The following is a 140,703-nucleotide window of genomic DNA, read 5'->3' as shown; positions in this document are numbered from 1 at the left end:
TCACCTTCCACCTGCATGGATGCAGAGATGATTCCTGTCAGCACAGATCATATGACTACGTATTATTGAAACACTAGATTTTCATCTCCACTCTGCAGTAAGTCAATCACAAGCTGCTGATCTGCTGTAAATCAAACTCTACTCATAAACACAATCCAGACGGATCCAGGAGTGTTTCCAAACCGGTTCCAAACTACATCCAGATCATCAGGTTCAGTTTGATACTGTGGGCTGAAAGAACAAACCCAGAAGATGAATCCCTAATGCCTCGTTCACACGGCAAGAAGTTTCACCCTCTGACAATCTTAAAGCTGTTCCAATTATCACAATGGATCTTGAGGTAATCTTAAGAGATCTTCCTGTTGTGTGTTGTGTGCTAATTGTGATCTGGTCTGCTCAGGAAGATATCGGGACGAGTCGACTCGGATCTAAAATCAAAAAATTGAACAAGTTGAATTGTCTTGCCTCAATATGTCGTAGGTGACGGAAACACAGAGGAATTCTAAACAAAGATGACAACATAACTGCTTTGGCACATTAAAAAGTCTGTTGGATGTCAAAGATCTCTTTGTTTTGTTTTTTCTCTGTTAAGCATAATTCACAAACTATCGCCAATACATCTGGCTAGTCGGCCATGTTGTTTACTCTGAACTCACATTTGGCCTGAAGTGGTTTTGTGAGATTTCCCGTCTGACACCTGAATGTTGGTGAATGAAATTGATTTGTGTGAGGTGTGTCATTCCGCCGTACTATACAGTCAAATCTGTTACAGCTTAGAGTGTGTATCCTCGTGTGTGTGTGGTCTCTCAGGTTTTGAAAATTTGCTGTGTGAACCAGACATTAGAGGATTTTCTGGTTCTGCAGATCAGAACGACCAGCCTTGTTCTGGCTGCTCCGACATTCATTCCAACTGTGTTTCTCAACTGAATATTAACAAGTCTTATCAGAGACTCTGCCTGCAAATCATCATTTTTGCAATTCTGACAGAAAACAGAACTGCTGCAGATTTAATGAATCCCATCAGAAAAGTCTGACCTTCAGAGGACAGGAATAGGAAACTTCAGATCAGACACAATAAGCATATGAGGTCTGGATGAGACGGATCTCACTCAAAATCTGAACCTAGGATTTGATTCAGACCAGATTAAGAATGGTTGGGGAGTTTCACTTCCTGCAGCGTCATCTGCTGCAGCTTCGTCTGTAAAGGTTTACTCAAACAGACAAACACACCTACACGAAACAGCAGTGGAGGGATTTCCTGTGTGTTTCAAAAATGGATCCAAAAATCTGCAGACATTGGGAGCGAATGGAATCAGAGAGCTTCATTACTTATGTGATGAGCTGCTGCATCCAGTATCTGTGTTCATTATCTGAGCTCTGATTGGACGACAGCACGGTGCCTTCATAATGAGACAAACTAATGATGGGGAGGGGAGGCTGATGGGGGGGTCAAGAGGTCATCGATAACATTATCACCTCCACTCTGACACAAAGCTCGTCCTTGGAGGCTGAAAGGTTCTCAGCTCAGACGGCAGGAGAAACATGTCGGAATACAGATGCTGCTGATTTCTGAACTTCCTCCAGACAGAACCCACTTAGTTCACGTATGTTCAGACGGTCACGCGTGTAGTTTCTGCTCAGACTGCAGTATCTGCCTCTCTGACAATTGGAATCTGCAGCAACGTCTTACTGAACTTTAAGTGAGTGAACTGTAAGGCCGAAGACATTGGGTGTCCAACTCCAGTTTTCAAGAGCTACTGTCCTGCAGCTTTTGGATGAGTCGCTGTTCCCACAAGGCTTGAATCAAATGATTGGGTCTTTATGGTCTTGTTTATCAAATCTTCATTGTGTCCTCTGCATGTCTAGAGAAAGGAGTTTTATGGCCTGAGCTGTTGTCTCGCTCACAGAACTGACCGGATTTGTCGTCATTTAGTTTCTTGACTTGACTGACGGGAAAAAAATCAAGACAAACTTTTCTGTTGTTTCGGTCAAAATTCCCTCAGACTGGAAAGCTGACAGTTTTGGTCCAGGTCATGGTACAACTTGGCAGTTCATTTTCAGAATCAGAACCAGCATAAATCTGAATTGGATTTTACTTAGAGAGTTACCAAACACAGGTTCAATGTGGGTGGAGTAAAAACAGAGTCAAGCTTAATATGACATAAAAATATTTATAGCTCAAAGACTCCATTCTGACACAGATTCGTGGTTTCTTTAGGTCGTTTCTCACTGAATCTCTTGAATAAACTGTGCTTTGGGACCAGCTTCTTGGGAAGGAGTCGTCATGAAGAGCTCATCAACCAATCATAAGCAGACTTGGGGTAACATGAGAGCTGTGTTACATTGGACAATAATAAGACAAATGGATTTTATTGTTCTTCTAAACAACAATCTTGAGACTCGAAGGGATAAAATATTTTGGACCCAAGATCCAGCAAGGACATACTGAAGGAAGAGGAATGCAGTTCCAGTAGGTAAAAGTTCAACTCTGACATTTTGTGCACATTCAAGTGCAGTCGTCTTCCTCTCCAAAGCCAGCTCATTCTGTGTATTCTCCTGTGGTCAGCTCCATTAGCTGGCAGTGTCCCCAGCAGATGGACAGCTTCTCCTCCATATCAAGCTGTCAGTCATCTTACATACATCAATGGTTTATCGATTTTTTTTTTTTTTTTTTCAAAAAAATAAAAATCTGCAAAGTGAAGAAAGAAAAGGCAAGTATACTTTTCCTGCTGCAAGAGGCTTCTGCAAAATTACTTCCTGCATTCTTAAATTTTTTAGAATTTCTGTCGGGGTGAAACTATGAGGACAAATAGCAGCTTTGTTGTCTCAAACTGGGATTCAAGAGTTCTGATTCTCCTGGTGGTGGCGCTGCAGTGCAGGCTCTTTTGCCTGTGCTGCTCTGCAGGCACTCTGACACCTTCTTTCTGCAGGAACAGCCTTTAAACCAACAGACAGGAAGCAGCATGACAGGAACACATCAGCCATTTTCAGCCTGTTTGTTTTGTCCCAGTTGGGCTCTCCATTTCAGAATAAAAACCCTGCAGGACGTCCAGCCACTGCCATCAGGTCACTTTTCTTCGTCCTGACTCCGAACACAAAGACGGAGTCGAGGAGGACGGAGTCTGTAGCTGAAAGCCACCAATGGGCCCCTGATGTCTGCAGGATGTCTGCAGCAAAAGGCCTGAATAAAACCGAGGGTGCGTTTGGTTTTAATGTTGGCTGCAAAGGAGAGCGACCGGCGGGGAGGAGACGCTTCCAGAGCCGCGGCAGCATCTCTTAGCAACAGCACCTTTCAAACCAGACCAGAACTCAGCTGGAAGAGCCTGTCAGACAGGAACAGGGAGGACCAATAAAAAATAAATAACTTTATTAGTGACTAGCTAAAAAAAAATAAATAAATAAATCATTCACATTTTTTCACATTAAAATTACCAGTCAATATTCCACAGAAATTTTATATGTGGGACCAGCACCAGGAAGTTCATGGTGTTCCAAAGTTTTTAAGAAATTGGAAAAAAAATGATGATCATCTGTAAATAATTATTGCTGAAATTAGAGCTTCATGTATTTTAGAGCAAGTTGATCATTTGCAGAATGAACAGATTTTTATGGTGAATTCTTCACAAAACCACTGCTGCTCCACTTCTTTCCGGACTTTGACTAATCAGAAGACAATTTTCTGACCACATTTCAATTCTGCACTATACTTGTTGATCTAAGTAAGAAAATCCATAGAAGAGCAAGGTCCATTGCTACTTTTGCAAAGCACTGTATTCCACAGTTATGAGGTGGATCTCATTGTAGCACTTTCAACAAGTCAGTGAAAAAAAAATCCCATTTCAGGGTTCCTAATGGAGTCACAAGGTGGAGCTGATTGATGAGGAGAGAGCAAAGTTTTCTTTTAAATCTGTTTATTAAAGGCAAATCAAGCTAATAAAACCCCTCCATGATGTCTGAGAAACAAAAAGCTCCCGGTGGTTCCCACAAAGTGTCATAATGTTGGCAGACGGAGTCAAGCATTAAATAAACCTCCACACTGCTGCATTCATTAAGTCCCAGCTGGAGCAGGAACCATTTCCTCTTCTTCACACGTTCAAATGAACAGAACACGCCAGGAGTTCCTGTCGTCCGAACAAGCTTTTATTTTGGTGGGACAGAAGCCTTTAATCGAGAAACAAACCAAAACCACCAGAAACCTTTCTGTTCCCACAAAGCTGACCCCAGATCAGACCAAAGGTTCCTGGTAGTAACTCATAACCTGCTCTGATGGATCAATGGAAGCAGTGAGGGTCTTTTATGATCATCGTAGCTTCTCAGTATTCTTGCAGAACTAAGTGGATTTGGTTTAAATGGTCGCTGAAGAAGCTTCAGGTCTCCACTGGAAGGTTCTATTGGTTCTGGTTCCAGGATTTTCTTCTGAGAATTTCATGCTTTTAAAATAAAATGTTATAGAGAAAAGCAACCTTCTTCTGCTCTCCACTGAAGCTCCAAGCAACTTCCAGGTTTTCCAGAGCTCCTTTATTCAATAGTTTTAACAATTGCTTTTATGTCATCAGATTTGTGCAGAACATGAGTTCTGAGTACTGTGGATAGATTTTAAACCATGACTCTTTGTAGACTCTTCAGACGCACCACGGGCTTCTTGGCTGCTCTCCATGGTGGTTCTGTGAGTATATCGGAGGTTGTGGTTGGTTTGGAGTTGTACCATGCTCTTTCTATTTTCACATGTTGGATTGAAAGAGCTCTGCTTGAGATGACTCAAGCTTGGGATATGGTTTTATACCTTACCTCTGCTTTTATTGCGAAATTTGAAGGCATGTAGATGCCTTGGACTGTCTTTTAGAGAAGGTAAAGGAGACTGACTACAGTAATTCCTTAAAGTTTTAAGAACTATGCTTTATTTTCCGAAAAGTCCACAATTATATTCGCCATTTTGTTGATCTATCACATAACCAAGCAAAATAAATAGTTTGTGGGTTGTTGAGAAATGTATTTCTTATTTCTGATGATTGACAGAAAATCGGTTGCCGTTTCCACCTCCGTGGTGTATCAGCTGATCCCAAATCAGATCTGGGTGTTGCGCTTTCTCTGTATGTGGATGATTTTACAGAAACAGATTGGTGTCATACCGCCCTCTATCGGACTGATTGCAGTACTACACATTCATTTAAAAAGAATCACATTTTTTCCTTTCATCATCCTGAAGTTTAAACCGTAATTTCATCTTTCATTTTGATTGCTTTTATCCAAAATGTTTCATCTTTGACCCTGATCATTTTATCTTCAATGTTAAAAAAGGCCACCATTCCATAATTTATTATCACCTGAGGCCTCGAAAGATGTGGCCAGTGTGAATGTTTTGTAAGATAAATCCTGTTGTATTCATTGTTCGGTGTATGAGAATCCTCAGCGCTACTGGCTTCATTATGTATCTGCTCTGTTAGAGAAGCAGAAAATATAGTATTACATTACTATACAAAAGTATAGTAAACTTATTTTTTATTTAACACAAAACAAATTAACAAAACACTGTATACTGAACAGACCCTTATTAGTATATCTTTAAACTGTATCCAAATCTGCTTCTCTCACAGATGTCAGTTATATTTATGGGTTTTTGCGACGCTCTCTACTCCTCTCTGTCTTTTAGTTTTCTCACAACAGTATGATCCCATCAAAGTAAAGTTATGCTGTGAGCAGAGACACAGAGAGTGAGAGTTGAGCAACAAAATGAAAAAAGTAAGGGAGCTCTCTCTCTATTTCTCTCTCTCTAAAACTACTAAAGTGGAAACGTTGAACCTTCAGATGGACACAGACTCTTGCTCCAGATTATATGATACTTCCGTGGGTATCTATTGAAGACCTAGAATTTTTTTCATTTGGCAAATATTAAACAAGTTTGTGGTTATAACAAAAGTGTCCCAATTTTGTTTTGTCATTATGTCCAATAAATTATGATCCTCAGTTTCAATCTCGCTTCTCTTCTTTCTTGCTGTTTGTCCGTTAATTTTATGTCTAAAAAAATTTGCCAAAGGAAACTTTAATCAAAAATACGAAAATTAGATGTATATTTGATGATGATGTTTTAAGGTTGATGGAGAATATTACTTAAAAGTCCAATGAACTTTTCAATTTATAAACACATTCAATAATTCATATCATCAGAGCTATTAATCTTTGTTAATGAGCTCAGTTATTATGAAACTGCTTTGGTTAAATTAATGGAGCTGGTTTACTGGAATCTGCTGGTTAAACTGGTTGGTTTAGCCTGTAAGTTAGTACGGAGCACCTGCCTCAAAAAATATTATTTCCGCTCTCTTAAGCATCACAAGACGCTTTATTTTGAAAAACCGGATGCAGCCTTCTGTTCCTGTTGGTAATCTGACAGGTATAAAGAGGCGCTGTGGGAACAGATTTGGCCTGTGTTCATAGTTTGTTTTTATGGTTTGATACATTGCGGTTATGTCCACATCCCCATTGTCTGTCAGATTTTTCAGAACATGAATCTGGTTCGTGGGGCAAAAGAGGTTTCGGAGTGCTGGTTTAAAGAGCCTGACAGGGGGCGGGGCTTTCCCCCGCTCCATCAGCTGTTTTATATCCACACGTAGAAGTTGATTGGTGGAGAAAAACCAGTCCATCTTTCTATTGGCTGCTTGCAGTGTCAGTCACTATATTGTGGCAGAAGCTTAAAAACAGATTAATATCTACACGGTAGCCATTTTTTTGCTATGCTGGTACAGTCAAGGAGAGCAGAACGGAGCCTGAGACAACTGAAGCGCTATATCTACCCGTTCTACGTCCGGAATCAGAACCTCGGCAGGTTCGGTACTGGTCGCGTTTCAGTTTGTGCTGGATGAAGAATTGTCTCTTCTGTTTTAGTTGGCGGTGCTAAGCTAGTAGCTAACCCCGGCTCGGGTAGATGAAGCAACCGAACACGAGTCCATCCGAACCGAACTAAGGAATACAAGGACCGAATGGTGGTTCGGTTCTCATTCAAAACAGCTCCAGGTCTGGAGCGAAGCTTTCCAGCCAGAACCCAACCCACTCCTGAAGGAATCAATCTCTGCCAGTCCGCCTCCTCTGGAACTCTGTTGTGATCCAGATATCCCTGATCCGAACCGACTTCAGCTGCCCACAGCGGGGACATGATGACCGAACTCTGTGGGTCAACGTTTCGGACATTTCTCGAGTTCCAAAAACGGGTTCTGACTCTTTCCACAGAGCTTTGGTTTGGTGTTTTTCGGTAAACGGGACGGACCTTAATCAGCTGTCTGGATCAAAACGTGGTTCCGTATTCTGTTCATCAGAGCCAGCTTAAAAGTCACAGGGGTCACAAACACAACTCAAGCCTTAAGATTTGGACTCAGGATGGGACCAGAAGCCAGACTGGTTCTGAGTATTCTCCTCATCTGCTGCTCAGGTGAGATGCACACCTAGCTAAAGGCTAAAGGTTAGCTGATCAAAGTTAGTTCTGGTTCCTTTTCTGTAACATCTGGAATACCAGCTTCCTCCAGATTACTTCTGTTTAATGTGTGTGGTTCTGGTGTTTTTGCACCTTTTAGCTCCACATCATTGTTTCTTATCCACCCTTTGCTAACTCCATCCTCAGTTGTGTTTTTGTACGCGCACACCTGGTTCCGATCTAATCTCTGATAGTTTCCCGATCATTTGAACCAGAAGTGTTGGAGCTGAGAAGCGAGCTGCTTGATGTGACACAGGAGGTCTGTGTTCTAGTTACAAAGTCAGAATTTCAACATGGCGTCACTTATACACATTGTGCAGTGCCGTTTGCAAACATCAATATTAGCTTTACTTTAAGCAAACACCACTTTGAATTTGTTCAGATTATAGCTCCAGGCGCTACATTTAAAATTGATTTTAGACACACGCATACATGTGTATCTTGTAAAATAAACTTTCCCACCACATCTTGCTAAGTTGATGTCGATAGTGGCCATATTGAAAAGCGAAGTGGGCTTTAATATGCGACACTCCAGTTGTGGGGTAACTGGGAAATTTCGACTTCCCAGTTGTAAAAATCAATTGAGAAAATCAGTGGGAAAGTGGAGCAACTCCATTACCCCCAGCCGACTTCCTGTTTCAATATGGCCGCTCCTCAAGCTGTGGTGGAAACGAGCTTATTTTACAAGACACGCACATAAGAGTGTTTGCTTATGGAAAGGTGCTTAAAATAATGTTTGTAACTTCAAGCAATGTTGAAGGGCGATGCCCTGTTGAAATTACGACTTCTTAATTAGAACATTGTGATCTCTGGTCTGGCGCCAAACCCAGTTTTGTGTTCCCACTTCCCAGGTAACTGGAACAACATAAAACCAGTTGTCCTGTTTACTCCAGGTACCCACCTTCAGCTTACAGTCTGACTCCAGAAATGTCAAAAATGAATATTTTTCTTTCTTTTCAGAAGGAGTGGAAGTTTTGAACCTGAACTGAAATTCTAGCTCTTTTGAATTTTCACATAGTTTAAATATCTTAATTCAGGACATTCTTCGTCCTGCATCAAGTTCTCATCGTTCTTCAATTCTGAAGAACAGATTGAAGTTTGACATTTATCAAACTCCTGTTCCCTTTGTCTTTTTTGTCATTAGTTTTATTGCTTTCACTTTTTCACCTCGATGCTCTGACGTCTGCCTTAGTTCATCTAGAAATAATCATTTGTTTTCCTTCAATCCATCCACTGGGAGCCACCATGTGTCTGCTGAGTCCAGGTCGGATGAGGCTCGTGGTACCAAACTTTGGGCTAAATCCTATTTCACTAGTGTGTCCTGTTCTCTCACGCTGTTGGCTCCTAAATCAGGAAGTTAAAATATTCCACAGCAAAATGGGACACTCCTTCAACAAGCACGATCAGCGCTCGCCAATTTCAAATACGTAAACACACGTCGCCTGACTTGCTCTTATAATGTTGTGTAAGCAGTTATCAGTTCTGCAGCACACTTTGTTTTTATGTTTGAAGAACAAAAATGCAATAATTCCCAGAGGATCCCAGTGAAACACAAATCAATTTAATGTAGGTTTATATTAGATAATATATGGACAACATGCAAACATGTATATAGTACAGATTATCTATATTAGAGAAATGCTACACATTTTAATAGTTGGTGTAGTAAAACATTTAAAATTAAGAAATATTTGGCTATTTTGTAATTAACAATAGTGTAGCAATATTTAATTTATCAGAAGTAGACATGTATTGTGCCATTAAATGTTTTATTGCAATATCACAATATGCATATTGTGAAGAGCTGCTGGGACTTCATAAATTGTTGGGTAATTATCTAAGCCTCATGCATTCGGGCTGTGTCTGTTATGTTTATTGGATTTTAGAAAAAGGACATCAAAGTCAATAAAAACTGTTTGAACTCCTGTAGAAATTTGAGTTTTTACATAAACATGTGTAGGAATGCGGTCAAGTACAATGTTCTGATTGATTTTTCTTTTCTCCCCCCCCCATGATTTGTAAGATCTGGTTTAAAAGTTTTTGTTAGGTAATGAAAAATAAAACCTACCCGTTTGGGTCTTCCACTAACTTCATCCTGATTAAATGAGATTTTTATTGAGAACAGGGATTATAATGGCCAACTAAAACCTAGTTTTAACTTATGAAGATAACTGCTTACTCTATGCTGGTGTAAAAGCATCCAAGTCCCAGGCCAGAGCTGAAAAACACCAAATTAAACTGAAAAAGTTTAATATTTAATAACTTTTTTATTTAATTTGTGTAGGACTTATTTTAATCATAGTGAACTTAAAACCAGTCCTGTGAGACTGCTGATGAGCTCTTCCACACGATGAACGGCTGCAGCAGAACGTCTGCATATTGAAAGTCTTCTGTCGCATCAGGTTCGATCCTGGGCCACTCAGAGAGCCACCAGTGTGTTCAGTACACCCACAACCCGTCGTCGTCCGTCCCGACGGTGGTGACCTGCTCCGGGGAGGAGGACAAGCGGCAGCACTGCTTCTCCACCTGGAAGAACGCCTCCGGAGAGGTGAAGCTGATCCAGCAGGGCTGCTGGCTGGACCACCCCAGCTGCTACAGGTGAGGAGCTCAGGGGGAAAACTGTTTGTGCTCCTACGATTGGTTATTAAATAAAAGAACATCCGAACACAGGCAGGGATTCTTTAATGTGGCAGGAATCTGAATAGCTTTGGGTTTATCTGTGTGTTTACTGTGCAATCTGCCTGTCTAACATTATTTGTGTGATTTAATAAGTTAACCGTAACATGGTGGTTGGTGAGCTTCCTTCACATCCTGTTGAACCAGTTTATTAGCATCTGTAGTGTCGGTGAGTTCACATCTTTCTGCCTGTTGAATAATAATGAAGGCTGTGTACTACTTTAGTTTTTATGAGGACAAACATCAGTGTTTCCATAGAATTATTGTGCAACATCTCCCATCCCTTCGGGGTGAATTTTAGTTCACTTTGTCTTTATATTGGTTAAGATCACAACAGAAGCCATTCGAGGTTCATCCGTTTATTAAACGAACAAAACAGTTTTGTGTTGCATCTCCTGTTTTACACAACGGCCTTGATGCTCCAGATCTGAGCTGAGAACAGCTGGTGTAGATGGATTCCTGTTTGAAATGTTAAAATGTTCAGTTTCAAAACCAAACGGTTTTCAATCACCCAAAACTTCCAGGTTAAAGTTTCTTTTATTAAAATATAAGAAAGGGATTCCCTGACTGCTCCCATATATGGCAAATCATGTTAGTATTTAATATCCTTGTGAAAATGAACATTTCAGATATGAAACATAACTTCCTTCCTTTTTTTCCACAGTCAACAGATAATTCTGACTAAAACAAATATTGAGTAAAGCTATTTGTTTAATCACATTCATCATATCAGCATCAATGTTTGTATAGAACTGCTTGCATACAATATTTGGCAGATTATTATATTTAAAGCACCATGCATGCTATTTCTGCATGCCTGTAGTATTTTTGGTCTGTTGGGTGGATCTGACTTCCTTCACTTAATGTATATTTTTATCATGCTGAAGCATTGAGTGGTGTGGACATTGCAATATTTATCAGTAGTAAATTAATTGTATTATTTCCTGATTTACTTTTTATTTTGTAACTCTTGATATCTTGAAAGCCTGTGAACCTGCCGATGTCTTTAATTACATTTATTATGGTTTATTCTACATTGGTTACATTTATTCATATCTGAAAAGTGCATTTTTTTGGTTGTGTGAAACCACTGTGATTATAATGCCTGATAAATGATTCTTCAGGAGAAATAGAAATCATAATGAAAAACATTCTCACTAGAGTTCAGCTAGAGATGTTTTCACTCTGATTGGTCAGCTGATCACTGCGGTCACATGGTGATGATGATGTGTCTCTGTTCTTCGTCCTCCACCAGGAGTGAGTGTGTGGACATGGGGGAAGCCCCTGGAGTCTTCTTCTGTTGCTGTGATGTCAGTTTGTGTAACATAAAGTTCTCCCACCGACCCAACGTCAGCATGGCCCCAACAACACGTAAGAGATGCCTGTTCACCGGCCATGCCCTTAACTCCTGTTCATCAGATCTATAACTTTGCTGATTGTGTCAGTAATTCAGATGTAGAAACTCTGTGTAGATCAGGCCTGTATTGTTTTGAAGCTGTAGGGTAGATCGTTCTGCCTCTAGACCTGCAGTTTACTTAGACTCATATTTTATTAAGATATGATGTAGATTGGTGTCTAAATCATCTCTTGTTGACGTCAATATCTTTCCTACTTTTAGAAATAAACTAATGATATCATCATTACACCGATATGTAATGACGATGTCAGCCAGCTGACATCATAATTCTTGGGTTATGACATCATCTGGATATTGCAATTGTCCTGTGATGTCATAATTATTGCATAACGTCCAAATCCAGATGATGTCATCATTGTTACCCTGATGACTTCATGGTAACATGATAGCATCCAAGTATGTTGTAATAAGAAATGAATCAGTTAAAAATAAGCTTGATGATTTTCATTCTGATTATTGTTTGAAGAGAAAGTTTGTTGCGTCTTTATATATAATTTAATTAATGGTTCTAGTTGTATTGCATTCAGTGGTTTGTGGTTGTGTTTTATTTTGGACATTTAAAATATGTTACTGTGTTCTTTACAAAATTAAAGTTTTTTTGAGAAGGTGAACTTGCATTATTATATATAATAATAATAATAATGCAATGAAGTTGCATCAAATAATAATGTATTTGCGATAACAATGTTATTTATTGCAATAACTCCTGGGACAATTTCTAGTCCAGCAGAATTTATCACGACATTCCTGATGACATCATCAGTTCTTCCTGGTTAACAACTTCATCACACATGGTTATTTTCATTTAGTTATATTGCGTCTGATATTTTTGCCTCTTGTGTTCATTTCCTGCCGTCCTCTTTTTATTTTTCCATAGCAACCAGTGCCCCGCCCAAGCAGCCGGTAGAGCCTCTGATTTTCTCCATGGTGCCCAGCCTGGCCGTCAGCGGCGCGGTGCTGCTCTCCTTCTGGATGTACCGACGCCACAGACGGCCGTACCCGCCGGTCCTGCTGCCCACACAGGTGAGTCCACCTGGTTCTGGTCCCATGAGCGAAACGGTTCAGCTGCAGTTTGATCTCTTATTTATGGTATATTATATGAAAAAAAAATAAAATAAACAGTTGACAGGTTCTGTCTTTTCTTTTCTGTTGCTCCAAACTGATCTTACTGGCACAGACTGAGTCTAAACAGTTCAGCTCAAACCTTCTGTGATTGTGTCCGGTGTTGCCATGGGAACCCTGGGAAATTAGTTCCATCTGACAAAGTTATCTGAACATTGTGTGATGGGCTGAGTCCAAACACTGCAGGGTTCTCCACTCCACATAAGTGCCAGATCCTGACTTTTAGTTTCCGAGTCCTCTCTGTTCAGACAGTAACGGAGACGCAGCTCATCAGAAACGCTCATCTTCTTCTAACCCTTCTGGATCAGGACTCTGATCGTTTATTCATGTCAAACGATGGCAGACGTTTGAGGTGGTGTCAGTCGGACATTTTTGTACCCTGTGAATAAACTTGTGGCCAAGGGAGTCAGCAGCTCAGCGCTGTTGGTGGCGACTGACAGCAGATCTCAGATCAGCTCTGACTGTGACCTCCTGTTTGTGTTTATGCCTCAGAACGTCTTCCACATTCTGATGGAGGTAAGAGCTGCCCCCATCCCTCCCTTCCTCCCTCTGTGTGTTCAAACACTGATCACTGTGATGCTGCCTGTGCTTGTCTCACACTGATGATGTCCACTGAGGAAGAGGAAGAGGAGGAGGAGGAGGATGATGATGGTGCATGGAGATCTGTTTGGTTCTGATTCTGCGGAAAACGACTCAGATCTGATGGATCCCATTTCACCCAGAACCTCCTGTTTCTGTTTCCCTGTAGGACCCTGGTCCGACGCCCCCCTCCCCCGTCTTAGGTCACAGGCCTGTGCAGCTGCTGGAGGTCAAAGCTAGGGGGCGCTTTGGCTGTGTGTGGAAGGCTCAGCTGCTCAGTGAACAAGTAGCTGTCAAGGTCTTCCCCATCCAGGTGAGTCTGTTCCATCAGTTCAGGATTTAAAGTCATTCAATTTAAAGCCTTTAATGGACAAACTTCCAGGAAACTGCAAAACAGCTGAAACACTGAGTTTGTGTAAATCAAAAACATGAATAGTGGCTTTTAGAACCATATGGATGATGGCACTCGACAAAATGTAATGTTTACTAATTTCACAATTGGTAACGGTATGATTTTTTTATGAATTGCTTTGTTGCTGAAAATGACATTAAAAACAAAATTTGAATCTCAGTGGCAATAAATTGTATTAGTTTTCAAAACAAGATGCATACATGCAATCTGGGGGCCATAAATCAGCTTTAGATAAAGAAAATGGTTAAGTTTGTCCAGTTGTTTTTTCCTCTGGTATTTCTTTCTCATCCAATAAAAACCTTTATTGGATGGCCAGATTCAGAAATGGCCAAATGTTTCACATGTGGAAATGATAAATCTGGCTACATTTTAATAAGAAAAAGAGGCTTGAAAGATGATCTGCCAAATGAAGCTGATGAGTTAGCTGATCATGCTGAAAATGAATCCAGCCCAATAATGGAGGGACAAAAGCAATGAACTGAAAAATGTTGAGTTAGAACTGCAAAGAAAAGTTTTCAAACTAAGCCATATGACGTAATCTGTTGTTGAAACGACACAAAATGTGTAATAGTTTATGATTTTACTGTCAGTGGCTTAAAATAGTATTTTTAAAAACACTTGTTCACTTTATGCATTTACTGTCGATGGCATTATGAGTGAGAAAATGACATAAAAATGGCAATAAATTTAATTTATTGACTTCTGCAGAATCCATGCAGTTCCAAGAGACTGATCAAAACGTCCCAAACACATTTTACTTTACTAAATGTTTCCAGTACTCTCTGTATCAGAGTTGCTTTATTTAATGTCGAGTTTTCCATCTGTGTGTTCAGGAACGTCAGTCGTGGCAGACGGAGTACGAGATCTACAGCCTGAGTGGGATGAGGCACGAAAACCTGCTGCAGTTCATCGGAGCAGAGAAGAGAGGCTGCAACGCCGAGCTGGAGCTCTGGCTCATTACTGCCTACCATGACAAGGTGAAACGGTGACCCCTGCTGGGCTTCTATGGTACTACAACACCTTAAGACAGAGGATGGACCTCTGCTGGTGATGCAGGGTATTGCAGCAAATAAAATATAGACCATCAAGCTAAATGCACAGAACAATGACCTCTGCTGGATACAGAAGAAAGTGCAACAAATATAAAAAGATGTAGCTGCAAGTAATGTGGAGAAACTCAACCAGAAATGCATAATTTCTACAAAAATATGTAATTTTCTCCAGTAGATGTTAGTGTTTGTATGGCTCATTAAGTGGTTAAACTCTTGTACTAAACAAACCCTAACCCTACATAAGACACAAACAGAATAGTGCCATTTTTTAAAATGTAAAATAATTTTAGATTTCGATTTAAACAAGACATGCAAGTTTCTTGAGGGAAGTTTTGTTGAATTAACACACAATGACCTCTGCTGGACAGTCAAAGAAGTGCAGCGTAAACATTGACTTGCACCTTCAGAACCATTAATCCTGAAAATGACATATTTATTTAATTTTTATTGCTGCAAAAGTGTACAAACTGCATTTATTTTAGTGATCAAACTAATATTCCAACACAGCCATGTAACGGTATCCTTCCTGTCCGTCCTGTGTCCTCAGGGCTCGGTGTGCGACTACCTGAAAGCCAACGTCCTCTCCTGGTCTGAGCTCTGTCTCATCGCTCAGACGATGTCCCGAGGTCTGGCCTACCTGCATAAGGACGTACCTGGACACAAACCTTCCATTGCTCACAGGTAAGATGTCACATCCAGGTACGGAGGTTAAACCACAGGCAGACAGAAGGTTTTCAGTCGTCTTGTTCTTTCAGGGACTTTAAAACAAAGAACATCCTCCTGAAGTCTGACCTGACGGCCTGCATCGCTGACTTCGGCCTCGCTCTGAGATTTGAGGCTGGGAAATTTTCGGCAGCGAACCACAGACACGTGAGTCCTCCAGCGAAAAGTTCTGATCTGTAATCTCCTCTAAAGGGCTGTTGCTAGGTAACCTGCAGTTGGTCTCACTATTCTGGTGGCTGATGGGTGAAACATCTAGTTATTCAGAAGTGGAACTAAAATGATTGATCAATTATTGAAATAATTGTCAACTTGGTTAGTAATCGATTCATTCTTAATTGGACTATACAGACTCAAAAAGAGTCAATTTGCTGAAAGAACAACATGGTTAGAGCTGCAATAGTCAAAACTGTACAGAATGTATATACTTTTGTTCCACCAAAGTTTATTTTTCTGTGTATTTCTAATATTGTAGAGAATACGCTTAAAAAGAAAAATCAGTAGAATGTGCTATTTCTCGAATAGTCGATAAACAATCAAATGAGGCATCAGTGTCAATGATTCTTGAGCTTTAGCTCTACTTTAAAGTTCTTTTAGATCAGTTTTATTAATAAAAACAACCTTTTTTGTGTAATCTCTCTATGTCCCTGTCCAGGTGGGGACCCGGCGCTACATGGCCCCTGAGGTCCTGGAAGGGGCCATTAACTTCCAGAGAGACGTCTTCCTGAGGATTGACATGTACGCTGTGGGCCTGGTGCTGTGGGAGCTCGCCTCACGCTGCAAGGCTGCTGACGGTAACAAACACGACCCGACTTGTCGGGCTGGATCATTAAAATACTGGAGGAGTTTAACAACTGTGTGATAAACTGTGTGGTTCACACGTTTATCAGAACCAAACAGACCGGGAGCTGAGCTCTGTCCAAAACTCACCAAGTCTGGGTTCAGTCTGGACAAGTTCAGCTCAGGCAGAGTGGCTGCTCATTCTTAAGAAGCCTTAAATTCATATAAATAAAATTAAGGCCTTAAAATGTCTTGAATTTATTTTTAAAAAGTTAGTTGGTCTGTAATATGTTAATCACAGGTCTTAGATTTTCTCCTGACAGGATTGTTGAATCTTGTTTATTCTGAGAGGTTTTTTTCTCTGCAGATCTTTTTAATCATGTAAAAGTTTGAGTCTCACTCAAACATCTTCGTTGTGTTCTGTGACTTGAGGCCACCACTAACGTCCTGCTCATATCCGGTTCTGCTCCATGTCCAGGTCCGGTGGATGAGTACATGCTGCCGTTTGAGGAGGAGGTGGGCCAGCACCCGTCTTTGGAGGACATGCAGGAGGTGGTGGTCTTCAAGAAGCTGAGGCCCACCTTGAGGGAGTGTTGGCAGAAACATGCAGTGAGTCAAACTACACTACCCAGCATGCACCACTGTCTTAAAAACTGAAACTGATGAAATAATAGCCTTGTTAGAAATTGCAGATGTGTGTGTTACTGCGTGGTCTCTGACCGGTGTTGTTACTGCGTGGTCTCTGACCGGTGTTGTGGATGTGTGTGTTACTGCGTGGTCTCTGACCGGTGTTGTGTGTGTTACTGCGTGGTCTCTGACCGGTGTTGTGGATGTGTTTGTTACTGCATGGTCTCTGACCGGTGTTGTGTTTGTTACTGCGTGGTCTCTGACCGGTGTTGTGTTTGTTACTGCGTGGTCTCTGACCGGTGTTGTGTGTGTTACTGCGTGGTCTCTGACCGGTGTTGTGGATGTGTGTGTTACTGCGTGGTCTCTGACCGGTGTTGTGGATGTGTTTGTTACTGCGTGGTCTCTGACCGGTGTTGTGGATGTGTTTGTTACTGCGTGGTCTCTGACCGGTGTTGTGTGTGTTACTGTGTGGTCTCTGACCGGTGTTGTGGATGTGTTTGTTACTGCGTGGTCTCTGACCGGTGTTGTGGATGTGTTTGTTACTGCGTGGTCTCTGACCGGTGTTGTGTGTGTTACTGCGTGGTCTCTGACCGGTGTTGTGGATGTGTTTGTTACTGCGTGGTCTCTGACCGGTGTTGTGGATGTGTTTGTTACTGCGTGGTCTCTGACCGGTGTTGTGTGTGTTACTGCGTGGTCTCTGACCGGTGTTGTGTGTGTTACTGCGTGGTCTCTGACCGGTGTTGTGGATGTGTTTGTTACTGCATGGTCTCTGACCGGTGTTGTGTTTGTTACTGCGTGGTCTCTGACCGGTGTTGTGTTTGTTACTGCGTGGTCTCTGACCGGTGTTGTGGATGTGTGTGTTACTGCGTGGTCTCTGACCGGTGTTGTGTGTGTTACTGCGTGGTCTCTGACCGGTGTTGTGGATGTGTTTGTTACTGCGTGGTCTCTGACCGGTGTTGTGTGTGTTACTGCGTGGTCTCTGACCGGTGTTGTGGATGTGTGTGTTACTGCGTGGTCTCTGACCGGTGTTGTGGATGTGTTTGTTACTGCGTGGTCTCTGACCGGTGTTGTGGATGTGTGTGTTACTGCGTGGTCTCTGACCGGTGTTGTGTGTGTTACTGCGTGGTCTCTGACCGGTGTTGTGTGTGTTACTGCGTGGTCTCTGACCGGTGTTGTGTGTGTTACTGCGTGGTCTCTGACCGGTGTTGTGGATGTGTGTGTTACTGCGTGGTCTCTGACCGGTGTTGTGGATGTGTTTGTTACTGCGTGGTCTCTGACCGGTGTTGTGGATGTGTTTGTTACTGCGTGGTCTCTGACCGGTGTTGTGTGTGTTACTGCGTGGTCTCTGACCGGTGTTGTGGATGTGTTTGTTACTGCATGGTCTCTGACCGGTGTTGTGTTTGTTACTGCGTGGTCTCTGACCGGTGTTGTGTGTGTTACTGCGTGGTCTCTGACCGGTGTTGTGTGTGTTACTGCGTGGTCTCTGACCGGTGTTGTGGACGTGTCCGTCTCCCCTGCAGGGTCTGGCTCTGCTCTGTGAGACCATCGAGGAGCTCTGGGACCACGAGGCCGAGGCTCGGCTGTCGGCCGGCTGCGTGGAGGAACGCGTGGCGCAGATGCAGCGGCTGACCAACGCCACCGCTCCCGAGGACCTCGTCACGGTCGTTACCATGGTAACCAACATGGACTATCCTCCAAAAGAATCCGGGCTCTGATGGTGAACATTGACTTCTACCTGCAGGTGGAAGGTTGTCTGAAACCCGTGACGTAACTTTGGCACTACAAAGTAAAAGACTTGAGGATCATGATGATGATGGACAGTGAGGGATTTCAGGGTGAAACTAAGAGCTGGTTCTGCTCCTGATGGACAGTAGGACTTGAGGGTTTTGGACGGTGGAATCGGAGGACGATGGTTCAGTTTCCAGGTGAATTATTGACCTTGTTTTTAATCTTCTGGAAAGCAGAGAATCGCTGCTGAAGACTTTCTGTGAACACTTCCTTCCTACAGACGAGTTGTCTAATCTACAGGAACCTGAGGAACCTTTTACTGTTGAACATCTGCTGCTCAACTGTAGAACTGACCTGTTTAGTGTTTCATGACCAGCATCTCAGGACAACTTCAGATGTTTTAGGAACTAAATTATTTATTGATGATCTGTAAAAATAATCAGTGTCTGCTCCGCAGAACACAGCTGACTTTATTTTATAGTTTTAATACAATCCATCGAGTCTGTGACAAAACAATCCAGATGTTTTCAGTGTTTGTAAAATAAATAAAACAGTTTTCAAGATTTGAGCCTTTTCATTTTTCTCTGCTGTTAGAACAGATAGCAGTGTCTTAATGTTAGTTTTTTCAAAACAGAGAAGGAATATTTCAGCTTAGATACTTGATGATTCTAAGTAGTTAATAAGTTGGTGCTTTATATCACAGAACTGTTGAAAACTTTAGAGCAAAGTGGTTCTTACAGTTCTGACTGCATTAACAAATCAAAATGATAGCATGACATACACTGTCATACTTACAAAAGACAATTTTTTTCTGAGCATGCAGTTACCAAATTTAAATTAGATTGTAAACTGTAACTCATGATAGCCAAACATCTGTATGATGGCATAATGTTATGCTATTTATTTTGTTTTTCCACTGGGACCGGGTCTTTACAGCATTAATTTTGGCTACTTGAGTATATAGATTTTAATATGTTAAAAATATCGATGCAATTTTGCAGTTTTTGTTGTTTTTACATGATGATTTTAGCTTAAATTTAGAGAAGCTGTCTGTCTCTCATGCAGAAACTGCAAAGAGCTTTATTACTTTATCCAGTCTTTTTAACAGGAGCTGCTCATTCTGTAAGTTCAGCTGGTTTCCTTTTTACTTGAAGATGTTGCAAAGACTTCTTCTGTCTTGTTTATGGGTTGGAAATAAGCAAGACAGAAGAAACCTTTAGAACAATCACAGGGTCTTTGAGTCTCACACAGGTCTAGCTTTCCTATAAGCCAACACGCCCAACTTCCTGTTCGTCTGAAATGTTCACGTCTGAGGTCCTTAAACCAACAACAAAACTGAGATCCTCCTTGTAGGAACCAAATCTGTGTCATTCAGTGCTGACAGTTTCTCCCTTTCATTTGATGCTTCTACTCTCCAACTCGCCTCATGTTAGAGTCCATGTCATCCTCTGTCCTTCACCTCTTCTTTCAATATGACTCATTCTGTTTATTTCCACCTCCATATTAATCATCTTTGTCCCTCCCGTCCTTCACGCTCCATACCTGCTCTGGTCCATGGCCTTGTCACCTCCCGCATCAACAACTCCAACCGTCTTCTCTTTGGTCAACCTGAAAAATCCCTCCCAGCTTCAAGCTGTACAAAATTCATGATATCACTTTAAAGAGTGATATGCAGTTGCTGCTAGTGAATGAACCGTTAACTTGTTTTCATCAAACTCGCATTCAACTCAACAAATAAACCAAAATTATTAAACTGACGAGACAAATAAGATTTGTGGAATTTATTCAAACTTCTGATCTAACGTTGCATTTTTGTCTTAAATCAAAATCATCCCACTTGTTCCTTTTACATCAAAATCACACCCAATAGTTTAAACATGCTTAACATTGTATCACATTGCATGGCAACCACCATTGTGATGTAATATTGGTAAGAAGAGGCAAAGCAGGTGTATTTGTACACAATGATTTAAAGTGCTTTACATAAAAACTGATGAAAGACATCAGGTAAATATCACATTAATATGAAAAATTATTATATAGCAGAACCTTTTACATAAAAAAATCAAGTACCCTGAGCATACAACTGCAGTAAAATGATTTAGTTCTGATTTAAAATAAATCTTCAGTAGATTCTAGTTTGTCCTACATTGAGTTTTAATGAGATTTAAATACATTATTACAACACCATCAACATTCTCTCTCCTAAACCTGCTGCACATCACTGTTTTCTCTTCATCTCAGTTTAAATCTTCTCAATGAAGTCGTCTCCAAAGTCGACCATTTTCCTCAGAGCGCTCAGGATCAGAGCATCAATATCATCATTCAAGTTGATTTCTTCACTGTAGTTCTTCACGGGAAAGATGCAGTTCATGGGGATTCCCACTGCTGAGCTGAAGTCTTTCATCTGAACGGTGAACATTTATCACAGTTATACTTTCATACGTTTTTGTGTTATTTCTGAACAAACGGACTGAAACTCACCTTTTTTCTCAGGTACTTGCTCTTGTAGACGTTCCTCAAGTTCTTCTCAGTTTCACCACAGGCCTCATCGATGTGGGTCATCACGGCCATTTGAGGAATTCCTGCAGGAAAAGAGACTCACTGGAGAAAATATTTATGCTTTCATCAATTTGAAAGGTTAAAGTGAAATTAATGCGGGTATAATTCCTGTTGGAACCAAAGACGCTGATGTTGGACCTTGTTATGGATCTGGTCTGTTACCATGTAGACTAAACCATTCTCCGTAAACTCACCCAGTTCACTGGCTGCTTCTCTGATGCTCTTCATCTTCTCCAGAACTGACAAATTCATCTGAGGAGTGTTGGCTGACATCACACAGACCAGCACATGAACTTTGTCATCAGCAGAGGGAGACGGGTTGTAGCCTGGGTCATCCTGAGTTAGAGGAGCAACTGGGTTGAACTGGAAAAGAGTAAAAGATGCAGCATGAAAAGTATTTCAGACAATCAAATAAGAAATTACATCCATCCATTGATATATCTAGAGTTTTTAGAACTTCATGCAGTTATTGCACCTTATCTTCCTTCACATGACCTCTCAAAGCCAGTTTGATGTCGTCAGCATGAACTCCTCTGTTGGTCCCCTGTTCCAGTCCCATGATGTCGTTGAAGACCAGAGGATAAAATGTCTTCGTGCTTCCTCGTCCTTTATTGAACTTATGAGTCTCGTACTGAAACACAGCAAGAAAAAACAAACATGTTCAACAAGGGAAACTTCATTTTGCTGATGCAGTCATTTTTTGATGGCCCATTAAAGTCAGTTCTGGAAGATGAACAGAGCATCTTAGTTTTCAAACCTTTTTGGTGAAGCTTTGATCGGATGTGGTCGCGCTGGCCAAAGCAGGAATTGTAATCCGTCCTCTGAGGACGTTACCGACAGAGTTGATGAAACTGGACTTTCCAGCTCCAACGGGTCCATCCAGGAGGACTCGTAGGTACCTGATGCCATCTTTTTCAGGTTTGTATTCCTGCACATACTCAAGATCCTTCTGTTTTTGTCTGAGAACATAAAGAAATCAGTTAGTTTGGTCATTCTGAAATAAGACATAACAGGAAATATTCAATCCAATGTGCTCAGAATCCGAGATCATCTGAAAAACTAAAAGATAAAAAAAACACTTCAGATCATTTTTATTTCAACGTGTCTTGTTCATCAGTGTGGGACTCCACTGCTTATCCAAGTGCCAAGATTTTAAATGTGTCCCTTCTCCTATACGCCTGAATTAGATGGTGAAACTGCCTCACTAGGATGCAGTCAAGCTCTGCAGAGCTTTTCTAATGAGCTCATAGTGGAGTCAGGTGTGCTGAAGCAGAGAAACATCTAGGCGGATGTGAACTCCACTGCTCCACCCACCCGACTGCGACTGCAGGCCAAACATGCCGTCCCATCCTTTCCAAACGAATCAACACCCCAGTTCGCCAACACACACCCAGCCAACCACCTGCCAAAACTAATAAACATTATAACCATGGCTGCGTCTCATAACTCGTTTGTTGTTCTGCTTTACTCTCAGAATGATGGTGAGCTTTGACCCCACTGCATTTTTATGTCCTGTTATCAGTGTTCTACCCTCTTGTTTTATATCCCTACATCAAATAAGAACTTCTTGTGAAATTTGTTCACCAAGTTACTTGAAGTGTTCCTCCTGTGATGATGGTTCATGTATGATGATCATCTTTTTGTTTCAGACTCGACTTCAATCCACACTAACGTCTAGTTCCTGCTCCACTTTGTTATTTCAGTTACTGTTAACTCTCAACCCAAACTCTGTTTCAATCCAGTGAGATCTGAAGCCCCAGTTTTACCTTTCAGCAGAATGACAAACAACCGAGCCGCAGTAAACAGGCTTTTATTGACCAGATGTGACAGTTTCACCATAAACTCACCCCCAGGGTAATTCCCTCCACGGTTCATCCAGAGCTGAACAGAAACATAAATTATTATTCTGCAGCGATGATTGGGACATTTTCAAAACCAAAATGTAATCACTCACTTGGAGACTCGGCTACCTCAGCTTTAGCAGAGAAAAACAAAAAGGAAAAAAAATCAATTAAACAAGTTCCTGGCGGACTTTCTTCAATCAAGTCACAAATGTTTAATGCTTCAAGAAGCATTACGAGTTTCAAGAAGAAACTTGTAATGCTTGTACTCAAAGTGTTTTTTAGACTCACACAAACACAATTTTTGTTTTCCCTTTAACACAGTTTCAGCATCAGGAAGAGGAGATGGTAAATTTGTGTTGAGTTTGACACTTTAACTTACCAGAATCCTCCACATAATGTATGTGTCTACCTACGGAGAAAATAGGGTAACGTATGAAGCTGTTCTTAAAGAATGCAGCAGGATTTTTCTACAAGATTTACTGGTGAGAAAATTCTTCAAATAAGATTAAAACAGAAACTTTAATAACAATCTGATGAAAGAATCTGCTGCTTTCTGTTCATATTAAATATTTTATCAAAGCTATTGTGAATTAATTTTGGGAAATATCTAGAAGTTATCTAAAGTAAAATTCACTCACGGAAATGTTCTCTGAAACGAGAAAAACGACTAGCATGCTGTTGATCCATGCTGCTCTGCTGCAAAGTGAATCAACAGCAACATTGTTATCTCTTTAAAAAAGCCTCTGCTCTGTTTACTTTCACTTTTTAACAGAGGTAGGTCGTAACCAGCTACATTTACAAAATTACATTTAGTTAAATAACATCTAGGAGTAGTTTCTCTGTGTCATACCTTTTACTTAAATAGCATTATTATGAAGCATTGCTACTCTTATTTAAAATTTCAGTCTGTCAGTAGAGTGAGTATCTTTACTGAGTGAAGAACAATAAAGTGTCACTGGAAGAGCAAAGAGGGAAGAAGACCTAAAGCTGATTGTGGGACAACTATGCTGGGGACTGAAGCCTATACATTGTTCCCTCAACCAATGGCACACTCCCGCATAGCTTGTGACATCTGAGGCATTATGACTTGTTACAAAATTTGACATTTCGGGGTGGCTGCGCTGACTCCATTTTGTTTTGTTTAGTTTTCCCTTGGTAAATTGTAAGTTAAACTGTAAAGCCTTACTGAGACCTAGTGGACATTATTCACGTTTTTAATTTGATCAGTCGAGCAGAACTCAATGGTGTCAGACACTATTTGTAAGTTGGGGTTGCCACCCGTCCCGTAAAATACGGAACCGTACCGTAGTTGGCTGTTAAATGTAGCAACCCGTGTTGAACCGATACGAGACACGATTTCTTTTTCCGTTTTCTACAAATGTGTATATCTAGCAATAGAAAACTGCTCCCAGAGTACTTTATATAGTAGGCTGCCCCAGTCATTGTTTGACTCATGGTGTTGTTGTTGTGATATTGTGCCCAACTGCTTTCTGGGTAATACAGACTAAGCGACACGCTGCCGCCGCAGCCCCCCCTTACATATATAGGGACTGGTCCCTTATTTTAATTTCTGAAAGGTGGCAACCCTATTGTAAGTTCATCTTATTAATTATAATTTCAGTATTGAGTAATATAAGAAAAGTTTTATGCTTCCAAACCAAAATTTAAAGCTACATGGTTAGCTAACTGGTGATAGTTGGGAGCCATCTGTTTGCTGTAGTCTAGTTGTTTTCTGTATCTTGTCTGTGGTTGATGTGTACTTTTGTGCTTTGTTACAGTTTTACAAAAAAAAAACAACAAAAAAAAAAAAACAAGAGTTCCCAAATAAAACAAGAAAACTATCAAGGACTGGATTATTTTCAACTCAAGTGTTAGCTAGCTGTCTAACTTTGTCTTGCTCATCGTGACTTTTATTGTCCAGCTGTTGCTCATTTTGTCTGATCACCCACTGGACATGCCCCACCCATGGGCTGAGTAAAAAATTAACTGAGTAATGCTCACTGACAGCAAGCTGGATTAAAAATTATACCCAAATCAAGATAAATATTACTTTTGTACAATAAAATGTCAGCAAATTTCCTAATTTACAGTTAACTCCACATGACAGCATTATTTAACATGGGGCGTTTATATTTTTATTCAGTATATTTTGACTTTCCCATTGTGTGTCTAACAAGAAAGCATTGTTCTCCAGGTGTGAAATTAAAATGCATCCACTGGTGCACAAATTATTAAATTCACAAGATTAATAAGTGAAGTTGACAGTTTTATTCAAACTTCTGGCATATGATTGAATCATCTTCTTATGTCAAAATAACATTTAACCAGACTGTCCAGAGATGTCTAACATTGTAACACAATGAATAGCAATTTATGAAAAGTTTTATTGAAAAGAAAAGGTTTATTTGTGCACCAGCTTTGTACACATAATGCATGTAAGCATTTCAAATGACAATGTACTTTACAAGTACATGAAAAAAACAACGTTGAAAAACAACTGATGAATCAAAAAGATAAAATAAATGTCACATAAAAGTATAGAAAAAATATGAGAGAATCTTGTATATATAAAAAAGACCAGATTAGATGTTTAAGAAAATAAACACGACTGCACAACCATTTATTTTTTTAGTGCTGATTTAAAACAAATTCTACTAAATGTGTTCCTCTTACCTAACGTAACTTTATGAAGATGTAACTCTACATATATATTCAGTATATTGGATGTAACTGAACCTGCTCCTCCTCATTGTTTTTTTTTTATCTCAGTTTAAATCTTCTCAATGAAGTCGTCCCCAAAGTTGATCATATTCCTCAGAGCGCTCAGGACCAGAGCATCAACATCATCATTCAAGTCGATTTCTTCACTGTAGTTCTTCACAGGGAAGATGCAGTTCATGGGGATTCCCACTGCTGCGCTGAAGTCTTTCATCTGAACAGTAAATATCAGTTACAGTTATGCTCTAAAATAATTTTGTGTTATTTTTCTGGACCAACTGACTGAAACTCACCTTTTTTTTCAGGTACTTGCTCTTGTAGACATTCTTCAATTCTTTCTCAATTTCACCACAGGCCTCATCGATGTGGGTCATCATGGCCATCTGAGGAATTCCTGCAGGAAAAGAGACTCACTGAAGAAAATATTTATGCTTTCATCAATTTGAAAGGCTAAAGTAAGTGAAATTAATGTAGGTATAATTATGTAATCAAACTCACAATGCTCTGAACTTTGTAAGCTTGAAATGCAAAAATGTGCGTTTTCGAAAAATGCTTTTTGCCTCAAACCAAATGTCTGTTTTCCTGCTTTACATGCTGAGGAATTTTTAAAAGAAAGCCTTTGATATCTCAAGAAATAAACATCATCATACATAAAGTGTATTATTCAAATAATAAGGATAACTCACTTTGCAAAAAACAGCCTGCATACTGCCTTACTCTTATCCAGATGTCCATTGGACAAACATTGCGTTTGTTTGTTTTTAAATTATTTTTATGGCACTAGCAAACTTTATTTGACAGCAGTCTAAAGGAGCGTGGGGGAAAGACATGCAGCAACGGAACCGAGGATGGGAGTCGAATTCAGGATGGCCGCATCGAGGTCCAAATCCTCTGTAATAAATGTGTTTTTAAAGCAAAATTTGCAGCTGACCACAACAGTCTTCTCTCCTCGCTCAACTGTTCACTCTCCTTTGGACTCCGTGTTGTTGAACGCCTTGTAACATGCTGCTTTGAACTAAGTAAGCTTCTGTAGGCCGGGAGGGAGGCTTTTAGGTCAAAATAATTAATGCAATTAATATGATTTATGTTATATAAACGTGTTAAACTTTTAAGATTAATCCCAAAAATATTGGCAGCCTTAGTTTTTATCAGTTCAAAAGGTTTAAAGTAAATGACAAATCCTTCAGGTTGGAACCAGAGACATTGATTGGAAGACTTTACTGTAGATCTATTCTGCAATAGATCTATAAACCCACCCAGATCACTGGCTGCTTCTCTGATGCTCTTCATCTTCTCCAGAACTGATGAATTCATCTGAGGAGTGTTGGCTGACATCACACAGACCAGGACATGAACTTTGTCATCAGCAGAGGGAGTCGGGTTGTAGCCTGGGTCATTTTGAGATATAGGAGCAACTGGGTTGAACTGGAAAAGAACAAAATATACAGCATGAAAAGTATTTCAAAGACACAACTTTATTCTGTTAATTAGGGGCTGCAGCCAGTCATTCATGTAGATATTTCACAACTTGTTCATGAAGTTGCTGCACCTTGTGGCCTTCCTTCACATGACCTTTCAAAGCCAGTTTGATGTCGTCAGCATGAACTCCTCTGTCGGTCCCGTCTTCCAGTCCCATGATGTCGTTGAAGACCAGAGGATAAAATGTCTTTGTGCTTCCTCGTCCTTTAATGAACTTATGAGTCTCATACTGAAACACAGAAAGAAACATGGTGATCCAGAAAAACAAAGTCCTGTTGCTTTCATAGCTGTTTTTCAGATTGATTCATTAAAAGTCTCACAGAACCAGTACCAACGAATAGAAAGGAAGAAGCTCTGAGCTAATCTCCGTCTGTACAGACAGATTTTATGAACCCAGAAATCTTAACAGATTCAGTATTCAAACTACAGTTTTGACAAACTAGTCTGGTTCTAATAAACATTATTTAAAGCTGTTTTAATAGTACTATAGCAGTATTGACTTCAATCCGGAAGATAAACAGAAGCATCTTAGTTTTCAAACCCTTTTGGTGAAGCTTTGGTCAGACGTCATCGCACTGGCCAAAGCAGGAATCGTCATCCGACCTCGAATGACGTTACTGACAGAGTTGATGAAACTGGACTTTCCAGAACCAACTGGTCCGTACAGCAGGACACGAAGGTACTTGATGTCGTCTTTTTCAGGTTTGTATTCCTGCACATATTGAAGATTCATCTGTTTTTCTCTGAGAACATAAAGTAAATCAGTTGGTTAGTGCTGTCCTAATGAGGAATAAGGCAAGAGAAAATATTTCAGTTCAATATTATCCAAAGTCGGCACAATAACTACCACACCTATCCATCCATCCATCTTACATTCTTATCCCTAGTGGGGTGGCGAGGGGTGCTGGTGCCTATCTCCAGCGCTCAACAGGCGCGAGGCGGGGTCACCCCGGACTGGTCAGCAGTCCAACACAGAGACAGACAGGACAAACCATGCACACACACACTCACACCTAGGGAGAATTTAGATAAACCAATCAACCTGACAGTCATGTTTTTGGACTGTGGAAGGAAGCCGGAGTACCCAGAGAGAACCCACGCATGCACAGGGAGAACATGCAGACTCCATGCAGAAAGACCCCGGGCCGGGAATCGAACCCAGGACCTTCTTGCTGCAAGGCAAGTTGTTTAAGTGGCACAGTTGGCCACTTAAACAACTGTTTAACTGAACATTTCTTTGGTATGCTCTTCAAACATGTCCAGTGTTTGCTGATGAAGAAGAGGATAAACTGAAATTATTTTTCTCTCTCTCTTCAACCACATCAATTTACTTCAGTCCTGCTCAGGTTCATGTTGTTGTTCAATAATGTTTGATTCTCATTCTGTAGCATTTTATTTTTAGGATGTTTCCAGACTCTGAGATCTGTATTATTGAAGCCATTTCATATGTTACAATTATTCTGCTGATTCTTCTGGTCTGTCCTTTTCACCAGCTGTGGAAGGAGCTAAAGGGGTTGTGGCCTAAGGCACAGACCTTATCGGTCTGATACTCTGGTTCTTGGTGTGGAATATCGCCTCTCTGGTGGGGAAGGAGTGTGAGGTTGACAGGTTCCAGCTAGAAATAGTTGTGATCACCTTTTTACCTTTAACCTGTGCAATTTACCTGAAAACCAAATGCAATTAAACACATTTGCTGTAATAACCCGTTTTAAACTGGGCATTAATAAAATACCTGCATCTGGTGGCCTGAACAGTCTGTAAAGAACATTAGTAAGGCATTTCAGACTACGGCCATTTCAAGCCCTAAAAATCAATAATCAACCTGGAAGACAAAGACTCCAGTGCACATTAAGCGCCAGCCTCTTCATGGTGGAGTCACATGAGCTTTATCAGGTTCTCATCAGGAAACATGAAGCTTTTTATTCATTACATAGATTTTTCTTTGGTATGCTCTTCAAAAAAATGAAAGGAAGCGAGTTCTTTGGTTTGTTTTTGAGAGAGATGTGCCCGGTATACCTGGTCTTATCTAAGAGCGAGCATCAGCTTTGACTCCATCACATTCTAATCTTTTGTTATGACTGGTCAGCTCATCTGTTTTATAGCCCTCTATCCTGTAACAACCTGTTGTTTTCAGCTAAAGAAATTTGTTAACCAAATGATAATCGTTTTCTTCCTGATGAAGGTTCATCTATGATGAGTTTCTTTAGTTTCAGTCTGAGCTTCACTCTGTTTTAAGGTGAAGCCATGAAGCAGAGTGACCTACTTCCTTCTTGATCTACTTCCTCTGTGCATTTCCTTTTAACGCCTAAACTCTGACTAGAACTCAGCTAAACCCACCCGTAAACCAGTAAACAGGCTGTTATTGATCAGATTTGAGTTTCACCGTAAACTCACCCCCAGCGTAGTTCCCTCCATGGTTCATCCAGAGCTGAACAGAAACATGAATTATTATTCTGCAAAGACGACTGGAACATTCTCAGAAACAAAATGCAAAAACTTACTTTTAGACTCAGGCTCCTCAGCTTTAGCAGAGAAAAACAGGAAAAAAAAAAACTTTAATTAAACTGTTCCTGATATATTTACTTCAATTCAATCTTTTAAATTTTATCCAAACTGACACAAATACCATTTAAAATGTTTACTTTCGATTTAAATAGTTTCCGGATCAGAAGCAGGAGATGGAGAATATAAAGCATTAGGCAGTGTTGGATTTGGCTCTTTAACTTACCAGGATTTTCTTGTCTCCCTTTTATAAAAGAAAAAAGAAAGTAGAGTTTATAAGAACTACGGCTATTTTTTTCTGTAGAATTTACTGGTCAAATGAGTCTGAACAAAGTTTTGATAAGAATCCACAAAAAAAAAAAACTGATATTTTCTTGCCATAAGTATTTGATAAAAGCTTCCATGAATCACTTCTTACAAATATCTAGAAAAGTAATCTACAGCAAAATGCACTCACTCAAAAATCGATTCATCCTGTTGCTGCTGCTCTGCTGTAAAGTGAATAAACATCCGTCTCCACCCCTACATAACATTCACTGCTCTGACAACCACAATACGTCTTTTACTTTCACTTTCTCTTTTCATTGTTCTGCAGTGACATGTTTGTACTTACTGAAATCATCGCAAAGAATGGCAGGAAATTGAATTATACTAATATAGGCTTTCAGCGATTGCTGGAGGAAGTGCTGCTTGTGGAAATGTAAAGTAAAAAAATCTAATAAAGCAAATTAACACTAAATGAAAAGATGAATATATCAATAATAATGATGATGTGCTGCTTTATATTTGAAACCAGAAATTTGCATACATCAAACAACATGACATGTAAACTGTTTTCCCTCACAGTCTGAAGTCAGATCAGAGCAGCTTGTCTTGTTTAGGTCAGTTGGAACTAGTAAAGTCATTTCTATTAGCTAAACACCATATTAATGACAGACAGAAACTGAACAGATTTATTTATTAATGTCTTCAAAATCAGACGTTTGCTTATGTAAAGAGTACTGTTTCTTTAAACAGTGAGGGAAAACCCAGAGGATGACGCCCTGGCTTTGGAAACTTATGATGAGTTAACTAAACAAACAGCATCACAGCATGACGCTGCCACCACCAAACTTTACAGCTGCAAAAATAACGATTTTTGCCTCTATTTTTGTATGTATAAACTGCAATCTGACGTTTTAATGTTTAATTTGAGGTAATGGTTTGTCCTCACTGAGTGAGAGCCCATGTCACTACTGAGGATGTTTCACTGTTACCAGCATCTACACCAAGGTTTGGCTTTTGATCTGGTATGAATCTGCACATTTCTTTTTTTTTTTTTATAAATTTTATTTTAAGTTTTCAAAGTTTAGAACATACAGTTAAACAGACAGAACAAAACACACATTCTGCACATTTCTGACCAAAAGACACCGTCTCCTTCCTGATCATTATGATGGGTAGACATTTCCATCAGGTTGGTTAGACATTTCCATCAGGTTTATACTTGTATATAGTTGTTTGAACAGATGAACGCAGCACCTACAAGAAATTGTTCCCATGGATGATCCAGACTGGAGCAGCTCCACATTCTTCCTGATATCTTTCTTTTGACTTCATAAAATCAAACAAGAAACCAGTGTTTGCCAGACATGAACTTAAAACACATCCACATGTCAGCTAACCTATCAGATGTCTCCAAAGTCATGACATCATCATCTTGGATTCCCCTAATTGTTTAAAGAAGCAGTAATCATTCTGTAAGCTTCAGATGTTTAAGATGTCAATAAATAAATCTATATTCTGCCCCATTATTGTGGCATTTATCAAACAGAAATAATTTTGGTAATTCTGAGTGATGTAAAGCAAGAGATGTTTGATCTGCTTCAGTATTACGTATGAATGAAAAATATCAGTGTGTCTTTTTATTCAGTGTTTGTAAAAAAGACAGGAAACTTTAAACAACAGTTATTGTTATTTTACAGCAGTGCAATACAATCGATGAAATGTGCCAAATTGTAAAACCAGGCTTCTTCACATAACCAAATTAAAGCAACACATCAAAATGACACTATCTCCAATCAACCCAAAAGCCCAGAAGTACTTTACACTCACTGTATCATTTTGCATAGCAGCTACTTACTCAATCTGAAATTGATTAAAAAATATATTTTAAAAAAGAGGGCAAAGTAAAATATTTGTACAGCCTCTTTGCCTTCATGGCTATTTAAGGTGCTTTACATGAAAAACAGAGAAAAAGACATCAGATAAAACAAAAAGATCAAATAAATGTTACAAAAGTGTTTAAAAATGATTTTGCATTTTAAGAAAATAAAAAACTTAAGGACAGCTGTAAGCAATTTTGAGTTTAATTTAAAACAAATTCTGTTTATTCATTTGATTAAAAATGCTCCTGTTATTACCTTGCATTGAGATTTTAAATCACATTGCAACATCCATGTGTCTGTCCTAATTTTATATAAAGTGGGAGGATCAGCTCCCAGAAGTTACTTCCATTGTTATACTGACCTAACCAAGTTCATTTAAAAATAAAACATTTCGTTTTAACTTAAAAGACTGAAAAGTTCTTCTGTTAAATGTCTCAGGTCCAAAACTGAATTCCAAATGTAAAAAGGCCTAACCAGCATGACATAATGCAGCTTAATCTGTGATATACAGTATATGGTGTCACACCTCACTGTTTTCTCTACATCTCAGTTTAAATCTTCTCAATGAAGTCGTCTCCAAAGTCGACCATTTTCCTCAGAGCGCTCAGGATCAGAGCATCAACATCATCATTCAAGTCGATTTCTTCACTGTAGTTCTTCACAGGGAAGATGCAGTTCATGGGGATTCCCACTGCTGAGCTGAAGTCTTTCATCTGAACAGGAAAAACCAGTCAGTCACAGACTCAAACATTTTTTGTGTCATATTGCTGAACCAGAGATGTGCAGTGAGGTCATGAGCCTCACAACACATTTAAATCTGACGTCTCTGGAGTCAGAATTACAAATCCAAATTAAAAGCCTGCATCTCAGTTTTGACCTGAACTGCACACATTATTTTAAAAGCTTTTTATCAATAGCATAATGTTTGTTATCAATAGCATAATGTTTGTTATCAATAGCATAATGTTTGTCAGCAATGGGCATGTGTCGACTGTTTGCTTCATTCAGTGTGACACAGCGCCACCACAGGTGAGATGCCGTATTGCACTGCCTCACCCCAGAGGTCATGCATGGATTCACAGGTTTTCGTCCATAAGTGTTGAAAGCACACAGAAAACAAATTCATCAGTCAAGTGGACTTCCCAATTACTTCCCAATTTGACTATTTTTCTAATCAAAGAGAGACATTTCTTCACCTGCATGCCGGTCGCAGCGCTGAATAAAATGACTGAAACTCACCTTTTTTCTCAGGTACTTGCTCTTGTAGACGTTCCTCAAGTCTTTCTCAGTTTCACCGCAGGCTTCGTCTATACGTGTCATCATGGCCATCTGAGGAATTCCTGCACAAAGAAAACCTCACTCAAGAAAATAATATTTGTGTTTTTATCATTAATTGTCAATGAATGCAGAAAAAGTTTCCATCACATTGGAACCAGAGATCCTGAACTGGACCTTGTTATCTGCTACGTTTACATGATGTCTGAATAAGATCGTTCTCTGTAAACCCACCCAGATCTCTGGCTGCTTCTCTGATGCTCTTCATCTTCTCCAGAACTGATGATTTCATCTGAGGAGTGTTGGCTGACATCACACAGACCAGGACATGAACTTTGTCATCAGCAGAGGGAGTCGGGTTGTAGCCTGGGTCATCCTGAGATATAGGAGCAACTGGGTTGAACTGGAAAAAAGTAAAAGATACAGAATGAAAATTATTTCAAATGGACACAACTCTGGTCTTTAAATTAGGGATACATCCATTCATTCACTTTTTATGACTTGTTCATGCAGTTGTTGCACCTTGTAATCTTCCTTCACATGACCTCTCAAAGCCAGCTTGATGTCGTCAGCATGAACTCCCCTGTTGGTCCCGTCTTCCAGTCCCATGATGTCGTTGAAGACCAGAGGATAAAATGTCTTTGTGCTTCCTCGTCCTTTAATGAACTTATGAGTCTCATACTAAATCACAAAAGAACATAATTTTGATCCAGAGAAAACTCCTGTTGCTGAAGCAGTTATTTTCTGGTTGGTCTATTAAAGTCAGTACTGGAATATAAACAGAAATCTGTTATTTTCAAACCTTTTTGGTGAAGCTTTTATCAGACGTGGTCGCACTGGCCAAAGCAGGAATCGTCATCCGTCCTCTGAGGACGTTACTGACGGAGTTGATGAAACTGGACTTTCCAGCTCCAACTGGTCCATATAGCAGGACTCGTAGGTACCTGATGTCGTCTTGTTCAGGTTTGTATTCCTGCACATATTTAAGGTTCTTCTGTTTTTCTCTGAGAATGTAAAGTAAATCAGTTAGTTCCGTCCCAAGATGAACAAAATGCATAAAATAATCCAACAGGATCCCAACCCAGTTAGATTCAGAGACCAGCAGAAGAACTCAAGAAAAGAAATTACCTCAATTGAAAGATTTTTATTCACAAAAATCATAAAAATATAATTAACCAGGAATTAAAACTCTGCATTTGCCAGCCTGAGGTATTTAAAAACCACTTGCATTTCAGACAAATTTGTTGGACTAATCCCGTAATTTGTTTGTAATGCTATTCAAGTAGAAGAATTGTATAAAGCTCTTTTCACTGGATTCTCAGAGAAATTTGATGTTGATTCTATGTCACTATTGTCTCTTATACACAAGTCACTGATGATTTTATTAATCATTTTAAAGGGGCAATATCATGTAAATTCAACATTTTTCAGCTTCACACCACATTATAATGTAACTCCCTCATCAAAAATATGTCTGGAGTGTTGCCTTGATTTTTTTCATGAATGTCGGAGAAATCCTTTAATTTCCCATAGCAACCATTCAGCTGTGTAAAACATCTTGGTGGATTTAGTGCTGCGTTCGAGGATGAAACTCACAGAGCAGCTCTCCTGCTCAGCTCCTCCAAACTAGCCAGCAACAATTAGCAAACAACTGCACATTTACTGAGCTCTTGATGAGAGTTACTTCTCAGTGCAGTGCTGGTAGGAATGTTGCTAAATGGTTAATAGAGGAGCGATATACTGATGACTTCCTGAAAGAACAGGAGTTTTTAAAGAGATAGATGCCCAATTTCAAGGGCATCTATCTCTTAAATCAGGAGGTTAAATTTCTTTCAATTCATATTTGATATGACATTGTTATAACATTTTTATAACAACTGAAAGTAATGTACTTACTTGATTATGCTATAAAATGGTATTATGTGTCTGGAAAACACAACACTGCCCCTTTAAGTTTATTCATTACATATTAGACTTGTCCCACTCATGAGCATTTTAATCATGAATGTCTCTCACTTCATAATCATTTTGCTCTTCATTATCCCTGTACTCCTGCTCTTATCTAAGAGCAAAGCTGAGCTTTGATTGCACCACATTCTTATCTTCTGTTATCAGTGGTCAGCTGGTCTGTTTTATTGTCCTCCATCTTGTAGCAAAGCTTTTTCAGCTAAAAAAATAATAATAACTACATTTATTTAAACTGTTCCTCCTGTGTATTGATGATTTTCCCAACAGTCATTTTTTTGATTCAATTGTTTCATTTTCAGCTCAACACTTTATTGTACAGTCCCTGCAGTTTCCTTCATGTTCCACCGACTTCCTCCATTTCCTGTTAAATCACAAACCCTTTGTGTCAAGCAGCTGTGATCACAATAAGCAGAACGTCCCACACAAAGCCCACCTGAAGCTTCTGTGTTTTTTATTTTTCTACAGAGATCTGAAGCTGCAACTTTACATTTCAGCAGAGCCTCAAACAACCCAGCAGCAGTAAACAGGTTGTTATTAATCAGACGTGACAGTTTTACTGTAAACTCACCCCCAGCGTAGTTCCCTCCACGGTTCATCCAGAGCTGGACAGAAACATGAATTATTATTCTGCAAAGACGACTGGAAGATTTCAGAAACTTATTGTGATCACTCACTTGGAGACTCAGCCACTTCAGCTTCAGAAAGCAACAACAAAAGAATATTAAACTGTTCCTGAAAGACGTTTTTTAAGTCAATTTTCCATGTTGACCAAATGAAATTATGATTTTACAATCACTCACTTGGAAACTGAGCCACATGAGCTTTAGAGAAAAAAAACAGAAGAGAAATTATGATTAAACTGTAGCTGAGTGATTTTCTTTGATCAAGTTAGTCTTTCCAAATGTATTAAAACACAAATAACATTTTAAAATCCTGAAGGCAGTGAATGTGAAGCATTAGATAGCATTGGATTTTACTCTTTAACTTACCAGAATATGCTGCGACCCCAAGCCATTCCCCTTTTAAAAAAGATAAAAGAAAGTAAAGTAAAAACTTATGACGGTCACTGCAGAGTAAATGGGCAGTTCATAAAGAATCATGCAGATTTTTTTGCACTATTTGCTGAACCTGATTCAATTCATCCAAATATCTTGAAGTCATCAGAAGTGAAATACACTTACTTAGTCTTTGATTAAATAATTTTTCATTTTGTCGAGCCATCCTGCTGCTGTTGCTGCTCTGCTGCAAAATGAACCAACAGCAACCTTCTCCTCCCTTAAATCACTTCTGCTGCCCTGATGAACCACGTGACTTCTGATAAATCATTTTCACTTTCTGTTTTGTCTGTTCTGCAGGGATAAAGAGTTTCAGGATCATCCATTTTATTGATCAAATGTAACCATTTTCACATATTGCCAACCAGAATGTCCACAGACAAACCTCAGTCTTGTCCAAAGACTGAGGGTAAGACTGTAAATACAAGACTAATTAATTAATCGGTTTTATCAAGCTTTATGATCATTTTTATAATTTTTATCATGAAGCCTGATAAAACAGAGCTTCTATATATATAGAGCTTCTATATATATAGAAGCTCTGCAGACTGAAAGTGAAAGTATCTGCTGCTGCTTCAGATGAGCTGCAGGGTTTATTATAAGTCACATGTTCAGTGCAGGGAGGTGCTGGGTGGGGATGGAGAGACCCTGCAGTAGACAAACAGCAAACTCAGAGCTGTTTACTATGATGTCACTTGGTGCAGACAACCTGAGGCAACCTCAGTCTTGCCCAAATACAAGACCAAGAAGTCTAATTAACTGATGATATCATAAAACCCATCAGTTAATTAGACTTTTATTAGACTTGTTGGTCTTGCATTTGGGCAAGACTGAGGTTGTCTGTGGAGAAGAACATCTGTAAAGCAAAATGTTTTGTCACTTTGCCAACCTGGGTTGTTTAGCGCTGTCTGTAGTTGAATCTTGCTTTTATATTTCTCAAAATTAGACATAGTTGCAATTGTTTTTTTTTTTTTTCCACATATATTAAATGTGTTTGTCACATTTAAGCCTCAAACTGTTTATCTGGATCTTATGCACAGTGTCTCTAACTTGTACAAAAGGTTTCACTCAACCAAGCAGTAACTTGTTCCCAACACACTTTTCCTCTCTTGTTGTCTCGACTCTTTAAACCTCAAGCACTTTCTCCTGCCTCGAAGGAGGTTTGAATCGTTCCTCACTGGTCAGTCATTCCCTTCAGCAGCACACACATTATATCAGCGCTGCGTTGTTTAGACAGCGATAGTTTGTATGTGTTGCTTCCAACTAATGAGTAAACCAGGGATTACTGAGAAGATTACAAATTGAGATTAATGGAGTTCATTCAGACTTCTGGTTGAACATTGTATCATCTTCTTCTTGCATCAAAATTACACCATCTCCAATCAGTCAAATATCCCAGAAATGCTTAACATTGTATCATATTTCATAGCAACTACTTACACAGTGAAATATTGATGAGAGGCAAAGCAAGTACATTATGATGGGGAGTGAAAAGTGGCTAATAACAAAACAAATAATCACATCAGACTCCATTTTTGTTTGCTTTATTTGGGCCAAAGTTGGAGGGTCCTGAGCACACCTGCATTACACAATTCACATATTCTCACATAATTTCATAGCAGCACCTTGAATCTATGAAAGCAGGGAGTATTTATACCACCTGCTTTCAGGGGAGTATGTGTATGTAGGGTTGTCAACCAGGCCAGTTTGTTCTTTGGTTGATGCAGCTCACTTGGCTCACGTTCTGCTGCAGTCTTATTAGAGTTTCCTGGAACTGTCCAGCTGGGACCTTTCAGGATTTGACTAGATATATGTTTACACCAGGTTAGCAATTCATATTTCCATTTCTCTCTAAATCTGAATTCATTCCTGACTTCTAGGTCAGAGTGACCCAGTACATTTGACACAGTGTATTTCCTTTTGATAAAAACATGCCTCAGTGCAAAAACAGTCAACCAACATAATTATTAACTATTAACATAATTTTATTTCTCTACCATTTCTACACCTTTCTTACACAGGTCCATTTAAAGTTTTTTGTGTGAAAAGCAGATGTGAAAAATCTGATTACCGTTTTGACATGGGTCTGTTTCAGAATAAGAAATGCTTGCATGACATTATTAATAAAGAATACAATAAAATCACCAGCATTGTTTTGACAATCTTACTGACATCTACATTAAAGAAAGCTAAGATTATCTGATCCTGGTCAACCACAATGGCAGTAAACTGGTCATTTTGTGAGTTTTAAAGCAAATTCTTTTCATTCAAGACTAAACATTATCCCGTTATCTGCCATTGCAATTATGTATACATTATATTGCAACACCGTCCAAAATTTTCTCTGTCCTAATTTCACAATACATTAGGAGCTGCTTCCAGTTTTACTCTGCACTGTTCTCTTGACCTGCTATAGAGATCAGTGACCTCTTCAGAATGGATAGAATAAGTTAATAAAACCAACGCTTACACAGTGAAATGTTGTAATCTTTTTGCCTTTTTGGTATCCAAAACTGGATACTAAAATTAAAGTTCTCAGTTTAAATCCTCTCAATGAAGTCGTCTCCAAAGTCGACCATTTTCCTCAGAGCGCTCAGGACCAGAGCATCAACATCATCATTCAAGTCGATTTCTTCACTGTAGTTCTTCACAGGGAAGATGCAGTTCATGGGGATTCCCACTGCTGAGCTGAAGTCTTTCATCTGAAAAATAAAAAACAGTTAGTTACAGTCTATAACATCTTTTGTGTTATTTCTGAACAAAAGGACTGAAACTCACCTTTTTTCTCAGGTACTTGCTCTTGTAGACGTTCCTCAAGTCTCTCTCAGTTTCACCGCAGGCTTCATCGATGTGGGTCATCATGGCCATTTGAGGAATTCCTGCAGGAAAATAAACTCTCTCAAGTAAAATAATTATTATACTTAAGGTTAAAGAAAGTTTCAATGAGTGGAGATAAAGTTCCCGTCAGGTTGGAACCAGACACACTGATGATGGATCTTGTTATGGATCTGCTCTGTTAAGAGGTGTATCCACACCAGGAAAGTCCTCTGGTCTATTTGTTTGGTTTGGACCAAAAGCAGACTTTATGTTTTTCTTTTAATGCAGTTTGTTCTCACATTGTGCCTTTTGCAAGTGGACTATAAATTGAAAACAAAGCCATGAGAGTGACAATACTTTCATTCCACAGAAATGACGGGGGTGGAACAGATCACAGACTCGAAAAAAACAAAGATGGAAGTAATGCCAACTGCATTTGTGCTGATACTCTAACTGCAATACCATTTTGAATGTTAAGAGCATCTCTTTCAACAATATTTGTAATTTTGGAAAGTCATGCTGCAAGCTGAATGAGACAAGATGCTTTACCTGCTCTGGCCAGCAAAATGCTAGCAGCAGCATTGCTAAGCAGAAAATGGTGGATCAGGTACGACGTTAGCAACACTGAAGGACACATTTTTACAATGATAGTCAGCAACGATGGCTCATGTAGTCCAAAAAGATGAACTGTTCTCGTGGTTGGTTTGCATCAAGGTCAGTCTGATTCATGCCAGAAGCGAACAGTGCAAAAATTAGTTTGGAAGCGGACTGAGAGCACCTCTAAAAGAGGGTCTCCGTCTGGTTGTTTGGTCCGCAAAGGATTTGCATGAGTGTATTCATACTGGAACATAAGGTCCAGACCAATGGGGGAAACAATCTCTGGTCTGTTTAAAGTGGATCACTTGTGTCAGGTGTGAATACATCTTCAATAAGATTGTTCTCTGTAAACTCACTCAGATCACTGGCTGCTTCTCTGATGCTCTTCATCTTCTCCAGAACTGATGATTTCATCTGAGGAGTGTTGGCTGACATCACACAGACCAGGACATGAACTTTGTCATCAGCAGAGGGAGTCGGGTTGTAGCCTGGGTCATCCTGAGTTAGAGGAGCAACTGGGTTGAACTGGAAAAGAACAAAAGATAAAAATTATTTCAAACACAACTGTGATTTTTAAATTAACAGTACATTCATTTGTGTAAATATTTCACTACTTCAGAACAGTTGCTCACCTTGTGGCCTTCCTTCACACGACCTCTCAAAGCCAGTTTGATGTCGTCAGCATGAACTCCCCTGTTGGTCCCGTCTTCCAGTCCCATGATGTCGTTGAAGACCAGAGGATAAAATGTCTTTGTGTTTCCTCGTCCTTTATTGAACTTATGAGTCTCATACTGAAACACAGGAAGAAACAAAAAATGTTGTCTGTACCTGATGCAAGAATTTTGAGAAACTGAAGCATCTTAATTTTTAAACCTTTTTGGTGAAACTTTGGTCAGCCGTCATCGCGTTGGCCAAAGCAGGAATCGTCATTCGACCTCGAATGACGTTACTGACAGAGTTGATGAAACTGGACTTTCCAGCTCCAACGGGTCCATACAGCAGGACTCGTAGGTACCTGATATCATCTTGTTCAGGTTTGTATTTCTGCACATATTTAAGGTTCATCTGGTTTTGTCTGAGAACATAAATAAATCAGTTAGTTTTGTCCTAAAACGAGCTACACACAACAGAAAATATTAAGTCCAACAGGATTTAAACCCAGTCTGAACCAAATCACAGAAGTACCAAAAACCCTTTAACTCAATTAGATTAAGAATAATTCTTAAAAAAAATCTTAAGGACTTAGGCTTCTGTGTTTGTTTTCTAGTCAGTTTATTTCCTGTGTCTACCCCTGGATTAATCTCAGCCATGTCCTGTTTCCCTGATTACTCCCTTGTGTATTTAATCCCACCTGTGTCTGTGTTTCCTCGTCAGGTCCTCACCTACCGTCACTGACATTAGTCTTGTGTCAGCTGTAGTAATAATTTACCAGTTGCTACCAGACTCAGAGCTTCTGCTGCTGCTCATCTGCGCTGAATCGTTTGTTCATTAAAAACCATCATTTGAGTCTTAAACCAGGTCCAACCGCATCTGTCTTCACCACCATCAAACCCAACATCATGGCAAAAGTTCACTATGATTTAAAGACTTAGCTTTTATTTTACTGATAAACTATTGGCTAAACTATACTGTGATTGACCTTTTGCTACTCCATGTGTTTTAGATGAGCAGTGCAAAGGAGCACTGCTCATCTAAAACAGATGAGCACATCACCGGATTTACTCATCATTTACCTGATGAGTAAATCATTTACCTGATTTACTCATCAGGTAAATCTCACATGCAGTTGTGACAAGTGAGTTTGTGAGAAACCCATTTGGACTGTCTTTTGTCCTGCAATGTCTGTGGAGGATCTTGTACTGTATGAGTTAAGGATTTATGTTTTGGGTTATTTTAAAAATGTTTTTTACATCAATAGACATAATTTATGCCAGTAAATAGCTCAGTGTACCATTTATTATAGCTCGTGTCAAAACTTATTCATTCTATAATCATTGGAGGAAATTCTGTGATTGTATTTTAATGAACATAATATACACATATTTTGTTACAGTGCTTATTTTTTGTAGAATTTATCTATAGGCTGTTTGTTGAATCTTTCCAAAATTATATGCTGGGTAATATTTGTAAAAGATTATATTAACCATTTTAAATTTTAACCATTGTTTATTAAAACTAATCTAATGTTCTGCATTTGTTTGCGCTTTGATGAACATTGTAATTACAATGTTCATCATTGTGATCACAATTGTGGTTTTGTCTTCTTCCTTTGTTTCCTGTCTAACTATGTATGACCAGACCCCATCTAAACTCAGCAGAACCGCCCAGAAAGAGGTCATTTAAATCATCTTCTGAGCTTTTTCTTTGTCCAATTAGCTCTAAAGATGTAATTTATACATTTCAGCAGAATGGCAAACAACTCAACAGCAGTGAACAGGGACTTATTGATCAGCTGTGAGTGTAAAAACTCACCCCCAGTGTAGTTCCCTCCATGGTTCATCCAAAACTGAACAGAAAAATTAATTATTACTCTGCAAAGATGGCTGGCTGAAACATTTTCAAAATCAAAATAATCACTCACCAGGAGACTCAGCCACATTCTGTTTATCTAAGATAAAAGAGTAAAAAAAAAAAAGAATTAAAGTGGCCCTGAAAACGTATTTTCAATCAAATCAGTCACAAATTCACAAAATAAAAGAGCAAAGTGTTATCTTCTCCAAACTGACACAACATCTAAATTCTTTACTTTCTCTTGAAATCAGTTTGAGCATCAGGAGCAGAAGATGTATCTGATGAAAGAATCTGATCATTTCTGTTCAGATTAAATATTTTACTTAAGCTTTTGTGAATCAGTTCCTGCAAATATCTCAAAGTCATCTGAAGTGAAATGTACTTACTTAGTTCTACAAAAAATGACCTAGGACCAAAACCTCCAAACTCTGGAAGTCTGCGTCGATCCATCTGTTCCTGCTCAGCTGCTAAATGAATCAACAGCAACCTTCTCCTCTCTTAAATAACCTCGGCTCTGATGAACTGCATGACTTGTTATATGTCACATACTTTCACTTTCTTCTCTGTGCTGCAGGCATATGTGTTTCCACTGGTTATAAAACAGCATAGCATGGAACAGATTTCAATTATATTGATCAAACTTATATTATTGTCACATATAGTTTACATTAAATAGAGCCTGATAATCCCAGCAGTTAATGAGATACTGTGGTCTCATATTTGAGAGATGGATATGTGAAAACACTGACTCAGGTTGACACCAATTTGGACTCCAGTGCTAAACTAAAGAATCTTAGTTTTATGTTTTCTAAAACTAGACATATTTACATTTTTGCCTCAAACATGTTAAATGTTTTTGTGACATTTCAACCTGAAACTGTAATTTATCTGGATCAAATGCACAAAGTGTCTCCAACTTGTGCAAAAGTTTTCACTCACCCCCACAGCCTTCAAAACCCTCGTTTAGTCCACTTGACTGTGTGACACTCAGTTGTCTGTGGGACTGCAGGGACCAGCCATCAGTCTCTGTACTGCATGGCTCTCACTGTAAACTGGATGAACTGGGTAAACTGGATCAAATGTAGCAACAATGAAACCCTGGCTGCACTTTGACCAACCACATGTTTTCTCTCCTATCTTACATCAAAATCTACACAATTTTCATACATTGCCAACAACATAGTGACTGTCCAGATGATTGTATTTAAAGAACTCTTTTAAGCTGCAACTTTCACCACTGTCACTTACATGCAGCTACTTCCCTCTTATCTGACTGCTTTCAACACTCAGTATGAACTTTGTTCCCAGGTCTTTTTCCATATGTTCATTCCCAGAGTTATGACAGATCTGTGGATTAAATAAGCTGCCCCCTCAGCTTAGACTGGCTTTTCAGAAAAAGTGACTCTATGAACTCTATACACTGCTGAAGGGAGTTTTAACAGTCTCTGTTTTTGATATTCATGTTTTCTATGAGCTGTTTTTATTATTTTATGCTTTGATGCTTTTAAAACTAATCTGCTTCTTTAGTTGAATGTAAATGTTGATACTTGTAAACGTTGCTTATATCTTGTCAGGTCCCTCTTGAAAAAAAGACTGTAGATCTCAACATGGTTGTTTTTTTTGATCTGGTTAAATTATTGTAATATTATTATATATAAGAGCCAGATCTTTTTCTAACACATTTTCTTTAGCAGTGGGACAGGAAAAAGGGTAGAGGAAGAAGTGTAGGGAGAGAAACTGTGTCTACCAAACCTCCACTTTTCTGACCACAAATTTATTCACTTCACTTCAGAGTGATTAAAAATCTCCTACTTCCATCCTTATGGTTTCCTTCAGCAATAACTTGTTGCCAACACATTTTTCCTCCCTTGTTTCCTCGACTCTTCAAACCTCAAGCACTTTTTTCTGGATTGAAGAAAAATACACTCCTGGTTTGAATCATTCCTCGGTGGTCAGTCATTCCCTTCAGCAACACACCACATGAATCATTTTACGAGGAACTTTAACTTAATGCAAAGTGACACAGAAACAGTCAATTTATTTGTTTTGGGTCTGGATAATCATTTATTTACCATCAGGAAGAAAAACAACCTTACCTTCCAAAACCTTTGACCAATATCAAAGTGAAAAGGACATAAGATCATATTTCTCCTATTTTAGCTCATCCTGATCTATATATAAACAGAAGCTCTGCAGACTGAAAGTGAAAGTATCTGCTGCTGCTTCAGATGAGCTGCAGGGTTTATTATAAGTCACAGTGCAGGGAGGTGCTGGGTGGGGATGGAGAGACCCTGCAGTAGACAAACAGCCAAAGTCTTAGTGCAGAACCTTTTATAAACTATTGTTTACATGCTGGATTACTGGTTCTAATTTAATTATTCTCTTCAGTGATATATTTCTTTTTTGTCATGAGGGAATCAAAGTCCTCACAGAACCTGTCTGACATGGAAGTGTTTTGAAGATGACAGGTGAAGGGCTAGGAGTTAAGGCGATTTTTAAGTGGGGCACATACTTCGTATTGCAATCGAAGTAATAAGAAACATCAAGAGTTATTCTAACAGGTGGGGAAATACTTGATCTGATCAGTCATTGTAGCTTTAATACTAACTTGGACCTGTTTTTGTTTTTCTGACAGCAAATTGCGTTTGCTGTAAATGGGAAATCAATCATACCTGAAATAAAGGCTTAAAAACATCAGACTGTGTGTAATCCATCTATATACTAATGTGTTCCACTTACTGAGTTGAAATAAATTAACTTTTCAGTAATATTCTGATTTATTGAAGGGTATTTATGAGGCTTTTGACTGTCATGTTATGAAGTTATAACCTCTTCATTACTTTAGGATCCTGTGTTTTGAGGTTTGTTTTCTCTGTATTTCTTAGTTTCTCTTAGATCTTAGGTCTTGTTTCTATTTTAATGTAGTTCAGTCCTTCTTTAATGATTTTAGTATAATGAATATGTTTATTTATTGTGTCTAGTTATTCTTTGCTACTGTAATTATGTTTCTAGGTGTAATTGTTCTTTAGTGTTAGATTTATTTCCTAGTCTCTTGTGTCAGTTTCTCTCTCTTCCTTCACACCTGCAACCCGTTAGCTAATCATCTGTTCCTTCATCAACCTCCACAGTGTATATAAAACTCATTCTCAGTTCCTCCTTGCTGGTTCCTCCTGTTATATCCTGTTATTTACCCCATTTCTGTCCTGTGTTCCCTGTTGGCATTTTTATTGGATTTATAGGTTTTGTTTTGCTCTGGCTCCCTATGGTTTTTGTGTTTCATTTTTTTTATTAAAACAGTCTTCAGCTACAAGCTTTATCTGCTTCTTTGTCTTTATGTCCATCATCAAACACACTTAATCAATCTGTTATAATTCTTACTCTGGCTAATCAGGTTTCATTTTAAGATGGAAATCTTTTATTTCTTATTTTGAGGCTTGTGCACATTTTTTCTCACTCCAAATCAAATTTCAAAGATCTGTGTTGAATTTAATTGTAATAAGAGTTCAATTTGTTTGTCTGAATAAAGACTGAGATGACTTCCCTCTCAGTTAAAGCATGTTCAATAAAACTGTGATCAAACAGGGACCAATCAGTGAGTTCAACAGGAGGTGAGACTGGAGCAGTAGAGGACAGAACTGTCTTCAGCACAGAAACAATGTCCAGTGAAGTTTCATCATAGTTATTGTATAGTTATTACACATTAATGTCACATAAAAAGCTGTGAGTAGTGAAATCAGAGAAAACAGTCTGTGCTGTTCACCTTTCTGTCTATCACATGTGGAACATTAGTGTTACGGCCAGTGGCCTTTTCTGTGTTTGTTGTTTTTCAGTGGCTAATCAGATTGATTCCACCTGGAAGTGGGTGCTGCCCTGCTTGTCATGTGCCACATCCTGAGGCCTACTGTGATTGGGTCATCAATTGCCAGCTCCGCCAATCACTGTTGAGGCCTCCCTTTAAGAACCAAGGACATCCTGGGAGAAGGTGCGGCTGTTTCTTTAGACAGCTTGCCACTTTGTTAGGTGTTTTGACTGCTGTAAACTTGTTTTGTTAGCTTTGATAGCTTGTGTCACTCACTTTGTCCCTGTGGGGGATCTTTGAATCTCTGTTAGAGATTTGTTTTCTGTTTTGTGTAACCTGTACTGGAAGTCCATTTTTGTTTAAGTTCTTTGATTTACAACAATTTCCACAATTGTTTTGTGGAATTTGTTTTACTTAGTATATTTTTGTTGTAAGTCCCTACATTTTGATTATTGTTAATTTTTACCTTTTATTTTTGTCAAAACCCAAACAATAAACCCCTAAATTGTTAAACCTTACCACCTAGGTTTCTTTAATGTTACTTCCCTTTCCCCTGGCCGAGCCGGGTCGTAACAATTAGAGTAATAAAACAGACACAAATGAAAATAAATGAAACAGCAGATTCTTCTGTTTTATTCAGTGATGTTTTTGTCTCACAGTGAAGGTGTAGAAATCAAACCAATGAACATTAAACATGACACTTATTGGTGATATGTTCCAGTAACAACATCTGCAATGAAAATTCATACAAACAGATCTCATCCTCTTAATCTGATAGAAATACATTTATTTCCACCTTTTCTATTTCTCAAATCTGCATAACATTCAAAGTTTCTCAGTATGATGTTGAGGAAAAAACTGACTGCAGTCTTACAGCATGAAGTTCACTGTTGAACAAACCCAGAACAGAAAAAATCCTGTACATCTGTTTATCTTATTGTTTTCTTTTATTTTTACCGATTAGTTTCAGCCCTAAAACTTACGTGAAATCAAAAAGCTTGTAGTTTGCTGTAAAATACATTGTCAGTGATAAACATATTCAGAAAAAACAGAATTGAAAACAGCTGGAAGAAAAATTATCTGTTTGCAGTCAGAAACTCAGTAATTCCAAGTTTTTCATCTTTTATTCCATCAGGGATAACATGCTGTTGTGATCCCTGCTGAAATTATTTTATTGAGGAAATAAAATAATTAAAACAAGACGGATATAGCCACAAAAAGCAAACTTTATCTATTGCTTGTAGGTTTGCAGTTTTCTTTCAATAGCCTTGATTGCCGTGTCATTTTGATTACATCTCAGCAATCCTTTTTCAGTCTCATGGTAAAAAACATGGACATAAAACACATTTTTCAGCATTTCTAAGCAGTCGCATCCTGCAGTGGAATAGTCCGGGTCTCTGGTGTGATGCATCAGAACCAGAATGACTGGTTTACCAGATGATGAGACTGGAAAACAAAAAAATATATATAAAGTAGTTATCATGAAGAATTAAGTTCATCAAAAGAAAATAAACTTCTCTCTCAGTTTAAATCCGGAAATTTGAATTAGAACAAATTAAATCCTGGCCTCCAACACCAGACTGAACCAAGAAATGGATCAAACTCTGTAAAAATTCTGTTGTTACAAGTCAAAGAGGACCTTCAATTTTCACTTTGTTTGGTAATTTAAGTTTACTAAATTACCAAGAATTAGTTTATTCTTCTACACAATTAAAAATCCATCAATTTGACTAAAGAAGTTTTAAAGGTTTGAGTCGTTGTCAAATGGTGGTTTGACTAAAGTCCTACAGAAGGAAAGGCTTGTAGAGCCTCTTATTTTGGAGGAGACACCATAAGGGCAAGTCCTCATGTGGATAATGTTTTTATTTCTTATTTTATTAAATTTTTTATTGAATCTCTTTATCTTCACTTTAATTTCTTTTTATTTAATAATAATAATAAATTTAATTTGTACCGCACTTTTCATTAGAAAAAATCTCAAAGTGCTATACACAGTGCAACTAAAATCGTAGATAAAATCAACATCATAAAAATCATGTTTCTCTTTCTCACAGTTTCTTTTTCTTAAAATCTCTCTCTTTCTCATTGTCTATTCAATGTCACATGCTGTTTTTATTTTAATTATGTAAAGCACTTTGAAATGCCTTGCTGCTGAAATGTGCTTTACAAATAAAATTTGATTGATTGATTGATCAATTCATTATCCTGGTTTAAATAAACTTTATGCTCTTCTGATCTAGAAGGTTAGTTCTAATATGAAATGAAACAGATATATCTCAAAGCATATGGAAATAATTCAAAAGGAGCATCAAATAGGATAAAAGGTGTTCTGTTTTTCCTAAAATTGTATTAAAAATTAAGATACTGAAACTTATTTATGCCCTTCTGAGTAATAAATTTATTTTTTTGGCCGAACAGCAATACAACTCTTATTCTTGACCAGGTTTTGCATGATTTCTGGAAAACACTCATGTTTAGTGTGAGTGTTTGCCTGTTTTAATCAAAAGGATTTTATTAAATCTTCATAAATTAGCATAAAAAATCTTCAAAGTGTTTAAATGTCAGTTGTAATTAGTGAACAAAGATGAAGCCCTGATTTGTTTATTGTAACCAGATGTTGTGCAAGAAGCTGTAGCATTACATCTTATAGGCAAGAATAACACAGTGGTGAAAAACTAGGAAGGGAGGTTTGTTTTGGTTTAGTTTTATAACTATGGGGAGGCAGAAGACACAGCAGGCCCATTTTAATTATCATTTAAGTGCAACAAATAATGTGACAAATTAAATATTCAGCTGGAATCAGATGCTGGAAGTTGTAAACTGAATGTAAAGTGGTAAATGTTTTCATTACCTGCTTCCTTTTCCATGGCAGACCTTATTTCTGATTCAAAACTGCGGTTGACTGGACAGAAGACGACGATGACGCTGCAGTTCCCCCGGGTTGTTTTTACCAAGGTTAAGTTGTTCTTCAACTGGTTCATTATGGCAGCATCAGCACCAAACGTATCACTGGTAGGAGTGTAGTGGACCTTCACCACTGGGGTTGGAGGTAATAAAATGGCTGGCAAACGGCTGAAAAGAGACGATCCTTCACTGTTTGCTGAAAAAGTTGCATAATAGTTGTCATTAATGTCTGCAGAACTTTTACACTTTACAAAACATGTAAAAATGGAAGATGAACTCACTGGTTTGATTTGACTGCTCAGGTTTCCTTGAACTGGATTTTCTACTTTCTAATTAAAAGTAGCAGGAATAAAATCAAACAAATACAGTGACACACAATAATTATTATGATAAAATTCTTGGCAGAACCTCAGCACAGTTTATGATTCTCTCTAAAGTAAATTTCAGACAAGTTCAGTCATTAGCAGTAATTAACAGTAAAATAAAAAAGGATAAATAATCTCATTATGAATGTACAATTTAAATAATATTCATTTAAAAATGGTTACAATTTTTTAATTAAAGAGCATATTCTACCAAGATTATATATTTTGTGTTAATACAGTTATTTCCACAGACCTGCTCGATTAGAAAAACTCTCATACATACGACTCCAAAAAGGTTTATCAGTGTTACTTCCTGGTGTTTGAAAGAAGAAAAGAAAGTTTCTGTCAGAGCTGCAGCTGAAACTGAAACTAAACATCATGTGAGATCCAATCATAACATGCATGTTGTCTCCATTCAACACAAACTTATCATGACTCAAATCACAGAACTGGAATAAATCTACACCACACAGAATAACAATCAGAATCTATAATTACTCCACTCACCAGGCCACAACCGTCACCAGGCAAATATCACACAGGTAATTGTGTGGCATCATTATATTCATAATCATCTATGTAGGAAAATAACTTTACACTAATAATTGTGCACATTTTTACAGTGTATTTGTGTCTCTTGTGTTATTGAGGCAGAAGACATGCAGTAAATTGTCTTGAGCCAAAACACCTGGTACATTGAGGACTGTAGCATCCTCATATGCTGAGCTTTCTTCAGCACCAAACTATCTGGAATCCTCAGGTATGAACAGATTCATACAGTCTTCACTGTGTGTAGTATTTTCCTGGTGCCTTTTGGTGTTTTTTACGAGCTTCTTAAGATTTATTAAGCCGTGACCCTAACTGTGTTGCACACTGGCGCTGTGGATTGTATTTAAAATTCTATTATGTGTTAGAGCAACTGTAACAAACAGTTTACCTGTGGAATTAATATTTCTTTTTTTTTACTTCAGATTTCTTTGAGTTTAACACACCTGGTAACTTTTGTGAAGAAATGTTATTCATGTCATCTTGCTCCATCCCTTCTCCTAAACATAGATATTTTCACACAGAGTTTGTGAGTTAATTTATATTTGCAACAGTTACTAAAATAAAACTGTGTTGACTTACCCAAGTCGTCCATCTTTGCAGATTTTTCTGCAGAGAGAGCAGAAAGTTCCAATTTAGCTGTTACATAGACAATGATTTAGCTTTTATGTAGCTAGAATTTGGATTTAAAAATTTATCAAAGGCAAACAACGAACCCACAGTTTCTCCTTCCAGCTTTTTCTCCTACACATAGAAGAAACATCCAGAAAAAACATGTAAGAATAAATGTATATGATTTTCTATTACTCCCCTATGCTGAGCAAATATGGCCTGACACAGTAAAGGCAACCAGAACTGTAATTATTAAGTTCTAAGCAGGTTTTAGAGAAGAGGATTTTTTTATCTGATATTTTAAAAATGTATCATATCCTTCTAATTAGGCCTGACTGAATGTCATCTCCTAATATATGTCAATTATCTTCTTCATACAAGTTCTTATCAAAATATTTAGATTTGTAAATTTCATCTTGTTGACAGAAAAGTCTGGTGATAACTTATTGTCAACAATTCAACACTGGTTTAGACCTGAAGCCCCTTAACTGGAGAAAAACTAATTGAAATACACAGACAGGAGCTCTGCATAGGCTACAGTAGATAGAATTGTAAAAACTTTGAGTTCAGCTCTATGTGCATAGAGCTATAAACCCCGATGTTTAAAACCAACTGCTCTGCACAGAGAAAATTCTGAGTAAAGAAAGCTGACTGGTCATTTTAGCTTACCTTAGGAATATCAATGGAGAACTCAATGTCGAATCCACCCATCCTATTAGTCCAGCTGTGGTTTACAGGAAAACTGTATTCACAGTTAGGACATTGTCTGTTGGCAACTTCAGGCTGAGGAGACGAGAGAAAGTTTTCACTGTAAAGTTATATTCACTTATTATTGTAATACCAATAGTCAGTGTGATTGAACTGCTTTGATTGTTTAGAACATGGAGGACTTTCTGTAATTATTGTAACCATAAATTCTGCTCTCTCTACCTGAAAATCCTGCAGAACCTTTTGGTTTTGTAGGACATTCATGATTAAACCATTTAGTTGAATCAAAACAATTACTGACAAAATTCTTCAACAAATATTTAAAACAATTGTTGCCAGTTTAAAAAACAAAAACGTTTGATAGCAGTTGTTCCTGTCAGGGGCAACACTACCAGTTAATGTTCAGGGGCAATTAATTATCTTATCATTTTGTACTTTAGTAAATTAAACAAATAGTTGAATATCTTTTTAACTTATATTTTCTTGACCTAACGCTTTGAAGAGCTGAAATACTTAAGTTCAAAATAAATAATAAAAAATAATTTAAAAAAAGAAGGAACAATTCCTTTCTTATAACACCATTTAAAGATTTATAAAGCCTGAGGTGTGACCTCACTTGTCTTGAAGAGGTTAACTTGTCCTTGAGAAAGGGAGTGTGGTTGTCTCCACTGTCCAGGTGTAGACCAATATTGAATTCATACTGGTCATTTTTATGCTTACAGAATGTGACAGATGGAGCAATCGCTGCTTGACACTTTGGACATTTCATCAATTTCTCAGCCTAGAAATCAAGAGAGACCATTAGTGTTAAAAACTAAAGATAAAAAAATTGTTTATTAATTTTATTCTATTGACATTTTAATTATTTCACCTCACAGACTTCAACATTTTACAAACAGAATCTTTTCAAAACTTGGATCATTTTTGCACATCACAGAAAACTTGCCTTCAACTCTCTAATAAATATGTCACAAGTAGCCTTACCCTTGTGCTTTTCTTTGTCTTTTTTTTTTCTGGTTCAGATTTATCCACAGGAGTGTGGTTATCTATGAAGACAGATGATTGGATGTTCAGGTAAACAGAACAGACTTCAGATTCATTTAATTGTGACATTGGTGTAAATTTTAAATAGTAAATTTTAATTTTAATTGTAAATTTTGGTGTACATTTTAATCTATTATGGTTCATGGATCTTTCCAAAGATGAACACCCCAAGAGTTTTTTCAACGGATAGTATTTTGTTTGATCTGATAAGGACAAGACTTATCAGATCAAGCACTGAAAGTGTTGCTGGAGTTTTCTCCTTACCAGATTTCTGACTCTCTCCTTGCAAATAACAACAGCTCTGAACCAGGGAAATGGAAGAGTAAAAAATATTCTAGGGGAAACACACTGGTCTGATCAGAGGCTCACCAGGAGGTGTGTTTTTAGCTTCGTTGATCTGGGAAGGAGTGGCCCCCAGACTAGACACTTCAGGCTGTTTTTCTGCTTTAACTTTGTTTTCTTTTGATGACCTGCTGACCTCCATGTTGTTCTCCCCAGTTGCCTCTGAAATTGTCTCTATGAATCGACATTGAAACATAGAAGATTTTAACTCAGGGTTATTTGTATCTGTTGGCTAAAAAATGACTACCAATAGCAAACAACCTGCAACACATTTTCCTAATATACAGGTAGATAACAAAAAATAGAATAAATATAAAGTTTAAAAATATAAAACTCTTAAATAGAATTTAAAAAGTGATAATCATAAACTGTTTATAAAGTTGACTTTATGTTTTGTAAATTTGATGATTATGTCTTAGTTAAACAAAAACCTAAATTCGGTGTAGAATATCAGATAAAAACAATAAAGGCAGCACTTTAAGTAGAATTGTCAGGTTTATGAGAAGTATGTAAATTTGTCACCACTCAGTACTTGCTAATTCCTCAGTAAAGTCGTCACAGAACTATTCTGCATTTATATCATGTTATTCTCAGATCTTTCAGAGACTGCTTATTTGATGGTACTAGACAGAAATATTTCTGCATTTGTTCATCCTCATTCCTTTTCTTTTGCTCTACTAAATGGTTCTCCCTCTGGTTTTCTTTCTCCTCCTGGTTTTGCTGGATTTTGCAACCGACAGCAAAGCTAAAACCTTTATTATTTTACCAAATAAAATCAGAGTGGAGCTGAGTTAAGAGATACACTATTTTATTGCATTCACTATAACAGAGTCACACACTGTGAAGAAATATTGAAAATATTTAAATAACAACACCTCTAAACCTAGGAAATGGAAGAGTAAAAAAAAAATCTAAAATAAAGACACTGGTCTGATCAGAGGCTCACCAGGAGAAGCATTTCCCATGCCCCCCAGATTGGCCAGTTCAGTCTGATTTCCTGCTTTATCTTCGTTTTCTCCTCCAGAGCCGTTGACCTCCATATTGTTGTCCTCAGTCGCCTCTGCAGCCATCTCTACACAGCATCGACATTAAAACAGAGGAGGCTTTAACTCAGGGGTATGATATTTGTGTGAAGGCTAAAAAGCAATACTTTTTATAAACAAACTGCAACATATTTTCCCCAATATACAGGTAGATCATAAAAATTATTTTTGTTCTGTTGAATCTGTTTGTTAATCCAAATCCTAAAATTATATTTGGCAAACTTTGTTAATTTGCCAAATACGCAACAAGATTTGTATATTTGGTTAATCTTGAGATAGTATTTTATGACCATCTCATATAAAATAGTTAGAGATAGTCAGGTTGGACTATCTCATAAAATATATTACAGTTTTTTTAGAAGCACTAAGATAAAATTTTGTGGTGAAAAAAAATATCTAAACATATCTAAACTCGCCTTTGCTGATAAAGTATTTTATTTCTTTAAACCGTCTTTTCACGTTTTCTTTTTTGCCTCACTTCAAAACCTTTTCATGCAAAGCAATCAAACTTAGCCTCATTTTGCTCATGTCTCATTCTTTCACCACTTCGTCAGAGCAAACGGGATTTACTGCGTTAAGCGACGCGTTAATTACTTCAAAAGTTATTTTTTTTAAAAAAGTAAGTAAATTGTGATTTCATAGATTGTGTAATTCCGAGTTTTGTCTTTTCTTAAGCACAGGTTGCAAGAATTATACTGTACTGATTGTTTTCTGGACAATTTAACTGAAGAAAACCAGGTGTTGTATCAGATCATCATACTGTCAGAATAGAATACATGCAGTATGCGCGTTAAGAAGTCCGACAGTCAGGAGCTCAGTTCAGCATACGCGACAAGTTATGATGGAAATAAGTCATTAAATTGTTTTCAATGATAGCTAGATAGATATGCATGCATTGTCGTGGTTTCAAAGTGTATTTAAAGCAGGTCTGGCTGCAGCTGCAGTCAACTAACCCGTGTAAAACTCATTAACCTACTTTAGCGCTAAGTCTGGATGTCATACCGCTTAATAGCAAAGAGTATGACGATCTACGTCATGATTCTATGCTGATGATTAAATAAAATCACATGGTAATGACAGTGTATACTTGTCTGATAGATATACCCGTCAGTTCGTGTTAAGCGTATGACGATCTGACAGCATATGCTGATCTCCCCACAGAGATTTTAACTACCGACATAGATGAATCTAAGCAAGAGAATAATACCTGGAGAGCTCATGGTGTTCTGATCCAGTATTTCCGCGTTTTGCTGATCTGCAGCGTCACTGAGACTAAATAAGTCTCGGTAGAAACCCCTCCCAAGACTTGATCATGTGACTTACACTAAACCCCGCAGCTTCTGCTAAAGAACAGTTTTTACTTTCACTTTCAGTTTTGCAGGTTTGGTGTGTCTAAACTGATTACTGGCTTAATCTGTGAAAACTGCTCTCATTCACTTTTAAAGGGATATCCGCAGATTTTTGATGAGTCAGCTCAAAGGCTCTCGAAACTCACTTTGTTAAATTGGTTCTTATTATCAATGTCCCAAATGATCATAAAGGGAAAATAAATGAAAAAAATAATGGAAAACTAGTTTCTCAATCAAAGCTGGATCCATGTTGTTTCCTTTAGTAGATAATAAACATGTTTTGATTATTTGTTTAGGATGTCTCTTTTCAAATATTTATTTAAATACATTTATGAATTAATTTGTCAAACTGTTATTTTAATACATACTTCGAGCAGAAAGTATTATAAAGTGGCTCTATCTACTGATCCTTCTTTTTTGTGAGTCGCCTACTGGTGATATTTAAGATAATAGGAGAAAAAAAATCCTTCAGTAATCAATTGTTACTATCTGCAGCGCAGATAGTAACAAGCATAAAATATCACACATTTTATATTTCTTAAATTTATTTTTTAAGAGATACATTTTCTTAAATATTATTTATTTATTAAATTTAAGAAATATAATAAAAATAGTTAAGCAAAGGAAAATTAATACCACAGATCAATGTAATATTTCCATCTTCAATTTTTGATTTTTATTAGTTGCAAGCACAAAATAAGTGGCAACAGAAATAGAGGATTGAAAACATCAGTTTCTGTGTGTTAGTATGTAACTGAGTGACTTAATTTTTCAACAATATTAAAATTTATTGTGGGCGTCTACGTAAGAAATTTGGTCCCAACCACTAAACCCTGTGGAGCCTCATGAGTAAATCTGGTTTGTGAGGAAGATATATTACTGATATAAACAAAGTGAAAACTATAAGACAAAGATGATTTAAACCAGCATGGTGAACTAATTCCTACAATCGGTTCAATGAATGAATGAATAAAAGAACGAAAAAAGAGAGGAGGATAAAAGGGAGAAGGAAATAAAAAAGAAACAAGATAAGAAGTGAAGAAGGAAAGAAAGAAAAAGAAAGGGTTGCAGTCGGTAGGAGGAGTTTCCAGACGTCACGTGATAAACCTCAGAGGGGAGCGGTTACTTATGTGGAGGGAAGGATGATTCTGGTTTCATTTTGCACCACAGAACTGACAGTGGGATGTTTTGAGGAGCAAAAACAGCAAATGTATTTATCGTTCACTTTCACTGTCTTCTGTATCTATCTTTTCTGAGTAAAACATTTTGCAGAGCTACGCTGTCCAAATCATCTTGGTAAGTACAAACTTCATATCTGTGATTGAACCAAATGCTTTAGGAGCAGTTAAATGAAAGGCTGAACATGACTACTGTTTGTCTTTGCAGAGGAACAATAATGGCTGCTTCTCCATGTAAGTAATTAAATTAGGTCTCTGAAAGGTTTTCAATTGTTTATGAAAAATTATAATTAATGTTTTCATGCAGTGCTGGACAAACCATGGAGGGAACTACGCTGGGGGTGAGTTTAGTTTACTGTGAGACTTTTTAAACTGATAAATATTAATCTGTTTGCTGCTGGCTGGTTTGTCTCATTCTGCTAAAATCTAAAACAAAGACATTACAGGAAACAGAAAGTACTGGGAGAGATAAATTACTGCTTATCAGTCAGGGAGAGAGATTATTGCTCAGTGTGGAAGATTCTGCAGGTTTGTGATTGAAGGTTTTACCAAAGGCACAATGAAAAAACACAAAATGAAGGAAGACACTGGATCAGATCAAGAAGTTGAATCTGGACAAAAACATGTTCTATGTAATGACAATTCAAGCAAGCAAATATAGACAATAATTTAATGATAGTTAAGCAGTAACTAATAAAAGTGATGTATAATTGTACATATCTTGATCCTGAGCCAGTTTTAGATGCCATAAAAGTGATCAGAGGTTATCAGAGTAGAGAGAGCCTGTCAGTGAGATTAGCATCAAAGTTCAGGATGAGCATATGAAAATAAGTTATTTTTAATAGCCAAAAAAACATAAGGAAGTGTAATATGACCAGGTGCATTTCTGAATAAAACTGCTCATGGCAAACATAATCCCTCTATATAATGATACCAATGAGTAAATGCAGTTTTCTGAATCAACCATTATATCCACTTTATGTTCTCAGAGAGAAGCAGAAGGAACTTCAGTATGTGAAGGAATACAAACCTGCAGTTGAAGGCATCAAACATCTTCGAGTCCTCATGTTTGGACATGTTGGAGCTGGAAAATCCAGTTTCATCAACTCTGTCAGTAACGTCCTCCGAGGCCGAATGTCCATTCCTGCTTTGACCAGTTCAACCACCTCCGACAGAAGCTTCACCATAAAAGTAATGAGCTAAGATGTTTCTCTCCACGACAGGAGTAATATGACGTCAATTATTTAGCCAAAATGTCTTCTAGATTGATTTAATTCATTTATAAATAGTACTTTACTGAATTTAGGGATTCATCAGCTGTTTACTATGAATGTTGACCACTGCTATGTGAATAATGAATATGGGTTTTAGATTTCTGGGATCAAACACTTACCCCTGATGCAGATTTGTTCTTTACCGTTTCCCGTTTCCAGCAGGAGTTGCGTTATATGTTTTGTTTTTTTCTCTGTGTTTCAGTATGAAACTCATAAAATCAGTGTAGGACGAGGAACTTCAAAGACATTTTTTCCTCTGGTTTTCAACGACGTCATGGGTCTGGAAGACGGGAACAACAGTGGGATTCATGCTAGCGACATCACGCTGGCTATGAAGGGACACGTGAAGGATGGACACAAGGTGAAAGGACAAGTTCCCACTGCTGGGATCAGTTAGGGTTCTGGTCAGAACAACTGGAACAGCAGGGTTTTATTTCAAGCTGTTAACAGCAACAAACATTTCAACAAATTACAGATGATCAGATCAATTATTCTTAAAGCTGGATCTCCATGAAGGCACTTTCAGGTGACAAACATGAAAGCTGGTCAACGTTTACTGTAAAATGATAATAAATGGACACTGTTGCTCCTGCACCACAGTTACATGATCTGCATCCAAATCCTCTTTACCTAATTCCATGATAACTTACATAAAACTAGCAGGTACCCAGAACACAGAGCATTCTGGGTAAATACAGTCAAAACCAATGGATGTCTAGTTTCCAGCAGGAATTGTGCTCAGTATCTTCTTCAGAGGTTTTTGTGTCGTTTCCTTCAGGGGCTCTTGGTGCAGCACCAAGGTGAGGGGGTGAGCAGGTTTCTCAAAGAGTCTGGTTTATATGACCCAACTGAAAATGTAGCAAACAAACCAATCTTGGTTTCCAATCAACCGAGTCTACCGGACTATAAGGTGTTAAGACACCTTTAAGCTGCTCTGAAATTAGGTTTTTAAAATTAGCAAAGCTATCCTAGCATTAGATGCTAATAGCTGTTTGGACCTCTGCAGTTCTTTGACCATTTGGGCTCTAAGCTTTACCAGCAGGGATTTGTCTAGTTTCAAAGGAGGCATGGATAACTTGTAACTTGCAATGTTTGGAAAATAATACACCGACTGAGTGAGGACACAAAGAATCCAGTGTGTTTGTTTTGACAAACATGGCTGACAAAGGAGACCTTCTGATGCATTTTTATCATGTTCCCCTGCTGCTTGAACATTAGGATATGTAACATTTTTTGATTTTGTTTTGATTTTAAAAGTTCAGGTCTCATCTTACTGTTTCTCTATTTTTGCAGTTTAACCCAATAGCCCCACTGACTAAAGAGGATTATGGCTACAACCCCAGCCCCTCACTTGATGACAAGGTTCATGTCCTGGTCTGTGTGATGTCAGCCAACGCTCCACAGATTAATTCTTCAGTTCTGCAGAAGATGAAGAAGGTCAGAGAAACAGCCAGTGAACTGGGTGAGTTTATAGAGAATCATATTATTTAGACAAACGACAAGAGGAAAATCCAAAGTGAGTTCCATCAAAGTCAATACTGATTAGGATGTGTCACTCCAGCTCATTTCTGCTTTGAATTACTCAGATAAATTAACTTTCAATAATATTCTATAAATGCAGAAATACTTTAAAAGGCCTATTTTGGTTTTGATTATTTTCACTTACTAGTTTGGCATGTTGACCCTTAATGGGTGGCTGTCTCCATGGATATCTCCATGGATATCGTTTCCATGACTCCCTCAGCATCTGTTTCTGTCTGTGCAGGAATCCCTCAGATGGCCATGATGACCCACATTGATGCTGCCTGTGGGGAAATAGAGAAAGACCTGAAGAATGTGTACAGAAGCAAACACTTGCACAAAAAGGTGATTTTTAGACCATCTGTTTAGAAATATAACACATTGAATTAAAGACTGTAGCAGAAACTGTTTGTTTTTAACATTCAGATGAAAGACTTCAGTGCAGCAGTGGGAATCCCCATGAACTGCATCTTCCCTGTGAAGAACTACAGCGACGAAATCGACCTGAAAGACGATGTCGACTTCCTGGTCTTGAGTGCCCTGAGGAAAATGGTTGACTTTGGAGACGACTTCATTGAGAAAAATTGTAACTGATATTAACAGTTCACATTTTTTCAAAGGAGGGGTAGGAGTTTATAAGTTCTCACTTCTTCCTACCCCATTTTGAGCATGATATGTTAACTGAAACAAAAAAATCTGTATTTTCTCTTCTTTCTTATGCACTTCTTGTTACTGTGCACTATTTTATTTTTATATTTGTATCATGTTCGAATAAAATTTCATTTCATTTCAAAAAAAAAAAAAAACATTTTTTCAAATTGTTGAAGCGGGCGTGTGGGGCATTAAAGTTTAAAAAAGACGAGAAAAAGAAAATTGTATGCTGGAAACTATTTCTTGAATAATTAATATTCAGAATAACGTGTTTATGTTATTCTTTATGGATGTGGTGTTTGTACTGCTTGATCATATTATGGCAAACTTGAGTCTGGAATATAAATATTTTTTTGGAAGTACTTGTTTTACAAACTCTAATTACATTGGGAATACTGCACAGAGCTGCCTTGTTTAACTCAACATTTTATGGTGTACAGTCAAATATTTGTGATAATCTGAGGATTGTTTGGCAGAAATATCTGGTTGTGATTTAATTACAGAGGAGTGGCTGAAAACCTTATCAAATACAAGAAGACATGTCAAAGGGGAGCTTCTCCAATATAAGTTAATTCATAGCTTTTATTTTACTGCTTAACGTGTTTTTCTTTTGATGTTAGTCATTCTTATTTACTTTAACCCTTCATACAGGCACTTCAACAGGGTCCATTGTCTATTGAAGCTTTTGTTTTCTTCGGTGTCTGTATTAAGATAAAAAATAACATGAACAAACTTAGGTAATAATAAAAAGGTTTGCATGTAATGTGGGAGAACATTATGTCAGTTAAAATAACACTATACTATCATAGGTTTTAATCTACTTCTGAGATAAATGCTCTATGGAATAAAGATATGAGAACATAAGGGATCAAATCTATTTAATGTGGTTTGAGGTTTCTCATTTTGCTGTTTACTCTGTCCTTGTGGAGCTAAATAAAAATATGGAGAAAAAAACAGATTTGAGTCACCATCATTTCCACGGATTTGTATTTGGCAGAGAATAAAAAAGTAAATTAAAGCAGCTTTATGGCTTAGACTTTAAAAATAACTATTACAGAACAAAATACTTTTAAATTGGAGGAAAAAAACATTGCTTTTGGATTCAATATGTTGTAAAATATTAACCTTTTAAGTTTAATATATTTAAAAACCCCTGAGATTTAAAGTCTCACTCACACACTCACAAATATATCATTATCTGATTTCTAATCCTATTCTACATTTTTTGCACCAGTTTTGAAAACAAACCAGGATTTAGCTGTTTGAGATCACCTACATTTAACACAACTGATTAACAGATCACTGCTGCCTTGAACCAGATCATGCATCACATCATGCATTAGCTGTATAATGCTAATTATTAATTAACCCAGATTTTTTAAACACTCTTTTGCTTCTCAGAAGATTTATATTTACATTTCAGCAGTCCATAGCAGACTACCCCCCTCTGCCTCCCTAACACACAGCGGCTCCGTCATATGGAGAGCCAAGTAGCTGCTGTTGCTGCATAGAAGCTGCATAGTTTCCTGTAAGTCACATGACCAGGGCTGGGTGGAGCTTCTTATACAAAGACTAAAGTCTGCCGGAAGGGATCGGCACAACTCCAGGTCAGAGGAGCTGTGAGACTTTAAGGTAAATCTCTTTTTCTAATTCTATTTTACTTTATTTTTGCTGTTTCATCTTGTAAACCTTGGTGTAGTTTCTTAGCCAGTGTTACTGTAGCATGTTGGCTACATGCTACATGCTGCTTAGCTCAGAACAGCTTTTAGTTTGAATCAGTTTTGCTTTTAAAAATGAAAGTTTTCACTCCACCTGCAGGTAGCACTACAACATTAGTCATCTGACCCAAATGAACTCAAGTGTTCTTGTTGCACACATATTCAGATAGTTTCTCCTTGGATCCATCCATTTTCTGAACACCCTTGTCCCTCAGTGGAGTCAGGAGGGTTGTTGGTGCCTAACTCCAGCTAACTTTCCAGGCAAGAGGCAGGATACACCATGCAAACTCCATGCAGAGGGACTGGGGCTGTGAATTGAACCCAGAACCTTCTTGCTGCAAGGCAACAGCTGTACCAACTGCACCACTGTGCAGCCCTTCTCCTTGGATCTTCTGATAATAAAGAGAGTGTTACTTTATGAAGCCAGATTTGACAGAAACACTTGAGACCACAGCTCCCACATAAAGTCTTTCTTGTCCACATGAAAAACCAATTGTCTGTCTCCACAGATATCTTCACCTCTACTGAAGCCAGTGAGCAGGAACTATGTCATTAGTTAAGAAAGCAGGATCCAACCAGGTAAGTTAGTTTTTCTTCATGTGATCAAAATGACACGAGGACGACAATTTAAATTTTTGCCTACAAATGTAAGAATCAATCAGACTTCATTGGAGCATTTTACACTTATAAATAAATACAATTATTATTAATCAAGTCAAATAAGTTATCCTATAACTTATTTGTCATTTGTTGTTAATATTTTTAGTATCCCCGAACATTTATTATTTTTATATTGTTTTTGCATTCTCTAGTGAGATTACGAGATCCCCCAGGTCAACAGTAGAATCCAGAACAATATCTAAGCACTGCAGGGCTCACTTGGCTCAGCTGAACCCAGTGTTCATAATAAAATAATAAAACCCTTTTTGTATCAATCTGTTTATCTTTGTTTGATATTAAAAGTTGTTTGATCTGAGACATTTGAATGTGACTGAAAGTGAAACTGTAAAAATTTGGAGAGAGAGAAATTTATTTTTTTAAACTCTGCATGCTCTTGACACATCATTACCTCAGATTCCTAAAAGTGATCAGTTTCACTTCTAAAGTAATCTTTTTAACACAAACCTTTTTTTTTTCTTCAGGCTCTGAGTGGCTCAGTGATTTGTTCAAGTTGTAGAAAAACGTTTCTGTCTTTTGTCAACTTTGAACTGAAGACGGATGGGAAGTTGGATTTCCAAATGGAACTATTTGAATATAACGATGAGGAATCAGCTCTTCTCAGTCAGAGATCCACCTATAAACAACAGGTGAGGTGAAATTTCAGTGTTTTGATAGATCTATTTTATTTCTGAATGTATATTACTAAGTCTTTTTTCTATGTTTATCACAGGATTTTATTGCAGGTTTCAATAATAGACACTGCTTCAAACACTAAACTGCCCCAAAGTCTAAGTACACCTAAAATATATTAAATACAGACAAGATGACAGAAATTTCTATAAAGTCAGTTAATCACATAATGGTTGTTGTTTGTCTGTTTTTATTTTGGTTCACTATCTTTACTGTGTGGTTTACACTTTGTGCAGTGAACTTGAATCTCCTGAAGGGAAGCTTTGAATAATTAAAGTAGATGCAATAACTTTTGTTATTATGATTAGGATTATTATAAGAGGAAAAGTGTTCAATGTCTTTTATATTTTTAACTGAATTTTTCTGTTGCTTTGGCAGGATGACGTGAAACAAAGGTGGACAGTGGAGTGTCCATATTGTGAAGTGACATTTGAGCTGCTCATTCGCCTTATTAAGACTATTAAAGATAGTCAATTAAAAATCAAACTGTCCATCACAACCTGTGGGGTGAGTAAAGAAAATATTTTTCAGTTCAGGTTAAAGGTCAAAGGTTGATAGATCTGTATTAATGAAACTGTTCTTTAAATAAACACAGGATTTTCTGGGTCTGACTCAAAAAAGCGTGGTGTGGTCATGTTTGAGTTTTTCAACATCAGCTAAACCACCAAAGCAGATCCATGTTTGGATCAGAGCTGATTTTCTGTTAACTGGTTTGATAAAAAGAAAAACAAAAAAGAAACAGCAAACCTGTTCTTTTCTGGATAGAAACACAGCAAAGAACCAGTTTGGTTTTCAACAGCCAGCTGACATTTTGTCAATAAACCAGTTATTTATCCTTTTTTTAAATTAATTTATTTATTTTTGCCATCATAAAACAGAAGTCACAAAAAAAAGTTTTTCCTAGAATGGATGAATCCTTATTGAAATTAAATAGTCAGATAGTTTATAAATACAGTAGCTAACTGCATTTTTAGATTTACCTGAAAACATCGACCAGACCAGGCACAGGAGAGAAAATGAACCCTTATTACCTCATAACTAATCTGATTTGTTTTCTTTATGTTGAAGCTCAGAGTTCTGCTGTTGGTCTTGAATTAGGAAGATTTAAGTTAAAACAACTCTGTAAGGTTGAACAATATTCATGAGTCTTCTGTGGGGCACCTCTCAGTAAATGATTGCACTTTGTGTTTACAAATCTGTGTTCACTTCTGTGTGCAGGTTGAAAAAAAGGAAACGGAAACACCACCACCAAGAGGTTTGTAAACTTAATTACTTCAGATTGGTTTGAAATACACAGAAATCACAAGTCACCACATACTGCTGCATAATCTCAAAGTGCTAAGCAAACATAAAAACAACCATAAAAGCAATTCTTGAAAAATGTGTACCATACAATATCACATTAACAAACTTTTAAAGTCTGGTTCACTAGTGAAATTCTCAAAGCTTAAAAAAGAATTAAGTACTGAATTGCCTAAAGTTTAGAGGTGAGGAACACAAGTATAAAATTATGTGCAGAAACTTAATTTCTGCACATACAAAACTCTATTCTTGAAATAAATATACTAACAGATCAGGCTGGGAAAAAGTATGATATAATTTGCATGCTATTACACAACTAGGTTTAAAATCTAAATTATACACTTTCGTTTTAAAAAACCTGTCTTAATTGTTTCTCTGTTCTTTGTCGGAGAAACAGACCCATCAGGAAAAGCAGGTGTGCGCCTTAAAACGGAACTAACCAGTGGACAGTTACATCAGTGGTTATACCACAGTTAACACAGAGGCCACACATAGTTGTGGAATTTGTTTGAGTCCTGATCTAATAGACAAATGATAACAGGAGGCTCCATTAGAGCTTGTATATGAGGATTTAAACACACCATCATCTTTGTCAGGAGCCATGCTGTCTAATTAAAGTCACAAAGGTATTTCAATCTGGAGAGACTCAATCGGAGAAAGAAGGCGATTAAAAGAGTTTAATGACAAAATGAACATGAAAATAAACAAAGTCCTTTGGCGTTCAGGCCCCGGCCGGGGACATCGAGCTGGATTTCGATGAGCTCGATGAACATTCCTGATGCAGCAAAGGAATGTAGAACCCCCGGGGCCCGTACTGGTGGCGGCGGTTGGAGGAAGATGAGGCCTGAGAGCCGGGAGCAGAAGGTGGAGATGGGGTGGAGGTGGGTTGATCGCAGCTGGTGAGCAGAGGAGGCTATGGGTGAAGGTCCTTTTAAACTGGAGCCCAAACGATGATTGGCTGGAGCGAGGCTTGGTCCTGCGCTGATAGGTCCAGGTTGCAGAGAGGCGGGCGCTGATTGATGAAGCAGGTGCGACTAGAGTCTTCCAGACTGAACTTCAGTCAAGACTCCATTGTACAAATGTTTTGTAGAAGCAAACAAATATTTGCCTCTAGCAAATAAATATTTGGGAGAAAATATGGAAAATTACATCTATCAAGTTAATATACTTGAGTCATTTTTTTTTTTATATTTACATATTTCTGATTTTATTTTACTCAATCTGTCATGGGACATTATTTTCCCACAAAAGTTTACAGTCCCTTCCACACCTAATATTACACCTGGTAAACATCTCTAAAAATGCTTATAAATAATTTTTTTGCACACAATTTTTCTTAGATCCATCTTCAGATTTGACAATAATTCTTAAAAAAATATGGCGAATAAGATATAATTCTTTAGTGCTTCTAGAAAAAGCAGATTCATGCACAGAGACTCAGATCACTAGATAACTTCAAGATTCCAAAGACGCTTTAAATATAATGTTGGAACTTCGACCTTTCAACTGTCAAACAGCAACTTTTCCCCACAGTATAACTGATGACTGCTTGTTTTTTCAGTCTCAAGCTTCTTTGCACTACGCAGAGTGAAGGTTTTCTACAAGTGCTCCGGTGAGACATTTCGTGGTGATGATCAAGTAAAGGAACAACTGATGATGGACAGACCGCGGACACTTCAGGTCCAGGAGACAAACCTGGAAGATTCTGACGTCGTCATTGTCTTCTGTCCAATCACGTCCCGCGTTGGATCAGACGTGGAATCCTGCATGACAGATAAAACAGGTAGTAGAAACTTTGTCTGTTAGTGCAGGAATTACAACTTATCATTTGAGTTTGATTTACATTTTTGAACTTTGTTTCCCAGCTTGTATGGAGGAATGTTTGTCTGAATGAGATGATAGACTCACTGGTTGTTACATATTCTTTAACTGTAAAAATTAAGGGACATTCTAAATAACACAGCGATACTTAGAAACTTAAAATAGATTTTTCCTCCTTATTTAAGAACTAGATTTTCAGTTCTGTTTTGAGGGTCACTGTCTGTCTCAAGCCGATAAGTTTAGGTAATTTGGTGTCTGTTTATAACTGTAAGATTGAATAAGACAAAGACAAACAGATGTGGCAATGTGTGTAGACTTCCAGTCTGTTGTTGTGAAGAACTTTTTAAGTCAGTTTATCAAAAGTCAGAAAAATGAGACATTTCTAGAATTATAACCAAGTTCTTGGTGAGATTATTTTACTGCCTTTAATTATGTATCTTAATAATTAAACTGGGGGAAAAAGTGATTCTTTAAATGTGATCTAATCACATCTGTCTTCTGTTTCAGTGTCATCATTGAAGAAACCAGTCATCTTGGTTCTGATGCATCACACCAGAGACTTTGACTATTCAACTGCTGGAACAATCTGGTCTGAGGTTTATCCAAATGTTGTGCTTGATGTTCACCTTCTGTTCCATGAGACTAAACCAGGACTACTGACATGTAGACAAAATCAGGAGGCTTTCGAGATGATTAAAAAAGAGCTAAATAAACGTTCAAAACTAGCCATTGGATGAAATGATTAATCAAATTAATCATAATGAATCAATAATTGTTAATTACGCTTAATGAATTAATTTAATTAGCTGGAGTATAGATACACTAAAAATGGTCATTTGCTGAAAGAACAATGCCCTCAGCTGTAATTCATCCAAAACTAAACAAAAAATATAAACATTTACATTTAAGATAAAAAAAATACATTTGTCTGTAAACACATTCCACCCAGAACTCCTAAAGTTGCAGCTTTAGCTTAATTGGCTCCAAATCTGTTAAAAAAAAAAAAAAAGTATTAAGCATCTTTTGCTATTCAGTTATTAACCATTTAACTTGTTTTATTTAAAACAGGAATGGAATTGTTCATTTGCATCATTTCTAATACTTGAATACTGTAAATGAAAAATCTGCAGAATGTGCTATTTTTTCTGAATTGATCATTCATCATCAGAATTATTGATAGATTAATCAACTACTAAAATAGTCGCCCTACAGTTATGTAGGGCGACTGTAGGTTTATCCAGCCAATAAATCTGCATCACCGTTTGCTGCTGTCCTGTCAGTATGGACCAAAATCCTTCCATTGTCTTTATCCACTTATTCATTATCTGGATCCTGTGGGCATCATTAGATGAAAGGCTGGGTATTTCCCAGACAGCTCAGCTCTGCTTCACAGGGCAACACAGAGACATTAAACACAAACATCCATGCATGCATGAACTTAGTCCTGCTGAAAATAAAATAACTAACTAACCTAACACTCTATTTTTAAGACTGTGTGAGGAAGCTGGAGTACCCAAAGAGATCTTGCAGGGATGAAAACATGGAAACACATTATGTTCATTTGTGCAGTTCTGAAAACAAGGTGTCAACATGATTCTATTACTGTGTACCTAATCATGTGACCCGTGTGTTTTTATGCTGTCTATTCTACTGAGGGGAGAAAAAAGTTTGAAGTGGATTGAAATGTTTTGCTTTGTTTATGCTTACATTTGATGTTGTTTTAATATTATCTCAACAAAACTGACCTGTGACTATGTAAACATGTTTGATGTTTGTAGAGGAAAAACATGCATGATTTCTGATATTTTTGTCAGAATCTTTGATTATTTTCAGGTTTCTTCTGGATTTTTAGTAATTGTTATCTGTGTTCTTAGCAATTTTTTATTCTCAGCCTTGTTTCTGTTTTGCTTCTTTTGATTATATTTATTTCTCGTGTTATTCTTTGTAACAGATTTCTGTTTTGCCCATTGTTTTCCTCCTCCATGCTCCTCTGTACCATCTCTGTTCTCCCTCCTTCTCACCATCTCACCTGTTTTTTGTCAACAATCAAGAGCTGCTGTTTATAAGCTCCACTCTTTCTCCATTCTGCTGGATTCTCTCATTATTTCCTGATTTGCTCTCTGTACTGTCTGATCCGGTCTGTTGCCGCTTAACCCATGTGTACTTTGTAAGTTAAACATTTTTTTCATGAAAAGAATATCACAACTGCCTTCGACTTCCCTGTCTGCCTGAATTACTTTAAGTACTTTGTTGTTCTAAACCTGGAATAATTCTACTTCTCGATAACTGCAGGTTCTTATTCTGATGTTCACAGTATGAACATCAGAATAAGTACATATTATTTTTTTGTACTTATTCTGAGTACAAAAAGGTGTTAAGTACATTTAACACCTTCAAATGTTTAACAGTGCAGAGTTTGCCAGACTTGTGCTGTTTTTGCTGTAAAAAGTTGCCACCTGTCAGTGTTCAACGTTTCTTCATCATTAAATGTTGTATTTTCTGTCATTAAGCTGCACTAAACAGAACCTGTCACACAGAGGCATCTCTTCTTTATTTATCCTATAAATTGTTTTCTACTTATTGATTATTACATTTTGTAATTTAACAAATAAGCTGCAGTAAATCAGCTGTGAATCTGCTACAGTGATTCACCTCCGGTGTCGTTCCCTTCATGGTTCATCCAGAGCTGCACAGAGCCATGAATTATTTTGAAAAGATAACTGCAGCGTTAGAAACATTACTCATTTCCAGAAGTATTTTCTCCTGTAAAAACAAACATAAAATATGTTCAAAACATAGTCAGTATTTAAAATGCCAGAAACAAGTTGAAATATGATAGCATTAAATTTCTTAGCTGTTTAGTTTCAGTTTATCCAAACTAATGAGACAGACAACATTTGAAAAGTCTTTTTTGTTTGTTAATCCTGGGCCTTTCCTGGTGGTGGAACGGAGGAGGGGGGTTCTTCATGTTCCTAAACAAATAAAATGAGATGAACAGAAAATGATGGGTGGCAAAACAAGCCGTTAATGAAATTATTCTCCACTCAGATATATTTAAAACACATAACATTATCTGAGTTCAGAGTTCAAAGTGATAATTTATTTGCACCATATATAGGCTAAAGTCCTCAACACAGCAGTTCTTGGTTCCAGTTACTGTAAGTCTTCCCTATTCTTCACTTTACTTTTTCCTTTCAAGCTATTAACGAATAAATGTCACAAAATCCTTAAAAAAAATCTTGCTTTAATCTGTTTAAGCAGACCATCATGGTATCAAATAAAAGCAGTCGGTTAAGCAACACATTCATATTTTCCTTTATTGCCACGAACAGATAACAGAGAGAATTCAAACTCTTAATAGGAATCTTAAGATAAATGCTTTCTACTCATACAAAATATTCCTGAAATGTAGAACTAAATATTTTTGAAAATAAAAAAGATGTACACAGCCATCCAGGTATCTTTCAGCGGTGTTGACCTTTCTTTAAAGTGAAACTGCAGTCATGATGAGCCACTTTTTATAATCATTTACTTTCACTTTCTCAAAGACATCCTGTTCTGCCCTCTAATCCAGCTGTAAAGTATTATCACTATGGGAGATTGATGCTTAAAATAACATTTATTTGACCAAGATGTTTGTTTCTAATAGGGAAAGTGAGAGGTTGAAAAGATTTGTTTAATTTATTTAAGGTACATGCAATAGTTCTTTTTATTAGGGTTTTTTTTTCTTTTAAGGCAAAGGAAATCACATTTCATGTACAAGACGATTGGAAGCGCTTTAGAGACAAGAAGCAGCCATTACAAACAGGCAGAAATGAGGCAAGACAAAAATTAAACACAAGGGAGAAAAATTATTGACTAAATTAGAAAAGAAAAAATAAGAAAATGTATGAGTTGATTTTTGATGATGGCACTCGGCAAAATGTAATGTTTGCAATATGCAATTATAACCTGGTTGTATTTATTTTGTTATAATTACACAAAATGTCTTTTTTTGGTTATTTGTATTGTTCCTTACCTGACTGAAACACGTCTAAAAACTGTCATTGTTTTAACCATGTTAGTTTAAGATCGGAAGCCCTGTTTTTTATTTCTTCTTCTGTGGTGTTGTCTTTACGTGTTTGCGCCCCTTAGACCCTCCCCTTTTGTCATGTTGTCCTGCGGGAGAAGACTTGGAGCGAGCATCTTATAGCACGGTGTTTTTCTGTTTGTTGTTCTCGTCAGAATAAATCGAGAAACCAAACTTGTTAAAGACAAACCGCGTCACGGCCTGATCAATCAATAAAACAAGCCCAACGCAGAAAGGATCCGGCTACACAATAGTTCTTATCAAATCAGAGTGAACCTCACCACCCTAAAAGACTGAAATTGAAAGTTGCTGCTGCTGCTTCTCAGCAGCTGCAGAGTTTCCTGTAAGTCACATGGTGATGGGCTGAGGGCGGGTCTGTATATAAAGACTGAGACGCTGCACAACAGCAAAACATGGATCCAGTACAACAGAACACCGAGAGCTCTCCAGGTATTCTTCTCTTGTTTATATTTTCCAGCATCCTGTTTACTGTATATTTTCTGTATTCATGTTTTTAAAACACTTGCGAGAACCATAAAACTTAAGTTACTTTCGGTCTTTGTTTTATAACCTACAGTATGTCTATTTCCTGCCTGATTTTCATCTGCAGTCCGTCACAAACCCTTTCCTGTTTGTCATGACTAAACATTACAAATATTTATGTTAAACAGGAAAACTTTATTACATGAAGCAGTGACCCACAACAGAATATATAAAATGTACATTTTTTACAGCTATAATAGCCCTTTTCTTTGCAGGTGTTATTTATGGTCACCTAAGTTTGCAAGTTGAACATTTCTACAGAAAATTATAGACAAGCTTAAACCATGACTTTAGTTTTGACTGAACAATAAATAACGGTTTCAACTTGTATTGTTTTGAGAATGTTGTTTTAAAGTTTGTACAAAGGGAGAAAATAAATAGAAGAGAAACTTTTTTATGAGACTTCAAAGGACAATATTAGTTATTTTTCAACAGATTTCATGTTCATTTTGATTAGATTTTCCTCTGTTCATGTTGTCTTGTTCTTTTTTACTTCACTAATTCTACCTTCTCTCAGTTCTGTGCCTAGATCCTCTCCAGCTGTTCTGCATCTGTTTTATTGTGCTCACCTGGTCAACGTGCCTTAGTCAAATCTCCACAGTATTTAGTCTCCTTGATTCCATTCACTCATTCCTGGACTCTTCCATTATACTGTCCCTGTCATCCTGATTTCTGTGTTTTCCTTTGAGTTCTGTGAGGTTTTCAGTTATTAAGTCCATCATTTCTCACTCCACGATATCATCTTGCTGCAGTTTGGGTCGCCATCAAAACACCTCAAACATGATCATGGAAACACGAGTTAAACAGAGCGCTTGAGGCATGCATCCTGCACAACCACACTCAAAACTGACTATAATCTTGATTTGAGTGTTGCAGATAGTTCATAAACCACTACTCTGAGTTTTGAGCATCTCGCATAGCTCTGTTCAATCCATAATCTAAAAATATAGATTGCAGCTCAGCTACAAACCTACCAACAAATAGTTGTCCACATAAACTAAAGGGCTGGGTAAGAAGGGAATCAGAGAAACAGCCAAAAAGCTCAGGGTAACTCTGAAGGAGCTGCAGAGAGCCACAGCTCAGGTGGAAGAATCTGTGGCCCAGGAAATGTATTAAATGTACACTTGAAGCATGTTGAAATATACCTCTGCACATAAAATGCCTGCATTGAACCATAAGTTAATTTTCTCTCAAACATACTATTTTGTATAAAATATGTTTAGTTTTGAAAAATAATAAATATATATATATTTTTTGATGTGTTACTATTATGTAGAAAGATAATAAAGAGTAATTTGAAAAGTATAATTGGATAATTGATGAGTTGTTTTTTTTTCCACAGGGGACATGTTTTATCAAGAACTTGAATAGCAGTAGTTTCAAGTTATTGACTCCAGCAGAACCTTGAGCTTTTGATTAATATTAAACATTTAACCTTGAAGTTGAAATTTGAAGCAAACTTATTTATTATTATATACCTCATTTAAAATAGCAGTGTATTAAAAAGAGCTTTACTTGATATTGATTAAAAAAAACAATGGTACAATGTATTTATTGTTCAAATTTCAGACACATTCTAATTCTGTAGACCTCAAAATACAAGTACAATTAATCTTAACTAGTTTTATTTCATGAATTACACCAAGTCATTTATATATGAATAAACATTTGGCTATTTTTGGTAATAGAGTGAAGTCTTACACAACAATATTTCAGTTGCTCCATTACATTCCTTTGTGCATTGTCTTGTATAGCTTTTAAATTTCTTAGTACTGAGGTCTTATGGAATATTACATTCTTCATCTGTCTCTGTTTGATCACATCAGGCTTTTCCAGACACAACCTGTTTCTATTTGAAATGTTCTAACAGCTTTGTTGCCCTCTCTTCTGGGTTACAACGGACAATGTCACTGGAAAATTTCTAGACCCTCCAGGAAATTCCTCTAACCTCTGTGACACTGAGAACAAGAAGCCATGCCTAAATGACAACAGTACCACAGAAGGAGAAAAGGAAAAAGCAGGAAGGCCAGCTAACATGGAACAAGAGAAACAGACTAGCACTGATAAAGAAGTGGACGGATTTTTAAGTGAGTATGTGGATTTCTTCTTGCTCCCCTTCCAGTCTTGTAGTTAGAACTGATGCTCTTTTTCAATCTTCAAAATTATTAGCTCCCCTATGAAAATGTTTTTTAAAAATACCTCAAGGTGCTGTTACACAGATTAATGATGTTTCAATACAGCTTCTCCAAACATCTTAGTTTAATTTTGGATGTTTACACTGATTTGCCTTGCACACAAAAACCAAATTATTTCACCTGGCATGGAGGTTTTGCTTACTTGCAGCAAGGATAACGGGGCTACACAGAAGTCTGGCATTGAGTTATAACTTATAACTTCCTCAAGCAAATGTCTCAGGGTTATGTCAATATACTTTGAATGTGGAATAATCTATAAAATAAATAAACACATGCTTTGTCCTCTCACTCTGCTTCAGTGGTTGAGCCAGTGGGTGATGAAGAGACTGGGGCAGGACATGAAAACACAAAAGAATCACAAAGTCCTGGACAATCAGCACCGACACCGTCATCAGTAAGATACACTCATGTTCTTTCCTCGTTGATGATGTCCAAGTATCATGGGGTTTTTCAGCAAGACGCTTTAGGAACTGGGTTTTGTTCTCAAATCAGCTGATATAAAAATGAATTATTTCTAATTATCTCGACCTTGATTTAAGCACACCTATATGTGCTGTGTCATTAATGGTGAAGCTCAGATTTGATGATGTCACAGTGAAGACTGACAGTAATTTGTTGTAATTTAAACCTAAAACTGGATACTTTTTAACAAAAATTGTATTACTTCACACAATTTTAATATTCCTAGTATAACAACACTCTTTTTTTCTGTACATAATTTGTTTTTATATTTGTGATGATTGATTTAAAACACATATATAGGCTGACACTGTATATGTCATGTCAACAAGGAGAATGGATTAATTATTTTCAGAGTGATCAGTCTGTAGAGCACGGTGCTGAATGAATCACTGTGGTACAGAAGGAAGCCTATAAAAAGTATTCACCCCTTTGTATGTTTTATGCTTTAGTGGATATCTGCAAATCAATCATGGTCAGAAAAATTAGGCTTTGTGACAAAATGCATAAAAAAATAATTTAATTTCAAAGTGAAAATTGATTTCTAAGTATAAACAGTTAAATGACCTCAATATCTGGCAATGGCCTGATATACAAAGATGTGGTATGTTTCTTTTTTTATGATAAATTTAACTCTACTTCAGGTAATGTTCAGTGGACTATATATTTATTTTTATGCCCATCCTCTGACTTATACTTTTCAATCATCTTCTCTCTCATTTACTTGGTGTGTCCTCTTGTTTTTAATGCTGTAATAGTAACCAGGAATACTGAATGTACATTACAGCCACAGGTGTCTAAACGTTTTCTACCTGTACTCAGGTGATCTCTATTCCTCTCATTGTGAGACTAACGACAATTGGCTGGAACTCTGTTGAATTAGGTCAGTAACTTTAAGGAAATGGAACATCCATCCAATCAATCACTTATTTTATGTTAAATATTTTTGTTAGTGTTTTATAGATTTTAATTTTTACATCAATATTAAAGATTTTTTTGTAAATTGTTTTGTCAAAAACATTTTTTTTTAAATCATGACAATAGACAATATTTAAAAGTAAAATATTCAAGGGCTTTGTGTAGACACTGCAAGAGCCACTTAAACTCAGTAAACTAATGAAATAAAATGAAAATGTTTAACCCCACAATAACATCCAAACTGTCAGGATTCTAGTCACTGCCACTCAGTTTGTGTGAAGCTGATGTGAGAATACAACAATGCTGAATGTTTATAGTTTTAGAGTACTTGCTATTGAATGAAATCAAGCTGACAGGTTGTAAAGTTGCATTTGTTTGTGTTTATGTGCATTTTTTTTCTGTGTGCAGGTTCAGTCACAAAATGAATCACAACTGGCACGTTTTTTACGGGGTTTGTACATTCACTTTTACTAAAACAGTGTTTCGTCTTAAGCTTACAAATAGACTGAATCACTGATTCAGATGAAAATTCAAAATCATTCTCTGCAGATAATTGACCTCTTGCAAAAATAATATTTTAACAATCTCTACATCTAACCTGATTAGTTCTACACACTGCTGGTAATAAGTCTAGATATCCAAGTTAAAATACCAGGTCTTTTATGAAGAAAATGACTCCACGATAAATCAATTCTAGTATATTCTACTTGTAAAGGAAATAATAATGTTGAAATAAACATACAATTCACTGAAAAGCTGCAATAGCCAGCATGCATGAATGTAAACACAATTGAACTACTTGGAACCTTTTTTTTAAGTATTTGTGTGCCTAAAACCTCTCACTAATTACAGTGAATCTGATGAACCAGAAAAAATGTTCAGTTTAAGATTTTCTAGACATTTGTTGTTTTTTTTGTTTTTTTTACCTAGAACCACAATTTGTAGAGGTTAAAAGATCAACAGCCTCTGATTGTGGAAAGTGTAGAAGACTTTTTCCGTTCCTCATTCCTTTCCGTTAGTTTTACATTAAGCTTCCTGTTATCCAAAGTTGCAGTCATCATGGTGTCTCCAGACGTGTCACAAATAAGTTCAACTCAAATGCAGCTACATAACTTTTGGATTTTTTTGTTTTTGTTTCAAAAGTTGAAAGTTTTCAAAACCATCTGTACGGTGAAGTAAAAGTTCTGGTTAAAGGTGCCAACATACTTCATCCGAAGCCGAACCGCACAGTCACATGGTTTTATGTTTGTACCTGCGCACACCTTCCATGCAATGGTGCAGACCACCTGGGGGACACCCCTCCCGCTTGAGCATACATCACACCACTACACACACCTAAATTTCCAAGTATTTTTTCTACAAATTTCAGTGGTTTTCTGACTTAAATTTACTTTTTTTGTCTTTCTATCTACAACGGTCCAAATATGCTCTTGTATCTGATGCCTATGTGAAGACTCACAGCAACAATACTGAAGGAAGAAGACAGAGGACCTTTAAGGCCAGATTAGTTGAGCTGCAATGATCTAAACTGGGGATGAATAGGCCATGACAGAAGACCGAATAGTGAAGTTGAACACATTTTGTTTCATTATCGTTTTTGGGCATGCACACTCATGCAACCAGAATAACACTCAAATTATTTTCATCGCCTAATTTCTAGCATCACAAAAACCTTTGGCAGCAAAATTAATAGACGTGTGCTGTTGAAAGGGAAGTGCATAACTCACATCAAAGATTTGATTTTCGTTTCAGTGAGGTCTTGTTGCTGCTACTATTTGTTATGAAGCTCTTTCCACTTTAAAATGAGAGGCCAGAAACTGTGAAGTACATCCAGAATCTTTCATTTTTCTGGGTGTCAGAACAATTTGAGAAACATCAGAAGTGTTTGATTAAAGTATAGAATGAACTTAATGGGTCTGAACTAAATTTGGGCAGATTTGCATTTTGTATAGCTGCATATAAGTTGGACTTTTTTGTGACATTAATGGAGATTATACTTAAGTCAATTCATTATCTGCTTTTGTTTGTAAATATGGAATATGAAACGGTTATGAATCTTTACCTTTCCTAATTTTTCTCAAATTGACAGATTTAAGGTGGCCCAAAGTAAAGATCTTCCCATTCATCACTGGTGAGACATTTGGTGCCTATGAGGCAATCATGGAAAAAGTGAATAATAACGAAAACTACTGGCTAAACTACTACCTAAACTACTGGCTAAGCTACCTGCCAAACTACTTGCGAATCCCTTCTCTGGCCCCTACACTTGAGGAAAAACAAAGTCCAGAGGAATCTTCAGTCGTCATTGTTTTTTGTCCAATTACCTCACGCGTTGGATCAGATGTGGAATCAGCAATGACAAATCCAAAAGGTAATGGAAACCCTTGTTTCTGTTGTGTCACTACAGGAATTATGGTCATCCTAAAAACTATTTAGCAGATCAAATATTTAAAATATGTTACAAGCCAATATGTCCAGCTCCGTTATTTCTCCTGTGTTCTTTTATTCTTCTCAAAGCCGTTTCCTGATTCATGAAAATGTTGTGGATTTTAATCTTGTAAACAGAAACATTGTTTTATTAAGAGTTTGCACTTGAAAACAGGAAGCAGGTGTTTCCCCCTCATAACTTATCAACTAAGGGAATTTTAGTAGGTTAGTTATTAAGAATATATTAACTCTACCATAATAATCAGAAATACAATTATGCATAAAAATATCAGTCTTGAATCAATAACCAGTGAGACTGATAGCACAGGCATCATGCAGGTGCCAAATGTGGGTCAGCAATTTACAATTTAACACCAATGAAAACCAAACTTTAGAAACAGTGGTTATGCAATGATTATTGCTCAGTGTTTTAAGGTATACAGCAAATGTTGTTGGTTTGGAAATAAAAATGCTGACAATATATCTTCAATATATCTTTGAAAAGCTAAATATTCCCTTTTCTTCACTTTCTGTAGACTGAAGAAGTTTGATGCATGTTTTGATTTGGAATAGGTTAGAATAGAGTTACATTTGTGTATAAAAACTTTTGCTATTATAAAGATATTCAGATTTATTCACTACTTTTAAACACACTGCTATAATTTTGAACAAAAATGTGAATATACTGTTGCTGTCTCCTTATAATAATTTGTAACTTCAGAACTTTACCAGTTAATGGATCAGTTTTCAGATGTTTTCTATACTATCTGTCATTAGGTAAAACTAATGATAGACTATGATTAAACTGAGTAGAGAAATGATTGACCTTATGTGTAAAACAATTTAACAACAACAAAAAAACCTTCAATAAATCCATTCTTTTCCATGTGTTTCAGTCTCATCGCTGGATAAACCAGTGATTCTGGTTCTGATGCATCACACCAGAGATCCCGACTATTCAACAGCAGGAACAAAATGGTCAGAAGTGTATAAAAATGTTAAGCTGGATGTTCATGTTCTCTTCCATGAAACATTACCAGGATTACTGAATTGTCAACAAAACGATCTGGCAATTGAAGCCATCGAGAAAAATCTATATTACTACATTATTTGGCCTTTTGTTTCCTCTTATCTCAACAAGAGCAGTCATACCCCATCCCAGAATGTTGACTGCCAAAAAGAGACAAATGTGTGATTCTGCCCCAAACAGTTCATTTTTCCAGTTGCTTTGAGTTGTTTTGCAGTCTCATGTCACTCTGCCTGTTAACATATAATTATAATAAAGCAAAGACATAATTTGTTTGGTGCTTGCAACAAATGTTATGATAATGTTTTTTTTTTCTTGAATGTAAAAAAAACAAGTTAATAATAGCATTAACCAGTTTGTATACCATATTTAAAGCTTTGAACCGCTTGTGCAAAAGTTCTTGTATCTTCAATAAGTGACATTTTAATATCGGTGAGAAATACCTAGGAAAGGCCAACTGAACCTCTGCTTAATTTATGTTTCCACTTTATTAGTGTCTGTTATTAGTGCCAAGAAGCTTAGTTTTTAAAAAAGAGTTAATTATGAGACAAATTAGAATGTAGCACAAACTCTAACTCCACCTGTAAAGTTTCAAAAAGTAAAATAACAACAATGAAATTGTTGTAATCTGTTCAACAGCTTTGGAATAAAAAAATCATTGAGAACACCACACCTTCTTTTCCACTGTAAGAGGAACTAAAATCATTTCAATTACTCTTAATGTACTTTATGATACATCCAAACACCATAAATTGTGTAAATATTTTATTGGTCCAAGAGAATTGTTGTACATCCATTCCATGCAAACTGTCTTATATGGAGAGCCATATGGAGAGTAATTTCACCCTAAATTAAATAAATAGATGGGGAAATAAATAAATGAGTACTTTGCATCTTTATTCCTATTTATATTTATTCATTTAAACATTTATTTTTTTATTCCCGCATTTATTTCTGCCTGTCATTTTTTTCATTTCCTTATTTTCCTTATTAATTTATCCTTTTCCATTTTATTTATCTATTTTCATTTTCTGTTCCCATTTATATATTTACATTTATACCTTTTTGATTTCCCAAGAAGCTGCTAACTGAACATGTTTCAGTTAAAGATTATTCACTTGCTAAAAGAAAACCCAACACAGAACACACTTTACAGCAAAAATATATATTTCTAGATGGTTTCCCAGCTAAAGATTATCACAGTGAACATTATTGATAAAAAAAAATCTAAGCAATATCTATAAGGTTTACAAAACTCTTGGATGGTTTACATTTAAACCTTTAATAAGGTGCATGCCATTCTTGTTTCCACCAAGAATGGCATGCATTAAAAAGGACTGAAACTGAAATCGGGTTACTAAATGCTGTATCCAGGTAAGTCAAAGAACACATACCATTAACTCAATGATTAACACTTTACAGCTACCTCATTTGGGCATCAGTCAATAATGTCGAGCACTGATTTGTAGCCATGGTTTAGACCTATCATTATCTTTAAAGCAAATCCTTCCCTTCAAAAAGCATAAGATAAAGACTGGCAAAGGGGCATTTCACCCTCAAAAAAGGTAAACTCACAAAAGGATAAAGTGATCAACAGACAAGCCAGAAACAAAATCTAAAATTAATTGTTTATTCCACTTTAAGTTTTCTTAAATGTATCTGTCATTATCTGACATTATTTAGCTAAACAGACTTAAAATAATCAGAGACCACATTTTATCACACAGACGCTTCCATCTCGGTACGGACAGAAATCTGAGGTATGTACCTAATAAACTGGCTAGTCAATCTGCATATAATGAAGAATTAAAGCCACAGAGTCAGCATATAAAATCATTTGTAAGAGGAAAAATGTTTTAATAGGATTCCACCGAATCGACCACTTGATCGATCAGATCATATGAAGACTCAATTTCCCAGAGTTCTCTGCGGCTCAGCGCTCCAGGCTGGACCTGTGGGAGCTGGCAGTGTTGTGTTCAGCATCCTGATGGAGAGACGCTGACCGGAGCTCCGAGTCTCACCGGAGAGCTTCATCCGTCTGATCCGTCCACTGTGTCCGAACCGAACCCCGGTTCCCAGCAGGTCCGACGTTGGCCTGTCTACTTCTCTCTTACTGTCTTTGTTGTTGCGGACTGTGCGGGGATGGAGGTTGCGGAGTGCGGGGTGTGCGGGGTGAAGGTGATGTGCCGCTTCAGGCCGCTGAGCGACTCGGAGCGGAGCCGCGGAGACAAATTCATCCCCAAATTCAACGGAGAGGACACGGTGGTGCTGGCGGTGAGTCCTGACCGAACCGAACCGAGCAGAACAGAGCCGAACCCGTTTACCGCACAGACACGCCCTCCTGCTGTGTCTGCGCGTGCACGTGTGTGTCCGCGCTGCAACAATAGAAACAGAAAGAAAAATTTAACAACGTTAAACAGATGCTGCTGATAGTTTAGTTTGTTTAATATGAGGTTGTACCCATGATTGAAACCAAATCTTAACTGATAATTAGATTTTTCCCCCACTTTGAGTTAGAAGAAGCGGCTGAATTGAGCTTTATGCTAATTCATTCATTTCCTTTTACTAATAATCACAACATTCAGTTAAAGTTCTGATTAACCGGTTTGATGCTCTCATATGTCTGAATACATGAAAGACGAAAACAACCTATTGGAGTGTATCCCTTCCTGGACAGCTGAAAAAAATAAATACATTCTCTTATTTTTATATTAAATAAACTACAGTCATTTTCAATCTGCTGCTTTCAGCTGAAACATCCAGAACTAATTGGACCTGAGAGTTCAGGAGTGACTTCTGTTTTAATGAATGGCTGACCCAGTTCTTCAAGTTTCAGGGAAAAACACAAACAGAAAATAACGAGGCAGATATAAAACAGTTTTAATGACAAGACTCCACAGGAGAGCAGTTTGTGTATTATTGAGTCTCTCTCCACAGCTGAATTTTTTATTCAGCTTGTTTAGAAAGTTTTACAGAAAACAGTTTCTAATTATATCCTTCCATCCAAAGTCTGTGGAGGGAGCAGCTAAGATCTGCTGTTTCAACAGAAGGAAACTTTTTCTCCTCCACTAATCTGGCTTAGGAATGAACTTTCTAACAACTGCATGGAGCTAAAATAACCAACGGCGAATATTCATGAATTTCAACATGGATTGAGCTTTTGGCATAGCCAGTTAGAGTGAATACTTGATATACAAATAAGTCAGTTTCCTCCAAAAACATATTGATTTCTGGTTTCATTCAGACAAAAAGGGGGGATGGAGCCTCTGAAAGACCTCATGGGAAATGACCTGTTACCATGACAGCAGGTGGGGGCTGACGGAGGTCATGTGACCAGCAGCAACAGATCAAGAAAAAAAAAATATTACTAAGAGATTCAGATCCATGGAGTGAAAATAACTGAACAGACGTTGAACTCACTGTGAGGCTGGACTCACTGTGAGGCTGGCTGTGTGTGCGCACACACACACGCATGTACGTGTGTGTGTTTATGTGAGAGAGAAAAAGAGTGTGTGTGTGTGTGTGTGTTTATCTGTGTGTGTCTGGCATCGTTCAGCAGCAATCATTTTTCTTCCGTCTCATTGGTCCAGTCATCTCAGCCGTCTCCCTGGGGATGCAGAGATGCAGTCACCATGACGACAGGCATCTTATTGAAACAGACAGACCTGCAGCAAGAAACCGACTCAGGATCACTAAATGTAACGGATGGATTGATGCTTTGGGGCATTGAGACCCGTCTTTATTGACAATTTGTGTCGCAATCAAATAAGTTAGAAATCATCACTTTGTCTTTTATTTTCAGGTATTTGCATCTGAATTTACTAGAACAGAAAACTGAAATTATTAAAATCTACCAACAGAAAGATGCTGGTTTTAAATTTAACAAACAAATCCAAGTTAACTGATTTAGAGTAGCTTACTGATCAGTTTATAGAAGGAAAGAAGATTTTAAACAATTTGGTTCTCTCTGCTGACTAAAACCACACTTAGCTTTATTTTACAAAAGAGTAGAAAAGGGAGTCATAAACTCCACACTTTAAGTTGAAATTGATCAACTATACTTCCTTTTATAGATGTTTTTCTATTTTACTCTTTCTTTTGCTCATTTGTGTCCTTATCTGAGTTGTCCAACATAAAACTGTCTATTTTAAAGTAGATATAATATTTTAAATTTAGTTTTCTCCCTGTCGGAGCTGAGAGGAGATCATTAAAGTCTGTCTCCTACATTTCCACACATCAATCTGGGCCTTAAGCATGAACTTTAGATGTCCTGTTAAAGAACATATCACTGAACTTCAGCTGTGGGTAGTTTTATCAGATGATCAGAGTTTATCTGAGTTCGTGAGGTTTAACCTGGATAGTCACGCCTGCAGTTCTCCGTCGTGATAACCTGCTTCTGTTTCTGTTGTTTTTGTGGTTCCATCTTCATTTGCCTTTTCTCTGCCTTAAATGGTTCATCCTTGTTAAAGAGAAATGTTCTTACTCTGCATCACTACATCATGTGAAATTGATCTGCTTGATCTAAAGACAGGAAGAAGAGGCTCACTGCTGGTTCTCTTCCATTATCATAACTTACTTTCCTCTTATTTAATGTGATGCTGTTTGGCGTCAGCGTTCTTCTTCTGTGCCTGTTGGTCGCTTTGGAGTGGGAAACCGTTCGCACAGAAGTCTGACCGCAGTGGCATTTAATTAGAAATATGAACCACCCAGCAAAAAAAAAATGGATTTCAGCAAAAAAAATTGGAATTGATCATCAAAACCTGCTGTGTCACCGTAGCCATAGTTACTTGAATGTGTTATAAATGGCATTATGTGCCTAAGAAGTGTGTATACATCCTCTTTAAAAACAGGATCTGGTGCATCACTGCTCTGCGGTCCTGTTGTGTCTTGGCCTTGCATTCAGCAGCCAGATGGTCAAACCGTCTGTCTTTTATGGCTTCACTCTGCCCTGTGTTGTAAAGTCAGCTGACCCTTCAAATTTTAACAGTGTTCATGCTGCCATTTCCCTGTTTGGAGGCTCAGAGGAGAAACAACTGCAGGGTGACTTCACCTCCCCACAGAAATGTTGGCCATTTCAGAAAATACACAAAAACAAACAGATGTCTCGAATGACCATGCGAGTATCCCACATAGCTGTTCCATAATTAGATAAATAATTATTATCACCATCATATAATTCAAAGTAAACTGTGTGTATCAATTTGGTGTAACTTGGTGCCCATGAAGTAGTTCTAGGCTGCAAAGTGTTTGGTGATTCTTGCTTTATACCAATCAGTCTCTGTCATTTGTTTTTTTGAGGTCTGCTAAGTAGATCATCACTTGTTTGTTACAAAGAAGCTGTGATTCTCCTTTAAAGAAAGTCTATAAAATCAATCTGTATGTGTAAGTGTGTTATCGTGTTAGCTCAAGGATAGAACTGACCGTTGACTTTTCAGTGGCAATATAAGAAACATAAGCAGCTCTGTGCCTTTTTGTATACACTTTCAAATGTATTTGAACTTTTGGGCATAATTATTGTTAAGGTTCTTCTTTATTGTTACCCAAAGTTAGACTAATCTATATGTGGAAAATTTAAAGGTCTGCTAAAAATAGAAAGATGTTGAGCTAACATAGCAATTAAATCTAAAATAATAACTGATTTATTTAAGTGAGATTTTAGCAGCTAGCTGGCATATATATATATATATATATATATATATATATATATATATATATATATATATATAATATATATATATATATAAAATTCCCTTCTCACCCTCCGCGGGTGGTCTCTTTCATCCTCTGAGCTCGGGTCCTCTACCAGAGGCCTGGGAGCTTGAGGGTTCTGCGCAGTATCTTGGCTGTGCCTAGAACTGCACATTTCTGGACTGAGATGTCTGATGTTGTTCCTGGGATCTGTTGTAGCCACTGCTCCAGTTTGGGGGTGACTGCCCCGAGGGCCCCGACGACCACAGGCACCACTGTGGTCTTCACCTTCCAGGCCTTCTCCAGTTCCTCTCTGAGGCCCTGGTATTTCTCCAGTTTCTCGTGCTCCTTTTTCCTGATGTTGTGGTCACTTGGTATTGCTACATCCACCACAACGGCTTTCCTCTGTTCTTTATCCACCACCACAATGTCCGGTTGGTTCGCCATTACCATCTTGTCTGTCTGGATCTGGAAGTCCCACAGGATCTTAGCTCGGTCATTCTCCACCACCTTTGGGGGTGTTCCCCACTTCGATCTCGGGGCTTCCAGTCCATATTCTGCACAGATGTTCCTGTACACTATGCCTGCCACTTGGTTATGTCGTTCCATGTACGCTTCCCCTGCCAGCATCTTGCACCCTGCTGTTATGTGCTGGACTGTCTCTGAGGCCTCCTTGCACAACCTACACCTTGGGTAGGTTGTGCAAGGAACCCAAGACACCTTGGGTCTTGTCTGGTGTGGTAGATCTGAGCCTCTATTGCTCTGGTGTTTAGGCCCTGTTCCTGGGCGGCCAGGATGAGGGCCTCTGTGCTGTCCTTGAGTCCAGCTTTCTCCAGCCATTGGTAGGATTTCCTGATATCAGCCACTTCAGTTATTTGTCGGTGGTACATCCCATGTAGGGGCTTGTCTTCCCATGATGGTTCCTCCAGCACCTCGTCCTCTGTTCCCCATTGCCTGAGACATTCGCTGAGCACATCGTCCGTTGAGGCTTTGTCCTTGATGTATTTATGGATCTTGGATGTTTCATCCTGGACAGTGGCTCTCACACTCACTAGTCCTCTGCCTCCTTCCTTCGGCTTGTGTACAGTCTCAGGGTGCTGGATTTGGGGTGGAACCCTCCATGCATGGTTAGTAGCTTCCGAGTCTTAACATCCGTGGCCTTTATCTCTTCCATTGGCCAGCTAATTATTCCGGCAGGGTATCTGATTACTGGTAAGGCATAGCTGTTTATTGCACGGATCTTGTTCTTGCCATTGAGCTGGCTTCTCAGGACTTGCCTTATTCGTTGGAGGTATTTGGCTGTGGCTCCTTTCCTTGTGACCTCATCGAGGTTGCCATTTGCTTGTGGTATTCCCAGGTACTTGTAACTGTGCTCTATGTGCTCTATTCCCTCTCTTTGTAACCATCCGGCCACACTTCTCTAGTCCGAATGACATCCCAATGTCATTGCTGTAGATCCGTGGAGTGGATCAGTGAGTCGATGTCTCGCTCGCTCTTGGCGTACAGCTTGATGTCATCCATGTATAGGAGGTGACTGATTGTGGCCCCATTCTTGAGTCGGTATCCGTAGCCAGTCTTGTTGATGATTTGGCTAAGGGGGTTCAGGCCTATGCAGAACAGCAGTGGGGACAGAGCATCTCCTTGGTATATGCCACATTTGATGGACACTTGTGCAAGTGGTTTGCAGTTAGCTTCAAGGGTGGTTTTCCACAGCCCCATCGAGTTTGCAATGAAGGCTCTTGGAGTCCTATTGATGTTGTACATCTCTAAGCATTCAATGATCCAAGTGTGTGGCATTGAGTCAAAGGCTTTCTTGTAATCAATCCAAGTGGTGCACAGGTTGGTGTGTCGGATTTTGCAGTCTCGGGCGACTGTGTGGTCTACAAGGAGTGTTCAGGGAGGTTGCAGTTGTGGGACGCCTCCCTTTCCCATATGCCTTTCCAGTATTGTTCAGTCTCCAGCCTTGGTGGGTCTGCTCTGCTGTTATTACCCTGCCATTGAGAGTACACTTTAGCTGGCTGGGTGGAGAAGAGCCGGTTAATCCTCCTGGCTTCATTCTCTCTTGTGTATCTCTTTAGGCGGCTGGCCAAGGCTTGGAGCCTTTGTTTGGCAGTTTCGAGTGCTTCAGGTATGGGCATCTGGCTGTACTTCTTAGGTACTGATCTTTTCATTGCACCTCTTTGGGATGTCGAAGTAACCATTCTTCCCACAGTCTTTGCATGTAGCCCCTCTGACTAGGGTTACTTGAGTAGTAGCATTCCAACAGATCCATGTTTTCATCTCTCGCCCATTTCCGTCTTGTTCCAGTAGCCCATTTTTCATCAAGGTGCTCTGGTTCCCCAGCACCTGACGCAGACCTTGTTTGGCCGGGCGACGTCTGAGCCGGCATGTCGTGCTTATCAATGTCTGTCATGGTATGAGGTAGGCTATATAGCTCCAAGGGTCTTGCCTAAGGACCCACACTGCACAGCTCAGTTTCACTGTTGTAACTGTTTGCAGCCTGGATTCGAACCCGGATCTCCCGGGTGGAAGACTGGTGACTTAACCACTGAGCTATACAGTCAGCTTTATATATATATATATATATATATATATATATATATATATATATATATATATATATAGAAAGAGAGAGAGGAAAGAAAGAGGTATATTGATATCGATATATAGATGTTCATACATATCTATATATAGATTTATATATATATAGAAAGAGAGAGAGAGAGAGAGAAAGAGGTATATGTTTAAATATACCTCTTATATACATATTATATATATATATATATATATATATATATATATATATATATATATATATCAATATCTATATTGATATATAGATTTATATATATTTATAGAGAGACATATGTATAAATAAAACTGGTATATAGATTGATATCGATATATAGAAATACATACATATCTACATATAGATTTATATATATATATATATATATATATATATATATATATAGAGAGAGAGAGAGAGAGAGAGAGAGATTTATATATATATTTATATAGAAAGAGAGAGGGAGGAAAGAAAGAGGTATATTGATATCGATATATAGATGTTCATACATATCTATATATAGATTTATATATATATATATATATATATATATATATAGAGAGAGAGAGGGAGAGAGAGAGAGAGAGAGAGAGGTATATGTTTAAATATACCTCATATATATATATATATAGATATATATAGATATAAATAGAAAGAGAGAGAGAGAGAGAAAAGAGGTATATTGATATCGATATATAGATGTTCATACATATCTATATATAGAACGAGAGAGAGAGAGAGAGAGAGAGAGAGATTTATATATATATATATATTTATATAGAAAGAGAGAGGGAGGAAAGAAAGAGGTATATTGATATCGACATATATATGTTCATACATATCTATATATAGATTATATATATATATATATATATATATATATATATACATATATATATATATATATATATATATAGAGAGAGAGAGAGAGAGAGAGAGAGAGAGAGAGAGAGAGAAAGAAAGAGGTACATGTTTAAATATACCTCTTATGTATATAATATATATATATATATGTATATATATATATATATATATACATATATATATATATATATATATATATATATATATAAGAGAGAATTTTAGAAGTCTAATCTGATACAAACTGGGAAAAATTTAGAAAACTATCTTTCTGGGCAATCAATCAGAAAGCCCAGTACTTGCAGTACTTCACCGATGGCTGTTTCATTTGTGTTTATCTCGATTGCCCAGAAAGATAGTTTTCTAAATTTTTCCCAGTTTGTATCAGATTAGACTTCTAAAATTCTCTTTTTGTTGGTTTTCTGAATTTCTGTTTCAAATTAGAAATTAACATTTTACAATGGATGAAGATGTGTACTGATGTTGTTGAACGTGGGGGAAGCCGGAGCACCCGGAGTGAACCCACACCTGCACGGCGAGACATTTCCCACCGTGCAGTCCTGTCTTTTGAATATTAAAATGTCCAATTACAAACAATAGTAGCTTTTTTTTCCAAATACCACCAATCACCCAAAACACACGTGTACTGATGTTGAACGTGGGGGAAGCCGGAGCACCCGGAGTGAACCCACACCTGCACGGCGAGACATTTCCCACCGTGCAGTCCTGTCTTTTGAATATTAAAATGTCCAATTACAAACAATAGTAGCTTTTTTTCCAAATACCACCAATCACCCAAAACACACGTGTACTGATGTTGAACGTGGGGGAAGCCGGAGCACCCGGTGTGAACCCACACCTGCACGGCGAGACATTTCCCACCGTGCAGTCCTGTCTTTTGAATATTAAAATGTCCAATTACAAACAATAGTAGCTTTTTTTCCAATTTCCGCCAATCACCCAAAACACACGTGTACTGATGTTGAACGTGGGGGAAGCCGGAGCACCCGGAGTGAACCCACACCTACACGGCGAGACATGTCCCACCGTGCAGTCCTGTCTTTTGAATATTAAAATGTCCAATTACAAACAATAGTAGCTTTTTTTTCAAAATACCGCCAATCACCCTAAACACACGTGGTCCCGCCCCCCTTTTAAATCTAATCTACTTTAGACTTCAGTTGATGTCTAAAGTCAACTGATGTCCAGCATCCATTTATGCTGGATGGACTTTGCATCTGTTTTTGAACCGGCGTAGAGATGGTGGAGTTAGAGCCTTTTTGATTCGTTTCCACAGTGATGTCTTTTTCTGGGGGTTCTCTTCTTCTTCAGAAATATTGTTCTCCTCAGCTGACTCTGCTTGCAGTTCTAATTCCTGAGGTAGTGTTGGGACTTCATCTTTGTTTAATGTAACCTTTATTTGTGGAGGCGATGTTTTCTGATTTTCCATTAGACCACACTCCTCCTCTGTGGAAACTACATGAAGTATTGTCTCAGTTTGTTCAGGAGCAATCAGGGGGATCTCAGGTATTTTTTCCGAATCTGGTTTTGTTGTCTCAGTGATTTGGACCAAATGTTGATCTGTCTCAATCGAGTTTACAACTGTTTCCAGTTCAGGTTTTTCTTCAGTCATCTGCTGTTCTTTAGCGATCTCTGTTTCTATTGTGTGAATCTCGTTTTTAACGAAGGCTGTCTGATCCTGAATTGTTTCTACTGTAGAAACTACTTGTTCTATGTTTGCTCCAGAAACGTTTTCCTTACAGAGGCTCTCCAGTTCAGATGCATCTCTCGTTGCTGCCTTTGTCTTGATCTTGCGTTTAGATTTCTTTGGTCTCTTTATCTCATCCTTCCGGTCTCCATTTTGTTGCGCTGTGGAGACCGTTTCTTCTTCTATCACCTGCAGTACTTCACAGATGTCTGTTTCATTTGTGTTTATCTCGTTTTCAATGGTCTCTGCCTGGTCTCCAACTATTTCCTGTACTGAAAGTTCTTTTTCAATGTTTTCACCAGAAATGTCTTCGTCATTGACAGCTTTCAGGTCAGATGCATCTCTCGCTGCTGCCTTTCTCTTGCGTTTAGATTTCTTTGATCTCTTCTTCTCATCCTGGTGGTCTCCATGTTGTTGCGCTGTGGAGACCGTTTCTTCTTCTATCACCTGCAGTACTTCACCGATGGCTGTTTCATTTGTGTTTATCTCGTTTTCAATGGTCTCTGCCTGGTCTCCAACTATTTCCGGTACGGAAACTTCTTTTTCAATGTTTTCACCAGAAATGTCTTTGTCATTGACAGCATTCAGTTCAGATGCATCTCTCGTTGCTGCCTTTCTCTTGATCTTGCGTTTAGTTTTCTTTGATGGCTTTGTCTCATCCTGGTGGTCTCCATTTTGTTGTGCCGTTGAGACCATTTCTTCTTCTGTTACCTGGAGTACTTCACCGATGGCTGTTTCATTCGTGTGAATCTCGTTTTCAATGTTCTCCACCTGGTCTCCAACTATTTCCGGTACTGTAAGTTTTTTTTCAATGATTTCACCAAAAATGTTTTCATTACCGACAGTTTTCAGTTCGGATGCAATTTTCGTTGCTACCTTTGTCTTGATCTTACGTTTAGATTTCGTTGATCGCTTCTTCTCAACCTGGTGGTCTCCATTTTGTTGTGTTATGGAGACCGTTTCTTCTTCTTCTTCACCGGTGTTTTTTTCTTTCGTGTGATTCTCGTTTTTGATGTTCTCCACCTCGTCTCCAACTATTTCCGGTACAGAAACTTCTTTTTCAATGTTTTCACCAGAAATGTTTTCATTACCGACAGTTTTCAGTTCGGATGCAATTTTCATTGCTGCCTTTGTCTTGATCTTACGTTTAGATTTATTTGATCGCTTTTTCTCAACCTGGTGGTCTCCATTTTGTTGCGCTGTGGAGACCGTTTCTTCTTCTATCACTTGCAGTACTTCACCGATGGCTGTTTCATTTGTGTTTATCTCGTTTTCGATGGTCTCTGCCTGGTCTCCAACCATTTCCGGTACTGAAACTTCTGTTTCAATGTTGACACCAGAAATGTTTTCATTACTGACAGCTTGCAGTTCAGATGCATCTCTCGTTGCTGACTCTCTCCTGGTCTCATCTGTAGACATCTTGAACACTTTGTTCTGCCGATCCTGATGTCCGTTCATTTTGGTTTCAGTGGGTTGTTTTCTGAGCAATAAAAACAGCTCAGTTTGGGTGGAAATGGTTTTATAAACTGGTTCCAAGTGAAATCTGTTGTCCAGCACATCCACCTCTGTTTGCGTTGATATTGTTTTACGGACTGGTTTCAAGTGACATCTGGTCTCAGGCACATCCATCTCCGTCTGGACTGAAGCACATTGGTAAACTGGTGAGGTGTCTTGTGATTCACTCTGAGTCTGAACAGAAACCATAGTCTTCTTCCTCTGTCTTCTCTCTGAGAGTAATTTTCTCGTCAGATCTTTTTGCTGTTGAAGTTTAGCGTTTAGTTTCTGATTTACATCGAACATGTCATCGAGCTGTTGCATTAAGTATTTCTGTACTTCCATGTGTTCCAGTTCAGACTCCTTACATTTGACTTCACACATACGTTTTGCTTGACTTGTATTTTCTGGAGAGTGAGGCAAATTCTGGATTTTGGTTAAACCCTCTCCTTGAATCTTTCCTTCTGTTTTATCAACAGGAACCTCAGTTAAGTTCCCAGTTTGGATGTTGTCCATGGGTTTTCCCAGAGATGGATGTTTCTCCCCTTTTTGATCCAGTGTCTCCTTTTGTTTCAAGATGGATTCTTCTGTGGTGATCAGCTGTGTTGTAGAAATTACAGTATTCTCGGAATAATTTTTCTTTTTCAAGGAAGCTATTTCATCATGTTCTTCGGCCGGCATTGAAACATTTTTGGTTTCAATGTTCTCAGCAAAAAAACTTATATCTATGCAAGGTTCTGATTTGGGGAAAATTTTCCACAATGGCTTTTTTCCACTGCTGGAAAAAGCTCCCTGATCATTTTCTTTTTCTGGCAGAGGACCGTCATCGATATCACTGTTTTTAGTAAAAAACGTTAAATCGATGCAAGCATCCGACTGGGGGAAAGATTTCCACAACAATGGCGTCTTCTTATTGCGCTTAGTCTTTGGCTGTTTTTCCCCTTTCTGGTCCATTTTCTTGTGTGTTTCTGTGACGGATTTATTTTCGGTCACCGGCTCTGTTGCAGAAATCACAGTGTTCTTAGTATTAATTTCCTTTTTCAAGGAATCTGACTCATCACGTTCTTCGGCCGGCATTGAAACATTTTGGTTCTCAATATTCTGAGCAAAAAAACTTACATCTATGCAAGGTTCAGACTTTGGGAGCACTTTCCACAATGTCTTTTTTTCGCTGATGGGCAAACCTGCCTGAATACTGTTGATGTCACTGTTTTCACAAAAAAACGTTAGATCTATGCAAGCATCAGTCTCAGGGAAAGATTTCCACAACAGAGGCATCTTCTTGATGCGCTTTGACTGTTTTTCCCCTTTCTGGTCGACTTTCTTCTGTTGTTCTGTAACGGATTTCTTTTCAGTAACTGGCTCTGATGTAAAACTAACAAGTTTCTCTTTGCAAATCTCTGTCGTAAAGGAATCCTCCTGATCATCTTCTTCTTCAGGCAGAGAAGTGTCCTGATTGATAACATGTTCAGTGGTGGTCTTAGAGGACTCTTCCTGCTCTGGTTTTTCCTCCAGTATGGAGATCGATTCCTGTTCCAGTGAATCGTCTTCTTTTTCAGTATGTTCAGCTGAAGTCTTTTCGTCAGTGGGGGCATGTTTCTCCAACCAGATGTGAAATGGAATCATTTTCTTCTTGTTCCGCTTCCTCTTCGGTGGCTGTTCCTCAGACTTGGAGGGCTGTTCTTTCTCTACTATGTCGACTGTCTCCTGCACTCCAGCGATGGACTCTTCTTCACTCTTCTTCAGTGAATCATTCTGCTTTTCAATATTACCTGCAGAAACCTCTTGATCAATAGGGACATGTTCCTCCAAACAGGTTTTAAGTGGTTCCTGGTTGTTCTCATTGGACTCACTTTCAGGTGACTGTCCATCCCCTTTTTGATTTACTTTTTCCAGTGCGTTGGTGCTCGATTTATTTTCAATCACCAACGAAGAGTCCTGCTGTTCCATATTTTCAGCTGACATCTTAAGCTCCTCAGCTGCGTGCAGTGCCCACCAGACTGCAAATGGCATCTTTTTCTTCTTGCGCTTGGGTGGCTTGGATGGCTGTACTTCCCTCTCAACGATGTTGTCGGATTCAACTTCTTCGATTGTACGCTGGTTGGACTCCATTGTAACTTTTGCTTGTGGTTCTAAGATAAATAACTTCTCTAGAAACTCAGTAGATTTCAAAGTAGAAAATCGTACTATGAACTGCTAAGTAACTTCTCAAGAGTAACGTATCGACAACGGCTGCTAACAGGTTGTGATGAAGGTAGATGGATTTGAGGAGATTATATAATCGCTGGTGATGTCAGAATTCTGTCTTTGGAGTTATATTGTGATGTCACATTGTGATGTCACAGTTCCATTTGATATTCAGAGCAGGCTTGTCTGACGGATTTTTTTTATGAACACGGCGGATGCGCGCGCAACTTGACTGCAGAAAGAGTAGGCAGGCTATTAAACTGTCACTGGTTGCCATAGTTACCCACCATTACCTGGTTGTTTGAGAAGGACTTCGCTGCAGTAAACAGAAAGGGTCGGGGACAGACCACTGTCAGTCTCACACCTTATTTGGAAATGGGACCATTGCACTCCGGAATTGAAGGGGGGCGCTATTTCCTATATTATCTGTGGTCTCCCGTTCTTATTGTCTTTTGAAATCTGGGATATAGCTTCATCTTTAAGAAGGAGTTTTATTCTCAGCATGTATTTGAACTTCTGTCTTTTATTTACTTCAGAGCAGCTCACAGTTTTTAACAAATTCCATAGCTTTCTGTGTACTTCTAAATCTGCTCCTAAATTGCACCTTTTCTGGCCTGCTACTGCCTCTAGTGGCGTGGGGTGGTAGCACAACTAATTTAATTACGTCATTAAATGAGAATACCACAAAGTCTTTATTTTATTATTAATTCTGGCATTACCTCTGGTTCAGGGCACCTATGCGTTGCATACAGTGCATGCCCACTTTATGCGCCACTGCATGATGTTTCAGGTGAGTTTTGGTCCCTTGACTGATGACCGCAGACATTTGTAGGTTAGAAGTCACCAATACTCAAACCTGATTGGCTCTGAGCAAATGATGGAGGGAAGATTAGGGGAAAAAACGGAACAATCCACAGTAGAGAATGAGGGAAACACAGAGAAAAATGTTTTTAATTGACTGATTTCATCTGCAGTCATCGTTTAGTTTGTTCATGGGAGCTCAGATCATTCACCGTCATTGAACTGTTTAATCTGATTCCATTATCAGCGGCTAATTAGTCATCAGACTCTGAGGCTTTAGCTGACCTCTTCCTCTTCATCATCTTCATCAGCCCCTGTGACCCAGACCAACATATTAAAATGTGTTATTACTAGCCTGTAGCAATGCCTCTCCTCAACATGAGAATGTCCGTTTCACTTGACTGGCTATATAAAAGTTTTTTCTCCCAAGAAGCTGAAATAAAAATCTGTTATTGATCAGGTAGTGAATCACAAAGGGATCCACTGCTGCTCCTTTAGTGACAAACTGCTGCATCCTGAATGCACAAAGGAGCGTTACCATAGGTCCTTCCACCAAGTTAGACTCTATAACCATCACTGATCCAATCAAACTCAGTGTTTACATCCATGGTGGTATCTGGACAACTTCACTGTTGTGCATGTTTTTTTTATTGTCACTATTTGTAAATAGTCTGTCTTTTAATGCTCAATATGCACGTTTTGTACATTTTTAAATAACTAACTCAGAGGCACATTCCTCTGGAATAGAGGGTTTTTATAACTCCAAGGTATGTATGTAGAAATATTGTGCTTACTGTATAGTATTTTATTTGTTATTCTGTTTTATGTATATTTTGTATATTTGGGTTTTGCTGTTTTTATTTGTTGTTTTCTAATGTGTGAGTTTTTTGCCGTCCTGATGTTTGAACCAGTCAGCCCAGAGGATTTCCTGTTCACAGTGACTGTAGTTTGTGTAAATCTTCTTCTGTGTTGCTCTGTGATGAACAGACGTCAGGAGGAGTTTGTTGGTTTGACGCTGCAGGAGTCACAGTCTCAATCAGAAACGAGCAGCGTTCCTCCTGCAGCAGCATGGAGGCTGCCGTTTGGTGATAATACGTCAGTCTGTAGAGAAGCCTTGAAGCAGCAAACGGTTTCTGTCTCTGATGGAAGATCTGCTCACTCCAGTTGGGTTCTCTCAATTCAAGCTGCCACATGTCTCAACCTGAACCAGGTTTTATTCAAATATCCATTTAAACATCTCAATCCTAGTTACAGCATCTGAACAGAAACCTGCTGCTGTTCTGGTTCTTCTCTGTTAATAGTGAAATATAAACTCTTCCAGCTTTTTTTTATATATATATATATATATATATATATATATATATATATATATATATATATATGGTCTGGTCCTTAAGGTTTGTTGTTCTGTAAACAGCCTGTCCATCCTGCAGAGCTCCAGGACAGAGCTGACTGTCTCTCTGTTTACGACTTGATGCTCATTCCTGTTTGCTGTACATAAAATACATAGAAAAGCAGCTACAAAACCAGGGTCTTATCTGGAGCCAATTAAAATGCACTTGTAATATTTTTAGGATTTTAGATGTTGGGCTTAGTGAAGGGTCTAGTTTATAGGAAAGCATTTTTCTCCAGTTCAGTTTTATAGTTCAGCTTTTATAAAGCTTAAAAGAAATCCACAGAAAGGCGTGACATTCCTAAAGGTCTTTTCCAAAATAATATCAGCAAAAAAACACCAAACTAAATTGCTCATGCCTGACTAGTTGTGCGATTTTGGTTCAATGCAAATATCCGGTTATTTGTGCTCATTAAGTCTCTTTATGATTGCGTAAGAAAATAGATTTGCAAATTACACATTAGTAATTTGAAAACAAGACCTGGTTCAGTCCTGTAGTTTGAAGAGATTTTCATTATTTCTCCTTTTTTCATTTGACTGTTTTGAGGTGACATTTGTGAATCTGTTGGCTGCTGATAGATCTTCAAACTGTCCTCTGATCAGTTTAATGCCAGCAGCTTCCAGAGGTTTTTATAAGGCTGTCAGCAGCAAACACACAAATACTGATGGACACATGAAGACATGTTTGATGCACATAAAAAAGAATCCGTTCTGTTACTCTAAAACCTGATAGTCAGTCTTATGTGTGATAAAAGTTAGAGATAAAATATGTTATAAAGGTTACATGTGTGAGAAGCTTTCATGATAGAATCCAATAACTGTACATGTGAATCTGGTTAGATTTGGTTTTATGATGTGAAAGTTAGAAACTGAAAAGACCTGAGAGCGACGAGGATCTAAGAGCTCTGCAACAGCCTGAAACTGATTTGTTTGACAGCTTTTTCTCTTTTTTATATTAACCTTTTTATTGAGAAAACATACAATATATTTATTGTAATCAATGATGTCAAGGTTTATGAAAAGTCAGACAGGTTTGACCTACTCCGTCCACTTTGAACATATTTTGTAGAAAGTTTCTCTCTGCACTTTGACAGAAAAAGACAGTCTCTCCAAAACATGAATTTCTTTGAGAATTTTTTTTCTGTTTCCTGTGTGTCAGCGTAAGTTTGATGTCTTTTATTTTGACAAAGTGCTTCCTGCGTTTCAGGGGAAGCCGTATGTGTTCGACAGAGTTTTTCCTCCGAGCACTGAACAGATTCAGGTGTATGACACCTGTGCTAAGCAGATCGTCAAAGGTGAGGCTGGTCCCGACCCATATATAGACATTATGATGGCAAATATTATCAACATTTCTTTTGTTTTAAAGGGAAACTAGATAATACAATATAGTATTTTATTCTATTGTTTGATGTTTGTGGCATTAAATTAATAGTTTGTATCTTTACTTGGTGTTTCAGACGTGTTGGGAGGATACAATGGAACCATCTTCGCTTACGGTCAGACGTCGTCAGGAAAGACTCACACCATGGAGGTCAGTGTGTTGTTGTGTGAGTAACAGATTATGTTTGTTTGTCTTTGTAAACATTATTTTTTGTTTTTTTAGGGGAACCTGCACGACCCCCATATGATGGGGATCATCCCCAGGATCTCCAGAGACATCTTTGACCACATCTACTCCATGGACGAGAACCTGGAGTTCCACATCAAGGTGATCCAGCTCACGTGAAAACACCTTAGAATAATAAAACTCAGCACACTTTGTGTTTCCAATCATGTGTTCATATGTTATGATCCTCTCTGTCTGCAGGTCTCCTACTTTGAGATTTATCTGGATAAAATCCGAGACTTGCTGGACGGTGAGACATTTCAGATGTTTCATTTTTTAAGGTCAAAGAACTCGTGAACATTTTCTGACCAAAGTTTCATGTTTCAGTGTCAAAAACCAACCTGGCTGTTCATGAGGATAAAAACAGGGTTCCCTATGTGAAGGTACCTCAGTCTTCTTCTTCAGTCTTTTTCTAATCACTTCAATTCATTTAGCTTGTAAACTGAGGTCTGTAGAGTCCTCGCTGACACTGTTTGGTTTCTAAAGAGTCTTGGATTATTTCAGGGACATCGCATTGGGGTTAATTTCCTGACATACCAAAAACTTGCATCTGTCTCAAATGTTTACTTTTTTAAAAATAATCTTTCAATAGAAGAATGAACTTATATTTTTAGGATTGACTTTCAAACCTTTCCAGATTGATTCTAATGTAATTGTGTGTATCTTTACCTTTCAGCATTGTGTTAACCCACAACTGTCTGGTCTGGTTTAAATATTGTTAAATTGCAGATAATAGAGTTGCATGTGTTTAAAGTTTTCCATGCTCTCTGCCAGGGTTGCACTGAGCGTTTTGTGTCGAGTCCTGAGGAGGTGATGGACGTGATCGACGAAGGAAAAGCTAACAGACACGTCGCTGTGACTAGTGAGTATTTCACTGCATATTACTGAAACATTGTTATCACTGCTCCATCACTGCAAATACAAGCTTTCTTAGAGTCAGAACAGAATCATTTCTGGTGTTTCTGTCTCTCCAGTATTTAAACTCTGAGCTGTTCCTGTTGTATTTCCAGCTGACATTTCTGTTCTTCACCTGTCTTCCTCCTGCAGACATGAATGAGCACAGTTCTCGCAGCCACAGCATTTTCCTGATCAACATCAAGCAGGAGAACGTGGAGACGGAGATGAAACTGTCTGGGAAGCTTTATCTGGTCGACCTGGCAGGCAGCGAAAAGGTCAGACTTCTTCAATGTTTCAGAATTCAAATATTTGTGTGTGTTTTTTCTACATTTCCCTTCCTGACATTTTGATGCTTTTGTTCAGGTCAGTAAAACTGGAGCTGAAGGTTCTGTGTTGGATGAAGCGAAGAACATCAACAAGTCTCTGTCTGCTCTTGGGAACGTCATCGCAGCACTGAGTGAAGGAACGGTGAGAAAAAAAAATCACATTACGTAGGTCAGAACATTATACAGGCCAGGTAAACGGAGAGAGAAACAGGCAGACTGATTTACATGCTGCTGTATGAGGAAAAGAGTTAGCAAAAACCAAAAGCAGGCGACACAGAGGTTACTACAGTAACATTTGAAATGGGGAAAGAAAACTGTAAACATTAATACCTTAATGATTTGGTTGCCTTCCTGTCTCTTCATTGTGATTGATCCTCACAATAAAGGTACAGTTCACTTAGTTTGTTACCACTTAAGCATGACTTTCAATGTCAGGGTTAGTTCAGACAGATCCCTCAAAAAAAAGAAGCTTGGTTATGTTGAACCTGCTTCATACTATAAGAGTCAGTGTTACAGACTTTAAAACAGATTTATCCTTCAGTTCTTGATCATAATTGAGGTCACAGCAACAAAAAAAATAGATTCTAGATGTTTCTGACATAAACATGACAGAAAGGAACCAGATAATAAACCTTCATGGATCACATCAGTGTATTATGTGTCTAAATGTAGAAAACCCACGTCCCGTACCGAGACAGCAAGATGACCAGGATTCTGCAGGATTCTCTGGGAGGAAACTGTCGGACCACCATCATCATCTGCTGCTCTCCATCTGTTTACAACGAGGCTGAGAGCAAGTCCACCCTCATGTTCGGTCAGAGGTAAATCCACAGGTTTCCCCTTTAGTGTTCAGGACAAACAGTCTGTTAGTTGCAGCTCTGAAGGATCAGTTTGAGATCTGAGCAGCAGGTAAATCCTAAACCTGCAGGTAAATGTTTCTGTGTTAAATCTGTCCTGTGTGGTTTCATGTTTCAGAGCTAAAACCATAAAGAACACAGTTTCTGTCAACCTTGAGCTGACTGCCGAGGAGTGGAAGAAAAAGTATGAGAAGGAGAAAGAAAAGAACAGAAGTCTGAGCATCATGATCCAGAAACTGGAGAATGAGCTGAAGCGCTGGAGGAAAGGTGAGGAAAATTTAAAGTCTAACCAAGTTACTCCTGATAATTACTCTGAGTTGAAATCGTGTCGCAATGATGGTGGAGACGTAAACATTGGCGGCTAATATTGGTGAATTAGAGATCATTTACCTTTGCCTCCACAGATGCTGAAAGAAGAGGTTTAGAATCATTTGATTATTTCCACAAGATTGAATGTTTTTATTGGTGTATTTGAATGTAAAATCTGTAACACGTTCATCAACATGAGTGACTGAGATTAAATGTTTTCAAACAAAGCAAAAATACGGAGTTGACAAAAATTATGAGCTATCAAACAGTTGAAACTAGAAACTGCACAAAAAACTGGGAAAATAAAAATGTTAAGAAACTTTGTATTATGAATCTTCACTTATTGTGGAAGATATTCCAAAAAAACCACCACATCTCCAATGAGAGTAATCTGTGTTGAGTTTTCATCCAGCCCTGCTTCCCGCAGTGGAAACATATCTGGGAAATGTTCCTGCTGTGGAAACGCCTGTTAGTCATTGCTGCACTGTGTTAGGACGCCACCTGGTGGCTTTCTCTATTAATTTCAATTTAAAAGTATTAAAATGGATTACCATTATAGAATTATGCATTTTTTTTAGTATTTAAGATCAAGACTATCAACTTCAATTGAAGTGTCAGAGCTGAAAATGCGAATCTTAGAAACTGTTGACTCTGTTTTTATACTAATTGTGATAAAAGGAAAACTTTATTCACAATGAAATGATCCTTCTTAGTTTCTCCAGAGCTAAGAAGGAAAATATTTCTTTTCTTAATAACAAAGTATATTCAGTGACTCAGTTGACATTTTAAATTAGCTTTATTTTTTTTCCACATGTTGATATTTCTTTTATTTTTTAGTTCAGATAAAAGCTAAAACCATCATTATTTTTGGTGCCCTGACTCCCCCTCAGTAAAGCCCAAGCTGATGGTGGATTTCTGACTCTTTCTGATTCTCTCCAGGTGAGTCTGTACCTGTGGAGGAGCAGCTGAGCAACAGAAGCAAGAAGATCAGCACCGAGGCGCCAGCGGTGATCGAGAGCTTAGCCCCGCCCACCGTGCCTCTGTCCGAGGAGGAGAAGGGGCAGTACGAGACGCTCATCACCAACCTCTACCAGCAGCTGGACGACAAGGTGAGTCTCACCTGCACCTGCAGCAGGATGATGATGATGATGAAGACGGAAACCATAAAACTGCTGACTCGTGTTTCAGGACGATGAGATCAACCTGCACAGTCAGACGTCTGAGAAGCTCAAGCAGCAGCTGATAGAGCAGGATGAGGTGAGTTCCCATGATGCCCCTGTTCTGCTATCGTTCTCCTCCGCACCCCTGCTGACGCTCTGCTCCCACAGCTGCTGCTGTCCAGGAGCCAGGACTACGAGCGTCTGCAGGAGGAGCTGAGCCGGCTGCAGAGGGACAGCGATTCAGCCAAAGAGGAGGTGAAGGAGGTGCTGCAGGCGCTGGAGGAGCTGGCCGTCAACTATGACCACAAGAGCCAGGAGGTGGAGAGCAAGACGCGCTGCAACGAGCAGCTGAACGAGGAGCTGGCTCACAAAACGGTGAGTCCACAAACTGAAGCCTTGTGTTGGCTGGTTGTTGTCAATGAGCTCCAAGTCATTCAGGCTGAAATTCCTAAAACTTCTCATGTAATATTTGCACTTCAAAGCTTTAAGCAGCCCAGTAGGTTGCTGTGAGATGTTAGCTGTTGTTCCATGATGTTCTGTGGTTGCAGGCGGGTCTGGAGGCCGTTCAGAGGGAGTTGTCCACCATGCAGGAGCTCAGCACTCACCACAAGAAGAGATCTGCAGAGATCCTCAACCTGCTGATCAGAGACCTCAGTGAGATCGGCAGCGTCCTCGGAACCACAGAGCTGAAAGCTGTGAGACCCTCCTGCTGCTCTGCAGGCAGACATCCAGCTAACAGCTGACTGACTGCTTCCTGCATGTTTTAATGCTTTCTCAGATGGCTGAGATGAGCGGCGTGATGGAGGAGGAGTTCACCACGGCTCGTCTCTACATCAGCAAGATGAAGTCTGAGGTCAAGTCTCTGGTGAACCGCAGCAAGCAGCTGGAGGTCAGCCTGACGGAGAACACCGGCAAGATGGAGGTCAACGAGAAGGAGCTGAGCGCCTGCCAGCTGCTCGTCTCTCAGGTAACACACACCTGGTTGTATTGTGTTAATTGTTCTAACTTTTGACATCATTATTGCTATTTCACCTTATTTTGTAAACTTATAATGAATGTCTTTAGCTGTAAGAGACAACAGAATGTAACTATGGGAGAGCGTCACTATTTGTTGTTAAAAATAAATAAAACTAAGTTAAGACTAAAACAGAGCAGCCTGCAGTATTATCTGCAGAAGGTGATGCTCTCTCTCTCTCTCTTGCAGCCTGAGGGAACCACAGAACTCGCTGTTTCCTTTTAAGTAGCATCTTATTTCTCTGTGGCTCCTCTGACTTTACTTGCAACATCTCTGTTACTTTAAATAGTTCAATTTGAATCATCCAATTCCAGTCAACAATCGATTTCTTAGTGCATCTTTAATTATTCCCCATCAGGACAAAGCTGCTTTTCCTGGCATGTTAATAAAAAAAAAATGTGAACTTTTTAAATAAATTATTTCTCATAGCAAACTTTAACCTTTAAGGAAGTGAAAATTTGATGTGGAATCAGCAGAGCTACAGCAGGAACTCCAACTGTGTGAATGAGTAAAGCATGTTAGAGAGATGTTTGCTTATGAATCATTTCACAAGTGTGTGTGACCAGAAAACAGCAAAGTGTTGCTGCCCTGGCAGACCACCCTGCCAGGGTTGGTGTTTGTTGTTTTTCAGGTTGCTGTTGTTTACATTGTTGTTGTTTTTGCAGCTTCAGGCCAAGTTGGAATCCCTGTCTGCCGACCTGCAGAGGATGGAGCAGAAGAAGAGGCAGCTGGAGGAGAGTCAGGATGCTCTGATGGAGGAGGTTGCTAAGCTACACGCTCAGGGTCAGGGTCATCACCATGGCTACAGGAGGTCCTGCTCTGTGACTGGACAAGAGAAAAACTGTTGTGTGTGTTTTCAGGTCAGATGCATGAGCTGACGGTGATGGACAAAGAGAAAGAACACATGAGCAGATTAAAGGATGCTGTGGAGATGAAGGTAAAGAGTCTGAGATCGTTGAAGGTTCCTCAGAACAAGAGATGATCGAACAGATAAATGAAACGGCTTCATTCAGTCTGTCGCCTCTCTTCAAAAACTCAGTTTGATCTCAGTTATCAATATTTTCACTTTAATTAGTCAGTGATTGTTTCTTAGTTGTATTCATCATTGACACAAATTTCCAGCTGGTTTCCTTGAACATTTAATAGAGACACCAGGGCCAATTTACAATTATAAGAGTGAGAGTTTTTTCTCACTTTCTTTTGTAAAAAATAAATTACAAATGACAAATTTTCAAAAAGTTGCTTTTATTTTAATCATCCCTTCTGTGAGTTGTTAAACGGATTATTAAGGCCAGGCTATGACAAGTTTTATCCATCTATGAGAAATTAATCATTATATTAGAATAAAGATGCAAATTTACCAGAAACAACTTATTAAAATTATGATGAATAAAGTAGTTTTATGATGAAAACGTTTTGATTCTGATGTGATCAGTTTGCATGGCTGTAACATCTTGCTGTTTATGATAATCTGAAGTTGATGTGTTAAAATATTCAGTGTTTCTATTAGGCATTAAGTGTTATCTGTAAATCTTTTACCAAGATATAACGTCACAAGATGCTCATCGTTCCTCATTTTGATTTTTTATAATTTTCTGTGTTAGAGTTCTCATAAAATTATTATTTCATTCTCCTAATATTATCATTTTATTCTAGTAATTAAAACAAGTCTGGTCCTAATATTCCACTGCATAATTTGCCTAAATTCAAAATCCAAATTAACAGAAGTTGTAAAACACTGTTGTCAAACAACATGGTGGGTCCTAAGTTCACTCTGAAATATGGAAACACAAGACAAACATCCAGATTTTCCAAAAATAAAGTTTTCAAAATCCAAAAAATTAATCATTGGATTAGATTGATTATTATCCACCCCTTTGTGACACGTTTAACCAGGAAACCTGCTGCTGCTTTGTGCTCTGCAGAGAACGTTGGAGGAACAGATGGAGAACCACAGGGAGGTTCATCAGAAGCAGCTGAGCCGACTCCGCGATGAGATCGAGCAGAAGCAGAGAGACAACGACCTGCTCAAAGAGTACCGACTGTTTTCACCATTATTACTTATCAGTTCAACCAAATTATAACTCCTGAGTGATAAAGTTTCATTTTCTATAACAGGAGGTTCTGTGTTTATCTCTCAGTGTGAATCAGGCTCTGCAGCTGGAGAACAGAAAACTTCAGTCTGACTTTGACAAACTCAGAGCCGAGGACCAAAACAAGGAGCAAAGACTCCAGAAACTGCAGTAAGTTTGTCCCTCTTTGCTTCCTGTATCAGGAGTTTGTTTGGTATCCTATGAGTTGAGAGTTACCGTTTGTTTATTCCATCTGCTTGTATTCAGGTACATGGAGGGAGAAATCTAACTTAAATTTAGTTTGTAATGTAAGATGTTTTATTGAAATTGTCATGCTGTATGTTGGTTTTTGGGTCACCGTTCTGTTTTACTGATGTGTTTATATGCAAACTGTTTTCAGCTAAATATTTAGTTCCACCTTATGAGAACTAAGCGGGATTAAAAACAACAGACAGTTTCTCTTTTCTTAAATTCTCTATAAAATTGGACATAAATCTTTTCTCTCTGTTTCGTGAAGCCATTCAGTGTTCACTCTGCAGTCTTCTGATTTCATTTCAGGTTTCTGAATGAGAAGAGAGAACAAGCCAAGGAGGATCTGAAAGGCTTGGAGGAAACTGTGGTATGAGTTTTATTAGTCCATATTAATTTATTTGCATTTTTAGTTGACACATGTTGAGGATCAGAGATCTGAAAATGACTGTTGTTGTTTCACAGACCAAAGAGCTGCAGACTCTGACCAACCTTCGGATCCAGTTCATACAAGACATCACGTCTCGAGTCAAGAACGTAAGAAAAACACAGCAGGTTCTGACCAAGCTCAGGTTCTGACTGTTTAACAGAAATCATGTGAATCTGTAAACGCTGTTACAGATAGATCAATTGTTTCATATTCATGCTGTTTAAAACATAAATCTGATCCCACACTTGTTTTTCCACATTATTTCATGAACCTGCAGGTGATTTATTTTCAGACGCTTCTTTTGAACTGACCTCTAACAATTAAACATTTCTTACTTAAGTATCCATCTTTGATAACAAAAGTTGTTTCAGGACACTTTAGAAAGATCAAGACCATCCAGTAGTAATTCCAGTCGGATACGACCCAGAATATTAGTGTTTGTTGGATTTAAGTCATCGTCTGTTGAACAGAGCTCAGAGAACGACAACGACGAGGCCGGCGGCAGTTTGGCCCAGAGGCAGAGGATCATCTTCTTAGAGAACAACCTGGAGCAGCTCAGCAAAGTCCACAAACAGGTGAGGTATCACCGCACAGCGGTCATCCGTTCTATGTTTGTTTATTTGTCTGTATTGAACGATTTCAATAATTATCAGTGGATAGCTTCAAATTAAAAATCCTATTCTATGGTAGCGCTGGTAGACTGAAACACTGCATTAAAAATAAACACTACTAATATCTAAGGAGATTCATTTTTAAAAGTTTCAATAAAGCTAATGCAACGTTTCCTTAATAATGTGTTAAATGCATAAATAAAATAAATACACTTTCTTAACGAGCAATACATCAATGTACAAAACCGATCTGCAGGATTGTTTTTGGATTCAAATATGTTTTAGTGTAAGAATTCATTTTTTCTTGTAAAGTTCCTTTATAAATATAGTGAATTGAATTAAAGCTTTAGATCTGTGATGAAGAGTCGCGCCTGTTTCATCAGTTTCATAACAAGCTGCAGCAGATTAAATTTAAGTCTCCGTCTTCACAGCTGGTGCGGGATAACGCAGACCTGCGCTGCGAGCTGCCCAAGCTGGACCGGCGGCTGCGGGCCACCGCAGAGCGAGTCAGAGTGCTGGAAACGGCCCTGAAGAACGCCAAGGAGTCGGCTCTGAGGGACCGCAAACGGTACCAGCAGGAGGTGGACCGGATCAAAGAGGCCGTCCGGTCCAAGAACGTCTCCAGGAGGGGGCACTCTGCTCAGATTGGTGAGAACCGCAGCCTGCAGAAAACTGAATCTGTAATCTGAAGAGTGTGATCTCAACTGAGTCACATGGTTCCTGCCTCCATGCAGCCAAGCCAATCAGAGCCGGGCACCAGTACCACCACTCGTCCTCCTCCCCATCCATTAAACCCACCGTCAGAGGAGGGGGCGTGGCCTCCAGTCCTCGCCATCACTCCTCCCGACATCAAGCAGCTCAACAGCAACAACAGCTTCAGTTCCCACAGTGAAACCACCAGGGACTCCAGGTCAGTAACAGTTTGACCCAATCAGGACTGATGGCTTGGCTTTCAGTCAGGTCCAATAAATGAATATGAAGAAAAATGAGGAATTAGTTGGACTGTAATTACTCCATTTAATATTATTTTTTCCCCTTTTATTTAAAAATGTATGACTGTCTGTCTTTACAGGTAACAGCTGACTCTGGATCAGTTTTTTTGTTTGTTTCTGAAGATCTTTACTCAACTCTCCTGTCATCACCATTCTGCCTTTACAGGAAACACTCATTTCCTCAACTTTCCTCTTTAACAGCCAATAATATCTTGATTTGTTTTCTTCTGTCAGAAAAACAAAGCTGTTTGTTTTACTTCCTGTGACTCTGATCCATTCATTGAATTCAATTTGTCTTTCTGCAGTATTAAAACCTGAACTTTAGAAGACAGTAGCCTGAAGCTTCTGCTGCTTTTTTTCTTAAGTGTAACCCAAATAATGCACTTTGATGCATCAATGTGCTATATTTAATCAAGTTTGAACTGTTAGACACTTTCCTGACAAAATTGAGAAAACAGAGTATTTTCACCTCAGGTCTGATTTTTTTGTATTTCTCCTGATTGAAAAACAATATTAGAAATGACATTTTTGGGATTTTTGAAGCAGTCTTTTCCTTCCAACAGCTAATAATAATAATAGTAGTAGTAATAATAATAAAATAAAATAATTAAATAATAATGCTTTTAAATTGCAATATAATTAAAATAAACACTGCCTAGTCATCTGATTTTAATTGTATTTACACTATATAAACCTTTTCGGAAAAAAATTACCTCAAATAATTTCATCTATTTGCACATCATTGCTTTATGAGTTTGCAGTGCTATAATAATTGTTTTTCAATCATTTTTGCTGCCCTGTCTTGAGTTTCAGTTGTTCTTTTCGTGAATGTTTAAACTTACTAGTCCAAGTGTTGGCCTTTTTCAACATTTTATATTTTATTACTGGACATTTTGATACTTTTTTATATTAATTTTTAATTTCGTTGTTATTGCTGGAGAATTCCTCAGCTGCTCCTGACAGTTTCTACAGACATTACGTTTCCTTCAGAGAGATTACAGTAAACGAAGTTCACCAAAACGCATCATGAGCTGGATAGTGTCCGTTAGACCTGTGGTGTGTTTATGTCTGTGGGATTCAGATGTTATGGAAGTGTTGTGCTGTATTTGCTATTTCTGGTATTTGTAGTCACAGTCACTGATTTTCAATGATTGTATTTATTTTACTGTATTTATTTCACTACCATAATTGAACTATGTCTATTCTACTGTAATTATTGAACATTTCTGCATCATGGCATTATTTTAAAGTATTTTTTTACTGGATTTAGATTACTATTTATTTCCCTGTAATGTTTAATCATTTAATGTTTGCAATATTTATTTTCACCTACATATTGTACTGTATTTTCAATTATTTTCTACATTTGTATTTTACTTGCTATATTTATTTTACTTAATTTATTTTAAACTAATAGCTGATATTTCTATTATAGATGTCAAATCATTATTTTTTTCTCCGGTGTTTAAAGCACAATTTTCTGGCCTCCTCAATGACAAAAATAAAGTGTTACTGATATCAGATATGTTGCATCTAAATATTATTTTTCGCATTAAAACCCTTTAGAGACACACGTTTCTCTTCAAATCACATTTTTTAAATTTGATAGATGTGTTGAGTCCAAAAAAAACACAAGTTGTGATATTTATTATTTTTCATCATACAGCAGGGCTGAAGGGACAGTAACATATTATATACAACTATCTGTTTAATAAATTCAAACATTGTTTTTAAAATAAATGTGTTTTTTTTTACCTAAATTCAGTTCAAATGAAAATAAGCAGCAGTCACATTTATCTTGTAATGTCAAAATAGTTGAATATTTACAGATTTATTTGATCAACTTCAAAAGTTTGTGTTTTTAAAACAAACTATTAGATGAATTTTGATCTAATGATGTGATACATTTAATCCTTTATACACTCCAGGCCCCAAACACTGCATCAGCTGAATGATATTCTGGTGATGAGTGAATCTGAGTCCATCAGTCTCATCTGACTTCCTGCCCGTCTCACATCCTGCCCAGGTCAAAGATCTCTCGGCTCTCGATTAGGATGAACTCCACGATCTGGTTCTGGTAAACCATGTTGACCGCCATGTTTCCTGCATCCAGCTCAGGCCACATCAGTGTTGGTCCAAACACAATACCGATTCCCTGAGTGGACATCAGATTCTTCCTTGAAAAAGCCAGAACTCTGAAAAACGCAGAAGAAACATGAAGTCAGAGGGAGCATCGGGTCAAGAGTTCTGTTGTGGTTCAGGTGTTAGGTTTTGGTCAGATATAGATCTGGTGATGTTTTATTTTTATTAATAATCGTGTTATATCTGGAACCAAATATAGGTTTGAGTTTATGTTTAAAGACATGATTTCCTACTGAAACATGGCGCACACTAAAGTTAATAAAACTCTTATTTTTCACACACAAACTTCTAAATGTAACAGTTTAGTTTCATATGTTCAGAGAAATAATATTCAGCTTCACACACACAGCATACAAACATCAACTATAATTGTGCAAATAAGTTAAAAAATAATATGTACATGTATGTATAAGTACACCCAATATTTCTGTCTTAAGGGGGCAGTGTCTAACCTCCAGTTGTTCTAAAAATGCCGTATATATCAAACATAACTTGCTTTGAAATTGGGCTTCTGTTCCTTTAAGAAGCTCCTGCTCTTTCTGACACTTTGCCTTCAGCATGTTATCACAACAGCATTCTCCATTACGCCGTTTACAACCATTCTAAGAGCCGTTAGACTGATAAGTAGTTCACATGATGAGCTCAGTAGACGAGTAATTCCACCAGGTGTTTGCTAATTCCTGCTGCTGCTAGTCTGGAGGAGCTGACTCCTCATCTTAGGCCAAAAAAGCTCTTTGGCTATGCCTACTGCTAATACACTCACATTCAATAAATATTATTCAAAATGTGCATTTACTTTACCTTCTCAATTCTCAAAATGAAAATATAAAATATACATAGACTGATGTATGCACTGAATTTCCCCACTGTGGGATAATGAAAGTTGTTTCTAGTTTTGTAATTGCAAACAAATGGACATTTTAGTTGTTCATTATGTGTCTGGTGAGTAGAATAATATTTTTTTTACAGCATATTTACTTTTGCAGGTGGCTGAAGAGCAGCTTCATGGTGTCATGGTTGGGCTTCGGCAGCTGATGGATCAGTTTCTTCACAGCCTGAGTTTTCTGTTTGGTTTCTTTAATCTCTGTTGAGAAACAACATCAGTGTCAGTTTACATCCATTTGAACGTCTTCATCATCAAAGCATTTTATTTATTCATGCCTTAATATTTTTAATTTCAACTGCAAGAATTTTTCCCCATTGTTTAGCTAAAATCGTCCAGACAGACATAATAACCCCAGGAGAGAAAAAATCTGATTATTTTTCAGGGTTTACTCACTGACTGCATCCACAAACTGCTGGAAGAACCTGAAGGGGAACAGCGGCTCCGGCAGCTCACGGAAAAACATCTTCAGAGCTCCTGTGATGACGTGGACGTCCTCCCACTGGTTGTGGTCCAGGTCCAGCTCTTCCTCTGGGACAGAACAGACAAAAAGGCTTTGGTTTCTCAATCTGAGGTTTAATCTTTAGTTTAAGCCACAACATTGTAATCAGAGAAAAGCAGATTTTCAATTTTGATAACATGACATGCATTTCCGTCAAGCACACCTTGGTCAACAATGAAGCGAAGTTTCTGGATTGTGGCCAGATTTCCACTGACCCTGTAGATCCCGTCTGCGTCTAAACCTGAAAACATTAAACATTCATGGACAATTAAATGATGTTTCAGCAGATTAAGACACTCTGTCATTCTAGGTCAGCTGATTTAGATTACTAAGGTCTGACTGATGAATCAACTCTGTGTAAAGGGCAGAGTTAGGCAGAAAAGAAAACATCTTCCGCTGAACGTACCTCGTTTCTCAACAGCTTCTAAACAAATCCTTACAAATTTAGGAATTGTGGTTCCTTCACGATCGCAGAGTGTCAGCAGGTGGCAACCAAATACTCGGTCTGGGATTTAAAGGAGAAAATGTTCAGGTTAAAATTTCTACATTCTGTTTAGACTTCATCTGACAGGCAACATTAAAACAGTTTATTAGTTTAGCACAGCTTTTCACAGCTTCTGTTTAGCTGCATTTTAAATACAAAAAAACATACAAATCTTATCCATCCATCCATTCATACTACATGCTTATCCGTGCAGAGCCACAAAATACATTCTAAGTTTATTATGTGCATGTTTTAATTGCTCATTACAAGCATTAAAACGTGGATAGATTTTTTTTTTATAGAAATCTTTTTTTTTATATGCAACAACCTTTGATGAGGCCTTTCTCCTGCAATGTCTTCATGGATGGACGTCTGATGATGAACTTCTTCAGTCTGTTCTTCACTCCATTCTTGTCTGCGCTGTCTGAGGCGCTGTGTTTCAGCTTCGAGCCTCCAAACACGTCTGGAAAACAATTAAATATTCAATAATAAGATCATATTCTGCTTATGCAGCTGAAATGAATCAACTCAGAGGAAACTCACTCAAGAAATGAGTTTAAGGACATGGAAAGGTTAAAGTTCAACTGGAAAACTGAGCTTGAGTTTAAATTTCTTTGTCATTTGGTGCACGTTGTAATGCATCACTACTAAAGATATGCCACTGTAGTTTTACTAACTACAGTAGCATATAGTCTTAAATGGATCAGAACAAATAACTGTTTTAATGAATAGAATAGAATCTTCATTTTCATTGTAACAATGAAATATGATAAAATTTGGGTGCAATTCTCCAGATAAAAACATTTCACTTAAGAAAGACTACAAATAATTACTTATATTGCACTTATCACAAGATAAAAAGTTAGCTGAAAACTACAATAGACATGAAAAATAAATATTAAAAATGATGTTAGCGCTCCTAAACAAGCAGAATTAGGTAAGGTATGCATTACTCTTGAGAAAAAAAACAGTAATTCAAAAAAGTGAATATAAAACCATCAAGAAATTGATTGTAATGTCATGTAATATAACTTTGTTTTTTTTTTTAATTAATAAAGTCAAAAATAAACAAAAGTAGATTTAGCCACATGGGGAAAAAAATCTCACTTTCTCTCAAAATTAAGCTTTTGAAAACCATACCGACACCAAGTAATGTCTGTTTGAACATTGCAGACTACTTCTTTTGAAGTAGGCACAGTTAGCAGACAGGAACTAAACACTTGTGAAGAAGAAGAAGTATCACATTATCATGAACTGCATGGGCGGATGTATGTATGGTTACAGAGAATGCTATTTCTGTCACTTCAAGAAGGGTCCACTGTGGGTAGAGTAGGCACAAGTTGCAGAGTAGTTTTACTGTAAGATAATATCACTCATGTAGAGGTAAAAAGTAGAGTCACTTAAGTAAATGCAACTTATTATTACCTACCTCAATAATAAAAAGGTATAACAAGTTATTTGCATTCAGAAAAATTTGCAGTAACAATTTAATAATTTTACCACACTGTCTCCCTGTTGCTTTTTCCATTTTGTGTCTCTGTTCATAAACACTGTTGTATCTTATAATTACAACGTGTTTGTAAATCCTGACTGAATCTGATTATAATTTAATCCTAATTTTAAGCATATAAATGAGTTTTAAACTTACTGATGGAGCGTCTGTGAACTGGGTTTCTTTGCTTCATGCTGGGTGAGACGGATCCATGTCCAGGTAAGGAGCTGTGCCTGGACAGCAACTCTGAGCTGTTGGCCCTCCGCAGAGCAAAGCCTCTGCCGTCTCTCGTCTAAAAAAAAAAAAAAAAAAAAAATCACAGTGAGGCATCACTCCAATTTTTATACACCTAAAGGAAAACTAATTCACCAGACTGTAGGTGTTTGATGTGGTTTCTTACTGATGAGTCGACAGTTTTTCTGATGGCTTCGTGCCATTTGCTGGCAGTGGGGAAACTGTCAGCCTGGATGAGGTATTCACTTCCTGTGTTAGTTGTGATCTGGAACAGACAGAAAAGTTACAATTCAGTTTTAAAGATCCACAAGCTGCCCGTTAGATGAGGCGATGGCTCAGAGGTGGCTACCTGGAAGACATTTTTCTTGCTTGACTTCTCCGCTGCCCACTCAATGACGGCCCCACAAAGCTGAACCACATCAGTTTTACCTCCTGGTTTCTAAACACGGGGATCGTTGGACACAACATGAGCGATTAATGCACTTCCTGCTGCCAATAGAGAAACAGACTGCCACTAAAGAACTAAGCAGGTCAAGTTTCTGAGGTTGACTCTGGTGTCTTGGTTGAGTTTAGACAGTTCCTTACCACACCAGTTTCCTGTTTGTCTTTATACAGCAGTAGTTCATCTGTGGTCAGCACAGTCCACATCGAAGTCCAGTTCTTCCTCTGCTTCTTACCGTTGTCTGAGATCTTAGCGACATTCAGGTGTTCACCTTTCAGGTCCACCTGGGAACAATCAGAACCTTATTAACCTCATGTGTGCAGGGCCATGAAGGCAACACTAACAACAGATGTCCACACAAACTGAGTCAAAACCCGACACAATGGGTCTGTATAAGAGCGACACATTTACTGTGATTGTATGACCAAGATCTGTCAAGATATAATCCCAATAAAATACAGAGATCTGTTTCTAACAAAATGTGAGAATATCTGTGCATCGTATTGCACAAGATTTAATGCCATACATTTTTTAGTATTAGGTAAAATAAAAGTTGTCTTGAAAATATAACAGAAAAGTGCTAAATGTTATGAAAGGGTATCTTATCTAAGTTCATTTTAAACCTTTTGACAAAGCAGCTTATTAAAGGAGTGAAGTTTTACACATACCAGTGGTTCAAATGCTGTTGCTACTGAAAGAACCACACCGTGCTGGGATTGATTCCTGCGATGTCGAGACAGCTGAAGAAGAAAAACATGATTTAAAACCAAAGAAAGATGGTGCATAAGTTTGGGTCTGTTTGGTCTACACACAGGTTTCTGAGGAAGGTCAGAGTCCTGCAGGACCATGGACTTGGACTGGCTCAGACGGTCTCCGGGGCTCTGGGAGCTTTTTATCCTCATCTGAACGGCTCCCTGTGCTGCAGCGCTCTGCTGAGGAGTCTGAATAAGCGGCACTTGTTTAGCAACATTCTGAAGGTTTGTGATTCTGAGGAGAAAAGAAGACAGGAGGTCAAGTAAAACATCTGCTAAAAATGTCTCTACTTCAGCTCACAGTGACAATATCTTCCACTTTGCATATATCCTAAAATCAGGTTTAATCAAGCAAGTGTATTTGTATAGTACATTTCAGCAACAAGGCAGTTCAAAGTGCTTTCCATGATAAAATCACAAAATCAAAGAGTCACAAAGAAATTATACAGTCAGCAATTTGAATAAAACACCAATACACATTACATGGTCAATGTTGCATTAATTTTGGATCAAAGGCAGGTGGGTTTTTAGTCATGATTTAAAAATCTCAAAGTTTTGGCTCTTTTGCAGTTTTCTGGAAGTTTGTGGTGCATCGAAGCTGAATGTTGCTTTAGGCTGCAACCATGATGTTTCAAAGTTTGGACATTGCTACAAGTTCCTGTTTTATTTTGAAAATCATCCAGTTGCGCGTTAGTGAATGTATTTGTTGCTTTTTGTTTCCTGCCTGCCCTGCACACCTGACTGTAATGAACCAACTCGCTCTGTTGTAAAAACCCTTCCAGTTTTGTCCTCTGTAAGGATCTCTCTCCTCTCATTACCTTAGGTAGGCTCTGTTTCTTTGCCTTCTGTTATTTAGTTGTTCGCTCCTGTGTCGTTCGGCACCGTCAATCTAATTCTGGATGTGCAATTAAAATGACCTGAATTACAAATCTATCCCAGGTTTTTGTTTCACAATTTACCCTGTGTTTTCACGGAGCTTGTTGGAAACATACCACTGTTTCTGGAAATGCTCCTTGTGAACATCAGACATTTAACTGATGTTCCCAAATAAAACTACCTATATTTGCAACAAGTTCAGTACCCATCTTGGTGGTTGTGCATATGTACAAATTGAAAGTTGTAAACTACTAATGAGCTTTTCTGGATGTTTGTATCTCACTGAACATGCATCGTCATTCCCACTACACACTGTGACTTGTATGGTTAACAGTTGTTGGAAACAGATGATGGCAAAACCCACTCACTCTTACCAGGTTTTAGAAATGTTATATTGTTATAATAATACTGTACTTCAAAGATGTGTAACTTTATTTTTTTAAAAGGCACATACAGCTACAAAACATTCTGTGTGAATGTTTGCCAAGGTGCTAGGCTAACATTAGCTATCTGCCTCTCTGTTTTCGTATGACTTGTTGATAATTTGGGTCATAACATCGTGTACAGACAAAACTTACACAAAGATTTTTTTTTCTCCTTCCTTAAAAACTAATCTCTTTACTTTTAATGTCCTAATTCTTAGTGACTATAATTTGGCATCATGTTGCTCTGTGTTCAGGTTTCTCCCACATTAGTGCAGTTATAAGCTTCATCTTATAGTGTCGCATGGACAGGCCACATGAGCTTAGCAATGTATTCTGTCTTTTACTTCTCTTTCACCATGAAGAACAACATGGTCACACTGATAAGAACACTGGAGAACCTTGCTGTCTCAGAACTGATACAACAAGGAAATACCCAAATGTTTAAAGACTATAATTCAGACTAATCATGAAGTTTGGTCGGTATTTAATGTTTTTGACCTTAAAGTTCCTTTAGGTCTGTCTGAGTTAAAGCTTGAGGGGGAGACTGTTTTACGTTCCTGTTTTCAGCTTTGATTGCTTCACTTCACTTGCACAACACTAGTCCTTTAGTCAAAAAAAAAAAAAAAACTGCTGCCAACTGAGAACATTGAAAGTGTAAAATCCAAAGTACTTCACATTTCCCGCAAAATTTCTACATACTTTATACTTTAAGATTTAATGGCCACGAAAGTAAAGTGTAACTGTGCGCCATCTAAATACTTTTATAAATGGAGTTGTTAAAGATTTTTCACTGATTTAGAGAGAATAAGATATATGTGTGTCTTATTCTGCGTGTTTATAGGAGGAAGCGGCTTAGATTCTGGTAATAAACTGAAATCTGAACTAGTCTTAATGTTGAAAGCTTGACCTGAAACACTTTCTTTGGCCATGAAAAAGGCTAATCACTCATGAAAAATGACCCCAGACAGCAATTCAAACGGCCCCTGACCGACAGGGAGCCCTCCCACAAATTTTATTCTTTTTTTCTTATAGAAATATAAAAAAAATGGGGGCCCAGTCAATTACAAAATTAGTCAAATAATGTTTTTTAAATTGTTTTATGAGTAAAAATTAAATGTTTCCATTCCCAGACCAAAAAGCACACATCCATATTTGCACTGAACCCCCCTGGATCTACATGAAATGGTTCGTTCCTGCGTAGCGCACTTGATGACGGCGGTCAGCAGCAGTCAGTAGGAGACAAAAATGTAAGTTTCTATGCTGCCAAGAAAAATAATAGTCAGGTTTACAAAAAGAAAGTGATATAGAGAGAAAAGACAAGAGTGGCAATTTATAGCCCAGTTTTTCTTTAAGAAAGGTGAGTAGACTGTGCGAGATTGTCAACCATTTAGCATAGTTAGCTTAGCTACAGACTACTGTTTACCTCCATTTCACTAGCATGTAAAGAATGAAGGGAAGAATTTAACATGTTCATATATATAACTTGTCCCTGTACCTTTTATTACACTTAACAGCAGATGAGTCAGTCAGCAGCAGCTCTAGCCCCGATACCATCATAACCTCTCCCCCCTGTCCCAGTGAAAAAGGTGAGCAACACTGAATTCAACAACAAGCAAGTTAGCATCATTCCAGGGAATCTTTGTGGATTTTTCCTGTCTCTCTACTCTTTTTACAGTTACACAACGAAAACAAGTTATGTATTACTCACAGAAATTCAAACGATCTTTATAAAATCTTCCATTAACACACTTAGCAGTGAGTGAATGAGGTTGAGTGACACTAGTGCTAAGACTGTCCTCCTGGTTCTGATTGGTTGTTTTGGTCAGAACGGTGCATTTCTTTAGACAGCAGGCAGCTCAGGGAGCAGCTGGAGGAGATTGGTCTTTTCACAGATTATCTGTTTTATAGCAAACTGTCCTGACATGGTGACAGCTTTAACAAATGTGGAAAAATTATATACTGCAGCTCGAACAAAATGCAACAACATAGCATTTTTTGAGAAGTGTGGATTGCATGATTGCTTCATGTATGTTTTGCAGATTCCCTGTGACTGTTTCTGTTGGGGAGAGACATTTTAATAAGGTAATATAACTACTAAAACAAATAAATCTTTAAGCAACCTATTTGCATGCAGTATGTGGACTGTTGCATGTAAAATTCACTAGCAGTGAATATTGTGCTACTATCAGTAAAGGACCAAAGAAAGCAAGGCAATTGCAAGCCTTTAAAATTGTGATGCTTTTGATGGGTCAGATAGTCTCAAGAAATTATAATAGCATCTGCGAAGCGGTGGCCCACTTTTATTTTTTGCCATGAGGCCCAAGATTCCTGGTGGCGCCCCTGTTCAGAGCTATAATTCTTGCTCTGTGGTAGAAGTATCATTGGTGGCCCTTCTTTAGGAGTACTCTCAAATATACTTGAACCTCTAAAAATATAGAGTAGTACATCAACGCCCTGGTTAAAATATTTCATTTTAACCAGGACGTGTGGCCGTAGAGGCCGTAGTGAAAGCATGAATCAGCCCGTATGTCACCTATCAGAAACCTGCCTTTATTTAGCAAATGGGCAGCGCATACTTCCACTTCATGCAAGCGGCGTCTCCTGTGTTGCATTTCCAAATATGTGTCTGGTTTCAGTGTTACCAAAACCATTGACTTTCACTTGCTCACTTGAACTTCAAGCTTTTAAAGACTGCTTGTTACAAAAGGCTAAAGTTTGTGTTGCAAACAGAGAGAGTACATTTTATAAATCTTTTTTTTTTTTTTTACATACTCGAATCAGAACTATCTGCATGGGAGCCACTTGCATATTTTCTGGTTTAGTGGACATTATTGATATAGCAAATGCATTTCCTCCTGCTGGTTAACAGGTGTAAGTCCATTACACATTTCACAAAACATTCTGATTAAATGGCATATACACTGTTAATATGCTCATCTTTAATTATTCTGAAAAATGTTTTCCACATAAAGTAACATAAAAGATTTATTTTATGAGTACTGATTATATTTTTCATTAAAATAAAGATTAATAATCTGTCCAAATTGTTTATTGGCTTTCATAATTTCTTTAAGGTGTTTGTTAAAAAAAGAAAAAAAAAGAAAAATGTTAACAAGTAAAAAAAAGAAAAAAAAAGAAAAATGTTAACAATCAGTAAAAAAAATAAAAAATAATATATATATATATATATATATATATATACACACACACACACACACATACACACAAAATATATATATTTTGTGTGACTCAACCTGACCCTTGAGTTTCGGCCACATACAATTTTAGCATATTAGCTGTTATATTATTAATAGTTATATTAATAGTTTATATTTTCCGCAGGTGTAATGCAGAGCAACACAGAAAGTACAAAAGACCAGGATGTCGATGCTACCCAGATTAAATGGATATTAGACACAAGAAAGACAGAAATTAAAAATTACAGCAGACATTATTAGTTTGGAGATGACACCAAAAAAAGATGCAGACCCCAACAGTCTACATTTTAATGAGATGACAATGGGTCTTTTAACAGCATTCAAATGAGGAAAACATGAAGTGACAACGTCGAGATACTCGCCTCATATTTTTACTTCACACAACAGACATTTTAAATCATTTTAGTAAATCTTGTGGTTTCTTGCGGTTCTCTCACTTCAGTGTTGCAAAAAATGTGTCAAAGTAAACATTAAACTGTATAGTTTACTGAACAGTAGAGGCTAAATGACAGGAAATAATGAGGTTAAATGTGTTGGGAGAAGTGATGTTTCTACTTGTACAACTTAAACTCAAGTTCTCAGTAAAAAGAGATTTATCAGAATTATATGAAGTTTAAAGCAAAACACATCAGTGAAATTAATAGCAACAACAATAAAAACATTTTTGTCTTGTTTTTAAGGAAATGTTTCTTATTTTGATTCAAGTTAGTTTTACAAACCAGACAAAGGTACTTTTTTCAGACGACTAATCACTTTTTCTTTCACTGTAGTAAAAATCTTAAGTTGATGTATCTATAGCTCTAGAACTTTTTAAAGTATAATTTTTGATTACTCTTTCAGTCGTTCTATTATTATATCTGGTCATTTCTTTATTTTCTCTATTTGTGGGTCTTTTAGATTCTTTTTGTATATTCTGGTGCTGCTCTGCTACAAACAGTGCACCACTTCAGACAAACACGTGAAACCAGACATTTACATAACATTACATAACAAACTTTCCTTTCACTGCCTGACATTGAATCAGATTAAATGTTTCCTGTTTTAGGTCAGGTATAATAACCAAAAGTTTTGCTATGTGGCAAATCTCCAAACAATGAGAGACAGAGGTATTTTAGACGAATTTTGTCGTATCTCCAAAATCAGATTACGTGCATTAATATTACTATTGTTGAAGTTGCCACAAAATAAGTAGAATATAAACGGCGAGGAAGACGGCCTTCGTCTAAAAGCAACATTAAGGCCCATTAAGGCCCAAAACAGGGCAAAAATAAAGATTTCGCACCATGTTCTGTGGTTTGAGGGAAACAAAACTGAAGCACTTGACCATAATGATCATATTTAGATTGAAGGATGGATGTGAGCAGGAGCACAATCCTGACTGTGAAGTATGAGGTAGCATGAGGGTTGCTGCAGGAGGGACTGGTGCACTTCACACAATATAGATCACATTATGGGGAAATAGCATTGTGTGGAAATATTGAAGTAAAACTCTTTAACAATCAGCCAGGAAATTCGATTGTGGTTGCAAGTGAGTGAACAATCACCATAGTACTATCACCAAATTAGTTACACAATGCCTTAAGGACAGCAGAGTCATGTTGGAGTGGCCATTAGCTCGATCTCAACCCCACAGAGAATCCGTGGGGAGAACTGAAATGGCATTTTTGAGCAAGAAAACCAACAAACCTGACTATGTTACACCAAGTGCCAGAGAAATTAGCATGAGAAGCTTGTTGAAACGTACTCAACATGTCTGTCCCAAATCATGCAGTTAAAAGGCAAAGCCACAAAAAACTAGGGCACTGTGTAAACTTTTGAATAGGAAGAAAGCTTAAAGAAATCAGTTTATCACTATTACTCATCTCTCTCCTACATCTACTTTTCTGAGAGCTTGTTTGTACTTTTTCGACTCGGTCCATTATGATCAGATAAAGATGCCCTGTCCTGAAGAACATTAGAAAAAGCTCCATAGGTTATGCTGCCGACAGAAGCTATAAGGAAGTAATAAGTGATTTATATTGAGCATCCCAGACTCCCACATGCTGTATATTAATCTTTCTGATGCTGATTTTTTTTATTGCATGTTAAAGTAGAATATTGGATTTATTTATTTGATCAAAATGTATTTAGCTTTGAAGTAAATGTTATTAACAGTGCCTTTTCCTCCTTCATAAAATTAAATTTGTTCATCTTGAATCTGATAAATAATTTATAGACGCCAGGAACACAACAATGATCCGTTCCTCATAATGGCCCCTGAACTAAGTGAAAGAGAGAAGAGGCTTCATTAACCGGAAACTGACTGAAACCGTCCAAACAACGGAAGCTGATACTTTAGTCATGCATGAGGTCTTTGTAAAACAAATTCAAGTAAAAACTACAAAATTAAATGATCCTATCGTGTTTCTTCCCCAACAGAAAAATGTAATTCAGAAGCTGACATCAGATCTTTAAGTGTAAGAACACTGCAGATGTCTGTGTATGAGGAAATGTCAAACCTGTCAGCATTTCAGTTACACTAAATTTAAATTTTATTTTATGCATCCAGAGGTGACAGTAGATATTTAAAAAAAGGTCTTTTGAAGATATAAGAGCCTAGAAGCTGAAGAGTTGAGTTGAGCAGTCTTACCTCGTACTCGCCATCCCCGTATGTGCAAAATGTAAATGAAGAGACACAAATAGTTGAGGCCTAACTCTTAGAGGAAGTATGATTCATCACGTGGCTTCTTCAAACCAGCCGTCTCTCAAACTGCTGCAACCTCCCCATTTCCTGCAAACGCAAAAACATTTAACCTCATTCTCCTGAGACTAGACCCGAACCGCTTCCCTGCATCTATTAGATCTGACTGATCATCAGCTGCAGGCTAGCTCAGCCTTACTGGCTTTAAACACAGGTTTTATTAAAGGTTTGACATTATGTATGAATTATTTGCTGAAGGTAATATTTGAATTAATGTGAATTCATTGTCTTCCCACAAAATAGCTGCTGTCTCTGCAGGAACTATCCAGCAAAAGTGCTTCTTTACAAAATGTAGTTTTTATTTTCTGCTGAATTATATTGTCTTTTGATAGAACTGGTCAAAAATAATAAACTTGTACCAGTACTGCTCTGCCCTCTTGTGGACAGTCTGTGACATACAACCTCAATATTGTTAGGATAGCAAGACAGGACGTGTTTACCAATCTAAAACTGAATAAAAGCCACCCCAATTAAGTAATGTTGCCAACACCTGATATCTATGTTTTTTTAAGGGCTATTACTTATAATATTTAAAATTTTGTTGCTCTGGAATGTTTAAATTTTCACGTTTTGAAAAATGTGGTGTTTCCATATTTTGCCTGTGTTAGTGCTTTAAAAAAATAACAGCCAGGATGACTAAAATTGCTTACAAAAAGACATGAACTTCACAACAGTTATATCCGTATCACCCACTATTATTGGAGTATAAAATGAACAATGTTAAATTTTGAACATCTAGCATAATAATACATATGGTACCTAGCGTCCCACTTGTTGCATAGCAACATGCATCATTTTTGTAGCAACAAAAATTAAAGGAAGCAGAATATCTGTAGAACACCATAACTGTCTTTGTTGTCTTTATTAAATGTTACATATCTTAATTAAAAATGTCACATTTGAACATGTTTCAAGACACTTTATCACACTTCTAGCTACATAAACATTTGCATACAAAAACATTTTAATATCAGTTTACTTGTGTTGTAAAAAGCCCAGTGAATTAAAATAATTGAATCATCCAAAACATGCAGTGTTAGCTGCAATATAACATGTTTGTTGATTATGGTTTTTTATGTAGACTTTACAAATATTCACATAAATGCTAAAATAAATGTCTGAATAGTAGTTACAGGTACAATTTCAACTTTATGATTTTATTTTGATCGTCTTTTAGTGAAAAAGAAACCGATGGACAAACAAATGGCTCCAGTTGCTGCCACAAGCAGCAGAGCAAATGTAGTGTTAAGTCCGGTTTCAGCTTCTTCAGCGGATAGCTTCAGACCCAGAAAGTTCACTGAATTGTCATTTTCTGGAGCATTTGTTGCTGAAAAAAAATAAGTTTTAGGTAAAATTTAAACTATATTTTTTCACACGGTTATCAAGGACATATATTACCAAAATGTTTATAATCTTCTACAATTACCTTCAGGTTCAGGCTTCAGACAATCGTGAGGTCCTGATGCAGGGTCGGGAAACCCATTGCAGTTGATGATGGTGGAGAAGAAAGACACAGATTCCTTGGCCACTCGAGGCACATTGGGGTCAGAGCGATTGACATAGAAAAGTCCAAATCTCTCTGAGAAGCCAGTGGCCCACTCCAGGTTGTCCATGAGTGACCATGCTGTATAGCCTTGGACGTCCACATTATCAAGCCGGTAAGCTGGAAGAACATAATTAATCTTTTTATGATAGAAATAATAATTTTTTTTTATTTTGTCCATCATAGAAAACATAGTATGTTAAATTAATTTCTTATAATACCTTTCAGCACTTGGTTAATATATTTTTCATAAAAGTAACTCCTGTGAGAATCTTTAAGATCTGTGGGGCCACGCTCTGAGACCCCATTCTCAGTGATGATAATCGTAGGATTTCCATACTCCTCCTTAATAAAGTTCAGTATTCTGCGCAACCCAAATGGTGTGATCTTCAGCCAGCTAGAACCAGAATCTAGCCAGGTACGATCAACATAGGTCCCTGCACCCCTATGGATAGTCCAGAGTTCACGTGTTTATTTAAATTTTAAAACATTTAAATAAATGTTTAAATGGTTTAAACATTTATGTGTAATTACACATAGCAATTGCACGTTCTCAATTGTTATGTGTAAGTTCTTACTCACCTATCTGCATCATAATGCTGAAGATTTCCATACTCAACAGGGAATCCCAGGACAGTGGTGTAATGGTTGAATCCAAAATAATCATGGGTTCCCTTAATTCTCTTTATTTCCTCTGGGGTAAATTCAGGTAGCCTGGAGAATATAAAATTGACTTTAATTTAGGTGGAAAATTGGTTCTCTAAAGTTTTAGCTTCAATTTAAACCAGATGGGAAAAGGGAATCCCATGGAACATACAACACAAACCAGCTTTTGGAAATCACAGGTTGCATAAAATTAAAAAAGGTATGTGGTCAGACATACACTAGAGTTGTTTAAAAAAGAATATATCTAGCAGAGCTGATAACAGTAGTTTTTCTTTGGTTTTTTTGTGGTACCGTGATTTAGTCAATCCGGCTGCAAGACTGCGTTCCCGTATGATTGTCTTCATCATTTCACTGTAGTCACCATTAAATATGGGATGGGCAAACCACCCAATGTAGAACTGCACAAAGATGCACAAATCATCAATGTCTCAAAACAGAAGAACAATAATATTTTGTGAAGAATGTGACAGGACTTGGTTTACCTGTATTATACGTCTTGCTGCGTCAATGTCCTCTTGCTTATAGGGGTTTCTGGGCTCAGACCAGTCAGAGTTGATGGTGATAGAGACTTTTCCATTCTGTCTAACCCGATATTTGTCATTGTAAAGGTGCCATGCTTCAGCATGAGCTTTGATAAGGTTATGAGCAACAATGTAGGGAAGAGTACCTGGACGGAAACTAATACCTGAAGAAACAATCTGGGTTAGATGCAGTTAGTCTTCCTGTCTTTGGCGTTTTTGTCTAAATCACATTTTCTTACTCCTTACCACCACAAAATATTTTTTATTTTGTTAGGGCATACTGCAAGAAAAGCATACCTGGGGCGGCTACTCCGTATCCATGTCCAATCATTGCTACGTTATATGGCTCATTAATGGTGATCCAAAGTTTCACTCTGTCTCCAAGACGGCTGAACATAACATCAGCATAATCCCTGAATCTTTGGACAATAGTGTCATTCTCCCAACCTCCCACATTCTGCAGAGCTTGTGGAAGATCCCAGTGGTACAAAGTTATCTGAAAGAAAAGAAATAAACACTTTTGAGTATTTGGATATATTTGTTGTAAACTCTATATTGGGGAGCAAAACAAGCTAAACTTACATGAGGCTGGATGTTTGCAGCAAGCAGTGCATCCACCAGTCTGTCATAGTAGCGAAATCCAACCTCATTGATGTGATTTGTTGTGCCATCAGGAAGTACCCGCGTCCAGGATATAGAGAAACGATAATGGTTAACCCCAAGTTGCTTCAATATAGCAATGTCTTCATCTATTTTATTGTAACTGTCACAAGCGATGTCCCCATTGTCACTGTCAAAGATTTTGAGTGCCGTGTGAGCAAATTTATCCCAGATGCTGAGACTTTTTCCATCAGCTCTCCATCCACCCTCAATCTAAAAATAGTAAAGGAAGAACAATAAACAAAGGGAACAAATTTATTTCAAGACTAATAAATTTGGGTTCTCTCATCTTACCTGGTAAGCTGCCGTGGCACTACTCCAAAGGAAATCATGAGGAAACTCTCCATACAGCATCTTCTCATCTTCTGTTATGGGGAAACCATTGTCTTTCATGAGTTGAAAGTAAAAATGAGCTGACAGCTTGGGTGTTCTTGGTCTGTTTGGGTCAGTGAAGTCGACATGGTAGAACCCATAGCCAACTGTATAGCCATTTAACCACTCAAAGGAGTCCATGAGAGATGTTGCTGTGTAGCCTTTTAGCATTACTCCATCTAGTTCATAGGCTGTAATTATGAGAAACACAAATATAAATGAATGACCAAGACTAGAATCAAGTACAGTATGTCAGCTTCAAAATGTTATCCAAAGCATTTGATTATAAGGTACCTTTAAGAGCTTCATTGATGTAAGTCTTGTAAAAAAACACTCTGTCAATGTCATCCCAAGACGTTTTTGCTGTTGTAGCCCCACCATTATCAGTTATGTAAATTTCAGGGTCTCCATACTCTTTCATGATCCAATTCAGGAGTCTCCGTAGGCCCCATGATACAGCTCTCTGGTTTTTGATGGCTGTAGCTGGTGAACCACTATCTTGTTCCTCTGTGAAGTCCCAGTCATTTTGATAGGAATGTGGAGACAGCAGACCCGTGATATGGGTTACTATCCTTGTGGTGTAGTGATTCACACAGAACATGTCAGCAGTTCCTTTGATCAAGTTCTTTTCCTCCTCTGTGAAAGATGGGAGTCTTGATTGTGAAAGACCTTGGAGTTCACTTTTGACCAAAACTTGGGCTTTCAGGGCCTCTGGATAGTCCCCATTCTTGAAAATTGGGTGGGCAAACCAACCCACATGGAACTGCATTGCACGGTCAGCAGCAACAAGATCACGAGGAACATTGATGTCTTTAGGTTCAACCCAATCTGCTTTAAGGGCAATGGAAACCATACCTCTTTGAGAAGCGCGGTATTTGTCATCGTATGTGTGATATGCTGTAGCGTGAGCTTTTATTAAGTTATGTGCAACTTGGTATGGTGCTGTTCCTGGCTCCTTAATGTTTGGAGGGATTTGTCCAGTCCCATATCCTTGCCATGCAAGTCCTTGAGGGTCATTCATGGTCATCCAGAATTTTACTCTGTCACCAAAGGTGGCAAAGCAGAAGTCACAATAATCATTAAAAATGTCAATCATCTGCACATTCTGCCAGCCACCAATGTCTTGTAGAGCTTGCGGGAGGTCCCAGTGATAAATTGTGACCATTGGGGTGATTTTTCTGGCCAAGAGGCCTTTAATAAGTCTGTTGTAATAATCAACACCCTTTTGGTTCAGGGATGCACGTCTACCATTGGGAAAGATTCTAGACCATGACAGAGAAAATCTGTATGACTTTACTTTCAAGGCTTGCAGCATGTAAAGGTCTTCATCAAGTCTATTGTAACTGTCACAGGCAACATTTCCATTCACATCTTCAGGAATTTCACTACCTGGCTTCTGAGTGAATGTATCCCATACACTGGGTCCTTTCCCCTCCTCATTCCATCCACCTTCAATCTGGTAAGCTGAAGATGACACGCCCCATAAGAAGCCTTGTGAGAAATTGCCATAGTGATACATTTGTCTGTCAAACTTTTTCTGTGGTGTAAATTTTTCCCAGACAGCCTTTGATGCTGATGGGACCTCTGAGGGTGGCAGTGGGGTGGAGCGGCGGGGTGGTGATATTTTCACACCTTCAAAATGATCTTGTTTGCGTGAAACAAAACCATTTTGCTCAATGATCTCAGCAAAGAAATATGCTGATTGTTTTGGTGTTCTTGGTCTGTATCCATCTACAAAATTTACATGATGTAGTCCAAATCTTTCACTGTACCCTTTATTTCCCTCAAATCCATCCATAAGTGATTGCACTGTGAATCGCTGCACATCCACTTTATCGTTTTCAATAGCTGTAAAATGAAAACAGAAGACAACATATAAAATGTATGGCTGGTTTCTCTCAGCTAAACAGATTCCAAGTATTAAAGAAGAGATAGTCACAAACCTTTTAGGGCCTCACTGATGTAATCTCTCATGTACTCTATTCTGCTAGTGTCATTGAAGGTGTCATCTGTTGGCATGCCATTCCCAGTTATGTAAATGGGAACATTGTTAACTGCTAGATATTTTGTTTTAATGTGGTTCAGAAGAGACCGTAGCCCTGCGGGCATGGAGTAGATCCAGTCTGATGCTGTAGCAGGCCATGAGGGGTCCACTTTAGCCTCAAAGTCTCCAACTCCTTCAGGACCAGGGTTGCACCCACCTACACTGCTGCTCACTAAACGGGAGGTATAGTGATTCAGACCAAAAAAGTCAGAAGTTCCCTTGATCCTCGCTTTCTCTTCCACTGTGAAAGTTGGAAGCACTGCTGGTTCAGATGAGGGACACTCGTTTCTTTTCTTTTCTATCTGTGTTTTGAGAACTTCAGGATAATCCCCATCTATGAAGACAGGATGGGCAAACCAGCCTAGCATAAACTCGAGGTAGCGCTCTGCAGCTGCCTTATCTTCAGGTTTGTTAGGATCAGCTGCCTCTGCCCAGTCAGAGTTTAGTGCAATGCCCACTTTCCCTCCCTGTGTCTTTCTGTAATTGTCATTGTAGACATGCCAGGCTTCAGCATGGGATTTCAGTATATTATGAGTGACCTGTAATAAAAAGAATAAAAGTGAAGGGTAAGATCTACAACTAACTTTGAGCATAGTTTAAAAGTTTAAAATGTTAATATGTTTACCTGATAAGAAGCAGTCACATAGTCTTTTATTCCAGGAGCATGCTCACCAGTCCCATGTCCAGCATGGCTCACCACCCAGGGACTACTGAATGTGTTCCAGCTCTTGACCCTGTTTCCATATCTATGGAAGCAGAAGGCTGCATAGTCTTTGTAAGCTGCAACAATGGACGGGTTGGTCCATCCACCCTTGTCTTGGAGAGCCTGAGGCAGATCCCAATGGTAGATAGTGGCAACAGGCTGTATGCCAGATTCAATCAGAGCATTGATCAGATTGTCATAGTAGAGAGCTCCTTCTTCCTTCAGGCTGTCTTTCTGACCTGAGGGGAATATACGAGCCCAGGAAATGGAGAACTGGTAGGTGTTGACTCCAAGACTTTGCAGGAGGTAGACATCTATATCAACTTTGTTATAACTGTCACAAGCAAGATCAGCGGTATGATTTGCAAAAGCTTGACCTTCATGACCAAAATGATCCCAAATAGTCTCTCCTTTCCCCCCTTCCAACCAACCACCTTCAACCTTGAAAGATTCTGATGACGTTGCCCATTGGAAACCCGGGGGAAATGCTTTAGTGAGGAGGTCTTTATCATCGCTGGCTTGGTCTCCAAATTTATGCAAGATGTTTTCATAACTCGTCCTGAATTTGTGCCTGCTGATGAAATATTTGGAAATAAGAAGTTTTGGGGAAAGGAATGGAAACTAGTAAAATTATAAGGGAAAAGGTCAAACCATATAAATCTGTAAAAACATGTATTACCTGACTGGAGAATCCTGCATGTCCAACTCATCCAACACATTCTTCATGTCACATCCCATAATATTCAGACTGTTGGTCCATAAAACTGTCACAATACAGGTGAAATGAAAGGACAGAAATATTTTTGACATATGGCTAAATTATGGAGTCCTTCCTTCAAATGACCAATTTAAGAGTAATCTGTTCAAGTTTAGCAGTAAGGCTTTCACCTCAATGTTATCTAATCAGTTTTTGTTATTATCCTGCAACAATCATAGCTTAAGCCATAAATATTTACTGGCCTTGCTGTAAAGCTCCAAAGCTTTTGTCCACCTTGCAAATAGTCTTCCTTTTGGAACTTGACTGACTGATAACAAAAGGCTGATTTTGCACTAGTTACTGTTATAAAATGACACTACTTAAAAGGTACATTTATGTTCTGTAAAAAACTACCACATTGCAGGTATTTAGAGTTTAACCATTAAGCTTGTTCCTTTCAAACATCACAGAAAGAATGTTATGAACACTCGTTATTTTCTACCTAATAATTGCTTAGGTTCAAGGGTAATAATTAAACACTCACCCTGTGTAAAATATCCAACAGTAGTAATTTAATTAATGCTATTGATAATTTAGAAAGAAGCTATAAAATGTGTTGACCAGCGTGATACTTACCTTGTAATAAATCTCCAAGAAGCTGGTGTTCACTCGGGATACAGTCACGAACAGGCGTCTTATATAGCAAGATTGGCAAATTTCCAGTAGATGTCTAGAACACAACATTGCAACATTGTATATTTATATTTATAAAGATAAAATGCAAACAAGAAAATCCACGATGGTCCTAAAAACATTAGAATGTTTGCAGTACCTGCAAGTTTCTCAACTCTTGTGCAAAACTCTTTGAGGAGGCACAGTTATATTCAAGGTTCACGGATAAGAAATCCACCTGTCCCAAACATACAATAACACATGAGAGTTGTCACACACCAATAATACAAAAAAATAAAAATACCACACTAAGACTTGTTGTACTGGGGGTAGCAAATGGAAATGTGCTTGTTTTTCTATGCTTTCTCTGAGGGGAAATAACCAAATTACCATGAAAAACTCATTGGCTGCCTTCTATGTTCACTATGGGTTTAAGTCAGTTTAGGTTTTTGGTTTGTGACCAATGAATGGACTGCATTTAATACAGAAAACTTTAAATTTTTTTGGCAACTATTAAGGTTTTTGTAAAGTCAAGGCTCAATACTCAAGCTACAAATTCTTAACAAAATAAAAAGTTAAAGGGTCCTCAGGGACCATTGTCCTACATGTTTCTTGCTACTGCACATATTACCTACATGCTTGGATGATTGCCAGGCTTTTGCAGAACTTGATGGCATGCTGTGAATGCTGTGCAGTCACTTGAATCAGATGTACTTGAATAGAGAAATATCTAAAACATCCAGCACAGTGGTGGCTGAGAAGCAGGCTTGGAAACCACCGGCATAAGCAGGTGAAGAGCATCCTAAACCAACTCATAATTCTCCACCATTCATCAGGCAGATAAGAGGCACACAAGTTAAGTTAGGCTCCCAAAGAGACTTTTGACTGTCAGACACAGGACACATAAATACACTGGCTGAATATATATTATTATTCTTCCATTTTCTAATGATATTTACTAATTAAATCTACTTATTCCATAAATTTTAGTTCTTTGACAATTAGTGGCAACTAACTTTCATTGTACTGTTTTGTGCACACAATGGCAGTCAATAGATCTTAGCTAGATTATGTTATATATATTGCAAAAAGGAGTAATATTGTCATTGTTTGAGATTAAGTTTTGTTTTAAGGTAGTGGGACCTGATGTGCACTGTAAATACAGAAGAAGCTTACATTTGTGAAAGCTTTAAGATTGGAAAGTTGATCCACATGTTTTGCATTCAGCCCAAATGATAGACGTCTCCCTGTATAGAAAAAATGACAGGAAGAAAACCTATTAACACTTCATGTAATATATTTAATCTTTCTAGCTGATGATTATTTACACTGCAGAAATTGAGGTTTTGGAAAGACTGCTTAGGAGATATCTTGATGCAACTCACATGGACTGATTACTGAGATAACATGGAAAAACATTCTGTGTTATCAGCTAAGTAGTAAAGTAATATCACTGCAGCCAATATCAGCTGACTGTGAAACAATTTTCTTGATAAGTTAAATCTTAGTCATAGTAAAAACAAAAAATTAACAAATTTAAAATGGCTGGAAATTACAATTCAGTCTAGAAAACATATAAATATGTACAAACAAAGAATATTAATCAAGACAGGAAAGGACTGGAGTTCACATACCTTCGTATGGAAAGTTTTGATGATAAAACTCATGAATCTTCTTGTTGAGCTGAAGGATATTTTGGAGAGGAGTGTGACCATCTACAGCTGGTCCTTCACGCAAAATCTCATCCAGGTCACTAAATGTCACCCATGAGTTTGCCAATTGGCCAAATTCTCTCAAAGCAAACTCAGCATACTGCTGAAACATGTCTAGCAGCTGCTGACTTTCCCAGCCTCCATACCTGGACCTCAAAGAATCTGGAACTGTTGATCCATGAAGAATGACGAGAGGCTGCAAGCCCTGCTCTTGCAAGTTCTTCAGCAGGGTCTTGTAACACCTTGCTACAGCCTGTTGAGGCTTGCTGGTCAGGCCCGTAGGAAGAAGTTTTGCCCATGACAGCGGCACTTTGAAGTGGGTCACTCCTTTGGTCTGGAGGTACTTAAAATACTGCTTGGAAGCTGCTGGTATGGGATGACTGCAGTCAAAGACATTTTCCTCACTGCTGGAGGTTCTGTGATCCTTCTCAGTCAGAGGGCCAGCAAGAAGCATAAAATTGTCTTCTCCATTCACCTGACTGCTCCAATCACCAGTCACACTTAAAAAATACAGACACACAACCCACAGCAGCCTGTTCATTGTGACTCGTGAAAACCAGTCTGAATGTCAACTGATCGCAAAGCTATTTAGACAACATTTTGCTCTCATATCATTGTTGCACAATTAGGGTTTGATAAGTGTTTTATTGCAGTTTTATGATATACTCAGACTCTGGACTCATCCAATTGATAACATCCTAATGTTGTTTGAGGAACCTAAAATGTGCTGCTGCTAGATGCTTATTAAAATGTTAACTTAGGGTTACTGCAGTGTGACCAATGGACTAGTTTTAGGTTTTCAGTTTGAAACATAGCCACTGGTAGCATTTGCTAATAGCTATTTAAACAATGAAATTGTTGTTAATAAGAAACAGCTTCAGTTTAGTTGATGCATGACTTCCACCTTAAGTCATAAACTTCTTGGGTTGTTTCTGTGCCATTGCTCCAAACATTCCGTTATCCCTTTTAGCTGCATTTGGAAGATAACCAGAACCCTTGTGTAGCAGGAGTGTACATTTTTAAGACAATCACTGTCTAAATACTAAATACTATTTAAAGATAGTCCAGGAACACAGATAAAACATTAAGCCACAATCAGGGACCTAAAAGTTAAGACAACTCTGTCAAGGGACTAGCTAATAATTCTTGATGCTTTACAGCAGATGACAGTCATCTAAACTAGTTGTGTTTGCTGCCATCTGCTGGATTTACATCTTACAATCCTTCAATTTGAAATGATTCTTAACTAGGTAATTGAAATGGAACTTAGTTAGGGTTTTTTGTATTAAAAAATGACACATTGAAACAGTGGGATTTGTTTTTTCAATACTATTAGCTTATGAGCTGTTCATAAAGAAAGCACGAGGAACAGGGGGAGACAAACTGATATGGAGCAGTAAAAAAAGAAACAAAACCACACAAAGTCAGACATTATCTCAAAATAAATGAAAAAAGTAATATAGTTGCAGGGGAACAGATTGTGTACAAAATCAAAACAGGAACAGTGTGGTTCGTTGCAATAAGTTTATTGAACAGAAGCTTCATAGGACAAGTAGCAGAAATCAGATACGTATTAGTTGGCTTTTATATTGTGCTTTCTTCCAGTTTGTCTCACAAAAATTAGATAAATGGTTCTTGATGTTACAATAAGTTAGTATGACAGTGACTTGGTCAGTGTTTTTTATATGGTGGTAAAAAATTTCACAAGTCACAAAATATGCAAAAACATTCTACCGATATAATAGGCAGAACTAATCTAGAGTTTTGCACAGTTGACATGGGTTTCACCAGTAATTTACTTCAGTTAGCTTAAATTTTTTTCACACAAGAAAATCATAAAGAGGCACAAAAATAGTTTAAATACCACAAATAGTGCAAATGGAAAAAACTGGGTCCCGTCATCTTGACCTCCCAGTAAGCAATAAGTTCTCCTCTGCACCTTTGGTTGTATAGATAAATTATATTATTTTAAATATAGAACAGCGACAACATACAGTGTTCAAAAACTCAAAATTCTCTGTTGAAGATTGTGTTTTTGCAAAATTCAGCCCTTTAAATTTAAATATGGAAATCATACATATCTGCATTAAAGATGGAAGTCAAGCTGCAATCAGAATCTTTCTTCCTCCCTCAATTAACTCTACAATTTTCTTTTGGAACACCTTTTTTACTGGAAACAATCCAACAGCCACACAAATTGTTCCAGCAAGTGCTACAATCAGCAAAGCAAATGTTGTGTTAAGTCCGGTCGCGGCATCTTCAGAGGAGAGGCTCATACCCAGGAAGTTCACGTTGTTGATTCCAGGAATTGCCTCTTTTGTTACTGCAGGGAGAAAAATAGACACTTTATTAATAATAAATCACAGTAATGTGAACCTAAATTTTGTATTATTAACAATGCATTTTGAAAATCTTAAAACAGATTATTTGATAAGCTTGCTTGTGATAGTAAAGTTGCATACTTATACTGCTGGGTATAATTTGAACAGTGAAGTTGATCTCAATTCAAGGTAGATATGTCCAACTAAGTATTCTGACAAGACAATTTTTGATCTGACCTGAAATCAGAGCATCTCAATCATTTACTTTCCAAACACTGAATCTGTTTACCTTCAGGCTTAGGGGTTAGCAATTGTAGGGTTAGGGTTCCAACACTCATGAGGTCCAGATGCTGGGTCAGGAAACCCGTTGCAGCTGATGATGGAGGAATAATAGGACACAGAGGCTTTGGGGGTTCGAGGCAGATCAGGGTCTGTGCGATTCACATAGAAAAGTCCAAATCTCTCTGTATAGCCAACACCCCATTCCAGGTTGTCCAGCAGAGACCAAGCAGTGTAGCCAATAATATTGACGTCGTCAAGCAAATAAGCTGCAGAAAACAGAAAATTCATTTGAGCACACAAGTTGGTCCTACATCTTAACTTATGTAAGTTTCTAGGTTGAATATACTCCATATGCCATGAAGTTGTTTTAATACCTTTCAGCACTTGGTTGATGTACTGTTCATAATAGTATTTCCTGTGAACGTCATTGAGATCAACTGGCCCATTTTCAGAGACACCGTTCTCAGTGATGATAATTGGAGGATTTCTGTACTCTTCCTTGATGAATTTCAGCAATCTTCGGAGACCAAATGGTGTCATCCTCAGCCAGACAGAACCGGTTTCCAACCAGGTCCGATCACTAATAACCACCACACCCCTGTGACAAGTGAATAATTATGTAATTTAGAGTTTAAGTTAAAAACATGGACACTTTTTCAAGAATATTTAGGAAAAATGTGATAAGAATATATAGTGATGATTTCCACATGAAGTTGATTTGAAATTGCTTTGTGACAAAGCTAATGGCCTTACCTGTCTGCCTCAAAGTGTTGAAAAGATCCATAGTCTACAGGGAATGCCAAGACACTGCAGTAATGGTTTAATCCAAAGTAATCATAAGTGCCATTAATTCGCTTAATTTCCTCAGGAGTAAACTCAGGAAGCCTTAAGAAGAAAAATTCAAGAAGAAATTATATGAGAGAAAACATCAGTGGATGTAGTCAGTATAAAACAAACTTAAGAAGACCCTTCATAAGTATTCATCTATCACAAACCGTGCAAAGAATTTTAATATACAACAAAAGATCGTACCTGGATTTTGTCAATCCACCTGCAAGACTTTGCTTTAGAACAGATTTCTTCACCAGTGGGCTGTAGTCACCATTAAAAATGGGATGGACCCACCAGCCAAGATAAAACTGTGGACAGAATTTGACACACAGCAATCGTCAACTACAACTCCGCTTAAAATATTGTAGTTGTTTTGTGTTATATAATCATAATATATACCTCAACCACATTCCGTGCAGCTTCATAGTCCTCTTGCTTGTAGGGGTTTCTGGGTTCTGCCCAGTCTGAGTTTACAGTGATGGAGACCAGTCCTCCCTGTGAGGCTCTGTATTTGTCATTGTAGACATGCCAGGCCTCTGCATGGGATCTGATTATGTTGTGGCCTACAATGTATGGAAGAGTATCTGGTCTGTCGTTCAAACCTGGAAAATATAAAATTAAATATGGTGATGCAGAGTTTATCATGCAAGTATAATTAAATATACATGTTTGAAAATGCAGCCTATTTTCTTCCTTAGGAGTTCTACATTGATTAACGTCCATTAGTCTGACATCTACCATGCTTAGCATAAAGTATAATTCCAGTTAAAAATACCTTACATACCTGGGGCATGTGCACCTTGGACATGGCCTAATACAGTTATTATGAAGGGCTCATTGAAAGTGATCCAAAGTTTCACTTTGGGACCAAGATTTTGAAAGAGGAAATCTGCATATTCCTTGAATCTTTCAATGATTGTCTCATTTTCCCAACCTCCAACATCCTGCAGAGCTTGTGGGAGATCCCAGTGGTACAAAGTGACCTAATCCAAGAGAAAAACAGTTGGTAAAAGAGGTAAAACACTTTTTCTTAATTATTATTTTTGATAAATACTTACTTGAGGCTGAATGTTTGCAGCAATAAGGGAATCCAGCAGTTTCTGATAGTAATTTAGACCAGCCTGATTGACATATTTGGTAGTACCGTCAGGCAGGACCCTTGGCCAGGATATGGAGAAGCGATAGTGAGACACCTTGACTTTCTTCAGTGCAGCAATGTCATCTTCCATCCTATTGTAACTGTTACAAGCCACATCCCCAGTGTCATGCTCAGATATTTTTCCAGGGGTGTGTGTAAACTTGTCCCAGATACTGAGACCTTTTCCATCTTCTCTCCATGCCCCTTCAATCTGGAAAGAGAAAATCTCAGATTTTCAGTGTCTACGGTTTCATCCTTTGGGGATTACACATATAGTGAATCAGTAAATAATGCTGACCTCTGTTTTAGCTGATAAAATATGCTGTATACCACTTTCAAATCTAAATTTAGATTTAATTTAGAATTTGTTTTAGGTAAATAATAATCCCAATTTAACAGCAAGAAAGTTTGACATTGTATCTGCTCTTAATATTCTCTTAATATTCTTATTCACTATCAATTATTATAAACTGCTTATTCTAAAAAAAATGCAACAATGAGGAAACACCTTGCTGAAACCAGTTGAATACAAACTGCCATTTTGGGGATTTAACATTGATTTGACAATAAGTGACAAAGATATTTTAATATTTGTCATGTAAGCTTTTTTACCTGGTATGATGCTGTTGCACTACTCCAAATGAAATCCTTTTTGAATTCTCCATATATCATCTTTTCGTCTTCTGGTAATGGAAAACCATTGTCCCTCATAACGTTGTAGTAGAAATGAGCCGAAAACTTAGGTGTTCTGGGTCGGTTTGGGTTGTTGAAGTCTACGTGGTGCAGACCAAACCCAAAGAGGTAGCCAAAAATGTACTGAAAAGAATCCATGAGATATGTTGCATAGCCTTTCACCTTGACTCCATCAAGTTCATAGGCTGTTAAGATAGACATAAGAAAATAAACAGAAATTAGTTGTGAATGAGCAAGACATTGTAATTTACAACAAATATTTTTGATAATTATTACTGTACCTTTAAGAGCCTCATCAATGTAGGTTTTGTAAAGGAACACTCTATCAATTTCATCATAAGCCCATTCCCTGGGAGTGGCAACTGAATTTTCAGTAATGTAAATATCTGGATCTCCATATTCTGCCTTGATCCAGTTGAGAAGCCTTCTCATGCCAAATGATACAGCTCTTGTGAATCCAATTGGTGTCGTCGGTTGATCAATTATTTCTTCTTCTTGATAGTCCCAGTCACTTAGATAAGATGCTGGAGAAAGTGCTCCTGTAACATGGGTTACTAGCCTGGTGGTGTAGTGATTGGCACAGAACATGTCAGCAGTTCCCTTAATAAAGTTCTTTTCCTCCTCTGTGAAAGATGGGAGTCTTGACTGTTTAAGACCTTGGAGTTCACTTTTGACCAAAACTTGGGCTTTCAGGGCCTCTGGATAGTCTCCATTCTTGAAGATTGGGTGGGCAAACCAACCCACATGGAACTGCATTGCACGGTCGGCAGCAACAAGATCACGAGGGACATTGATGTCTTTAGGTTCAACTCATTCAGCATTGAGGGCAATGGAAACCATCCCTCCTTGAGAAGCGCGGTATTTGTCATCATACGTGTGATATGCTGTAGCGTGAGCTTTTATTAAGTTATGTGCAACTTGGTATGGTGCTGTTCCTGGCTCCCTAATTTTTGGAGGGATTCGTCCAGTCCCATATCCTTGCCATGCAAGTCCTTGAGGGTCATTCATGGTCATCCAGAATTTTACTCTGTCACCAAAGGTGGCAAAGCAGAAGTCACAATAATCATTAAAAATGTCAATCATCTGCACATTCTGCCAGCCACCAATGTCTTGTAGAGCTTGCGGGAGGTCCCAGTGATAAATTGTGACCATTGGGGTGATTTTTCTGGCCAAGAGGCCATTAATAAGTCTGTTGTAATAATCAACACCCTTTTGGTTCAGGGATGCACGTCTACCATTGGGAAAGATTCTAGACCATGACAGAGAAAATCTGTATGACTTCACTTTCAAGGCTTGCAGCATGTAAAGGTCTTCATCAAGTCTATTGTAACTGTCACAGGCAACATTTCCATTCACATCTTCAGGAATTTCACTACCTGGGTTATTACTGACTACATCCCATACACTGGGTCCTTTCCCATCCTGGTCATATCCACCCTCAATCTGGTAAGCTGAAGATGAGACGCCCCATAAGAAGTCTTGTGAGAAATTGCCATAGTGATACATTTGTCTGTCTAACCTTTTCTGTGGTGTAAATTTTTCCCAGACAGCCTTTGATGCTGATGGGACCTCTGAGGGTGGCAGTGGGGTGGAGCGGCGAGGTGGTGATATTTTCACACCTTCAAAATGATCTTGTTTGCGTGAAACAAAACCATTTTGCTCGATGATCTGAGCAAAAAAATATGCTGATTGTTTTGGTGTCCTCGGTCTGTATCCATCTACAAAATTAACCTGGTGAAGTCCAAATCTTTCACTGTACCCTTTATTTCCCTCAAATCCATCCATAAGTGATTGCACTGTGAATCGCTGGACATCCACTTTATCGAGTTCAATGGCTGTAAAATGAAAACAGAAGACAATATTAAAAATGTATTTATGGTTTATTTCTGCTAAACATGCCAAGTATTAATGAAAAGATGGGCACAAACCTTTTAGGGCCTCACTGATGTAACCCCTCATGTACTCTATTCTGCTAACATCATTCAGAGTGTCCCCACTGTCATCCGTTGGCATGCCATTCCCAGTTATGTAAATGGGCACATTGTTATATGTTAGATATTTTGTTTTTATGTGGTTCAGAAGTGACCGTAGCCCTGTGGGCATGGAGTAGATCCAGTCTGATGCTGTAGCAGGCCATGAGGGGTCCACTTTAGCCTGGAAGTCTCCAACTCCTTCAGGACCAGGGGTGCACCCACCTACACTGCTGCTCACTAAACGGGAGGTATAATGATTCAGACCAAAAAAGTCAGATGTTCCCTTGATCCTCGCCTTCTCTTCTTCAGTGAAAGCTGGAAGAATTGCTGGTACAGATAAGGGACACTCTTTAGCTTTGTTTGCAATCTGAGTTTTGAGAACTTCAGGATAATCCCCATCTATGAAGATTGGATGGGCAAACCAGCCTAGCATAAACTCAAGGTAGCGCTCTGCAGCTGCCTTATCTTCAGGTTTGTTAGGATCAGCTGCCTCTGCCCAGTCAGAGTTTAGTGCAATGCCCACTTTCCCTCCCTGTGTCTTTCTGTAATCGTCATTGTAGACATGCCAGGCTTCAGCATGGGATTTCAGTATATTATGAGTGACCTGTAGAAATAAGAATTAAAAAGTGAAGGGTTATAGCCTAAGCAAAATTTAGACATGTTTAAAAGATTTTGATGTGGTGATACCACTATGTTTACCTGATAAGAAGCAGTCACATAGTCTTTTATTCCAGGAGCATGCTCACCAGTCCCATGTCCAGCATGGCTCACCACCCAGGGACTACTGAATGTGTTCCAGCTCTTGACCCTGTTTCCATATCTATGGAAGCAGAAGGCTGCATAGTCTTTGTAAGCTGCAACAATGGACGGGTTGGTCCATCCACCCTTGTCTTGGAGAGCCTGAGGCAGATCCCAATGGTAGATAGTGGCAACAGGCTGTATGCCAGATTCAATAAGAGCATTGATCAGATTGTCATAGTAGAGAGCTCCTTCTTCATTCAGGCTGTCTTTGTAACCTGAGGGGAATATACGGGCCCAGGAAATGGAGAACTGGTAGGTGTTGACTCCAAGACCTCGCAGGAGGTAGACATCTATATCGACCTTCCTGTAGCTGTCAGCAGCTGTGTCAGCATTATGATTATTAAAGGCTTGGTTTTCATGACCAAAGCGATCCCAGATGGTCTCGCCTTTCCCTTCTGCTGCCCATGCACCTTCAACCTTGAAAGACTCTGTGGATGTAGCCCATTGGAAGCCGGCAGGGAATGCTTTAGTAAGGAGAACATCTGTTTCGTCAGTGCTTTTGGCTGCAGACTCATGCACAATCTTCTTATAACTGTTACCCAACCCCTTCATTCTGCTGAAATGTGCTTCACCGCTGAAAAAAATGACATCAAATATAAATAAGAATGAAAAAGCACTCGATGTATGTGTTACTTCTTAAACAAATCTTACCTGTTACTGCTAGAGGTTCTCAGCTCGGGTTGTCCCAGGGGGCCTGCAAGAAGCACAATGTCATCCTGTCTTTTCACAACCCCACCTTGACTTCCAAGGATGCACAGAAAATGCAAGCACCCCAACCACAATAGCTTCTGCATCGTGACCCAAAAAGGAGGCACTGAGGATTTCCTCTGATTGTACAGCTATTTAAACAAAAATCTCCTCCTTTTTGGCTTCATTTTTTGTATGGCACCGTCATAATTGTTATGAAATCCAAGATAATTTATTTAGTGTTTTATTGGACGTGTGCTATCAGGAACACTGGACTCGTGTATGATATAACCATGGTTGAAGGTCATCTAAGGTGAACATAAGTAATATTTAACATGAGTATTCGGGAAGTAATGCAGCACATCCTTCAGGAAAAGGATTAGTATTATAGCCATTAGTGTGGAAGCAACAGTTCCCCATAGATTATGAATGTTCACAATTACTAGATTACATTTGTTTAGTATCAACTTTAATTTCTTTCAGATTTTTATACATAAAACTAGAATTATAATTCTATCTTCAACCCCCACGCTTTTTGCTAAAACTAGCCAAGTTAGAAAAAAATGCTTAACCATTTTAAGCATTGATTTTAATGGATGACCTAATCTGCTTTTTACATCACCCTGTAACTGTGTTTCGGCCTTACTGTCTTAAAATGCTGCTTACATTTATTGTGTTTTTTGTATTTTCAATGTATTACCTACAGAGTTGTGTGATTTACATGTGACCTTTGTTGTGGCTGTGTCTGGGATTGTTGTAGTTTTACAAAATCAAGAAACTTTTGCAGAAATTAGCCTCCTCACTCAAGCTTTCTAGTACTTTAAAAAAAAGTTTTTAAATAAGCAGGTATACACAATTTTCTGATTTTACTATTGTCCATTCACTATTATTACCATTTACTGTACTACTGATGCCTGCAGTTTCTTGTGATGTAGCTTTCATGTTACAGGTTGTTTTTTTCTTGGAGAAACTCATGAAAGGAGGTTAGAAAAGTGATACATTTTAAAATTAAAATTATGGGTATTTAAAATTGCCTTATGGCTAAAACTTAAGCTAATAATTAAGACCATGAGTCATAGCAAGCTAGGATATTTAGGCAAAAATGTTAGCTTTACTACAAACACAGGAAACAGAAGTAACACAAAGGGAACCAGATTTCCACCTATTTTTACTGGTTATGAATAAGCTAGTTAGAACTGCAGCACAGCTAAAGATGAAAAGATGTCAAAGTCTGAACAATAAAAGTTGGTGTGGAGGATTGTTATTTGAAATTTTAAGCTAATTGTGACACAGAGAGTTTTTCCAACAATAAAATAGAGAATAATTTATGAACATTTTATGGCACACTAGGATACTCTGTTGTTGGTCTGAAAGTAGTTAAATCATTGTATTTTGTTGATGACCTCTTGCAAATCTTGATTTGCTTGTATTTAGATGTCTCAAGAAGACATTAGTTGAACCAAATGAGAGAAACCAAGCAAAACCTTGGTGTATTAGCCTATTTAGTCAAACCAACCCTTAGAAATCTTGGTATGATTTTTCATTCTATCATGTTAGAGTTTCATTGACACAAATTCAAGAGACAGATTTTTCCAGCAAAGAAATATTTCTAAACCTCAAACGTTAGCATCAAATTCAATATTAGAGATGATTGGTCATCTTTCCCCTCGTCTCGACTATTCAAACAACCTTTTCATGTGACTGAATGAGAAAGATCTTAACCGTCTCCATCCAATTCAGATCTAGTTGCAAAGAATTTAACCAATACATGCAAGAGGCAGTAAATTTATCCAAAGGCTACCCTAAGTCTTAATCTTATTACCTTGGCTACTGGTACATTTTAGAAATAATTTAAAAGTCTTTATTTTTAGATCCCAATGTGGTCCTGCCTTGTGATCTCATATCACAGGGCAGGACCACCAAAAGGAGGTTTTCCTTTTGTTACACCTCTTCCGGCAGTCTGAGATCTTCCAGTCAACGATTGTTACAGTTAATGGTTCCTTAAACAAGTTTTAAGACCAAAGGGGGATACATATTTTAGAGTGGTGATCTACAGATAGTGGAATGCTTTGCCTCAATTTTTGGGATGTCTTGATGCTGTTGATTCTTATAAGAAGCAGTTGTAGACTTCTTTATAGTCTGGCTTTTGACTAGGTTTTTGTATGATTTGTGTTCTGCTTTATCCTGTTATATATTCTTATCTTCAAGTTTTTAAGAGTGTTTTCATTGTAAAGTACTTTGTGGTTTTCACTCCTCCGGGACTAGCACATAGAGATAATCAACAATCACTTCCGTTGTGTCGTTGACTTTTTTAGTGATCCTCCATAGTGAACATGCATGTTTCTTAACAGCAAGAAACCTCCATCAGAACCAACCATCTGCTACGACTAACTGAGGGTTTGAGAATAAAGAGCAGACACACAGAAAGAAACAGATGAACTGATGTCCGATTATTTTCTTTGGTCATAAAAAAAGGCAGTGGTTCATGGCTCCTTATAGCAATGTTAGTGTTTTCAGGAGGTTTTCCTTTTGTTCATGACTAGAACCACTTTTTTGTTACTCTAAAGAATTTAATTTCTGTATGTTGTTTGCTCTTATCTGCAATCAGTACGGTAAGGTCACACGTAGGTAATACTGTTTTGTAACCATACCTGGATGAACACTTTGTTTTTCATGCTGCCTGTGTTTATTAGCTGTATTGTAATAAAGGCAGTGTTTGAAAAGTTATACAATAGTTTTCATAACCATTTATTACAAACCCAAAGTTCATGGTAACAGATAGCTTTGATGAAGCTCTTTGATTTATTTCCTCAGATTGTAAAAGACAATGCTGTTTTTTTAAAGGTTTTTGTTGGCTCTAGTGGCCTTTATTTGAAAGTAGTTTGACAGGAAAGAGGGTTATGAGAGAGGGGGAAGACATGCGGCAAATGTCACCAGGCCGGGAATCAAATAGTAACAGAGTAGGAACAATAGTTAAAAGTGACAATTACAAAACCCCTAGATTTACCACCTTTTTCTTCAAAATTTAGGTTTATTTTCTTTTTCTGACAATGGAAGCTTTAAAATGTTATAGAACAGTGCAGTTGTTTTTGGAATTCAACCACTGTAATATATAGTTAAAGAGAACAATGGCACCAGGAGGGTCAAGTGACGTATTATATTGTTTTGAAGTCTCATCTTATTACAAATTTCATTAGCTGTGTAGTAAAAGAGTGTGGAAGGTAAACGATAATAGTTTTGATAACTTTATCTTAAGATATAAAGGTCATAAGGGAGATAAAGTAATACACTTAGGTAATGTACTCCTTCCTTATCAGAAGGAAGATCATAAATTACTAAATGAATTAAATTTGTTTGGAAAGATAATCCGTGGACAGAGAACAGCAACCGCATATCCGCGGCATCCAGTTGCTGATTGGAAGTCATAAAACTAAAAACAAAACTTGAAAAACTAAAAATTAAAGTATTGTTTAATGCTGCAGGATGTATGTTTTAAACTAACATCTTATTATTTCAAATAAATCTCAACACCACTGCTGGTCAGGACCATTTCGTCTGTTATGTATCATTGTATGATGTGTACATAGGCCCTGGAATTGGGGTCAGTAAAATGTAATCTAACAATCTTTATTATAAATCCAATAAAATATGCTATTGTACTGCCCAGATCAAAGAGACCAGGGTCTCACCCTGAAGCCAAACCTGATAGGAACTCTTGGCAGTGAGCACCTGTTCGTTGGCTCAAACAAAAGCCCTT

At 38.0% G+C, this 140,703-nt stretch overlaps 12 protein-coding genes and 2 pseudogenes across 16 annotated transcripts; 5 read left to right on the top strand and 9 right to left on the bottom strand.

Moving 5' to 3' along the window:
* The first annotated feature begins 6,666 nt into the window (after nucleotides 1-6,666).
* LOC106931128 (activin receptor type-2A-like) lies at nucleotides 6,667-19,138 on the top strand. The gene is made up of 11 exons (XM_015009070.2): nucleotides 6,667-7,420; nucleotides 9,865-10,060; nucleotides 11,394-11,509; nucleotides 12,433-12,578; nucleotides 13,426-13,569; nucleotides 14,502-14,645; nucleotides 15,268-15,401; nucleotides 15,476-15,590; nucleotides 16,096-16,234; nucleotides 16,699-16,829; nucleotides 18,368-19,138. The coding sequence occupies exons 1-11, from the start codon at nucleotides 7,369-7,371 to the stop codon at nucleotides 18,560-18,562; spliced, it is 1,512 nt and encodes a 503-aa protein (XP_014864556.1). The 5' UTR covers nucleotides 6,667-7,368; the 3' UTR covers nucleotides 18,563-19,138.
* A 1,203-nt stretch (nucleotides 19,139-20,341) lies between these two features.
* LOC106913825 (interferon-induced protein 44-like) lies at nucleotides 20,342-23,714 on the bottom strand (annotated as a pseudogene). Its single transcript, XR_015761925.1, has 9 exons — nucleotides 23,620-23,714; nucleotides 23,361-23,390; nucleotides 23,092-23,112; nucleotides 22,985-23,018; nucleotides 21,895-22,096; nucleotides 21,595-21,768; nucleotides 21,332-21,500; nucleotides 21,060-21,160; nucleotides 20,342-20,982 (listed from the first exon to the last, which is right to left on the bottom strand). The product of XR_015761925.1 is annotated as an interferon-induced protein 44-like (transcript).
* Nucleotides 23,715-25,234: 1,520 nt separating this feature from the next.
* On the bottom strand, nucleotides 25,235-30,226 carry LOC106931129 (interferon-induced protein 44-like). The gene is made up of 9 exons (XM_015009071.2): nucleotides 30,138-30,226; nucleotides 29,907-29,924; nucleotides 29,680-29,700; nucleotides 29,573-29,606; nucleotides 27,720-27,921; nucleotides 27,249-27,407; nucleotides 26,956-27,124; nucleotides 25,993-26,093; nucleotides 25,235-25,913 (listed from the first exon to the last, which is right to left on the bottom strand). The coding sequence occupies exons 1-9, from the start codon at nucleotides 30,211-30,213 to the stop codon at nucleotides 25,752-25,754; spliced, it is 942 nt and encodes a 313-aa protein (XP_014864557.2). The 5' UTR covers nucleotides 30,214-30,226; the 3' UTR covers nucleotides 25,235-25,751.
* A 1,343-nt stretch (nucleotides 30,227-31,569) lies between these two features.
* LOC106931130 (interferon-induced protein 44-like) lies at nucleotides 31,570-36,319 on the bottom strand. Of its 2 annotated transcripts, none has more exons than XM_088002429.1 (10): nucleotides 36,252-36,319; nucleotides 36,060-36,089; nucleotides 35,871-35,891; nucleotides 35,745-35,765; nucleotides 35,639-35,672; nucleotides 33,905-34,106; nucleotides 33,625-33,783; nucleotides 33,337-33,505; nucleotides 33,067-33,167; nucleotides 31,570-32,540 (listed from the first exon to the last, which is right to left on the bottom strand). In XM_088002429.1, exons 1-10 carry the CDS (start codon nucleotides 36,289-36,291, stop codon nucleotides 32,379-32,381), a joined length of 939 nt encoding a protein of 312 aa, XP_087858555.1. In that variant the 5' UTR covers nucleotides 36,292-36,319; the 3' UTR covers nucleotides 31,570-32,378. The 2 variants fall into 2 exon arrangements, with proteins under 2 accessions (XP_087858555.1, XP_087858561.1); XM_088002435.1 differs by having other exon boundaries at nucleotides 35,745-35,802; nucleotides 36,252-36,315.
* A 1,334-nt stretch (nucleotides 36,320-37,653) lies between these two features.
* On the bottom strand, nucleotides 37,654-42,548 carry LOC106931131 (interferon-induced protein 44-like). Its single transcript, XM_015009076.2, has 8 exons — nucleotides 42,437-42,548; nucleotides 42,121-42,147; nucleotides 42,012-42,045; nucleotides 40,413-40,614; nucleotides 40,172-40,330; nucleotides 39,896-40,064; nucleotides 38,904-39,004; nucleotides 37,654-38,827 (listed from the first exon to the last, which is right to left on the bottom strand). The coding sequence occupies exons 1-8, from the start codon at nucleotides 42,498-42,500 to the stop codon at nucleotides 38,666-38,668; spliced, it is 918 nt and encodes a 305-aa protein (XP_014864562.2). The 5' UTR covers nucleotides 42,501-42,548; the 3' UTR covers nucleotides 37,654-38,665.
* A 3,907-nt stretch (nucleotides 42,549-46,455) lies between these two features.
* LOC106931133 (uncharacterized) lies at nucleotides 46,456-54,779 on the bottom strand. Of its 3 annotated transcripts, none has more exons than XM_088002408.1 (13): nucleotides 54,621-54,779; nucleotides 53,317-53,442; nucleotides 52,398-52,544; nucleotides 51,969-52,030; nucleotides 51,601-51,765; nucleotides 50,946-51,059; nucleotides 50,381-50,408; nucleotides 50,247-50,303; nucleotides 50,111-50,164; nucleotides 49,372-49,431; nucleotides 49,035-49,082; nucleotides 48,701-48,949; nucleotides 46,456-47,295 (listed from the first exon to the last, which is right to left on the bottom strand). In XM_088002408.1, the coding sequence occupies exons 1-13, from the start codon at nucleotides 54,631-54,633 to the stop codon at nucleotides 47,081-47,083; spliced, it is 1,338 nt and encodes a 445-aa protein (XP_087858534.1). In that variant the 5' UTR covers nucleotides 54,634-54,779; the 3' UTR covers nucleotides 46,456-47,080. The 3 variants fall into 3 exon arrangements, with proteins under 3 accessions (XP_087858534.1, XP_087858538.1, XP_087858540.1); XM_088002412.1 differs by having other exon boundaries at nucleotides 50,247-50,273; XM_088002414.1 differs by lacking the exon at nucleotides 52,398-52,544.
* Nucleotides 54,780-55,926: 1,147 nt separating this feature from the next.
* Nucleotides 55,927-60,342, top strand: LOC106911603 (interferon-induced protein 44-like). The gene is made up of 8 exons (XM_014978410.2): nucleotides 55,927-56,058; nucleotides 56,149-56,174; nucleotides 56,248-56,281; nucleotides 56,930-57,131; nucleotides 57,417-57,575; nucleotides 58,508-58,676; nucleotides 58,980-59,080; nucleotides 59,162-60,342. Exons 2-8 carry the CDS (start codon nucleotides 56,159-56,161, stop codon nucleotides 59,327-59,329), a joined length of 849 nt encoding a protein of 282 aa, XP_014833896.2. The 5' UTR covers nucleotides 55,927-56,058; nucleotides 56,149-56,158; the 3' UTR covers nucleotides 59,330-60,342.
* A 584-nt stretch (nucleotides 60,343-60,926) lies between these two features.
* LOC106911604 (uncharacterized) lies at nucleotides 60,927-68,113 on the top strand. Its single transcript, XM_088002393.1, has 7 exons — nucleotides 60,927-61,018; nucleotides 61,614-61,683; nucleotides 62,247-62,411; nucleotides 62,833-62,961; nucleotides 63,673-63,709; nucleotides 65,318-65,539; nucleotides 66,085-68,113. The coding sequence occupies exons 2-7, from the start codon at nucleotides 61,651-61,653 to the stop codon at nucleotides 66,312-66,314; spliced, it is 816 nt and encodes a 271-aa protein (XP_087858519.1). The 5' UTR covers nucleotides 60,927-61,018; nucleotides 61,614-61,650; the 3' UTR covers nucleotides 66,315-68,113.
* Nucleotides 68,114-69,566: 1,453 nt separating this feature from the next.
* On the top strand, nucleotides 69,567-78,095 carry LOC148160911 (uncharacterized). The gene is made up of 6 exons (XM_088002384.1): nucleotides 69,567-70,096; nucleotides 72,115-72,276; nucleotides 72,684-72,778; nucleotides 74,170-74,212; nucleotides 75,851-76,132; nucleotides 77,085-78,095. The coding sequence occupies exons 1-6, from the start codon at nucleotides 70,060-70,062 to the stop codon at nucleotides 77,381-77,383; spliced, it is 918 nt and encodes a 305-aa protein (XP_087858510.1). The 5' UTR covers nucleotides 69,567-70,059; the 3' UTR covers nucleotides 77,384-78,095.
* A 1,021-nt stretch (nucleotides 78,096-79,116) lies between these two features.
* Nucleotides 79,117-105,845, top strand: LOC106908438 (kinesin heavy chain-like). The gene is made up of 26 exons (XM_088002380.1): nucleotides 79,117-79,489; nucleotides 95,124-95,211; nucleotides 95,374-95,447; nucleotides 95,520-95,624; nucleotides 95,724-95,772; nucleotides 95,850-95,905; nucleotides 96,297-96,384; nucleotides 96,570-96,694; nucleotides 96,783-96,887; nucleotides 97,418-97,566; nucleotides 97,721-97,869; nucleotides 98,851-99,020; nucleotides 99,100-99,168; nucleotides 99,240-99,446; nucleotides 99,620-99,766; nucleotides 99,850-100,038; nucleotides 100,752-100,869; nucleotides 100,947-101,023; nucleotides 102,012-102,121; nucleotides 102,228-102,329; nucleotides 102,717-102,777; nucleotides 102,873-102,944; nucleotides 103,308-103,412; nucleotides 103,880-104,096; nucleotides 104,183-104,358; nucleotides 104,521-105,845. Exons 1-25 carry the CDS (start codon nucleotides 79,358-79,360, stop codon nucleotides 104,338-104,340), a joined length of 2,922 nt encoding a protein of 973 aa, XP_087858506.1. The 5' UTR covers nucleotides 79,117-79,357; the 3' UTR covers nucleotides 104,341-104,358; nucleotides 104,521-105,845.
* Nucleotides 87,550-91,647, bottom strand: LOC148160910 (uncharacterized). The gene has a single exon (XM_088003703.1). It carries the CDS (start codon nucleotides 91,645-91,647, stop codon nucleotides 87,550-87,552), a length of 4,098 nt encoding a protein of 1,365 aa, XP_087859829.1.
* Nucleotides 105,846-106,071: 226 nt separating the features above from the next.
* On the bottom strand, nucleotides 106,072-118,613 carry arhgap15 (Rho GTPase activating protein 15). The gene is made up of 13 exons (XM_014974537.2): nucleotides 118,520-118,613; nucleotides 111,432-111,606; nucleotides 111,288-111,359; nucleotides 110,763-110,903; nucleotides 110,527-110,616; nucleotides 110,344-110,442; nucleotides 110,100-110,235; nucleotides 108,780-108,914; nucleotides 108,374-108,472; nucleotides 108,131-108,208; nucleotides 107,862-107,996; nucleotides 107,561-107,666; nucleotides 106,072-106,635 (listed from the first exon to the last, which is right to left on the bottom strand). Exons 1-13 carry the CDS (start codon nucleotides 118,531-118,533, stop codon nucleotides 106,452-106,454), a joined length of 1,464 nt encoding a protein of 487 aa, XP_014830023.1. The 5' UTR covers nucleotides 118,534-118,613; the 3' UTR covers nucleotides 106,072-106,451.
* Nucleotides 118,614-119,473: 860 nt separating this feature from the next.
* Nucleotides 119,474-128,674, bottom strand: LOC106908439 (lactase/phlorizin hydrolase). Its single transcript, XM_088003982.1, is given in 17 exon segments — nucleotides 119,474-119,942; nucleotides 120,051-120,293; nucleotides 120,395-120,618; nucleotides 120,756-120,887; nucleotides 121,131-121,237; nucleotides 121,322-121,524; nucleotides 121,658-121,856; nucleotides 121,943-122,233; nucleotides 122,315-122,583; nucleotides 122,687-124,240; nucleotides 124,336-124,975; nucleotides 125,062-125,713; nucleotides 125,819-125,903; nucleotides 126,473-126,566; nucleotides 126,669-126,746; nucleotides 127,685-127,755; nucleotides 128,143-128,674. Coding segments are annotated over 17 exon segments (5,529 nt in total). The 3' UTR covers nucleotides 119,474-119,787.
* Nucleotides 128,675-129,730: 1,056 nt separating this feature from the next.
* Nucleotides 129,731-137,053, bottom strand: LOC106908441 (lactase/phlorizin hydrolase-like; annotated as a pseudogene).
* Between the last annotated feature and the right edge of the window lie 3,650 nt (nucleotides 137,054-140,703).

Source organism: Poecilia mexicana, unplaced genomic scaffold (genome assembly GCF_051168715.1).
Source record: "Poecilia mexicana isolate PSO_F unplaced genomic scaffold, ASM5116871v1 scaffold_2, whole genome shotgun sequence".
In the NCBI taxonomy this organism is placed as follows: Eukaryota; Metazoa; Chordata; class Actinopteri; order Cyprinodontiformes; family Poeciliidae; genus Poecilia; species Poecilia mexicana.
This window is presented reverse-complemented; position numbering and strand designations above follow the sequence as displayed.

Coding starts and splice junctions, on each gene's coding strand:
- LOC106931128 (XM_015009070.2), top strand. CDS start 7,369: ATGGGACCAGAAGCCAGACTGGTTCTGAGTATTCTCCTCATCTGCTGC. Junction 10,061..11,393: donor GACCACCCCAGCTGCTACAG/GTGAGGAGCTCA, acceptor GTCCTCCACCAG/GAGTGAGTGTGTGGACATGG. Junction 16,235..16,698: donor ACGCTGCAAGGCTGCTGACG/GTAACAAACACG, acceptor CTCCATGTCCAG/GTCCGGTGGATGAGTACATG.
- LOC106931129 (XM_015009071.2), bottom strand. CDS start 30,213: ATGTTATGTAGGGGTGGAGACGGATGTTTATTCACTTTACAGCAGAGC. Junction 27,408..27,719: donor ACCAAAGCTTCACCAAAAGG/GTTTGAAAACTA, acceptor TCTGTGTTTCAG/TATGAGACTCATAAGTTCAT. Junction 25,914..25,992: donor GCAAGTACCTGAAAAAAAAG/GTGAGTTTCAGT, acceptor TTTACTGTTCAG/ATGAAAGACTTCAGCGCAGC.
- LOC106931130 (XM_088002429.1), bottom strand. CDS start 36,291: ATGGCTCGACAAAATGAAAAATTATTTAATCAAAGACTAA. Junction 36,090..36,251: donor ATTATTTAATCAAAGACTAA/GTAAGTGTATTT, acceptor CTTTTTTAAAAG/GGGAATGGCTTGGGGTCGCA. Junction 33,506..33,624: donor ATGTGAAGGAAGATTACAAG/GTGCAACAACTG, acceptor ACTTTTTTCCAG/TTCAACCCAGTTGCTCCTAT.
- LOC106931131 (XM_015009076.2), bottom strand. CDS start 42,500: ATGGATCGACGCAGACTTCCAGAGTTTGGAGGTTTTGGTCCTAGGTCA. Junction 39,005..39,895: donor AGAAGCAGCCAGTGATCTGA/GTGAGTTTACAG, acceptor ATTTTCCTGCAG/GAATTCCTCAAATGGCCATG. Junction 38,828..38,903: donor GCAAGTACCTGAGAAAAAAG/GTGAGTTTCAGT, acceptor TTTATTTTTCAG/ATGAAAGACTTCAGCTCAGC.
- LOC106931133 (XM_088002408.1), bottom strand. Junction 49,432..50,110: donor TTCTTCACAAAAGTTACCAG/GTGTGTTAAACT, acceptor TTCAAACACCAG/GAAGTAACACTGATAAACCT. Junction 48,950..49,034: donor TGAGCAGTCAAATCAAACCA/GTGAGTTCATCT, acceptor CAACTTTTTCAG/CAAACAGTGAAGGATCGTCT.
- LOC106911603 (XM_014978410.2), top strand. Junction 57,576..58,507: donor ACGTGAAGGATGGACACAAG/GTGAAAGGACAA, acceptor CTATTTTTGCAG/TTTAACCCAATAGCCCCACT. Junction 59,081..59,161: donor GCAAACACTTGCACAAAAAG/GTGATTTTTAGA, acceptor TTTAACATTCAG/ATGAAAGACTTCAGTGCAGC.
- LOC106911604 (XM_088002393.1), top strand. CDS start 61,651: ATGTCATTAGTTAAGAAAGCAGGATCCAACCAG. Junction 62,412..62,832: donor GATCCACCTATAAACAACAG/GTGAGGTGAAAT, acceptor TTGCTTTGGCAG/GATGACGTGAAACAAAGGTG. Junction 65,540..66,084: donor CTGCATGACAGATAAAACAG/GTAGTAGAAACT, acceptor CTTCTGTTTCAG/TGTCATCATTGAAGAAACCA.
- LOC148160911 (XM_088002384.1), top strand. CDS start 70,060: ATGGATCCAGTACAACAGAACACCGAGAGCTCTCCAG. Junction 72,277..72,683: donor AGAAGTGGACGGATTTTTAA/GTGAGTATGTGG, acceptor ACTCTGCTTCAG/TGGTTGAGCCAGTGGGTGAT. Junction 72,779..74,169: donor CAGCACCGACACCGTCATCA/GTAAGATACACT, acceptor TTCTGTGTGCAG/GTTCAGTCACAAAATGAATC.
- LOC106908438 (XM_088002380.1), top strand. CDS start 79,358: ATGGAGGTTGCGGAGTGCGGGGTGTGCGGGGTGAAGGTGATGTGCCGC. Junction 97,870..98,850: donor GCTGAAGCGCTGGAGGAAAG/GTGAGGAAAATT, acceptor GATTCTCTCCAG/GTGAGTCTGTACCTGTGGAG. Junction 102,945..103,307: donor TCACGTCTCGAGTCAAGAAC/GTAAGAAAAACA, acceptor TCTGTTGAACAG/AGCTCAGAGAACGACAACGA.
- LOC148160910 (XM_088003703.1), bottom strand. CDS start 91,647: ATGGAGTCCAACCAGCGTACAATCGAAGAAGTTGAATCCGACAACATC.
- arhgap15 (XM_014974537.2), bottom strand. Junction 110,236..110,343: donor GAAAAACTGTCGACTCATCA/GTAAGAAACCAC, acceptor TTTTTTTTTTAG/ACGAGAGACGGCAGAGGCTT. Junction 107,997..108,130: donor TCGCTTCATTGTTGACCAAG/GTGTGCTTGACG, acceptor GTTCTGTCCCAG/AGGAAGAGCTGGACCTGGAC.